The sequence below is a fragment of the Haliotis asinina genome, chromosome 13 (assembly GCF_037392515.1).
Source record: "Haliotis asinina isolate JCU_RB_2024 chromosome 13, JCU_Hal_asi_v2, whole genome shotgun sequence".
NCBI classification, from domain to species: domain Eukaryota; kingdom Metazoa; phylum Mollusca; class Gastropoda; order Lepetellida; family Haliotidae; genus Haliotis; species Haliotis asinina.
Window position 1 is genome coordinate 38,846,393 of NC_090292.1, and position 144,179 is coordinate 38,990,571.

At 41.4% G+C, this 144,179-nt stretch overlaps 5 protein-coding genes and 1 pseudogene across 8 annotated transcripts; 4 read left to right on the forward strand and 2 right to left on the reverse strand.

Annotated features, from left to right (window-relative positions):
* Nucleotides 1-2,561, forward strand: part of LOC137259533 (uncharacterized) — a 7,496-nt pseudogene extending 4,935 nt beyond the window's left edge.
* Nucleotides 2,562-17,946: 15,385 nt separating this feature from the next.
* On the reverse strand, nt 17,947-26,222 carry LOC137259811 (uncharacterized). Its single transcript, XM_067797428.1, has 4 exons — nt 26,095-26,222; nt 24,069-24,200; nt 23,584-23,628; nt 17,947-23,270 (listed from the first exon to the last, which is right to left on the reverse strand). The coding sequence occupies exons 2-4, from the start codon at nt 24,181-24,183 to the stop codon at nt 19,321-19,323; spliced, it is 4,110 nt and encodes a 1,369-aa protein (XP_067653529.1). The 5' UTR covers nt 24,184-24,200; nt 26,095-26,222; the 3' UTR covers nt 17,947-19,320.
* A 3,711-nt stretch (nt 26,223-29,933) lies between these two features.
* LOC137259813 (uncharacterized) lies at nt 29,934-37,750 on the forward strand. The gene is made up of 5 exons (XM_067797430.1): nt 29,934-30,115; nt 32,617-33,091; nt 35,520-35,658; nt 36,499-36,626; nt 37,314-37,750. The coding sequence occupies exons 2-5, from the start codon at nt 32,761-32,763 to the stop codon at nt 37,394-37,396; spliced, it is 681 nt and encodes a 226-aa protein (XP_067653531.1). The 5' UTR covers nt 29,934-30,115; nt 32,617-32,760; the 3' UTR covers nt 37,397-37,750.
* An 11,743-nt stretch (nt 37,751-49,493) lies between these two features.
* Nucleotides 49,494-52,813, reverse strand: LOC137259243 (uncharacterized). The gene is made up of 3 exons (XM_067796872.1): nt 52,643-52,813; nt 50,930-51,305; nt 49,494-49,930 (listed from the first exon to the last, which is right to left on the reverse strand). Exons 1-3 carry the CDS (start codon nt 52,811-52,813, stop codon nt 49,494-49,496), a joined length of 984 nt encoding a protein of 327 aa, XP_067652973.1.
* Nucleotides 52,814-66,024: 13,211 nt separating this feature from the next.
* Nucleotides 66,025-118,245, forward strand: LOC137260180 (atrial natriuretic peptide receptor 1-like). 4 transcript variants are annotated; one of them, XM_067797876.1, is made up of 8 exons: nt 66,037-66,115; nt 90,310-91,067; nt 95,257-95,368; nt 95,869-96,067; nt 98,753-98,888; nt 100,432-100,523; nt 103,842-103,995; nt 117,890-118,245. In XM_067797876.1, the coding sequence occupies exons 2-8, from the start codon at nt 90,398-90,400 to the stop codon at nt 117,904-117,906; spliced, it is 1,380 nt and encodes a 459-aa protein (XP_067653977.1). In that variant the 5' UTR covers nt 66,037-66,115; nt 90,310-90,397; the 3' UTR covers nt 117,907-118,245. The 4 variants fall into 4 exon arrangements, 3 of the variants coding, with proteins under 3 accessions (XP_067653977.1, XP_067653976.1, XP_067653975.1); XM_067797875.1 differs by lacking the exon at nt 117,890-118,245 and adding an exon at nt 104,682-105,088 and having other exon boundaries at nt 103,842-104,113; XM_067797874.1 differs by lacking the exon at nt 117,890-118,245 and adding an exon at nt 104,682-105,088.
* A 23,746-nt stretch (nt 118,246-141,991) lies between these two features.
* LOC137259534 (uncharacterized) lies at nt 141,992-144,096 on the forward strand. Its single transcript, XM_067797166.1, has 2 exons — nt 141,992-142,109; nt 143,604-144,096. The coding sequence occupies exons 1-2, from the start codon at nt 141,992-141,994 to the stop codon at nt 144,074-144,076; spliced, it is 591 nt and encodes a 196-aa protein (XP_067653267.1). The 3' UTR covers nt 144,077-144,096.
* The last annotated feature ends 83 nt before the right edge of the window (nt 144,097-144,179 follow it).

The following is a 144,179-nucleotide window of genomic DNA, read 5'->3' on the forward strand; positions in this document are numbered from 1 at the left end:
GCTTCTCCGCTTACAAGAAACATCTCGACTCCCAAAATTCAGCACAAAAGCTTATCAGGCTGCTTGATCATCCAGTGCGTACTGTCAGTGAACACAGAAAGAAGACATTGTTTGGGGTGCGTAGCATGTATAGGCTTCTAGACACAGCTGTGAGAAATTCTGGTTTAATGACACCTGTTTTTCGATGAAGACAGTCATCTTGATGAGATATTTCCGTATCCTGGATACAGGTATAGATACTTCAGAGATCTCCAGTTGGGTGTTCCTGTGGACATTCTCCGTTTTTGCCCAGGGGGGTTCTATTGTGACATCAGTATGTCTTGTACAGGTAGCCAAAAAGCGCCCAGATGAAAAAATGTTGACAGATTCTGCCAGATTGATGATTTCCTTGAAATCGAAATTCAAGGAGGTTCACACTCGTCTACAGAGAAGGGTTTTCAAAGAGAAACTTGTAAACTTAGCCAAAATTCAGCCGTCAGTGGTAGATTTCATATATAAGGAATTGGCCATGGATGCATCAGCACCGATCCATCCTGAGACTCAGGAACGCCTTAGACTAATTTTCCTCGAAGAAAGAGGTTTGCTAGCCGATTTAAGACATCTAAATCCTGGAAGGCCATCTGGAAAATTTGATGTCTTCTTTGATAAACTGGGAGAAGTCGTAGAGAAAGTAACAGCAGCCGGTGAAAGACGACTGAATGTTGCACATGTTTCAGAATGGATCTCTCTGAAAGAAATGATAATGCATGCTGCAGACCAGTGCCCAGCTGGTACCCCCATAACCTCAAAGAGTTTGGTTCGTATTCAATTCGCGCCTAGAAATCCTTTCGTCAATTCCGCATGGAATTTTTCATCCAGGATTCAGGTTCAGTACAAAATTCAACGTCGTCAACTTCGTGTTTCACATCCTGATGACCATTTCTGTGCTGCACAATTGAAGTACCTGAAAACTAAAGCAGTTGACATGAAAGCAATGGTTCGCCTATTCTTTTGTGATGACAAAGCGAAAGTACCTCTTGGAGAACCTGGTGTCATTGTTTCAACTGGAGTCAGGGGAAAACAAACAATTGCACCAACATCAACTACTCTCTCTGCTGTAGACCATGATATGAACAAGGCATCACTGACACCTTCTGTCATACTGGACTGCAGTATTCCAGCAACACCAGATAAATCATTTGTGAGGGGTCAAGTGACAACATGCATCAAGGATTCTGTGTTTCAGCCTTCATATCCCTTTCGACATGCAGCAGAGTTGCTCAAGGTGCTGCTGAATGGAAACCTAGACACGTCTCTTCCAAAAGTTGTTTACAGACGGAGGCACAGATCACAGGAATACCCTTGTGAGCGTTCAGTGTGCTGCTATTAGTCTTCATAGAGCTAGATTTGGACATGCTTATTCTGGCCCGTTGTGCACCTGGACACAGCTGGACAAATCCTGCTGAGCGCATAATGTCAATTCTGAACTTAGGATTACAAAATTGTGCCCTTGAACGCTCAGCATGCTCTGATGAAACTGAAAAGAAGCTGAAGGCTGCTGGAAATATGGCAGAAATTCGAAAGCTTGGAACACAACAAAATCAACTACAACAAGAGTGGAGTGAGTCTGTTGAGCCTGCTCAATCTCTGATCAGGAATAGATTTTCAAGGCTTCATCTGAAAGGCGTTCGCTTTGAATGCATCGAACCTGCTACAAACGAAGAAACAGACCATCTTCAGCAACACTTGAAAACGCTGTTTCCAAAAACTTCAAAGTTGCAGAAATTGCACACCAACAAGATTGCATCTTTCAACACCTGGCTGGAGAGAGATTGCAGGATACGACACTATTCTTTTCAAGTCAAGAAATGCTCTGATGAGCTCTGTTGCACTCTATCACAGATTCCTGATCTGAAATGGTTACCAGATCCCGTTCGTGATGCAACTGGTCAACATTATTTGAATTTCAGTGAAGTCTCTAAGCTGGATGATACCTCCGAAAGTGACCGACCTTCCCTGAAAAACAACAAAAACCAAAAGTTACCTCCAAGCAAGCTATCTGCTGTAAGCAGTGCCAGACGTCCTCAAGTGCAACCTGTTGTGCTACAGTCGTGTGCTGACGATCCCCATGATGTTTCACTCTATACAACACAAAATGCAAGGGCATGTGTTGAGTGTGTTGAGTGCCAAAAGCCCAGAGTTGTCTATTCAAAATCTAAGCATTCTCAACGTCAAAGTGTGTCTCTGGCTTTTCTTGTGGATCTCCACCTGTTCCTCCAAGTAGCAGCTTGCACCAGAAGGTTGATGTCCGCCAAGGACTGTCCTATGCATCACCAGTAGAACTGCAGTATTACTCAGCAGATCTAGGCAGAAAGGATATCTGTTGTTACTGCATCCAAACAGATATTGAAGTGGACAGAGAGCTGAAGAAGAGATTCAAGACTGTGTTTCCATTATGTGACACTTGTCGTGAAAGTGGAAGAGTACCCATAACACAAAGACCATATGGAAAGAATAAATAGTTTCACAATATGTGTGCCATGATTTCTGATTTGTCTTATTAAAGCACAAGAAAAAACTTTATTTTTTAATTTAGTAGTATAGGGAATAGGGGTTTTAAAACACTTTCAAGAAATGCCTCTACAAAGCCTTATTTACTAAATAAGGCTTTGGTTGGGTCATTAGCTCTTGCTACTATTACCCCTACTACAAAAAGGTTGGCGGTAATTACTGTGCCTTGGTTGGAGGTAATACTGTGCCGTACGGTACGATCAATAATTCTTCTCTTACAAACCCCCTACCCGGCCCACCCCTCAAGTAGTATAAGTTAGGTTCGTCGGCTTTCATATCCACTTTATCTATGTTGTAAGTTTTGACTGACCATATAGGATCGGTGGCTCGCTTACGGCTATCGCCCTCGTGTTCCCCCGGCTGGTATAGATACCTCACTAGGGCCCTATCTGGTATCTGTTTCTCCTTCCCACGCAATGGAGCGGCCGACTCTGCAACTATTGATTTTAGTTTGATAGCGTCTGCCGGTTTCTTACCGGTGAGACGGGTGACTTCATGGTTGATTGCCGACACCACCTTGGGTAACCTCGTGACCCATTCAGTCGATCGTTTTCCAGGGGTGGTCATCTCCCTAGCATACTGATAGCCGAACAAGCGCTCAGCCAAAGTCCTATTAAATCTCTCAACTATGGCTTGGCTGCGATGGGCTCCGGCCGTGCCACGCCTGACCTTTGTATCGTGTTTGGCTAGCAGTTGTGACACGGCACCCATGAACTCCCGTCCGGGGTCAACTTGCAGCTCTGTTGGCCACGTCAGCGGGCTGCGTTTGTATATGCGTTCGAATCCTCTGGCTACCTGGGCCGAATCTTTCGTGGTCAAGGGTTCGGCTTCCTTGTAACGACTGGCTACATCCACTACGGTTAAGGCATACTTGTACCTCTTGTCGTGGGGTAGGAACAGTAGGTCTGCCTGGTGAATGCTATTAGGTATGTTAATACCGAACCTCCTTCTAGGCACGTAGCGTGGTGCTGGTAAATAGATCTGCCACAGGGCTTGTTTTTCAAGCCACGCTTTGGCTTCCTCCGGGGGTACTCGCGCTAGTTTAGCTAGCTTATCTACTGCGCTAGCTCCTTTCCAGTACCCACGCGGGCTGTAGTAAATAGCCTCAAATTTTTTCATGTCCATACGCGTATGTGTTTATACCATCAATAGCTATCCAACGTTTCGTGTCCATAGGCGATAGGGACGTCTTGTTTATAGTCAGTCCGTATATCTTATGCCCATCACTTCTAAGTGTGTTCATTTTATGTCTAAAGGTACGGGTCTTGAACAGGGCTTCCTTGAATCTGGCGTGTTTGATGTGTTGTTTCACCACATACTTCTTAACCCCCTTAGCCTTCCGGATCTCACTATTGTCGGCTTTCAGTATGGAGTACATCTTAGGTCTCAAACCTATGTACTCGGCTATGGGCGTGCCAGCACACTCGTCCTTCATCTTACCTAGGACCTTTTTATTTACCGTACTGTGTAGGGTATGGGTCTTAGGGTAGTCGCTGGTGTCGTATAAATCAAGGTGTTTTTTCATGTCCTCGTACACGTCCTCGGTTCGAATCTCCATCAGCAGGGAATCCGTGTCAGTGTACAGCACTTCACACCTGTCGCCGTACTGTTTCTTGAGCTCGTTGTAGTAAAAGTCGTACATCAGGTGTTTGGATAAATCGAGGATGCTCATCCCCACGTAAACAGGCCGGTTGAATTTTATGTGACTTTTCTTCATGTGTAGGGCAACCAGGTTGTCTGTGAATATCTTACTACGGTTGAATGCCGGACTGGCTATCAATCTCCTGAGCTTGTCTTCCTCACTCGACCGAACCAGCTTCACGGTCACGCGTTTCCTCAGGTTCTCCATAGTCTTACCAAACACCGAGTTGTTCATGAGCTTGTAGAGATTTTTCTCAAAATCACTGGTGGCTTTTTTCGTAGGTCTGTGTTCATTCTGATGTAGGGCTCCATCCATGGACTCTGGTCGAACATGAGCACCCTGTGTATTTTGGTCAGCCTCATACCCAACGACAGGCACAGCTGTAGGTTGCGATAGTGAACGATGTACTTGGTCTTATTCATTAAGTTAGGCACGAGTTTTTCAACGTCTGTCACACGCCCACCTGACAAGTTATGTTGGTACTCAGACATCCAGTCTGGGTTAACCCTCATACGTTCGGGGGCCAGGGGGTAGCTGTTGTGCGATGTGTGTAATTCCTTGGTATACTCTAAGTCAACCTCGAGGATATAACCTTTGTTCGAATCTGGTGCAACCCCCATAACATCAACGTGGGGTACCCATTCGAATCCCCCTGTAGGTAGATACTGACTCATGGCCCAGCCGTACAGGTTGTTTGCGTCGAGGTAGAGAATGTGATTGGTTGGTTTGTTAGGATCGTAACCTTTCACGTATTGATTATTTGCTTTCGCATATCGTTTGGATGCCATGGAAATCCCACCTCGCAAGCCTTTCTCAATGAATAGGTGCATGTCGTAATCTGTGAGCAATTCCAAATTAACTCCGGTCTTTTTAAGCAAGGCGTCCCACGACAGACCTGGGCTGGTGTAATTGGGTCGAGTTTATACTGCTTTAAACAGGTCCGCCTGAACGTTTCAAACACGTCGGCTAACAGCAGTACATCTGTCCTCAAGTACAGGTCGTGATAATCACCCAGGTTCTTACAACCCAGTTTATTCCATACGTTAGTCGCGTGCGAGTAATCATCTCGTGAGACGGACGCCTCATTCAGCTTGCTATAAAAGCAGTCAATAGGGGGTAGTCTGGTCTCGGTGAACTTGGCCCAACTATCCATGTACTCATAGGGGTACACACCCTTCCTCATAAGCAGGGGTCTAGTCTCGGCGTCTGTGTATCGATCGGTGATAGGGAAGGTATTGTTGGCCTTGACCAGACTGTCGAGTGACGACAGGAGGAACTGAAACGAGTCAATGAACCTAAGTCCGTTTAAGCTGAAGGAGATGTATCTCTCCATGTTGTTGGGGATGCACGTTATATTACCATCGATTTTCGCGATGGCCTGCATGATCAAGTGTGAGTCGTACCCTCTCAAGTTGTGAAAGACAACGGGGATGTTTATTGTCTTAGGGTTGATTTTAAGCTTGAGGTTGCACGCGTTGTGAGCGGCGCCTCTATACTTACCAGTTATGTGACAGTGATCTCTCACCGAATCACCGTTAAGTGGTGATTCACACACGTGACAGTTAGTGCTACTAGCGTGGGCTAGCCTGTCGACTCGGGTCAGACGCATGGGAGCGATTTTATACAATGCATTCCTAATAATTTTTTCTTCCTCCTGCAAACACTTTAGAAACCTTTCAGCCGCGTCAGGCCCCCTATACACTACCGGAGCTTTCGTTTCCCCGTCACAACGGACGACAATGTATCCAAACGAACAGGCTTTATGCTCTTGTGTTTTGTGGGTGAAGCTACCACTGGGAGCCTCGCCGGCACCACCACTGGTGGAATCCCCACCCACAACTAAGGCTTCGAAGTCGGCATATATAATATAAGGCACAGACATTTGGTTCTTGTGGTTATTGAATTTTAGGATATTGTCACCTTCCTTAGGCATGTCGACTCGTATGGCCGTCTGCCCCACACCTTGACAATCATCCCGGTGGGATTCTAATAAATCAGCTCGGGTGAAGCCATGTAGACATCGTTCACAGAAGTGGGTCTTTCCTTTGTATGCTGATTGGTCATACAACAGCTTGCTAAAGTGTTTTATCCATGTGTAGTGATACTTTTCACCTCGTTTGATCATGAATATATTGATAACTTGGCGATCCTTCACCGGGCTGACCCTGTGTACTATTGTTGTGTTACCTTCGTGCCCAAAGACATTTATAGCCAGATTATTCTGTTTTTCTACTTTAGTGATCTGGGATATGGGGGTGGGTTCATCTATACCATCCCAGTTGAGCCCATCATCCTGAGGATAATTAGAAGGCCTGTTCGGATTAGTGTCAGCTGGAAATAAGGCTGACCTGATAGCTAACCTCAGGCAATCGTTTCCTCTATTCTTAACGTTTACTATGGCATGTTTGTTCTTATAGTAGGGAGGCAAGGCTAGGTATGACCCGCCTCTGAACGGCACGTAGTTAGCTATGTCTAGATAGACATTATCGATTTTATCTACAGCCCACCCGGACCCCAAGTGTGTGTAGCGTTCTAGGTATTCTCGTATCTGCTGAAAACTGGTATCGATTGATGTGTCAATGGTCTCTGAATGTGTGACGACCTCTTGTTTACCTCGGAAGTAAGGCTGAACATACTCAGTGGCCCCTGTGGGGCCCCCAACCTGCTTATCGAGCGACATTTTCACTGTGATCTGAAACTTGATACTTCCTAGGTTATTTAGTTCCTGGTTGACCTTATCAGCTATCAGAGGCTTGATATCTGTAATGTCTATGTTTCTATCAACGTGCATGCGCCAACCTCTCAAATAATTACTTACGGCGTGCTCAGTGCGCACGAACTGTAGGTCAATAGCTCTATTCTGTCGTAATAATTCTAAAAGCTGTGGTTTTCTCATACGGGAATACCCGCCTAAACCCAAATCGTGTGCCTCGGCTTTCAGTTGTTTTACAGTGGGACGTGCTACGGGGGCATGTGATAACAATGCGGTTAACCCGGCTATCCCCAGGTTTGAATAACCCGTGTATCCAAGCTGTTTTGCTTGAGCTTTTAATTGTTTTACCGTAGGAGGGGCTTCTAAACCTAGTAATCTCAACAATGCTGACTTCCGCTTTTTAGAATACCCGATGACACCTCTCTGTTTTGAGACCCGCTTGAGCTCGCGCACAGTAGACATCGTGTTTACACCTAAGAAAACTAATGTCTAATTGGTTCACAGTAAGGGGAGGTAACTCTTAAGTGGCTATCTTGAGCAGTCGCCTACGTTCTTTTATGTAGCCTTTTTTATTCTCGTATATGAGTTGATGTCTGACTACGTTCGCTCCGTGAGCTTTACATAAACAGTAGTGCCCTTTAACCCCGATACCACACACAGAACACGTGTAGTTAGGACTTCCCATATGGAAACAACAGAACCCCTGATTCCTGCATTTCCTACCACAGGCCTCGGTCTTCCCCATAAGTATGTATTTGCATCGGTATGGAGCGGGTCTCATGTTTACTTATATAGGTATTTTAGTTTAATTGCTTCGCAACCAACGCAGTAGCTGCTATACCCAACACTATGAAGCCCAGTTCACGATTCATTTGTCCCTTGGATGGTGTGTAGTATTGAGCGAGTGTGGGTTTATTGAGCGGTTCCAATTGTTTACCAGTTAGTAGGTAGTATTCTTTCATTGCTTCATCGACATCGTAGAATGTTTTAATGGCATGGTTTTCACGCTTGAGTTGTTCGTTAATAAAATCGATCCTCTGGAGGCGTTTTTTAACGTACTCGTCCTGTGCTCTTTGTAATTTCTCAGTAGCGAGATCGTGTCGCTTCCTTTCTTCCTGTATTTCAGCCGCGTGATCATCTCGTAGTTTCGAGAAGAGGAAATTACTCCCGGAAAATGCCAGGGCATTCACTAACGCCCCACCGACCATCATAGCTATCGTGGCCATCCCTATATTTATTTCATTATATTATCAGGTATGATCCCTTGTTTTACTAGGATGTCTTTTGTGGCCATCGCCATACCAAGGTTCATTATGAGCATACCCATATCCTGCAGGTTGAAATCTAGCTTGATAGTTGGTTGTTTAAGCACCATTTTAGTCAACCGAGCGTACCCTACTGCTAGACTGGCTACCACTGTGGCGTGGTATGCGTCGTTGACGAACGTTTTCCCCTCAGACATTATGTATATGATATAAAATATTAAAATTATAACATGATATGCGGATCTACCGTGGGGGATACCCCCACACCCCCACTGTTGGGGGTGGGTGGTGGCTCACTGTGGGAGGCGTATAACCATGTTATAACCACGGCAGCAGTTACGCCTACAGCCAACAACAGTCAGGTTGGGTTGGCCACTTTATGTTGGTTACACCACCGTTTTTTACCGGCAGCTACTCTCTTAGGATTCTTCTGCCTGGTTACTGTTGGAGGTACCTCCACTGAAGGGGTCACTGTTGGGGGTGTGGGGGGTACCACCACTGGGGTCTCCTCCACTGGGGTTTCCTGTGCAGCATCCATCTATACTATTATTATTATTCTTTCTCTCAAATTGACAATGTTTTGCCGTGATAATCGCCGCCGTCACTGGAGCCAACAACATACCATATTTGTGGTACAGCCCGCAGCTGATAGAGCTCACGGCGTGTTCGATAAAAGGGTCTTTCTCGAGGTCCTCCCACAGGTAAAGTCGGCGCTCTGGTGGAATGGGAAGGAAGTGTGATACAATACCGGTGTATATCTGGGTCATAGCCGATCCTATTGTCTTTGTCATTTCTGCTCCGAGCCGGGACTCGTATCTATTGTACAGCTTATCGATTTCTTCGGCTGACATTTTGTGAATTTTATCCGGGGTGTAGTCTCCAAAGTAATGTTTGGCTTTGCCGCCAACAGCCAACGCCACCAGTTTCTCTCGCTTGTCATCAGTGGGACCTGCCGGCGGCGTGGGGGAGACCCCCAACTGTTCGAGCAATTCCTCACACTCCATCTTATAATATAACAAGTAAGATTTAGTTTTAACTATATAATACCCGATGCAGACAAAACACAGTGAAATGAAGGTTAAGTTGCACACGACAAATACTTCAAATATCATAGCTATATGCTTAGCTTTGCTTAGCTTTGCTTAGCTTTGCTTAGCTTTAGCTTAGCTTTGCTTAGCTTTAGCTTAGCTTTGCTTAGCACACTCTATATGCTACTGGTTGGTCGGTCTTTAGAACGAGCTTAGCGTGTTTAGTTTCAGCGAGCTGTTTCTTCACCCGTTCCCGTTCTAATTTACTCATCACATCGTTCTCTCTCAAACACTCCTCAAACGAATCCCTGTCCTTGCAGTGAAATAAGGCCACCCATCGCGTCTGCTCCCTGAGGTCTTTCAACACCGAGTTGAACTTCTGCGTTAGCACCCAGACGCTGTGATTTGCATGCCGGCCAGAGAAGGCCAGGTACGATAGCATGTCTCTCTTTTTTGTTATCTCGCGATTAGCGCTGCAGTCGTCTAGTATAAACAGCGTCGGTTCCCCTTTAAATTTCTCGTGAAGAGCTTTCAACCAGTCCTGCAGGCGTGTTCCAGGGTCGATTTTGTGTACGTCCGGGTCCGTCATCACCCAAGGTCGCGCGTACGTTTTATTCATGCTCAGAGTAGGGCACATGATAACGATGTTATCGAACACATCCTTGTAATAACCCTCTAACATATCCAACACGAAAACGGTCTTCCCACAGCCAGTCTGCCCGCATATGATAGCGCAGTGTGGGTCAGTGGGTAACCCCAGGGGGGTGTGGGGCAGTTTATTGTTGGGGGGTGTGGGGGGGTACCCCCCATCAGTAGATGGCTTGCACGAATCTCCCATTGTCTATATTAAGTTGCGCGTCCATAATTACGTACAGATATAATTTCAACTTACCAGCGGTTTGAGCCTTCTTAGTAATCTGGATGGTTATCCCTTCGCTGCCGTTATCTATACGGCGCCCGCTACCGTGCAGTTTATCATCATCCGTGGATCGCATGTCCAACCATAGTGCGTACTTGGTGGTCAGGTATTCACCGATCTGCACGGAGCTTAGGTCCAGGTCCTTTGTTATATAATCCCCCACTGGTAGCTTTTTTATCTCATCCCACTGCTGGTGTGGTCTCATACCATGACTGAACAGCTGGTTGGGCACGCCCTCGATGGTCACTTCCACCTTTTCAATCTCGGGGTTAAAAAACTTCTCGCTGTCCCTCTGGAATGGCTCGTAATCCTCCACGGGGACGACCAGGATACCTTTCATCGATCGCGCCGGCACGTTCAGGTTGATATTCCACACAGTGTCGCTCTTATCTCGCACGATTGATCTATGCCTCAGTACGCGATCGTATAGGATAGCCATCTTCCCAGAGTACTGGCTTCGAACCTGCCTGGCCAGCTCCGGGCTAGTGACCATGTCGAACTCCAGAGAGATGTTGTCTATGGAATAACTGGCCTCATCACCGTTCGGCGTACGCACTACTTTGCTATAGTCGTTAAACGTGAGCTCGTATTCGAGCCTATCACCCAGCGCGGCCTGGTAAAACGGCGCGTGTCCCGTGAGCAACTCGAAGTCGAGCGGCACGCAGAATCGATTTCCGTATGCTAGAGCGATGGCCTTTTCACCGGCCGATAGCTTGTCTTGCTGGTCTTGCGTGAAGACATACCCTATGCGCGCCCGGGTTGATTTGCTGATACCCTGGTACACATCATTGACTCGTTCTCCATCGCTTTTCCAGAGATCCCTGTAGCAGTGAAACACGTCGCTGTCGTCGATGCTCAGCACCTCGTTACCGCTGATCTTGACGGTCGTTTTCTTGATGATAGCTCGACCCACGTTCCGCACTAGCTCGCGTTTATCGTTGACGGAGGTCAACGTGATATTGAACGCCAGTCGAACAGTGCCTGGTACAATGAGGTCATTCTCACCAAGGTTTGGAAATCTAACCAGCAGAGTTTGATTCTGGTCTATCTTGCTGGGATTGTTGGTGATGGTCACCGACTGTCGCACGGCTCTGGCGCCTAATGGCTCTCTCAATTTTCTGAAAGGATCTAATTTTCTACCGTACATTGTTATATATAAATAAAATATATTTAAATACTAATGGATGAAGACATAGATATGACGGAGATGCCGGGCGCTAGTGCCCAGGCATTCGATGATGAGCAGGAGACCTCATTTACTAGTTCACCATTGAGCCAAGAACTCTTGGAAACAACGGTAAATGATTATTACGAAAGTTTAAGAAGAGATAAAAACTACGTTGAACCACAGGGTCTATACCATAAGAATTTTTTTGTTGATACAAAGGGTGTTCTACGCCTTAAGTCTGACCCAGGGGTTGACCTCTTTAACAAGCGCAATAAAAAACCACTGGCCTTGTCAACTCTAGCCAGCCTCCATGGTGTCGAATTTATCCGTAAAAAACTAAACATGCATGATTACGGTGGTGCAATACCTAAGGTCGTTAAAGAAGATCTGCAAGCTACCAGATCCCACCTCACCACTAGAGATGAAATGACACCACAGCGTGCTACAGAAGCCTCGGACAGCATAGAAAAACTGTTGAGCACCTACTGGGACAAACCGTTACCGGGGTTTGACTTTCCGGTAAGGGAACTGCACGGCTTAGACGAAGCCGTGAAACGCGTGCGTGGAGAACTCGTGAACAACATGGGGAAACTGAACGAAATCGACGAGCACATCGCTAGGGAAAAAACCAAACTCAACGAAACTGAAAACGATGATATGAAGCGTCGTATCAATGAACGAATACGTGATTTAGAAGACGAGAGACGTACACGATTGGAAGCCGCTTCCTCGAATCGTGAACAGCTTCGATCCCAGATCAGTCGTATTCGGGAAACAATCGATAGAATACTGAATGAGGATACAACTTTAGCCAACAGGATTCGGATATTGTTCCGGGAGCAAGGGATCACCATCGTCAGTATTCTAACTGCATTGGGTTTAATCATATCAACCTTAGTGGTGTCACTGACAGGGGGAACCCCTGTGGGGCCTGCCGGCGGCGGAACTCCAAGTGGCGGTGGGGGTGTTAAAGACTGGATAAAAAAACTCGGTGAAGGCTTAGCTAAACTGGCTGGTAAAGCCGCCGAAGCCCTTCCCGGCATCCTGGGTAGCATCGTCTCGTGGTTGTTGAGCGCTCTGTCTAAAACTGCCATGTGGCTCAGTCAAAACCTGTGGGCAGCCATCGTCGCCGTGGCGGGTCTGGTGTACGTAGCGGCTAAGAAATCTTTAACCAAATAAGTCCCAAAGTTACCCCACCAACCACCAGGGCCGTTTTACTATCAATATGCTGCTGAGCCTGAATATGAGAGTGTGTGGGGGGTACCTCCACATGAACTTTAGACTCCGGAGGTGGCGCCACTATACCCTTTTCACGTGGTGGGATGTGTGGGATATAGGGGGTGTTAATATCGGAGTTGATACCCAACTTTTGATCCTTCGTGGCTATGACTATTTTGTTGTTATAACCCACCACTTTTTTTATTCTCAGTTGCATATCACTCGGGGCCATGTACAACCCCACGCCGAACACGTAATTGACTTTCGATCTGGCGTATTCTAACACGTTTTGGTAACGGTCGATGGCCCTCGGGAGATCAACTGGAGAATTGATAGCATCCTCAACGTTGGCAACGAATTGTGTCTGAGCGTCGTAAGCAGTTCCCTTACCGAGGATGTTAGAACGCGTCATCGACTGCGCACCCAACAGCGCCCACACGTACGTTCGAATCGAGTCGTTCAAGCGTATTGTACCAGCACGAGTGAATCCTTTCGATGTTTTTGAGATCATTTTAGTCCAGGCTGTGGCTGCATCAGGACTGGTTTGCTTTATACAGCTGACATGGATCTGTTCATTCGTTGTGGGGCCTGTAAATGTATGACGGTGTGGGTTGTATGAACCATCTTTAGAACCGGCATAATATTTTCCGGACCTGTAGAAGTACACGAGAACTATACCGAGACCATGGTTCACACCAGGAAGGCGAAAGTCTTTATTCGTTGGAATCTCAAACTCCCCACAAACACGTTCATAAGCGCGTCTATCATAGGGGTTATTCGTCATACTCCACGCTTTATCTTGGGGAAGAGGAGCACTTATTTCCTTCAATATTCGTCTCGTTTGATAATAAATATGAAACAAAATAACCGCCTTACTCAGTTCGTCTATACCGTAGTCTGGTTTCACACCCGACCCCGTCGTCGCACACCACACAGCAAAGTTGAGTTGGTTCTGCCAAAACTGCATTGGGTTTTGATTCCAGTTTACCACCGCCTGCGCGTTATTAACGGACACGACATACTTTTCAAAGATATCAATAAAGGTTGTTTTAAACCCCGTACCATCTGCATTCACCACGATTTTCAAGTGTGCTAAATCCATATTATAATATATAATTCATATATTATAATATGTACATAACACTTCCAGGAATAACGAGCGGTGAGGCCGTTCAGCTGACGCACGCGATCGATAACACGTCAGGTAAACTCGAAGTCGCACTCTGCGATATCACCTACCTACCGCAATGGACTAACATTAATATCAGCAACAATAAGCTGTTCGTCAGTGGAACTCGCAGTCAGATAACTGACGGCTACTACAGCGTGTGCTCTCTAAACGACGAGGTCTTCAAACCCCTGGGAGCCGAACTCAAGATGAACGACTCGAACGGCACAGTGGTGTTAATCAACAATGGAATAAACCCTTTGAGGCTCGGCCGACCATTAGCAAGGATGCTCGGTATGTCTCCTGACGAGATAAAACCAACAACAACCGTCACAGGCACTAAGTTACCCGACCTAGTACCGTACCGAGAGCTATACATTCATCTCAGTCAGGTGAGCACAACGTACAACATTCAAGGAGGTCACCCTTCCACTATACTGAGAGCAGTGCCGGTGAAAACTGAGAAATTCAACGACGGTAGAACCGAGTCGTTTTCACCACGGCAGTATAAGAGATTAACCCAGGGCAACATACCTGAGCTGACAATATCGGTGTTAGATATAAATCATAATCCTGTAAATATAGGATACCTCAGCTTAACACTTCATGTAACATGACCAGCGCACAAGGGCCCGGAGTGAAAAAATGCGTCAATATCGGGATCTCCGACCTCGGAGACACACGCGGTTTCGACGCTCCCGGAGTAGATGGTAAATCGTATGCCTTGCAACTGAAAAACAACATTTACAAACGCGTTGAAATCCCCTCCGGTGGAACCCTAAGTGATATGATAGATACCACAAGAGCAACAGTAAACACTAAGTACTCCCTTGTCAACACCGGTGATAATAATTGGGTAATATACCCATCGTTCGGTGGTAAACTATTCGACTTAGACGATGTTGAGAGCACTACCGTCGTCAAAAACAAACCATATATGCTCGTCTTCACCGAAGATGACAAGTGGGTGTTGTTACCCGATAATAACTGGTTTCTCAATATTAGACTCGTCTCCCCTTACGTGTTTACGGATAACAAAGACAACCACCTAAACAAAGTCGTGAACAATGGAACCCTGCTCGTGGCTTACGTCCCAACTCAGAGACGTAGCATAGTCGTCAGCCCAGTCAACACTATAGCAGCCCACATGCTATCGAGTAAACCAACCATACAAAACGTGAAATTGCAGTTGGTGTCTGAATTCGAAGGCGTGGTCAAGATACTAGAGAGTCTACCGGCAAACTCAACACTGTTCATCAAAGTCTACCTAGGGGAACCATCGGTGAATGATGTCGAGATCGTGAAGGGGATCAAACTCGGGTGGGTGAAACGACACCAGTTTCAAGTTTGCAACGTTTACGTGCGGGTGGGTGTCGACTCCAAGACCAGTCTGCAAGGGGTCAACGTGATCGTGGAAAATAAGATATCACTAATCAATATCTTCCTGCCTGACAACATACACTTCATGGGTATGAAGTTAACCCCTGAATTATTATCAGAAAACCAGTTGGAAATTATATCATAATAGTATAATAATGACCAGTCATCATCCCAACACTACACTTAACGACTTAGGAGATACGGAGGGATTCGACCAGCCTGGTGAGGAAGATGAATTCTACATCCTACACTTCAAAGACAACGTGTACAGACGGGTGTCGTTATCAGATTTAAAAGAACCCAAATGGCTGATCAATTTAATATTCACCTCACCTTATATCACAACAAAAGAGGGGTGGAGGTTTATCTCTAAGATTACGAATAACGGTATCTGGCCCGGGGATTTCATTACGGGGAATGAAGCAACAGACACGGTATATTTTTATGAAGGAAAAATTGGATTAAGTTCTGGAATAGAAAGTAAATTAACATTTAGCAGTATGTATTTACACGAAAGGCAGCTTGAGATATCCTCCCCTTTCACACTCATCATAGAAGTCATGTTTACGTATTTTGACCAGGAAAACTCCTCAAGAGTACACCAATTTTTACCCGGGGTGTCAATACACTGGTTTGACGAACACCTAGACCAATATTGTCGTATTGTTATACAACAGGATACCCCCACGGGTCCTATAAACCGCTTAATAAGCCTCAGTGGGGTTTTTATTACAACAGGAAAGTCTATTAGCCTCTCACCTATTACCCTGAGTAGAAGTCTAGAACTTGTAGACTTCAAATACATTGATAGATTTTTAACTGAACCCCAATTAAAATATCTTTCAAAATATATATTATAGGATGGGTCTGTACCCAGTCGTAGAGGAAGTAGCGAAGACGTTGGAAACCGTAGATGGGTTCCGCTTGAGGCAGTTATGTGATGTGAAACGTCAACTAGAACAAGACCGTGACACGCGAAAAGCATTATGTAAAAAGTACAATAGAGCTTTCAATATCGTGGACGGGGCTGACACTGCCCTTATGACAACCAGCATGGGACTAGGGGCGGCAGGCGTTGGGTTGTTAACCACCATCGTGGCTGCACCTATAGTGCTAGGTTTTGAAATAACAGCTGGGATAGCGGGGGTGTTAGGGTTGACGCTTAAGTTGGTATCACGCAGACTGCATCGTAAGGCATTGAAACACGATGAGATCAGGGTTCTGGCCGAAGCAAAGCTGAACACAGTGAGTGAGCGTATTTCCACGGCACTCTCTGACAGTAAGATCTCAGAAGAGGAGTTTCGTTCAATCCTATCTGAACTCAAAAAATATAACGAAATGAAACAAGATATTCGATCCAAGTCTCGTAAGTCTGCTATCAGCGAGGACGAGAAAAAAAAGTACATAGAACAGGGAATACAAAAAGCCCAGCAAGCCTTTATTATGAACACCAAAGAGATCGTAGGCGGTTCACGTTAAACTGTTTCATCGATATAAACGTGGCATAGGCACAAACTTTAAGTAGGAGGGGTGATGTATCTATACCAGCCGGGGGAACACGAGGGCGATAGCCGTAAGCGAGCCACCGATCCTATATGGTCAGTCAAAACTTACAACATAGATAAAGTGGATATGAAAGCCGACGAACCTAACTTATACTACTTGAGGGGTGGGCCGGGTAGGGGGTTTGTAAGAGAAGAATTATTGATCGTACCGTACGGCACAGTATTACCTCCAACCAAGGCACAGTAATTACCGCCAACCTTTTTGTAGTAGGGGTAATAGTAGCAAGAGCTAATGACCCAACCAAAGCCTTATTTAGTAAATAAGGCTTTGTAGAGGCATTTCTTGAAAGTGTTTTAAAACCCCTATTTCCTACACTACTAATTTTTTTTTTGGTACTCGTTTAATTATTTTTTATGATAGACCTGTGGTTAGTCTTGGAACACCAAATTTATTCTTCAACAACTTTAATGAATACTGAGAGATCAAAAGTTACCAAAAAGCCGTCTGCTTCCCTCTTGCACGCAAACACAACAGACAGACAGGTTACGTAAGTCTGTCGCCCAAGCCTGAATTGTCATACGAGACAGGCTATTCAGTCAGTTGTTTAGAAAGTGTGTTACAAACTGGTCATTTTGCTCATTTTTCGACATCAACAAAGACATGTTAAATCATGGCATTGCTGTCACTTACACAAAGGGGTCTGGTGATGGTTTCACCATGTGCAGATTTCCATCGGACCCCGTATTAAATTTTGCCAAAATGGTTATTTTGTTTCAAGAGCAAAACCAGTTATTTAAGTGTCGAAATTAGTAGTTTAATGACAGTTTCATTTATAATGATGTCAAGAAATGATTTTTGCTTTTGTGCCCCCCTGGAGTCTATGTGACCTTTAAGTTGCTCCTTGTTGACTGTACTCACATGTTTTAATTCAAACCTTTTGGATTTCATAATAGTATTTTTGCAATGCAATTAATACCATTTGAATGGCGGAATTTCAGATTTAAATATAAATTCCAGTTACTTCTGTTAAATGTGAAGGTTTTTACCAGTTTCATTTCTTGCATTTTATATCCAACATATAGAGGTTAGTATTCTCGAGAAAGCAGAAATAGTTTGCAAACGGTTTTAATGTTATAGGTTTTAGCAGCAGATTGCTAAAATGTACTGTTAAACTCACACTGATTCTATGTCTATGGCATATTGAGACAGCACTAAAGGTTAGTACATATGATGACGAGCGACAGACTAAGCAAGTAAAAATATTTTATAAAGAAAACAAAAAAAAATCCTACCTACCTACCCTAGTTCTGAAATTTAAGAAATCGGAACCACAACATTTTTTGGGGGCCTTATGCAAACGATTGTTAACAAAAGACAACTACCTGTCAGTAAATAATTTTTAGAACATATTGCATAAGTCCATCAATAACAGTTAAACCCTACCTTTCAACCGAATCGCCTACGTGATGTAAAGTTTAGAGCGCCCGCCGGACGGGGATCGGAAATTTCGCGGCTCCGATCCCCGTCCGGGTCACATCAAGATAACAGCTCAGTAAGCGAGCCTAAGTTTGGACTAATACAAACATACACATCATCATGTGTGGTAAACATTCTTTAGCGAGACCATTTCACCCCACTTTACCACAACCATCTTCTATTCCATGAATTGCGCTGATTATAAGTGTTCATTTCATTGGTTCTCCATTATTCTCTAACAACCAATGGTTGATTATATCTGCGTCATGTGATGCTCATAATGCACAGCAAAATGATCCCAAGTCGGCAAAGTCGTCACGTCTAACAATGCTGTCTTGTTTGTCTGTAGGTTAGTAATACATGAAAGTGTGCGTTTTGTCATATACTGTGTAATGTCACGTACTGTGTAATGTCACGTACTGTGTAATGTCACGTACTGTGTAATGTCATCTAAACTGTGTAATGTCATGTACTGTGTAATGTCATGCGAGTTATGCGAGAGTTATCCTATGTTCCCGGCCAGCCAGCGTAGTGAAACGGGTACAAAACGGGATGGGCGTGAGACAACGTGGGGCTCTGAATGAACAAACGTGACAGTCTGTGACTGTAGTCACCGTGCCGGATTTTTAAACTGTTCAGCAATTTGCCACAGCAGCCACGATGCGAATGCGAAACCGAAATAGGCCGAAATAAAGCAGGGGCAACGCAACAAGGGGTGACAGCCGTAACAAAACTTGTAGACGGCCCCTAGTGGGACCTTGGTGGGATGGGAGGCACGAGCATTCCCCGGCTTCTCACGGTCCTTGCTGTCCGGTTTGGCCTGGTTCTGACGGCCAGCTAGGGTGTATGGCATCCGATTCGTCCCACTACATCAAGGCGTATCCAGCCGTGTGACGGTTTACAGGGCCTGCGAGATACGGCTCGTTGCATTCTCTGGCATGGCAAGGACTCCGTAGATGTCTTTGAGCTTCCGGGACCCAGCAGTCCGTTTTTTCCTAACTACTCATCACGAATAAAAATCATGAGAAAAATTAGCAGGATCGAATAAAAGTTGACTTTGGAGGGAAAAATGGCAATGATCCCACGAGGCACTGGAGGATGTCATGGCCGCCGGGAAAATAGTGTAACACTCGCAGTACGTCATCGCTTGTTTGAAAGGTGTTTTTTTGTGGATTGATCCAACAATCCATTTTCATATTCTGGCCTACTGAGAGGCAGACACACAGTACCTCTGTCTGCCAGCTTCTACAATCTGTGTTCCTGCACTGTTTGGTTTGTTATGCTGGTTCACTTTCTGCGATATACAACAGTCTCGCCATGCGCACACCCACAGTGGTCCAGGAGAGCAGTGGCATTCTCTTCACAACCACTGGTCAGTGCGTAGTGAAGCGCAGTGAAACCATTTCTGTCCTCTACATTTGAATCAGCGCCCTTGTCCAGCAGAACCTTCACATTCTCTTCACAATCACACGCTTTGGCGGCAAAATGTAAAGGAGTACAACCGTCTTTGTCTTGTGTGGATGGAGGCGAACCATCCTCCAAAAGCATTTTCACAGTTCTGCTTCCAAGTACCCCTGCTGCGTAGTGTAGAGCAGTACGACCATATCCGTCCTGAGCACTAGCGTCAACACCATTATCCAGGAGCACCTGCAGATTCTGCACACAGTCTCTCTCTCTAGCTGCGTAGTGCAGTGGGGTACATCCATCTTTATCTCGAGGCAAAGGGCCATCCATTTTCTCTAAGAGATTCTTTAAGTTCCTATCACAATACAGTTGTTCTGCTGCATAGTGAACTGGTGTACTGCCACCTCTGTCCTCTGCCCGTAGGTCGGCACCACGCTCCAGCAGCAACTTTACATTATCTTTACAATCCCTCTCTTGTGCTGCATAGTGCAATGGCGTGCGGCCATTTTTGTCTTTGGCACCCACGTCAGCACCTCTCTCGAGCAATGAGGTCATAGCCATTCCAGCACCCCAGCTCTTCGCAGCATAGTGTAGTGGGGTGCAGCCATTTCTGTCTTTTATGTCTGGGATACATCCTTTCTCAAGAAGTAACTTCACATTCTCACAGCCACTATATGACCTAGCTGCATAGTGTAAAGGTGCACAGTCTTCAAAGTCTTTGGCACAGACGTCAGCACCGTTCGCGATCAGGGTCATGATAATGTCCTGAGAGCTATCTTGTACTGCGCAGTGTAAAGGTGTACAACCACATCTGCCGTGAACATTTGGATCCGCGCCTCCCTCAAGGAGAAGGTCTACAATTTCACGTTTTCCTGATGCCGTTACCGCATAGTGTAGTGGTGTATCGCCACCTGCATCTTGCACACGTGGGTTTGCACGTCTCTCCAACAGAAATTTGACAATGCACACGTTATTCCGTGAGTCTGATAATGAATCATGCTGTCCACATGCTATGTGCAAGGGCGTTGTACCCTCAGTGTCTCTCGTGTTGACATCAAGTCCCATATCTACCAGCAGCTCAGCTACCTCTTCATCACCGCATCCTGCAGCATAGAACAACGCATTTCTACCCAGAATATCCACAGCGTCTAAAGGAATGTTTAGCACATCTTTGAAGTGTAAGATTAAGTCAACAGCTGCAGTATCTGACTTAGTTGCGTAATGCATAACACTGCGACCACTGCAGTCTGATACTGATACATCGGCTCCAAGAGTGATGACATGTTTTATCATCTCCATTTCACACATGGTCACAATATCAAACAACACTGGTTTTCCATCAACGTCTTTCTGATCCAAGTCAGCATCTTTCCCACAGAGATATCGTACAGCTTCAAAGTCATGACACACAGCCGCCTTGAGGAGACAACATCGTCGATTTAAGTCAACTTCGTTGACATCGCTTCCAGCTTCTACAAAAGCCTTAACTATTTCAACATGAGTGTTAGACTCCGTGAGCTGGAACCCGTACGGGTAAAGGTCAGTGAAAGCAGTTTTTCCGTTCCGAGACGTTGCCGAAACAGGTGCTCCAGCATTCAGCAGGGTTTTCACATGACCCACGTGCATCCTGGCAGCAGCAATGTGAAGCATTGTTTCTCCCAGTGAATTCTTCCTAATGACATCAGCTCCAGCCTGTAACAGTGGTTCGACGACATCGGAACTGTCATTATATTGTATTGCAAGCTCTAACACACTGTGATTTGGAGACCAGTAATTGGCGGGTTCTGATTCATTCAAGAAGTCAGCTGGAGGGACACCCTTCTGTTTTAGGAACTCTATCAAAATATCCACACATTCAGGACCACCAAATGCTGCTGCCTGCTGCAAGGCTGTCGTTTCCAGAAATAGAGATGATCCTCTATACGTCTTCATGGGATCACATTTTGGGTTCTGTAGGAAGCATTTGAGAATTGTTGCACTTGAATGAGCAGCTGTCAGCCACAGAAGATAATCAAAGTCAACGTCGTCACATGCTGACGATAACACATTAACTGTTTCAACATATTTAGTAATGTCTCCAAGAAATATTAATGCAGGGTCGGTAGGAATTTTCACAAATTTCTCCAGTAACATTTCTAAATATCGTTGAAGTACATGCCCCCTTTCCCCCTTCCACAGCTTCACGAACAGGTTCACAACCTGGGTATTTCCGCTCATCACAGCGATGCCAAACAAGTGATCCAGATTGCTCACACCTTCCACGTGATTCTCAAAGCGTGCAAGAATTGTAACTGTCAGCCCTTCTTCTATGTCTGGTGACTGACACAGTGCTCGAAAGCAGTCTTCATTTGGATCGGCACCCATAGAAAGCAAGTCTCTGATAAGGTTGTTGTGCCCAATATAGATAGCACAAGCCAGACAACTGGGCAAATGGACAGAAATGTCCAGGTCTTCCAGACTTACAAATTGCAACACAAGCATCATGTTGTTCAGAATGATATCTGAGAGAAGGACACTGTGTTCAAACAAAGGATATGTCTGCAGTAATACAACAGGGTGCTCAACACTCACAGTTGTTGGCTTATGTTCATGCAGAAGTATGGTACACTTCTCATCGGTCCAAGTATTAACCAGAAACTGCACAAACTCCTTGTGGTGAAAGGATGGATGATGTAGAATAACTCCATAACCGTCGGACATCAATATTTCTGTCAGTCGTTTAGCCAAATCTGGAAAATATTGTTCTGATAGGCACAAGGTTGTATCAAGTCCATCAGTGTGTGCCGTATGGGTCCTCACTAACTCCACCAGCATATCAGCGGGACATGTGTCAATGCAAATATCTGGATACTTCTTTGAGATGCTAATGAACATGGCATCAAACACCGATTGATGCTGGAACATATATCCACTATCTGTCTGAATCAGATACACGTCGCATAGAGCCTCAGCCTTCTTACTGATGTCTGCGAGTGTTACCTGTTCTGATATGCCACTGCAGCATTGTAACAGACTTTGTATAAGTGCTGTGATCGGCCGCTGGAACGGGCACAGCATTTCATCATTTAAGTGTCCTTTGGTCATCAACACAATCAGTAACACAAGGTAGGCAAGGCCGTCACATTCGTGTAGAGTATCCACCTCTTCCAAGATGAATTCAAGTGGGTTCTGAAAGAAGCCAGCTCTTTTCTCCTGTGCTCTTGAACTGTTGGAAAAGTATGCACAGCACTGGGGGAACCCTAGGGAGACCTCTGACTTGGTTATTGCATCCAACTCACTTGCACTGAAGTCTAACTTACACACTTTTCGCAGCATTTTTCGTTTTTCACTTGTTGTTAAGGAATACTTGCTTCCATCCAAGTTAATGTGGATAGCTTTTCTGATCAGAGGACTACTTTTCACTCTACTGTTACACACAGCAGATATGTCTGATCTGGAAGTGAGTATAAAGAAAATGTCACCTGATACAGCATGGGGCCACATCATGTCAAAGTACCTCTCACATCCAAGCACTTGCTGAGGATCCAAGTTGCTGGTACCATATATGTCATCTATTAACACGACAAACTTTTCGGCTGGTCCACTGTTGTCACTGTCTGACCGTTTTGGGATGACATCCCACTGATGCCATGATGACAGGAATATGGGTGTCCTTCCTGTCTCTTTTGAGATTTTGGACATAAGGCGGATCGCTAACCTGGACTTGCCTGCTCCCGACTTCCCTTCTATGTAAACAGACCCGCTACTGGTAAACAAACGCATCACCGTCCTCTCGGCGCGGGTTGAAACATATTGTTGTGAATTAACTTGCTTGATACGGGCCCAAGCAGAATCTAAAAAAGTAAGGACACATTAGTAATAATTATTTATGCCGCATTGCCAGCTGACATGCAGAGAGTCTGTTTGATAAAATCATGCAGACACACAAGCAGATTCCACAGCACTTTTGAGTGATAACGCAAAAGTAAGGGTCAAACCTCAGTGAAATACGCTGTCATGCAAATATTATGTAACAGTATGAAATATGAATTAAATATGAATTAAACATGCATATTTACGGATGGCCAGCTGTGACACAGAATGTAGTCTGAGCCTCCCATTAATTTAATTGCTGTTGTATGAGCAGTAACCATTGTTTATACTCACTGACGATGTTAGCCAAGGGAGATTGCCCGGATGTACCACCAGCTCCTGCAGCGGACGACAACTTTAGTGCATATACTATAACAGGTGTCTGAGTGACCACGTTTAGCAAGATCACCTCGCTGAATACCAGAAATGGGCTTCACATATTGTACCCATGTGGGGAAATCAGAGAACCCTTTAACCTTCGGGCTACCCCACCGCTATCGGGCTACCCCACCGCTATCTAAAATTACAGGTACAATAGCTACAACAATGAACAGTATTCGTTTACAAATCCACCAATCAATCAAATGATCAATTAATTCTACACATATCTATATCGGTGAGGGCGTACAGCAACTCGTCTTTGTATATGGAAATGAAAGTTTCAGTATAGAAAATATCCAAATAATAGTCGGCGTTTTCATGGAAAAAGCAGTTTGAAAGCGAACATTCAGAATTATTAAAACTACGTTTGCAAAACTGCCTTACAGGTTCAGACATACCTTTGTATATAATTCTATTTATATTTGAGACATCACTGTCTATGCAGACGGAAACAGCGTCGATCTCGTTAACGATTGTTGTCCCACTACAGTCATCCACGTTATTAGCCGCCATAGTTCCTGATGCTGTTCCTGTAGATATAGTATGACCAGAAATTATTCAGAACTTTATGAATGTGTCTAACTGGGTTTATATGCCAACCTTTACCAGCTATCAAGTGCTTTGTTTCAAGAGAATCCGTTTTCGGTAATTTGCGAAGAGTTCTCCCCCTTTGCTTACTTGGCAGCAGACGATGTTTCAGTGATTCTTTGTATGGAAGACACAGAAGAGGAAGTTTATTTCAGTGTATTATTTCAAGTAGAACAGCCTCCCCGTCCCACTTTGCTCTTTGTCCATTACTGTTTATCGTGTTTTTAAGAAATAGTGCAAACGGATATGGCATTGAGCACCAGGCAGGCGCAGCTAGGCTCAGAAAATGACTGTCGTTGACAGGAATCGGCTTGGTATTCTTGTTTCTAAACACAAACGAAGGAATTTAGAAAACTTAAGGCTGGATATGACTGATAGAGGAACTGACACTGTCTGTAAGGAGACAATTAGAACTGAGCTACATGCAGTGGGTTGGCAGAAAAGTTGAGGAACTGCATCATCAATCATGAAACCTGAACAAAAGGAGCGAAGGTTTAACTGGTGCTTACAGCATAAAATATTTAACTGGAACAATGTGATTTTCTCAGATGAAAGTTCTGTGTGGCTGTTCCCTAATACACTGATTCTGGACCAGACAAACTGAAAAACCTTTGTATCAGCGCCCAAAGCACAGTCCGAAGTGTATCGTGTGGTGAGGCATATCTGTGTTAGTGTGAGGCATATCTGTGTATTTGTAGGGAATATGAACAGTGAGCGACACCCGGATATTCTGGAGGGACATTTTCTTCCATCTGCTGACGTTTTGACGGAAATGTTTGGATTTACCAACAGGACAACAACCCAAAAGATCGTTCAAAACACTCACAGGCCTGGTTTCGGACCCAAAATTTGACATTATTAGGTTGGCCAAGGTATAACCTGACCTACAACCAGTAGAAAATGTTTTGGAACTCACGAAGGAAAGTGGCAAAGAGAAAAATCTGACAAACATTGATGTCACGAAAGACGAGGTGGTTTGACATTGGTACCGTATGGACTACAACATTCCAGCTTCTTTGATCAGTAGTGTGTCTAGTAGCATGGAAACCTGCAATGCTGCCCCTGGTGACTAGACAAAATACTTACTATTGACCTGTTTTTGAACCTGGAGTTATGTTCTGCTAATATTCACATTAAATATATGAGTGATGAGTGAAAAAATATAGAAAATTACAATCTTGAAATTCTCAATAATTTCTGGTCATACTGTATGCACATGAAAAGGTTGGTATTAAAACATATATCATCGGTTACTTCAATATAGCTGGAAGTACGGACAATAGCTTAGTTAAGTAAAGCTACTGTGTTATAAACAAACGAAAACCTTTAGGTTCAGTATTATGATATGACCCGGTGGGACAATGACTATTCATCTGTTCTAGTAATAAATAAATAAATAAATAAATAAATAAATAAATAAATAAATAAATAAATAAATAAATAAATAAAACCCATCTAAAAATATTTTGTTGAAGGGATTTTCCAGTTTCTCAACACCAATAAACGAGTTTGTTCATATGTGTTCATGTCACATGTATAGATTTACATGTTTTGAGAAACGAAAGTACAAGTCGGACCTAACATGATGTATGAATGTAGCAAACAGGCACACGTGCATGCAAATGTGAATTGGTGAACTACTCCCACTTTATCATAAGGCCAGATTTGTACTCTGCTCACCTATCTTTTCAGTAATGCCAACAACATCAATCATAAAAACGCTAATTGTTGTGAAATACGCAAACCAGGAAGTGTGATCAACACAACAGCTTGTGTGGTCGTCTGTGGACGATGTAATTAATGAACACACAAAATGATGTACATGTTTTCTTGTACCTACTACTGCCGTTTGTACGTTGGACTAGGCGTGCCAGCAGCTGGATGTCGCACCACACTGATCGACTGCGTCCTGGTATCCTGGCAAACACGGCTAAACATACAGCGGAAGCACATCCGTGTTATCTCCCCTGAACATGTAATGTAAATGTATATTTTATGGACGTTTCGTCGAGTGTTGCACTCATGGAAGAAGTTAAATTGTTCAAATATGCATAATATTGAATAATATTGTATTTATGACTGACAGGAATGAATGAGAGAGTATGGTTTTAAGCCGCGTAAAATTAGCAATGTTCCAGCAATATCACGGCGGGGTAAACCAAAAATGGTTTTACATATTGCACCCATGTGGGGAATCGAACTCGGGTTTTCAGCGTGACAAGAGAATGCTTTAACTTCACTACCCCTCCAACCCCCCAACTAACACCCCGACCCCTATACACCCGGACCACCCCGAGTGTAGAATGAGTTTAGTTTTACAAAACAGGTGTCAAGTAAACAACTTACCTTTAGTTCAAATGCATAATTAAGTTCGGGGATAGATATTTGTAAACATCGGTGTTTGTCGGCAACAATATCCCGACCTCTACCCACAGCTTACAGTCTATAATCTGTCATATATTTCAAATGGGTTTATCCCTGATCGAGTTCGAGGATTAGTGTTAACAAGGGATTAGTACATAAAGTTCAATTATCCGGCTTCAAGCGTCTGTATAATTAATCACTCGGCCAGCTGGCGGACATGCTAATCATGTCCAATGAGGGGTGTGCACGGGTATTTCTCTACATGTCGTTCCGAAGTCAGTCAAATATGTATTTGTGAGCGTCAACTTACCGGGCGTCCCAGCCTTTAGGACAGACAGGTATGTTGTTCGTTTGACAGGCAGTGTTGACATGCATGGTGCAGGTCTCTCATTATATACACAATATGTTAATGCATTTTTTCACCTACCTATCTATGCATCATCCGTCCATGTATGCATCTATCTATCCATCCATCATCTGTCTATATATGTATACTCTCATAGACAGATAGGTAGGTAATTGTCCGTTTACGAGATTATGTAAACATTCTTCAAACTATTCACTACTCTACCACCACTACCACCTACCATCACCACTATCTCTTTCACTCCCTTGTTCTACTACTACTTCTACTTCTACTACTACTGATGATGATGATGATGATGATGATGGTGATGTTGCTGTTGTTGTTGCGGCTGTGGCTACGTACACGGAAGATTGGGCTTATAGCTGATCCTCAGTCTGTACGAAGCGACTAGCTTGATCGCGGTATTCAGGCTCGCTTACGTGTTGATGTCTGACGTCATATTCGCATGTAGATGCTCGTACAGTGTCCGTCACTGGGAACTTGAAAAACAAACAAGCAAACAAATATCTACGACGATATCTGCTCAAGCCCAAAGATCACAGTTGATGAACCAGAAAGAAGATCACTTTACACTTGCTCCTCACGTGTCTGCACTATAAGTACATAGATGGTCTGCGTTCGCTCGTTAGAAATAAGTGTTTGTTCAATCATTGCCCGATAACCCTTTTCTGTAGGACCTCGACGTCTGGTTATAGCGCATGAACAGGTCACAGCACTATCCTGACACACGTGCATATGAACAGATACAATTACTCACATAAACACCTCATTACAAGACATTCACAGCTACCGTAGTAGGACAACAGTTCGAGAACATGCCCTACCCTCAGCCATGGATTATCCGGGGTAAGCTACAAGAGTGCATTCATAAATTACAATACTCACTACACCTCAGGAAAACCGGGCCAGTCAACAGTTGAGAATTACTCACTTTTAATACACCTGTAAATCATGCAAGATTATGGCCTGATAAAAATATTCATGATATTAGCAGGGTATTGATGAAACCCTTGTCGTGCCAACAATATCTTATTCTCATCTATTTTTGTAATCTTATGCTTTGTTTCTCCGCTCAGATTTCTGTCTAATGAACTTTTGTGTCGGAAATATTTCGCACATTGTATTCAGATCATGTTCTCGAATACTTACGTACAGCGCAGCGCAGAAGCGAGAATATTGTTTGACATCCACCATTAGCTTCACTTGACGCTTTTGTTATGTATCACAGTTGGATGTACAATTATCTACGGCATACTGACACAGAAACACTGCTTCTGCTGTCAGTAGAGAAGTGGGTTGCTTGTCTTCTGGATTCCATTTACATCGATTTAAACTCCGCGCGCAGATATCTAGTCATCACAATTCAACACAATACTAATGCTTCTGTGTGTATATGGTCTGCTGAATATCAGCAGCTGAACACGATGTTATTGTTGATGAAGCTGGCCTCCCGCAGCCCGTGACAAAACACTTACCTATGTAACGTGAGCATAATGAACAATCAGAATTCGGGATCTCAGTAGCGCTGTGCATCACGTGGTTGGGTATCTGTGAAAGGGGCAAAGGCTGTTCAACAACGTCGGCAAGTTAATGAAACGCACACCTCTTGCTGACAATAAGGAGTGGTTAGCAATAGCAACTTGTGACCTAGTACAACACGTTTGTAAATCGGAGTTTCGTTATTCACGTTCATTCTAAAGTGCTGTAACTGAAAGTGGGATCGTATCATGCTCAGTTTTGTATGTTGTTCCAGATTTGACACTAAACGTTTGCGTGTGAAATGATAAGGACTCATATCTTTCCTAACTGAGCATCTAAAATACAGAAAACCCATGGCTCGACACGCTGGAGATCCAGGTTCTATTCCTCACGTGAGAGGGCAGTGAAGTACACAGGTGAAGTGTAGTGAGGTACACAGGTGAAGTGTAGTGAGGTACACACGTGAAGGGTGGAAAAGTGCACATCTAAAGGGTAGTGAAGTACACACGTGAAGAGTAGTAAGGTACACAAGTGAAGGGTAGTGAAGTACATAGGTGAAGGGTAGTGAAGTACATAGGTGAAGTGTAGTGAAGTGCACATCTGAAGGGTAGTGAAGTACATAGGTGAAGGGTAGTGAAGTACATAGGTGAAGGGTAGTGAAGTGCACATCTGAAGGGTAGTGAAGTACACAGGTGAAGGGTAGTGAAGTGCACACCTGAAGGGCAGTGAAGTACATAAGTGAAGGGTAGTGAAGTGCACACCTGAAAGGTAGTGAAGTACACAGGTGAAGGTAGTAAAGGGCACATGTGAAGTGTAGTGAAGTACACAGGTGAAGGGTAGTGAAGTACACGCGTGATGAGTAATGAAATACACAGGTGAAGGGTAGTAAAGGGCACATGTGAAGTACACAGGTTAAGGGTAATGACATACACAGGTGAAGGGTAGTGAAGTGCACAGGTGAATGTTAGTGAAGTATACGCGAAAAGAGTAGCGAACATGGGTGAATATGCTTTTCTGCCGCTATTATAAGTATTCTAGCATAGTTATGACGAAGTACACTATAGTTGGGCCGACGAATGTATAGCGCCCTATATGATTTAGGACCTGAAACACTACAACGACATTAAACCAGTCGGCAAACGCCCACGACTTCAGGTACAAAATCTACACTCGTGATGCCGCGTCTCCACCACCATGTCCTGTGTCATCCACATCTTTCACAGAGCTGCATCTATGTAGTAGGGATATCAAATACCGAGGCAATAGCCAGGTCTGGGTATCATGTTCAGGCTTCCATTTCTACGTAGACCATAACTGTATTGTGTGCCACTATAAAACCTATCTAACATACCTCTACGATTACATAGCCTAGCCTGACCCGGCTGTTGTTCAAACTTCCCCTACCCGTCAGGTCCTAGCTTGGTGGAAACGTTCCACCTGAATGAGCGTTTTCGTCACGGTGAATGATTTCGTTTTGTCCTCACAATAGCCTGAACAGGACGACTCTGCCTTTAGAATACAAGCTAGGTATTTTTTCAGTAAAACAATCTTGTATATAAGTTTACAGCGGAACCCCGTGTGACGAAGTATGTGGATGTTTCCTTTCTATCGTCAAGTATGTCTTGATCGCACCTAACACATGCCCAGGTCAGTAGTTGACTTTCGTTTTGTAAATGTTAGAACTGATTTCACGGTTTAATGACACAACTCATAACGTCTCTTCTATCCAAGTTTCAAGTGTAGGTATATAGTTTTGTAAATATGTCAACTGTAACAGCAGTGATGGGTTCCATTCGTATGTTATCACACACAAGCAAATGTAACTGTCACCCGTTTCAATTGCAGCCACGTTGTTAAACACATTTGTTTCTCTGAACGATTCTGACATTAACTCACACGTGCTCATGTGTGTCACAACTGTACTGTTCATGAAGCACGTGTCAGAATAACACACATCTGTAGTCCGGGGCTTGTTTTTACAATATGTAGATTTTCTCCACTAATCTTAAAAATTGTGAAAGAACAATCTCTTCAAAAATGGAAACTCGCATTAACATATGTATGTTAATCACAAAATATTGTGTGAAAGGTGCTGTTGTTGTATCTGAATTGGAAAGATTGGAATTCACACGAGAATGTTTCATCAAAAGTATATTTTTTTATTACCTCTGTCCGTCCACCGTATGGTCTTTAGAGACTTCAGTGCAGTAAGGATCTTCGGTTACAGTCAGGAGGAGTACTGAATAGTTGAGACTACTGTGATGGCACAGTATCAGCATTAGCGTATCATGTATTGTCGGATATCAGAGTACATCCTGTTTGGAGCTAACAAATCACCTTCCAGCAATAACACATGCCTAGGTCTATAGGTCTGCGTTTGTTAACAGTGGGATCAACAAATGAAAAAGATCGTGTTTGTGCCCATGTTATACTGGTTGTATGTATTTATGAAACTGGAAACAACGACAGCGGCTTTGAAAAGGATGAAAAGAGCATGCTTGACATAGACTGAAAAGCAGCCTTCAAGCATCCGGTTCAGTTCTTCAACACCTATGTATTCAACACCTGACAGCTAACAGTCAATACAGATGTAAAACGTTTTATTCTAGAAGCAATTGAAAAGGCCACTTAGAAAGAGAAAATCCCGTTTCATCGTTGTTTACGCGTCCAGTTGAAATGACCATTTAGAAAGTGACAAAAAAGGTTCGCTTGATATCATATATATACATGTTCACATACCCGCTGTAACCATTTCAATGACTTTGGAAATAGACTGACCTTCATTGTGAGAAGTAGGCCACAAGTGAAGTAGATAGTATAGGGTCTCCCGCGTACAAGTTGTACTACATTCATGTAAACTTGCATGCTATTGTGAGGGAAGTACCATGAATCTGTGTGTTAAACTAGTGGCCAGCATATCTTGGTATTTAACGTAATGGTTACGTCAGTAGCGTTATAGCACCTGTAGAGATGTGAGACAAATCATCATAACTATCACAGTGGAACTGTTGAACTGAACCTTTGAATGTCATTTACAAGGTGCACAGACGGGAATGTACGGAGGAGTAAGAATAACCTCAGAAAAAACCCTCAAAATAAAGAAGTAGACACCAGTGTTGAATTAAACATCCCGTCCACAAGTCATCTACTAATGGGAACGTGTATTTTTTACTGGTGTTTTCAAAATGAAACTATTCTCTTCACAAACTTTTAACAAAAATTACTGCAGTGTTCGCAGGTAACTGTGAGCATTTCAAATTCCATAAACTAAAGTCAGTTTGAAATTTGCTTCTTAGCCCGAGTGTGACGCCGCACTGATCCTAGAGGTCTCCTATAATGTGCAAGCAGGAAGCCTAACATAAAATGGCAATCTCATCAAGTGCTGGACCCATAACAGTTCACTAAATGTCTTCGCTGAGGTAAACACTAAGGTGTTACATATGTGACGGTAGAGTGGCGACAGACATTGGATGCCATTCATTCTGGCTTGGTTATATCTCCATCTCCTTCCCTGAACTATAGTTATCTCAAGTTTCTTGTTTCATGTGTCATGAAGGTGTTGGTTATTATGTTCCTCTCCTGCACTGCCTTCCATTTTAAATATGAGGTGTCTCCACAGTCAAGAGATGCCGCAGAGCACAGGTAAAACCCGTGGGTAGGGTGCAGACCATTAGAGGCTGGTGCTAATCTCGACACCAATTATTGTTTTAGATCTAATGGCATATACCCAGTGCTAATAGCATATACCCTTTACCAACAGTATTAATGATTTGAGACAAGCATCTCTTTCACTCCAAACTGAAAAGTTGGAATACTGTTTTTCAAACGTTCACGCACTGACTGACTCACTCACTAACAGATTCACCATCTGACTGATTCACTCACTAACAGATTCACCAACTGGCTGATTCACTCACTAACAGATTCACCAACTGACTGGGTCCAACGTACTGGCTGATCCACTCTCTGACTGATTTATCTGTTGACTGATTCCCTTACTCACTGACTGATTCATTCATCCAACTGATCCACTCATTTTCTGACGGATTCACTCACTCATTCACTCACTGATTAATTTATACATGCATGAACACACCAGTTTAACTGTTCTTATATGCACTTGTAATTCTTTGAGTCTCTCTTTACAGATAGGTGCAAAAGATGATTTTAAGATCTGCAAGAGAAGTCACATGTCGGATTCTGCTTTAACCTATGGAGCTTGATTTAATTCCTCTCCTCTGATTGTATGAACCCATCACAAGCCTGAGCTGGAAACACTGACACTTCCCACAATGAAGTCGTGTCCAGGTCTGAACGACCCTGGCAGATCGTCCCCCACATCAGATCCTCATCTAGAACGGATGAAGAAGACATCAGTGACATACATGTTCGCGATCTTCCTTGGGTTGTTCGGAGCCCATCACTTCTATCTTGGAAGGCCCAAATTTGGTAGACTGTATCTATGTACCGCAGGGCTGCTGGGGCTGGGCTATGTGGTGGATCTCGTTCGTGTTCCTTGGCTGGTCGAAAACGCCAATCTTGAAATTCGGCATCCAGAGCGACGAGGGATGAAATATCTCGGAGATGCTTATCTGCTTTGGTTTCCACCGTTTGGCTTGCTAGGTAAGGCTGTATTGTGACACATGTAATGGGTGCCACATGGGCATATAAATTATGTCCTTCCACTTCAACACTCACTTCGAAGTCAAATGAAATTCCAAATAAATATCGAGATACACTTCACATTGTCGAATTCTGCGATAAATTTCCTGTTTCTTGACACTATTTACTATTGTCTTTGACAAAACTAAAACAACCTTTGAAAAAAGCTACAATGTAAATATCGCCATTTTGGACTGATTACGAAACGCGATTCAAAGCGTTATTTGGTATGATTTGCGATGCAAAAAAATCGGATCGTGTTGATTTTCAAGAGTAGTATATTGGAGACCTTTTCATCAAATCAGTAATGGCAATTTTGAAACACTGCCGATGAAGCTACATGTAATATCGGTTGGGACGTTAGGACAATTATACTGATACAGTGCAATGATTTCATAAATTTCCGTGCAGTGCGACACCATGACTGACGCAAACCCATGCACACCGACAATGGTGATTACTCATTATCCGCATTTCTGGCTTTTCTCTTACTTACAATGGAAACAATAAAAACATACCAATACACAGGTAGTCAGAACCTTTCTGATTACGTACATCACGTATTTAAGTACAAAATCACGGGAAGAGCAAAAGCCGCCATTTTGTAAGAAGATTTGTAGAAGATTAAACAGAGGCAGAATTGTAACATGTACTTCAGTTCCCATGCTGTACAATATTTGATATTAGGACCAATGGTACAGTTTCATATGAACAGGTTAATTACAATGAACTACTATAACCTTGCTAGTAATACTGACTATATTAATGAAAATTATTCATATTTTTTTATGAAATGATCTTTTTCATTGAAATTGTTTGTGTCGTTGTATTGACAAAACAGTTACTAGGTGCACGTATGTCACAGATGTTTATACGCTTTACTGTGTCTGTTACCGGTAGTATAATCAATTCATATTCTTTAAAAAAATGTGATTACAGGATATCAAACTGTAACTATGTGTCTTCCAAACCTGTTTTAGAAAATACAGCATGTTATGTCTTACTTTGGACAAACCATATACCACTATCCTGATGATTCCATACACAAAGAGCTATCTTTTGGAATCTTTCTTAGTTTACTTATGAAGAGAAATAGCCACATAATCATAAACAAAGACAATTATTTTCCTAAAAAAATATATTTGGGTATTTTGAAATATTATTACTATTATTATTTACGTTAAATGTATGCTAAACAGGTCCGTGTATTGCTCACAAGACGATACACATGGAAACAGTCTAATCGTTTATATTCTCATGACAATATTTAAATGGTAAAATCAGTCATTTTATGTTTAGTCTAAAAAGTGCTGAATTCTGGCATAGAAACAAAGAACTTTTAATTAATGGAAATTAGGTGAGATATATGCTAATCTGCAAACTATTTTCGTTCTCCCACAAATACACAAAACAAGCCACGACGTCAACCTTAATGTATTTTTTCAGTAATTTCATTACATCTGAAGACATGACGACTACGCTGGTAAAAGTGGTGCAAAATTAATGAAAATATATCTACTCACACAGGGAAACTAAGAACTAATTGACATATTAGATAGGGAGATTCACATCGTTATTTTGCGCCTTCTCGTGTAATTCTATGTCATATTTTTTATGAATTGTGATACTAACAAAACGCATCCTCTCACATTGAGGAACTTCGTTTGGGGATAGGTCCTTTGTCAGAGACCAGAACATACCGAAGATTAGGCTTCCGTATCAAAGTCTCTCCATGTGAACAGAGTCACTATGAGATAAGTGTGAAGCTTGGCCCCTTATCTTTAGGGGTGTATGGCCTCTGTCGTCGTTCGCATTTATTGAGAGTCATTTTCTTTTCACTTGGCGATATATTTGATAATTTCTTTTTATTTCCCTTTTTAGTGTAGATACAAAGTATGTCACATGTTATGTACAGATTAAACAATGCATACATCACAATTCACACTCTCATTCATACCCATACACAGAGAGTCACTTTGTTATTTTAGGAGTATTTTGTTATTTTGTTTTTGATCGTCCAGCGTTAAACATAAGCACACAAACTCATTTAATATATTGTTATGTCATTGAGATCACTCACACTTTCCGTAAAGATGCCAAGTCGCAGTGTCTTTGTCAGTGCACGATACAAAGCGGATACATTTACTGTTTTCAAATTCGTACAACATTTAGCAGTTTTTTTCGAAATACCTTCACTTGACTCTATGCCATCAGGTAGGGCATTTACTATTCTACATTTCTGTGCAATATTATAGCCATACGCAGATCCCTGTATGGACGGAACCCAGTCGTGTGGTCACGGGAAGGCACGAGTAACTGCTTGGTTTGACGCTTGACAATAACGGTTCCCATAACAACTTTGGTGATTGTTTTGGTTTACTGTTGACAGGCTTTCATCATTTCTACCTGGGACATTTCTACACTGGTGTGTGTTACGCGCTCACAGTGGGGGCTTTGGGCATATGCTGGCTCCTTGATGTCATCTTGCTACCAGTTTTATGGATACGATGGGTCAACGAACTCAACGGGTGAGTACACACTGGCCTGTCCTTTTGATGATGACCAGAGTGAGTGGATGAGCTTAGGATTACACCGATTTTAGCAACATTCCAGCTAAACGAGTTGGCCTCACACGTTGTACCCATAAGGGGAATCGAACCCGGGTGTTCGGCGTGATGAGCGAACACTTCAACCATTGGACAACTGCTCCGCCCCGACAATGATCAGAAGACAGATAAAAAGCAAATAGATAAGGACCCTTGTGGATACTGTGTGAGAAGTCGAATCTCATCTGGAAATCGTTTAAATTTGCAAATCAAGTACAACCCTTCCTACTCACTTGACCATCACATTCACTCACTCATTCACTCACTCACTCACCTACTTACACAAACCACTCACTCACTCTCACTCACACAAACCACTCGCTCAATCCCACTCACTCAAACCACTCACTCACTACCACTCACACAAACCACTCACTGCCACATCCACTCACACACTCACACTCACGCAAACCACTCGCTCACTCACTCACCCAAACCACTCACTCACTGACAGCCACACCCACTTAATCGCACACTCACTCACCCAAACGACTCACTCCCACAAACCACTCACTCACCCACCCATCCAAATAACTCACTCACTCACTGCCACATTCACTCACATGTTCACTCACTCACTCCTTTCCCTATATCTGTATGTCAGGGATGGATTATTCTAAACTATTCAATTTCATCAAACTAACCATAGTGACGACTGCTATTGTTCTCAAACCGAAGTATGATGTCAAAGTCGACCGTCTGTCTTACAAACCTGTTTTTCTCTTCATCATAATTATACTATATACTAGTATATTTTTACAGTCACTGCGCTGAGATGGAAGGCAGGTGTAAGGGCTTACCTGAAGACACCACAGAAGTTGGTCTGTCACCGGCCTCAGTGATGACTCTGCCACCTCCTCCCTATACATACCTGCTGGCCCCGTGTACAGGTGTGTGTCACCTAAACGTCATACACTTACACATGATACAACAAGAGACTGCAAAAGCAATTTCCCACCACAAAAACTTTGTCTTTTTTATTGCTAACGAAACACAAAAATGGATTGTTTTTCAAAATTTCCCATCTTTTAAAGAAATACACTGTGTCCATAAAATGGGAGGAGTTTAGTGAATCGAGTTCAATACCAGTTGTGTCCTGATGAGCAAACCAAACACGCATTTCTTTGCTAAAGAACTATTTACAGTGTAACCAAGTTTTGAGGAAACTGTGCCTGAAAAACCATCAGTATCTTATAACGTGCCCAGGGTTCCGTATTGAGGCGTACCTGTGAGTGGTATGCCGGCTTTTCCGCGACACGTGAAATGTCATCTCATGATCACCTACAAATACGGAATTCATATGGCAACTCTGTTGCATTTACACTGTACAGCAAAAGAAACGCAACTCTGTTTTCGTAAAGTTTTTAGACAGGAGACATAAACACGAACGCTTACTTCTATGAGATTTCAGTTTTTCCAAACATGCGTTTCTTCTGCTGTTCAGTATATGTTCGACAAACCAGGGCAAGCTGTCCCTTACTTCCTATATAAAAAACTCGATATTCCATAGCACCCTATTGAGTATAGAATGTGTCATATGAGTGTATCCTGTTTGTTATGTCCACCTTATCCTCCAGATACCATCAACCCGCCTTCGTATGATGAGGTGATGCTAGCGGACGCCACGGAGAGGAACGAGGGACTGTTTCTGTCCAAATAGATGACTGAAACTATGGGAAATAACTATCATTGGAACGAGGACGAGTCTGACATCTCTGCGTGGGCCCCAGGCAACCGTTTAATGATATTGCCGAGTGCACGTTTTCTTACCAGTGATGCATTCGGAGACTGTAGTGTAGTTGAATGGCAAGTGTCATGTTTTCTATGTCCGGTCATTGATCAGTTTGTCGTCATATCAACTGACAGTAATGATTCACTCACGTCTGTCGAAAACAGTTATACGTGGAATATATCGGTGCTTTTAATGGTTTCTGTTATTCCACGTTGGCAATATCATATACTTTTGAGTTCATCATTTGAGCCTTGTACTGAATGAAATATACATGGTATTTTATGACAGCTTCGATGTTTTACTTTCCACTGGTTGGCTCTTATTACGTGCCATGCAATTTAGGAGTGCTTCAAGTACAGGTAGACACTTAGGCTTGATTTCTCTTTTGACAGCTAATTTGAAACCTAATTTGACATCTAATATGACGTCTAATTTGAAACCTAACTTGACGTCTAAGTTGACACCTACCTTGAAGTCTAATTTGACACCTAACTTGACATCTAATTTGACACCTAACTTGACACCTAATTAGACACCTATTTTGACGGTGTTCTGCTAATAATGTGTTCTGTACCAGACAGTTGGTTTATAAGTTATGTGCATTGATGTTCGTGTATAACTGAGTGGAGTCATGCCGCAGACGACATCTTAACGTTATCAGTTTGCTGACGGGTGAACGTTTTTGGCCATGTGGACCAGGCGTCCGACTTCGAGTCAGGAACTCCGTGGTTTGAATTCCAGCACGGGCCTGGGAAATGTTATGACCGCTACATACGCATTAACCAAATCACAGAATAGGCCCACCGCTGTGGTTACATCATACGGAGGGCATGAGTCTCAGGACCAAGTATACCACTGTGTTCGCGGGAAAAGGTAACACAATACCGACCTGAGAGCTTCACTGTCCCTTAATTAGATGTTTTAGTGTTAGTAATACCAATACAAACACACCAACTCTGTTAAAGTAAACTCTTCAACGCCATTCTGTGAACTTCGCTCTGTCTGTACAATGCCCTACGCTAGAAACTACACTCAGGTTTGATGGAAGGAAACGGTGTGTGTGTTGTTCATAACAGTCGTCCCAATAACTGTACTATGTAAAAGGTGCCTTTAACGATATACTGAATGAAGTATAAAGTATCAATTCTGTATGAACGGGAACAAGGGTGTATATATTTATAGCGGTATATAACAATATTTCTTATTTCTTAATGATCTGTCTAATGATCAGTGAGCTGACATTGGGGCCCGGATTAAGCAATGTCACAACGGGAAGTAGTTGGACAATACCGAAAGAAAACAGGGCCCTGCTGATTAAGCAAATGTCACAACGAGAAGTGGTTGGTCAATACCGAAAGAAAACAGGGATGACAGGATGTCATTAAGATACAACCAGGTCACGGACACACATCTGTGACTGTGTGTGTGTGTTATATGTTTGAGGTCGGAGGACCAAGTACACTATTCTCGGTACTAATGATTGTGTGACAGGAAACAGGCTAGCATCACAACGAAAATGCTTTACATTTAACGAGATTTTGGGAGTAGTCAAATGTATCAAAACAACTCTCTTAAAGCATCCGGACATTGGGTATAAACGACTGAATATTTGATTAAAGGAATGTCCGAAATATGCTCAGTATGCGCACTGCATATGCAGCTATTCGCGACAGTCAATAGTGTTACGCAAATCATATGCACCTCATACGCAATGGATGAGCCGAATCAGTTATTTACACGCTAGTCACACTTAAGTAAAGGTAATATAATAACAAAATCTCACAACCACTTGATATACAATGTGACAGGGGCTTGAACATTTACTCAAGTACTTGTACATTGCTACAATATCTAATATAATCATATTATCATATCACACTGGTGAATGGCATTATTGGTTTGACATCGCTTTGTTTTGGCTGCCCTATATGACAGACATTTTTATATACAAAACATCGGGTCCATCCACATGTAAGCGGCCATTCAAGTCCACAAGACCCAAGTGGGTGACCTCTTCACCTGGCTCACATGGTAAGGTGTGTAAATGGGTTTAGTAATACGCCATTTTCAGCAATATTCCAGCAATATCACGCGGGGGACACCAGAAATATGCCTCACACACTGTGCCCATGTGAGGAATCGAACCTGGGTCTTTAGCCACTAGGTTTACCCAACAAGGTAAGGATGTCATGGACACGATGACACGCGTCTACGGGAAACCCGCCAACAGAATATTGAATGAGACGTATCTCATCGCGTATGCGCATCTGCTAGTATATTGACACCACTATGGTGTGAATCGCCGTCGGGTTAGATTTATTTTTAACAATAGTTAGCAATTTGGCATTTTTATTACACACGTGGTGAAACATCATATGGTAAATCGTATGATAAAATTTGATAGATAATTTTACTGATTTCGTCAGGTAGATGATGAGGTTTACACGGATCTGTGTTTCACTGTATCATATCTTCTCTTGAAGACATATGACTATCAGTTCATGTTTCGCGATGACCTCAGCTTACTCTTTGAACGACATTCTATTTGTAGTCGTAGCTTAATTACCTTACATGTCATTCCTTATCTGAAGCTTAGAAGCAATCTTGAAAGTGGAAGGAATCGTCAATCTTCTGTTGTGTCATGTGTCCGCAGCTTATGATCGAAGCATTGGTAAAATGTCTTGTGCATCAGAGTAGAATTTAGTGTCACCTACGACAGTTGTTTACCATCACAACCAGCGTGATGGCATGGTACAGTTCCTAGAAGCCGGGCTGAATCTCAGATTAAAGACGTCGAGAGGACCATTCACCGCACTGGCAATCTGATTTTATGTGTATCCAATTAAACTTTCCTCAACTTCCAACACAATTCAGAAACACAAACACAACGATACGGATAGGAATTGTGCTTGTCATTAGAGACGACTATTGTGTGATGTTGAACAACACATTAAAAACAGTGTATGCTGTTTGTACATATCTGGCAAGGAAACGTTTACTTAACTTTAACTTAATATCTCATTTATTTATACTTACAGATAATATGTGGTCATTCCTTTTCCATTTCGGTTATGTTGACTTCATTCATGCATTTACTAGGACCTGTGTCAATGATTTTAATGGAACTTGAATGGGGAACCATGTTTCGACATAAAACGTTTGTATGTAAACGGACTTGCTGATGAATAGAGTTTTGCTGTGGATGAATAGAAGTCCCAAGTGTATATGTAGGAATGAATACATTTTGTTTGGTGATACCTAATTTTACCGATGGCATGTTATTATGGTCGACTGTATAAAACATTGTTTTCCTAGTCCAGTTGTTTGTCCTGCTCAAATATTACTGTCAACACCAACTCTCCCACTTTGAAATATCATTACATAACTTTTGAATTTTCTAAAAAACAACATAGGATCGGGTGGTCAGGCTCACTGACTTACTTGCCACTTGTCACTTGTTCCCAATTGCGCAGGATGATGTCTATGCCGTTGATCACTGGATTGTCTGGTCGAGACTCGATTATCTGTAAACTGCCGCCATATAGCTCAAATATCGTTGAGTGCGGCGCAAAACTAAACACACTTACTCACTCCTCAAAATAACAACACAAATCTTTTATATCATGTTGTGAAACCTTCTTTGATGGAAATGCGGCTTGTCAAAGTTTTCAGTCCTGGACTCTCAGACTGGGAAACAAAATACATGTATGTGCGTGTCTTTCATTGTCAGTAACATGCATTTAAACGTCTTGTCCTCCAGGAAATAGGCTACAGTCTGGAAATTAGGACTCCTTGTGGCGTATGTTTCTAACCACAATTGTTTCATTCTCGACATGTATATCTGCCATATTAGGGCGAGGTTACATAGTCATCACAGCGAGCCTGACCCCCGATCCTGTTAGTTGCCTCTTGCGACGAGCATGTGTTACTGAAGACCAGTTCTAACCCCAAACGCCTTAGTCGCCTCACACGACAATCATATATTACTGAAGACCCTTGTGATCTAATACGGATACTGATGCTGGTAAGGATTTAGGAATCTCGTCTGTTCATGGATATAACAACTAGGTTTGGATAATGAACACACACTAGCGAAGGGTAACTAAGATGTATGTGTTGCTATTTCTACTGTATGTCTTGTTGACTGTAAAGTATTGCTATCAACATCTGTATACTCACTCCGGGTCTGAGACCACACTTCAACAAATGTCAGAACTCTTCATTCCGACAACAGTCCGCTTGTCACCAGAGACGCTGTGAAGGAACAAATTTGCTGTACAAAGGTTGATAGTGTCCACATTCAGCAACGCTAAACCTTGATGTTGTTACATTCGTCTGTAGAACATGCTCAGCTACAATTGTCACTTGCAGGTGCTCAATCTATCCAAAGGTCTACTTCTCAAAGGTGACACATGCACTTGTTAACACACTTTCTTTATGCCTCAGAAAGTCTCAGTTCACCACAATTGAACTGTCTCATACATCGACTGATAATCACGCATGGGAGTGTTTCCCAACACCAGAGGTCGTGAACGAAAGAGCAGTTTTGAACAGTTATCACACATACTCATCTGTATGGGTGAGTGAGTAAGTTGGATTTTACACCGCTTTTAGCAGTATTCCAGCAATATCACGTCGGGGGACACCAGAAATGGGCCTCATTCAGTGAACCCATGTGGGGAATCGAACCCGGGTTTTCGGCGTGCGCCGCGAAGGCTTAAACCACGAGGCCACCTCATATTTCTGTACGAACCGCAATGATATCTCGAATAGTTAAGAGAAATCCTTATTTCACCGTAATTCAAAAAGATTAGCTTTTAAATTGTACACACTCTTAAGAAAGCGTAGATCTAGGGGAACCTTGCGACTGAAAGAAATGGGCGACATATCGGAGTGAATGAATGTTGATGTGATGGTGATGAATGTTTTCAGAGTGCACCACCACTTGTATTTGGACCTTATGTCGATGTTTCTTAAGATGTCTGTCTTTTGAGGAGGTATCTACATTTTAGCTCACCTGACCACCGTTCTTAGGAATCCCAACCTGCCATGGTCCCTGAGTTGTCAACACACAGCCAGTAGAAAGTTGAGCGTACAGATGGACACATACGTTCTCTTTTAAACAAATGCAAACTGCCAGTATGTGGCAGTAGTATATGACAGCAGTATGTGGCAGTATTATGTGGCAGCAGTATGTGGCAGCAGTATGTGGCAGCAGTATGTGGCAGTACTATGTGGCCGCAGTATGTGGCAGTAGTATGTGGCAGCAGTATGTGGCCGCAGTATATGGCAGCAGTATGTGGCCGCAGTATATGGCAGTAGTATGTGGCAGCAGTATGTGGCCGCAGTATATGGCAGCAGTATGTGGCAGCAGTATGTGGCCGCAGTATATGGCAGTAGTATGTGGCAGCAGTATGTGGCCGCAGTATATGGCAGTAGTTTGTGGCCGCAGTATGTGGCAGTAGTATGTGGCAGCAGTATGTGGCAGTAGTATATGGCAGCAGTATGTGGCAGTAGTATGTGGCAGCAGTATGTGGCCGCAGTATATGGCAGTAGTATGTGGCCGCAGTATGTGGCAGCAGTATGTGGCAGCAGTATGTGGCCGCAGTATATGGCAGTAGTATGTGGCAGCAGTATGTGGCCGTTACATATGGCAGTAGTATGTGGTGGGCGTATGTGGCAGTACTATGTGGCCGCAGTATGTGTCAGTACTATGTGGCCGCAGTATGTGGCAGTACTATGTGGCAGCAGTATGTGGCCGCAGTATATGGCAGTAGTATGTGGTGGGCGTATGTGGCAGTAGTATGTGGCAGCAGTATGTGGCCGCAGTATATGGCAGTACTATGTGGCAGCAGTATGTGGCCGTTACATATGGCAGTAGTATGTGGTGGGCGTATGTGGCAGTACTATGTGGCCGCAGTATGTGTCAGTACTATGTGGCCGCAGTATGTGGCAGTACTATGTGGCAGCAGTATGTGGCCGCAGTATATGGCAGTAGTATGTGGTGGGCGTATGTGGCCGCAGTATGTGGCAGTACTATGTGGCAGCAGTATGTGGCCGTTATATATGGCAGTAGTATGTGGTGGGCGTATGTGGCAGTACTATGTGGCAGCAGTATGTGTCAGTAGTATGTGGCCGCAGTATGTGGCAGTACTATGTGGCCGCAGTATGTGGCAGTACTATGTGGCAGCAGTATGTGGCCGCAGTATATGGCAGTAGTATGTGGTGGGCGTATGTGGCCGCAGTATGTGGCAGTACTATGTGGCAGCAGTATATGGCCGTTATATATGGCAGTAGTATGTGGTGGGCGTATGTGGCAGCAGTATGTGGCAGCAGTATGTGGCAGTAGTATGTGGCCGCAGTATGTGGCAGTACTATGTGGCCGCAGTATGTGGCAGTAGTATGTGGCAGCAGTATGTGGCCGTAGTATATGGCAGTAGTATGTGGTGGGCGTATGTGGCCGCAGTATGTGGCAGTACTATGTGGCCGCAGTATGTGGCAGTAGTATGTGGCCGCAGTATGTGGCAGTACTATGTGGCCGCAGTATGTGGCAGTACTATGTGGCAGCAGTATGTGGCCGTAGTATATGGCGGTAGTATGTGGTGGGAGTATGTGGCCGCAGTATGTGGCAGTACTATGTGGCCGCAGTATGTGGCAGTAGTATGTGGCCGCAGTATGTGGCAGTACTATGTGGCCGGAGTATGTGGCAGCAGTATGTGACTGCAGTATATGACAGTAGTATGTGGCCGCAGTATATGACAGTAGTATGTGGCCGCAGTATGTGGCCGTAGTATGTGGCAGCAGTATGTGGCCGTAGTATATGGCAGTAGTATGTGGTGGGCGTATGTGGCCGCAGTATGTGGCAGTACTATGTGGCCGCAGTATGTGGCAGTAGTATGTGGCCGCAGTATGTGGCAGTACTATGTGGCAGCAGTATGTGGCAGTACTATGTGGCAGCAGTATGTGGCCGTAGTATATGGCAGTAGTATGTGGTGGGCATATGTGGCCGCAGTATGTGGCAGTAGTATGTGGCCGCAGTATGTGGCAGTACTATGTGGCAGCAGTATGTGGCCGGAGTATATGGCAGTAGTATGTGGTGGGCGTATGTGGCCGCAGTATGTGGCAGTACTATGTTGCCGCAGTATGTGGCAGTAGTATGTGGCAGCAGTATGTGGCCGTAGTATATGGCAGTAGTATGTGGTGGGCGTATGTGGCCGCAGTATGTGGCAGTACTATGTGGCCGCAGTATGTGGCAGTAGTATGTGGCCGCAGTATGTGGCAGTACTATGTGGCCGGAGTATGTGGCAGCAGTATGTGACTGCAGTATATGACAGTAGTATGTGGCCGCAGTATGTGGCAGTACTATGTGGCCGCAGTATGTGGCAGTAGTATGTGGCAGCAGTATGTGGCCGTAGTATATGGCAGTAGTATGTGGTGGGCGTATGTGGCCGCAGTATGTGGCAGTACTATGTGGCCGCAGTATGTGGCAGTAGTATGTGGCCGCAGTATGTGGCAGTACTATGTGGCCGCAGTATGTGGCAGTACTATGTGGCAGCAGTATGTGGCCGTAGTATATGGCAGTAGTATGTGGTGGGCGTATGTGGCCGCAGTATGTGGCCGCAGTATGTGGCAGTAGTATGTGGCCGCAGTATGTGGCAGTACTATGTGGCAGCAGTATGTGGCCGTAGTATATGGCAGTAGTATGTGGTGGGCGTATGTGGCCGCATTATGTGGCAGTACTATGTGGCCGCAGTATGTGGCAGTACTATGTGGCAGCAGTATGTGGCCGCAGTATATGGCAGTAGTATGTGGTGGGCATATGTGGCCGCAGTATGTGGCAGTACTATGTGGCAGCAGTATGTGGCCGTTATATATGGCAGTAGTATGTGGTGGGCGTATGTGGCAGTACTATGTGGCAGCAGTATGTGTCAGTAGTATGTGGCCGCAGTATGTGGCAGTACTATGTGGCCGCAGTATGTGGCAGTACTATGTGGCAGCAGTATGTGGCCGCAGTATATGGCAGTAGTATGTGGTGGGCGTATGTGGCCGCAGTATGTGGCAGTACTATGTGGCAGCAGTATGTGGCCGTTATATATGGCAGTAGTATGTGGTGGGCGTATGTGGCAGCAGTATGTGGCAGCAGTGTGTGGCAGTAGTATGTGGCCGCAGTATGTGGCAGTACTATGTGGCCGCAGTATGTGGCAGTAGAATGTGGCAGCAGTATGTGGCCGTAGTATATGGCAGTAGTATGTGGTGGGCGTATGTGGCCGCAGTATGTGGCAGTACTATGTGGCCGCAGTATGTGGCAGTAGTATGTGGCCGCAGTATGTGGCAGTACTATGTGGCCACAGTATGTGGCAGTACTATGTGGCAGCAGTATGTGGCCGTAGTATATGGCGGTTGTATGTGGTGGGCGTATGTGGCTGCAGTATGTGGCAGTACTATGTGGCCGCACTATGTGGCAGTTGTATGTAGCCGCAGTATGTGGCAGTACTATGTGGCCGGAGTATGTGGCAGCAGTATGTGACTGCAGTATATGACAGTAGTATGTGGCCGCAGTATATGACAGTAGTATGTGGCCGCAGTATGTGGCCGTAGTATGTGGCAGCAGTATGTGGCCGTAGTATATGGCAGTAGTATGTGGTGGGCGTATGTGGCCGCAGTATGTGGCAGTACTATGTGGCCGCAGTATGTGGCAGTAGTATGTGGCCGCAGTATGTGGCAGTACTATGTGGCCGCAGTATGTGGCAGTACTGTGGCAGCAGTATGTGGCCGTAGTATATGGCAGTAGTATGTGGTGGGCGTATGTGGCCGCAGTATGTGGCAGTATTATGTGGCCGCAGTATGTGGCAGTACTATGTGGCAGCAGTATGTGGCCGTAGTATATGGCAGTAGTATGTGGTGGGCGTATGTGGCCGCAGTATGTGGCAGTACTATGTGGCCGCAGTATGTGGCAGTAGTATGTGGCAGCAGTATGTGGCCGTAGTATATGGCAGTAGTATGTGGTGGGCGTATGTGGCCGCAGTATGTGGCAGTACTATGTGGCCGCAGTATGTGGCAGTAGTATGTGGCCGCAGTATGTGGCAGTACTATGTGGCCGGAGTATGTGGCAGCAGTATGTGACTGCAGTATATGACAGTAGTATGTGGCCGCAGTATGTGGCAGTACTATGTGGCCGCAGTATGTGGCAGTAGTATGTGGCAGCAGTATGTGGCCGTAGTATATGGCAGTAGTATGTGGTGGGCGTATGTGGCCGCAGTATGTGGCAGTACTATGTGGCCGCAGTATGTGGCAGTAGTATGTGGCCGCAGTATGTGGCAGTAGTATGTGGCCGCAGTATGTGGCAGTACTATGTGGCAGCAGTATGTGGCCGTAGTATATGGCAGTAGTATGTGGTGGGCGTATGTGGCCGCAGTATGTGGCAGTAGTATGTGACCGCAGTATGTGGCAGTAGTATGTGGCCGCAGTATGTGGCAGTAGTATGTGGCCGCAGTATGTGGCAGTACTATGTGGCAGCAGTATGTGGCCGTAGTATATGGCAGTAGTATGTGGTGGGCGTATGTGGCCGCATTATGTGGCAGTACTATGTGGCCGCAGTATGTGGCAGTACTATGTGGCAGCAGTATGTGGCCGTAGTATATGGCAGTGGTATGTGGTGGGCGTATGTGGCCGCAGTATGTGGCAGTAGTATGTGGCCGCAGTATGTGGCAGTACTATGTGGCAGCAGTATGTGGCCGTAGTATATGGCAGTAGTATGTGGTGGGCGTATGTGGCCGCAGTATGTGGCAGTACTATGTGGCCGCAGTATGTGGCAGTACTATGTGGCAGCAGTATGTGGCCGTAGTATATGGCAGTAGTATGTGGTGGGCGTATGTGGCCGCATTATGTGGCAGTACTATGTGGCAGCAGTATGTGGGAGTACTATGTGGCAGCAGTATGTGGCCGTTGTATATGGCAGTAGTATGTGGTGGGCGTATGTGGCCGCAGTATGTGGCAGTACTATGTGGCCGCAGTATGTGGCAGTACTATGTGGCAGCAGTATGTGGCCGCAGTATATGGCAGTAGTGTCACTTCCCCGACTGGCTAGTGCATTTCCACGGGGTCATTTTGTAATATCACTCTTTCCGACATATTTCAGATATTTGAGCGCAAACAAGAAATTTTAGAAATTCAGACATTTGTTTGAGGCAAAGCTAGCCCGACTGACTGACACGTACGTGCAAGTGCGAAAACCTGAAACACATCTCATTTGAAGGGTAGTTCACCTCGCCACTCACAAAGCGACAATCCCTGCACAGTGGTCCGCCCTTAAGGATACACGACTAGTGACGGTTGTCGTAAAAGTTAACCTCAAGTTGTTGACTCCTATTTGTCTGAGCATGTGTCCAGGGTTTGGGTTGGGATGTTAGTGGGTTACCATTATTAATAATAAGGGCATTTCTAAAGCAATGAATTCCGTATCACAAAGGGGCACGCTCAAATCGCTACGATCTTATTATCCGGGTAATTAACGCTAGCTGTTAGACACTAGAATGTTACCAGTCACATCTATATTCATTTTTATTCCAGAACTCAAAAGGAATCAGACTAGTCAAATGACTTTTCCCACCAGGTACATATTTTTTTGCATGGTGAAGAGAGGCAAGTTTTGAACTCACAAGTCTATGGTGGGACCACACATGAAAAATGTGCTTCGCCGTGAGACAGGACTGACGCCAAACAGTCACCCATTGAAAGACTCACCGCGCCCAACGTTGCTCACATTCACTTATGTGCCCTGAGATCTACATACAGGGCCACACACTACAAACAGTAGAGACCAACTGTAGAAAGAAGAATGACCGCTGTTACAGTTGCAAGTGGTAGATTCTACAAACAAAAAGTATAGGGACACCCTAAAATTTAATATTAATATGTAAATTTAAATGTGATGAAGTCAGTTATACTCTAAGGTAAATGCAGCATTCTGTTTGCTTAATGGGCACTTTGAATGACATAGTAGAACTTCGTATGCAGGCTAAGGTAGCGTTTCCAGACAGAAGCTACAGACAGTATTGAAGCCACTTCTTCACCATGCCAGACCGTTAAGCACCTCCTGACAGAAGCAGCTCCATTGCATGGGGGCTAGTCTGCTAGCCGTCACCAGGTGTGTCCGTCTGTCATTCATAGACTGTAGGATCGGTTCCAGGACACAGGTAGAATATAGGACCAACCTCGCTCTGGAAGACCCAGAAAAAAAAATCAAGGGACGATTACCGATATGTTGAACTTCAACCTCTTCAGAACTGATTGACAACTGGCGATGCCCAGTTGCCACAAGGTGCAGCTATGTTTCAGCACCCTTGTTTTTCTCTGTTTCTTGACAATCGGTTGCTTCACTGAATATTCTGACTTGTCATTTATCGTGCCCATTAAGCTTACCATAAGTTGCATTTACCTTAAACTATAAATGACCTCACCACGCTTAAGTGTATACTTGACTATCAAATTTTAGAGTGTTCCCATAGTTTTTCTTTGTAGTATATTTACACCTTCCTATATTCTGGGCCTTCCAGGTGGACACGAGTCTGCAGCCCACAGCGGTGATAGCCATCGGGGACGGTATGAAACGGGTAGAATTGATCACTCGAAAGATGCACATATTGGGTGTATCAAATAAGGTTCGTGCGATCGCCAGAGAAAGGTCAGCTTTCTGACGTACAGTCTAAATATACAGATAGCCGGCCAGCACGATGGTCTAGTAAAAGCCTTAGGTAAAAGTTTAGTGGAAATAGACTGTTAGACAATAAATACATGTCTCAAATTCATGAAGGTTTTCATTGTAACCAACTGAGTTCTTTTGGTGTGATCTCGTTAAATCCTTTCGGGGCTGGTAACATTTTGAAGTTACCAGCCAAGATGTCTGGTTGGGCGTTTGGCTTATTTCATACACTGACATGTGGCATCCTGAATTGTGATGATACACGTGTGAAATCACATTCCCTCACTCACTCACCCAGCCAACAATAAAACCACAGGTTAACAGTTATCCTTTATTGTAAAATCTGTTGAGGACCCTGTAAGATTCGCACTGCCCACACAAATGATCAAAGCAAAACCTCTGGAGACCGGGTTTGCAAAGATCATCGCAGATTTCGCTGCAGAAATGGCTTTCCGTAGTTGTCGTTGTTGCAACTGTTGTCGTAGTTCTACGTGGTCGGCGGGTGGTTGTCTTGCGAGGTCGGCGGGTGGTTGTTATACGCGGTCGGCGGGTGGTTGTTATACGCGGTGGTCGGGTTGTAGTAGTAGTGGTAGTGGAACATTTCGTATTCTTGTCGACTTTCTTCCATGGTGGAATCTGGTCTCTTTCGCTTCTTGTGATCATGATGTCGGCGCACGAGAAGAAGTGCTCCTGGATTGACCCACATCCGGGACAACATCTTTTTTTCCCATGTGCATCCACCTCACATCCCCAGCTGTTTCCTGGAATTGACAACAAACATTGTTATTTTGAGTTTTTGAACTTCTAATATGTTTTTTGTACAAGCTGTTTCTTTCAAGGAAATGCATTAAATCCAGGCATCTCCACCAGTCCGACAATATCTGTTTGTTGACAGGCATAGGGCAGGAATTGAAACCCACCTCATGCAACAAAAGCACTATCATCCCAACGCCAGGGCAGTAGTCAAGTCAAGAACGAATTTGCCCGGTGTGACAGAAGCACGGGAAACATATCCGAACCGTGAACGACATGTGTAGTTTCTTCCATTGTGGTGAAGCGGGAATATGTCACATTGAACATTTCTTTTCATCATGCCATGTGCAGTTCGTTTGATTTTTTTTCTGAGACAGATGAATTGCTCACTAATATAAAAATCGAATAATTGCAGTAAAACCAAATCTTTCACAGTCACATGAAATCGACACACCAACTCGAGTAATTTGTCTCATAATCTTACCTGTCGGTATTTTTAACGATTGGGGACTACTTGTTGGTAGAACAGCAAGGTGCGCGAGTCGGGCTGATCCGAGTTGCAAGAGTGAAAGTGAAATTTTAGTACTTATTCGAGTTACACAAATCATCAGAGTTGGTCTGTGGTAGTGCAAAATGTTGCTTTGTTGCAAGTATTAGAATTGTGAGCAATTCATCGGTTTCAAATGAAATCAAACGCACTGTACCTTATTTACACATCAGAAGGCGTCATGGTGAAATATTGCCGCAATACCTGTCACAGGTCCCTTAAGTTCCGGGTTAGAATGTTGGCCTTCATTAACCAATGCTTGTCGTAAGAGGCGACTAACGGGACCGGGCGATCAGGCTCGCTAACTTGGTTGAGCCATGTCATCAGTTCCCAATAGTGCAGATCTATGCTCATGATGTTGATCACTGGATTTTCTGGTCCAGACTGGATTATGTACAGACCGCCGCCATATAGCTGGAATATTGCTGAGTGCGACGTAAAACTTAACTCAATCACTCACCTGTCACATATTTCCAGCGAAGTACACAGTTGTAACAAGTCATCCACTCCGGTATCTTGAGCCGAACCAGAAATGTATCAGCATTCCAGTTGGGCAGCTCAAAGTGGTCCTTGCCGTTGTCGGCGTTCATCAAGGGTTGGAAGCATTCCTCTGTCTCAGGTTCCTTGGGGCTATTGGTCGGGCATATATCAAAGAAGAACGAACCAAAGTGGTTTGCGGTCAGCACAACAGCTACGTCGATGACTTCGCCACTAGTGTATTGCTCTACGATATTTCCGGTATAATAACAACCCCCTCTTTCGTTATCACGGGGCTGATCTTGAGCGTAGTTGTCGCCACAGACACCACACTTGCCGTCATTCTGATTAAACTGGACCTGAAACAAGCACGATACAAGCTTGATATGTCGGTTCAGGTCGATTAGAAATGAAGGTAAATGCCGACTATGAACTAAGATGGGTGTAACTAAGTCAACATGCTGGTCACCTTGACCTAGTCCAAGTTTCTTTAGCAATACTCGATCTTTTCTTTAACATCCTGAATGATGACAGAAACATGAACCTGTTTGTGTTTCTTCTTCATCTAAAGTGACGAATTGTTTCTCTTGCCTCAAACTGTTTTTCAAATGATGTCATAGTCGTTGCTTACATTTTAAAGAATCAAAAGCCCAAACCTTGATGGTACTTCGGACGTTTAGAGTACAACCGGACCTTATATCGACTGACAAATAAAACAAATTCGACTTTGTAACTCACTTAGCGTAATGTTGCCTCTACCAGTTCCCCAAACCAGCAGCTGCTATTAATATACTGTTCTTACTGATTTCATATGTGCTCATCACAAAAAGTTAAGCAACACAAATGACTCGTTACGTTTTCATTTAGTGAAGTTGTAAATCATGGAATGACGCAATAGAAAGGTGGAACATATGTACAGTTGATTAACAAAAGGAAATAAAATGTTATTGAGCAATAATATACTAACAACTCATCAGACGAGATAGTCGCGTAAAATCATGCTGCATTGATGGAGCAACATGTTAGCATTAAAGGTCATGTCAGTTTTAGACGTAAAATCATGCTGCATTGATGGAGCAACATGTTAGCATTAAAGGTCATGTCAGTTTTAGACGTAAAATCATGCTGCATTGATGGAGCAACATGTTAGCATTAAAGGTCATGTCAGTTTTAGACGTAAAATCATGCTGCATTGATGGAGCAACATGTTAGTATTAAAGGTCATGTCAGTTTTAGACGGTGAAGCAGTGCTCAATCATGTGTAATGACCACAGTGAGCACGAATGCAAGCCTGTACGCGTCTTTGCATTTACCAACTGGGCCTCTAAAGGTGATGCTGAAGAATGTTCTGACATTCCCTTTCTAACGTCTAGAGACCGCAGTAAACACGACTTCCAACACGCCCCAAACACGTCTAGTAGGAGTATGATCAGGTGCTGGCCACTCTATATTTGTGATGTTGTTGCTCTAATGTTATTAGATATATCAATCTGACAGTCACTAAAGGCTATGTATTCTTTGAATATTTACCTTTCAGTAACATGCCTGAAAAAAGACGCTAGCGGGATTGATAAAGATATTACAGTCACTGAAAATACTTGTTGCTTATTTTTTTGCGAGGAGTGTAAGTACACGTTAGCATTGTGCTTCGTACAAACTACATTCGCAGAGAGACAGTCCGTGTACCTTAACTTACCCCAAATCCTCCGCAGTAGTTTGAATTGTCGTCGTAGTTGGTGTGGAAGTAGTCGGTGGCGTTGTGTCTCCAGGCTGTGGATCTACCGGGGGGGACCAGCATGTAGCCGTGACCATCTACATAACTCGGCATGGTGGACAGCAGCACGCCCGTCAGGGCCAGTGTCAACATTGCCCGGGGGGTCATGGTGATGTGCTGCAGACATGAATGAGTGTTGCTTTTATCAATATTCTAGCAACATCACGGAGGGCTACACTAGAAATGGGCTTCACACATAGTACCCTTGTGGGAATTAAACCTGGGACTTCGGTGTGACGAGCGAACGCTTGAACCACTATAGTCTGTTTGCCATGAAAACGTACCGATGAAATTCTAAGCGAAAAAAGTAAATCAAATAAAGTGAAATAATTTTGCGAATCCCGACAGTTTTACCTTGCCAGCTGCACATTTAAATCAAAGGATAAAAGTTGTTTAACAAATGATCACAATTTCAAATCGCCATTACAAGCAAGCGCGGTAGTTGGAAAAGTGAAATAAATGTACGCGCGGCAAATGATGAACGTTAATTGAGACCAACCCTATTTGTTCTCTATGTTTCGTTTAATGTACGTACCTCAGTAATAGCAACATGTGACGATGATCGTTTCTTAAACAGCGTTTATCCTAAGTTGAATAACCCAAGCTGCCTGGCGCTAGAAACTTAATAGACGCGTGACATACCCCACCAGATACCTATGTACTGCTGGACTCCCCGCGCCTACTTGTGCTTAACCTGATGTGCGACATGAGCTCTACGCACAGGAACCCCCTCCTCCTCCCCTTCTACTCACGGTGAAGTGAGGAGATATGGGATTTAACGTCGAACTTAAGAATATTTCTGGGTAAGTATGACGACGTTCATGTTTTGCTGGTTTTGTAGTGCCATCTTACTGATACCATGCCGCAGTTAAGCATGAAAACCCCACTCAGACGCACTAATACTGTGTCCGAGTCGACCAGTCCTGTGTAGTACATATTAATGCCGAGCGCCAGCCAGGGACCAACAAGTACCATATTTTAACGTCTTTTGATATGACGCGGCCGGGGATCGAACCTCGACCTTCCGCTCTCCGGGTAACCCTACTTATGGAAGGCTTGCAGACTGTCATTTCTAACGGAACAAAGTGCACATATAGTGTAACCCTAATGTATCTGATTACGAAATGATTGTAAAGCGGAACTCAGTGCAAGGAGGAAAGTCAGTCTTGGTTGTAACATTTGGTTGTAACATTTGGTTGTAACATTTGGTTGTAACATTTGGTTGTAACATTTGGTTGTAACATTTGGTTGTAATACTGTTTTGATCAATAGGGATGACATGTAGCAGAACATGTCGTTAAACCATGATGAATATATGTGTCTCCACACTACCAGACCTGAGCTTGGGCAAAAGTAACTGACAATATACACCAAGTATGATAAAAATATGATAAAACGTGCACGAAAATCTGTATTGATATTGTATATAATAACACAAAAAAAACCCACCACATTTCCGTGTTGAATTCCTTTGTACTGTTATTATTGTTGGTGTATCTTCTTATAGAAATGTCCTCAATACTGCAGCTGTTTACTGGCAAACTAAACGGTTCCATGCATTAAGAAGTGAGTAAGTGAGTTGAGTTTACCATCGCTTTTAGCAATATCACAACAATATCACTGCATGGGGACACCAGAAAAGGGCTTCAAACATCGTACTCATGGAGGGAATCGAACCCGGGCCCTCGGCGTGACGAGCAAACGCTTTAACCAGAAAGCTACCACACCGGTCCTGCTAACTAAAGGCCACTACCTATCCAAAGAATAATAATTTGTCCTTGGAACTACCATGTCTTTTCTGCAAAATATGTTTGTAACCAAACTCAGACGAAGTACGTAGTCCTGTTTGTTTCGTATTTATCTCCTACTTGATCTTTTTCTACTGTCTTTTAAAGATGATCTTTTTCTATTAAACGTCCTACTATAAAGCTTCTACGCGTTTTTGTTTTATCCAAATCAACCAAACGCACTTGATTGTATACATATTCCTATGGTTAATAAATAAATTATGTAGATCAAACAACGATATAGATGAAATGTTAGTGAAGCCAGGGCTGTTCTTGGATGTCAGTGAACAATTATTTATCATTTTATGCTAAAATCTGCATAAAGACGTAATAACGCATTTCAGTACTCACCAAACTGTGAAAAACTTGAGACCAATCTCTGTCTACCCTTGGCTGCCCGGCTGCTTCTTTGACTACTTGAATGGCTGGTCGGAGATTCCCCCTTTTATATACAACACCGAGATTCTAATACAAACAGTGATTGAGTCCTGGTAAGACACGGTGTTTTTGTCAAAGTCTACCCCGATGATGTATTCAGTGCTCGACAAAGAACAGTAAATAACCCTGATATCATCCGGCTTGTTAGCGTGTGAAGACAGGGCAGCTTGAGGGCAATAATCCTCTAGAGTGAGTCATTCCGCGACTCTCAGATGTTTCATTTCTGTTGTTTCATCACATATTTTGTAATGTATATTTATGTCTGTTTTATCAATATCCGTCCAAATATGAGACAAACTTAATCCCGCCATGTTGAACCTGTGAAAAACCATGCCATATACTTACAGTGACACACATCAGCGAATAACAGTCCCTTACATAAGCGGTCATAAAAAAACCAAACTATTTTACAACGTAAATTAAGGGTTTTTATACATATTGTTTAATGCCGCAGTCAGTGATTGCGCAAGCGTATCACTCGTCGACCGAAGGTCATCCCACAAATGCTCGATGGGGTTTCAGTCGGGCGATTTGGAAGGCCATGGAAGCACTGAAATGTTCTCAGTCTAAAGATACTGAAGAGTGGTATGTGGTATGAGAGGCCTGACTTTATCTTGCTGGAACAACTCCCTCTGGCGGTCACTGATCGGAACCATGTGAATCCTTAAGATTTCATCTCTGTATCCAATGCCAGTTAAATGGCGCTGGCAGCACACACACCCCATGAGCATTCGGATTAGAATGTATGGTCAGTGACTCATGCTGATCGCAATTGGTGACTTGCGTAGATCGATGCTCATATTGGTGATCTCTAGAATTTCTAGTCCACACTCACTTATTTACAGACCGCCGTCATACAGCTGAAATATTGCTGAATATGGCGTAAAACTAAACTCACTTAATCACTCACTGAAAGAACACACACAAATACTTCTGTGAGTAGGAGATTTCCACCCGTACCACGACACGCTCACCATAAGATCTGCCAATCTGGGTGAAACAATTCTGGGCAGCACGTACATGTAGACGTCGATAGACATGTACTCTTTAGCCACAGCACTGAAACAGGAGCGTTATTCGTAACCATACACGGGGCCAGTTTCATCGACTCCAGAATTGAGCGCTATTGTACCACTGAACCCGTCGATGTCTTCGTCGAAGCACTGGAACAAATACAATCAGAATCAGAATATATTGGAACATGACGTATTGTATATGTGTTATATGTATATGGGCCGGTGGCCTGCATGCATAATAATAAAGATCTCTCTAACTCTAACTCTAACTCGGCTTCAGCCTTTCTGACACGATTAGGAATGGTTTGTGCTAACACTGTCCTCGAATCACAGACATTACATTGGCAGCTACAGTTGCTGTGGCAATTCGATTCCGCACATGAACTAGCTGGATGTACCTATCCTGTGCTGAAGAGGTAATTTGTGGCCGATCTTGCATATTTTGTGTTCATATCGAAACCCATAAACGACCGATGGTACTCTTGTGAGTATTAGGGCGACGTGCTTTGGCGGACTGCGACCCCAAAGCGTACAGATGTCCAATGGCGTTTCGATTTACAGCACAGCATAACGACACTGTTTCATTGACAAAAAATGCCAATGAGAGTCTAAAAGCAAAACTAGGTATTGCCTTTGCTCCCGATTCCCCATAACCGCACGTGTATATTGCGAACCACGTTCTCTCCATGCGATTCTCTGTTGACAGTTTTGAACGCAGATGTGCATTAACTCTTTGCGAAGATGCATTTTTTTGCGCAGCGCATTCGCTACATGTAGAAGAAAAAAACCCAAGAATATTCATTTATATTAATAGCACGTATGCGTTTCTTTTATAAGAGTATACCTGAAATTCAGTTGAATTCAAAGGATTTAGCGCAGACAAAAGGTTCTGTAGACAGTGTGTGTAGGACAGAGATTTAAAGTGGTGCCTGCTAAGAGATGTGCAAAATGACAAATGTACTAGAGAATCGAAAGCCAACTTGTAAAAATCCGGGTTAGAATTGATCTTCAATCTCCGCTTGTCTCCGCGACCAACAGGATCGGGTGGTGCGGCTTGCTGAGTGAGTTGACGAATGTCATCGGTTCCCAATTGCTTAGATCGATGCTAATGCTGTTGATCACTTGATTGTCAGGCCCAGGCTCGATTCGATTTACAGACCGCCGACATATAGACGGAATACTGCTGAGTGAGACTTAAAACTAAACTCCCCCACCCACTTACTCACCTATCATCTGCAGAATTCGACCACATAGACCAGTTGCGAACAGTGGTGCTGCTTTACTTTATTGAACAGAACATCGTTCATAACGCTCAAATAAAAAATTGTCCCGTATTAGAATGAGTGTCTGTAAGAAGGAATGTGTGACTGGATCTACAACTCATTAACACGTGCTCAACTATTCAAGCTGCATTTCTGAGGGGAAAAAATTGTGTTCCTCTGTCGTCACTTTTTTTCATTAAATATTAAAAAAAGGTCTTATCGCCCTCGTCACTTTTGAAAACGTGCCCGAGAAACATCTACAATTGTTTTGCAGCCTTGGGGATATACATTTTCAAATGTACACCTAACCGGCGGTGAGAAACACCATTACCCTGGTATGTTCTCCTGTGCGACTTGTTTCGCTGGTCTTGTTTCTTGGGACGTCCTCAGATTGATAATATGAACTTCTTAGTGACCGTGGTAAGTTCAAAGAGAATCTTAGCTGTTGTATACAAGGCCTCGTTCCTTTTAATGCTTTGAACTTGAGCGTCTGGCAACGAGTGATACATTATAAACAGCTTGTTTTGAAGTGAGACAGACCATTATGTATTTATTAGTTTTGAAAAGTAGTTGTCGGAGACAAAACTCTTTGCTTCACAGTAAATGTATGTATGTATGTATGTATGTATGTATGTATGTATGTATGTATGTATGTATGTATGTATGTATGTATGTATGTATGTATGTATGTATGTATGTATGTACGTACGTATGTATGTATGTATGTGTGTGTGTGTGTGTATGTGTGCGTGCGTCAGTCAGTCTGTCTGTCTGTCTGTCTGTCTGTCTGTCTGTGTGCGTGCGTGCGTCAGTCAATCTGTCTGTCTCTGTCTGTCTGTATGTCTGTATGTCTGTCTGTCTGTATGTATGTATGTATGTATGTATGTATGTATGTATGTATGTATGTATGTATGTATGTATGTATGTATGTATGTATGTATGTATGTATACCTGGCGTCGCGTCACCTGTTAGTGTTACCGTACGAGTGCCTCTCAAGGACGTCCAGGGCATGTTCTGCTGGAGGTATTTGCTGTCAGACATCTGTCCGTTTGTTCGAGCAAGTCCAGGATTTCCCTCAACAACAAGGAAAACAGATGAAAGGGAGATCCGGGGTCTGATTTGCAAGAAGAATGACAGGCCAGTGTCACAACCGTCAATATTGACACAAACCTTGCGATGTACATGTATACATACTTTCATGTTGGTGGGGCAATGGCGGACAGATGAGGAGGGGAGGAGGGAGTGAAGGGGAGAGAAGTTCCCTCTAGTGTTTGCTGTCCTGAAGTACTCAATTAACCTTTTCCTGTGTATTCACATATCGGTCGCAGTTAACAAAGGTATGTCCTTTATCCCTAGCTGAGGTATCTGTTAACTTCGCATGTTATTGTACCAAGGTCAACGGAGAGGACAGTGCAAAAACTTCTATATGATTATATTAAAATATACTGAGGGAAAAAAATAAGAGATGACAGGACAGGTGTTCCTTTCTTTGTTCCAGGTTTCTTCACAAGTTATGCGATATAAGGCATAAAGCATAAAAAGTAAGGGAACACTTGTGCTTTCGTGTGATCCTCTATTTTTCTTTAACTCAGTATATTTTATCATTTATTGTTCACATACATACATACATACATATACATACATACATACATACATACATACATACATACATACATACATACATACATACATACATACATACATACATACATACATACATACATACATACATAATCTATCCATGACCTGCATGTCATAATACACACATAGATAATGTTACAACGTAATGTATTTAAACCGCTGTGCAATGAACACACGGTGTACTTCACATATGCTGTATCTTGTCACAACTTCAATGTAAGCAAGCTCACATATGCTCATGAGATTCCGTAACCTTGACTGTGTCCATAGGTACAACTGTTCATACTCCAGTCACGCGCACCAAAATACCGGCACGACGTATGACATCATTGAACCTGCGTTCTTTGACGCACCTCAAAGACCGGCTTGTTTGTGTCAAGCTAGTCAATGTGTCGCCTATTGTGCTATGGTATAATGCCTTCAAACATTATATCTCACGGGATCTAAGCTATTCATCCCTCACCACACTTTTAGATATGAAAGGCTGTTAACAGAAAGACGAACGCAATCCTTGGATAATTAAATTAGCATGTAAACAGGGATTTATCTGTCGTGGAATTGAAGTGCAAGCAGAAAACAAATACAATCTTTTGTTGCGTCAGTGGTTAATTATCGAGCTGTGTTGATTTTCTGTAGTTACCTGCTTAGAAACCAGAAGAGGTACAACTGACTGAATACACCTGGCTTGAAGGAGTTATTAGATGTATCTCACGTGGCGTTGTAACACTCGGACAGGAATGTGTGACCAAAGCGGGTGTGCCTGCCAAAACATTTCACAATTACAAAATTGATGTTCCAAGTAATTTCCTGCTTTCACTTGTATCCGAATACGTACCTTCGGACAATCAGCCAGAATTACACACTATTGCCATATATTAGATCCCTATAATTGTTACCATTGTGCCTTGAAGTCTGACCGAGGTTGTTTGAAGCTATTAACAATATAATTCTATCCTCATCATCAAAATCTGTGTTGGATACATGTTTGAAATTCATAGACTGAACGAAGCTTTACATATATTATTGTAGGCATTCATCTTTTAAACCCTAATTGAACTGTACGAATGGGAACTTCAACAAAATCGTTTTAATTTTTCAACTGTGTTCCGTGTGTGCTGGTCAATATTTCTCTCTCTCTCTCTATATATATATATATGTGTGTGTGTGTGTGTGTATGTATATATATATACATGTATACATGTATGTATACATACACACACACGCACACACACACACATATATATATATGCAATGTAAATACATGTATACATACATGTATAAATGTGTGTGTGTGTGTGTGTGTGTGTGTGTGTGTGTGTGTGTGTGTGTGTGTGTGTATATATGTGCAACAAAACTCAATAGGCAAGTGGCACCTTTCATATCAAGTTTATGTCCCGAGTGAAATAATTTTGGCTTGTCACGAACTTTAGTGTTATGAAACACCTTTACGAAGTACCACGTGGTTAATATGTAGATATAGATATAGATAGATAGATAGATAGATAGATAGAGAGAGAGAGAGAGAGAGAGAGAGAGAGAGAGAGAGAGAGAGAGAGAGAAATATTGACCAGCACACACGGAACACAGTTGAAAAATTAAAACGATTTTATTGAAGTTCCCATTCGTACAGTTCAATTAGGGTTTAAAAGATGAATGCCTACAATAATATATGTAAAACTTCGTTCAGCCTATGAATTTCAAACATGTATCCAACACAGATTTTGATGATGAGGATAGAATTATATTGTTAATAGCTTCAAACAACCTCGGTCAGACTTCAAGGCACAATGGTAACAATTATAGGGATCTAATATATGGCAATAGTGTGTAATTCTGGCTGATTGTCCGATGTATGTATGTATGTATGTATGTATGTATGTATGTATGTATGTATGTATGTATGTATGTATACATGAATGATATGGATAATAAAGAAATTATTACACTCGCAAGTGTGCTGCGACCTACTTTAAACACAAATACAAATATTAAACTTAAATCTCCCCTCCTTACCCAAATATTGAGAAACCAGATTTTGCAGTGACCTCGTTGGCATTCCAATGTAAAAAGAACAAAATCATTGTAGGCGCAATTTTTTTTCGGTTCGAGTGCGAAAAAATGTACACCTTTTGAAGCCTTGATTATATAGTTTAATCCAAAATGAAGAAGGGACTACAGACAACAGCCATTTATATTCTATCAGGAACGTGAAACCTGTGCACTTGGTTAACGGAGGTATGCTACACACGCACGGAACCCGTTCTATAACACAGTTTAGTGCACATAGATTCAGAACCTACAACTCAAACAAAACATGAGACAGCCCTGCGCCATGCGATGTTTTGCTTTGTGAGGACCGCGTGTTTAAACAATAACAGGTGTGTCTTTCTGGGTAAGGAAAGATCCACAGGTGATGCCGTGTCATTGTCGTACTAGTTCATTTGCTATTTTCACTGACTATTTTTGGGTTGGTGCGAACAAGTACGCACGGTGGAAGATAGTCAGTGAGTGAGTTTTTTTACGCCATAGTCAGCAGAAGTCCAGCTTTATATCGGAGATCTGTAAATAATCGAGACTGAAGCAGACAAGCTAGTGATCAAGACCACGATCAACTCAACTGGGATTCAATGACATGAGTAAACAAAGACGGCGAGCCTGATCCCGCCAGTCGCCTCTTACGACAATTATGTGTTACTGAAGATCACTTCTAACCGGTATCTTCTCGAGTGTGTTACTTATGAATTTATAAAACTGGAAGGATATGAATACAATTTGTGAAGTGGAATGTTTCAGGAGCTTATCGGGATAAATATATATTTCAGCTATGATATATTTCGTTTCGCGCCTTGTACGATACCCAATTTAATTTTAAAAAATAGTTGAAAGCATTATGTATTACGGACATGTGACGAGTTCAAATTGATGTTATGTTAAAGAGAAACAAGATATTCGGTCGTATGTATGAAATCCTCATTACGATTTATTTCTAAACACGCGGAGTAGAAATGTACTGTCTGTTCTAGCATTGACCTCAAGATCCAAGAATCGAATCAAATATTTTATGTCTTATGTCGTTATGAAATTATAACATTACTTCTCCCCGCATCTGCTCATTGGACCTCATATTTTGCAGACCCTTGCAGATCTGAAATAGAATTGATCTTATTGTAACCCATGGTTGTCATAAGAGGTGACTAATGGGATCGGGTGGTCAGGCTCGCTAACGTGGCTGACGCACTCTTTCCCAGATCGATGCTCATGCTGTTGATCACTGGATTTGTCTGGTCAAGATTCGATTAAATACAGACTACCGTCACATAACTGGAATACTGCTGAATGCATCGTAAAACCAAACTGACCGTCTGACTCACCTACTCACATATTTCCCTGCTGCCTAGATGTCCACTGACCCTCGGGTATTGACGGGGCTGTCCTGCGGGTTTGGGAGAAGAGCTATGTCAAGAGACACCGTGGGTATCGCAATGTGTCTCTGAGGTTAAGTCTTGTCATTTGGGGTCAAACGTTAATTCTGTTTTGGAGATAAAAAATATTTTACGCAGTTCCACTGACCTATTTATTATCATATAAATAAATGTTTTATTTACACGTATGATTACACGCGTGTAATTACAAATGTTACAAACTTTGACGTATTTTTTTCTATGAAATACAACAAATGCACATAATGAAGATATAAAACCACCACCAACCAGATATAAAACTACCACCCACCAGATATAAAACCACCACCCACCAGATATAAAACTACCACCCACCAGATATAAAACCACCACCCACCAGATATAAAACCACCACCCACCAGATATAAAACCACCACAACATGTGCGGGGAATCACAAGGTTATGCCGAAACTGACATTAGACTTTGACATTGCTGCACAATGACAGAGGGCCGATCGTCCGAGTTTTCTAACACTCCGCGTGCTTCTCTAACTCATACATTTATAAGATGACATTAGACGAACAAGTGTGTCTTAATAATATTTGTGGAGTCAGTAAACTACAACTTATATACACAACTTTTATATACACAACTTATATACACAACTTTTATATACACAACTTATATACACAACTTTTATATACACAACTTATATACACAACTTTTATATACACAACTTATATACACAACTTTTATATACACAACTTATATACGCAACTTTTATATACACAACTTATATACACAACTTTTATATGCACAACTTATATACACAGCTTTTATATACACAACTTATATACACAACTTTTATATACACAGCTTTTATATACACAACTTATATACACAACTTTTATATGCACAACTTATATACTTTTACAAATTCAATCTATAAACTGTACAGTAATGAACGCAGCCGCAGGCTAGAACCTTGGGCGGCAGGCACAGGAACAGGTATTTCAAAATGAGTTTAGGTAGAAAAAATCGATTATTAATCATATTCAGACTGCATATACCGGAATTACGTTTTAGCGCTTCACTCAATGTACACTCACATTATTCAGTGCAGTGTACTTTAAGCTTTTACTTGAACATTAGAAACAATACAAAGTGTATCTAAAGACAAGCAGGCTAATCCTGATTTTAGCACTGCTGTTAGCTATTAACCACTAAGAAAGCCCCTTGGTTTAAATCTGATGGCGAAAGTTTCAGCTATGCCTGCTGGCATGAAGAGAACACAATATCCAGGATGCATCGACATCATAAACTCTGCTGCAAGACAGTTGCCATCAGGAAGTTCTGTAACGGTTATGAAAATGAAAATGACAAAGAAAAATTAATGTTGAGATGATATTACTTAAAAGAAGCATCGTGCTGACAAACAAGTGGAAAGTAACATTCTTCTTTAATATTATCTCTACAGTCAAACTAGCCATTTAAGTTTCAGTAATATGTTGTGAAGTTACAGAGTCCATTATGTCGCATGTGTCAGGCAAATAACACACAGTGTGAATCGTATACCTTTCTCTGCATCAAGCAACTAATATTAACCATTATGGAAGGTGTTACGTCGCTTTTACCTCATTTGATGACAAACTAGCGTCTTGGCCTACAATTTCCAAAATGTAGCATATTATATTCGACACAACTGCCTCGCGTAGAACATTGTGGTTTCCTCTTCTGTTCTAGAACACATTCAATGTTATTGATTGAGGGTATAGATGTTATAGTATCCACCCGAACAGGACCCCGTTAACATATCTTGGAATGAGTGAGTAAGTTAAGTTTTACTCCACTTTAACAGTGTTCCAGCAATATCACGGAAGGGAACATCAGGAATTGGCTTGTCACATTGTACCCATATCGGGAATCAAACCCAGGTCTTCCTCCTGAAGATCGACCGCTTCAATCGCCAGGTTATCCCACCGCCCCTATTTAGGAATGACGTAACTGATGTAGGCCTCTACCATAACCCAAAGACTGATATATTGCACAAACATGGTCAGGTTTATTTGACGGTTGGGGACAGGGTAACAATAACAACCCCTGCTTCAGTTAGTGTCTCTTGTCTTTCAGTTCGTATCTTTGGTGTTTCAGTTCGCGTCTCTTGTGTTCCAGTTCACCTCTCACTTGTCTCAGTTTCTGATGTGTCTCACATCGTGCCTCACCTTCACAGTATTAGCTGTCACACGATACTACCAGACACGGCAATTACATGTTTGGCTATCTCATCAAGTTTATAGACAGATGGTTCAAATATAAACAGAGGGAAGAATGTGCAAGTGTTTGCTATCAGCAGGAATATGTTCAACGTTCAGAACTAGTAATACCACGTGTTTGCCGAGATCTGTCTGAGTTTTAGTTGTGTGTTTGTTCCTATGGTACAAGCGACTATGACTTGAACAAATATTTCATTATTCGCATTTGTGTTAGTACGCGTGTACCAAGTTGTAACGTGGGCGGATACGTATTCCCAAATATTTCATTTGCATGCCTTTTGAGTTCTCAACTGCACCGCAATATACAGCAAAGAGTACATTTGACACGAATAAGTAGAGGGCGGTGGTGTACAACGTGTCAAGCCTATGTTTGGTGTCCCCCCTCTTGATATTGCTGGAATATTGCTGAAAGCGGCGTAGAACCCTCTCATTCACCCAAGCAGTAGTTAAACCTTTATTATTTCGAGATTGGAGATTCACCATTATTTCCAAACTGCCGTTGATCCCTTTTCAGGGGACAGATTACAATTTCAAAGGGTTCCACTCCAGAGAGAAGTGGGGGCAGCATTGTGATTCTTTACTGTACGAATGATTTTGCGATGTCATTGTTGCTATATTCCTAGTTCTTTCCTAAAGCCATATAAACCTCCATACCCCTAGGATGTGTGGTTTTAAAGGTTTTCCACGTAGCAGTTTGAGAAAATAGTCACGTATATCATGATCAGATTTAAGATAGTTCATTGTTGTAACCACGATAACTGCATTCTTATTCCCCTGACGTGGTCATGGCTTGATTATAGGATATATATTATATAACACCATAGTCCAACGTTAGGATGTTACATCCTAACACATATGACATCCTAAACGGATGTAAAGACCTGAAGTTCAGGACTGAACTTGACGTACACTACAAGCTTTGAATAGTTAACACTTTTAACATTTATGATTTCTATAATTTCCACTAGCAAAGACAAACAACACGTGGCGTAAAACCATACTCACTCACCCAAAGCAACGTAACCGACGGGGGATGGAAGTCTGTTAGTTGGTGTATAGCGGCTTTTCATACCGACGAGCACGAAATGTATACTATTAGAATAGCTGTAAAGAATATAGACAATACAACTTCATCTGACCTTTCCTGGAACCGTATCAAATCTCGACTTTCTTAACAGGGAATCTGTTTCACCTTTTGAAAAAAACATATACTTTTACTGCCGTGGTTACTAATTACCGTGTACACAGATACAACGAATTATTGTGTTCGAATTTAGAAAAGTAATCACAGCACTTGCCGTGCGGTCCACTCCTGCTTTATGTGACGGAACAAAGGTCATTCCGTTTTAACATGGACTCTGCCTAAATGTCAAGCTGTGATTAAGTGGCCTTGTATGTTAGCAATGCGATAATGTGAACTATAATCACACCTAATGGTGTAATTGGCTTGAATCATGAAAGGCCACTCTTTCATTCAAATCTGTATATAAACGTACAGTGAACGAACAGAGAACCATGAACATAGAGCCATGAAGACCGTTCTTACAGCTTGCGTTGCCCTGATGGTTGTCACAGGTATGTGTCCTTGAAATTCTTGTCCAGACTGTGCCACTGACATGATCTCATGGGGTCAGTCGGTACTGTCCACAACATAGATTTGGTGTTCTTGTTCTTGTTCGTCATGTAGGATGTTCTTGTAAAACAGAAACACGCCATGGGAGAATACGGCGTTAAATGTGCTTAAATTCAAAGATGTGCTTTGCCTTCTGTAAAAGTTCTTATTCCATTTCATTGTTAAAGAGCAGTTCACGCTACAAAACTTGGGATTTCAAAGTTTTCATGTTATGAACTGACGAGAGTGGAAACAAGCTGGCATGTTTGGTCGACTATAGTTTGACTAGATATAGGTACTGTATCAAAAGGCACTTAATGAGTGAGTGAGTTAATATATAACGTCACATCGGCAATATTTCAGCCATATCGTGACGGGAATATTTAACATTTAGGTGGAATATATGTGTATTATAAAAACCTGTCGACAAAGGGCAGTAAACAACTAGAATATCACAATTAACATTAAAACTAGCGTAGAAATTTAAAACTAATATCATTAAATGGTCAATACAACATAAACAAACGGCCTTAGATCGCCAACAACTGAAGGTAGATCACCACACTGGGGCCCGTGGGCACTTAATGAACTATAATAACGTTACACTATTTTTTTTTTAACTGGGCATTGTTTACAGGAAGTGAGAGTGAACTCTAAGTTCTCTAAATTGTGACATATTGTATGGCTGGTCGGGTGGTCGTTGGACAAAATAGCCCATCCAGTCGATCCCTTGTGCAAGGGACAAAGTCGAATCTCTTATACAACTGGATTGTCTGTGTCATATCCACATCATACACCATCAAAGGTTGTTTTTATACCACACAGAACATATCACAATGATGAAATAAAGTCTGCTTCAGCTTTCGCCGTTCATAACGCAGTGATGCCATATTGCCTTGTTCAATACAGGACGTATTGTGACACATTACATCCTTCTTCAGAACGGGGCTGTCTGTGATATCCAGATGACACACACACTATGGTGTTAAAAAAAACGTGAACTCGGTATATGTCACACGTCCATACTGACTTCCACATAATATACTGATGCAGCGTCTCCTGGTTCAGAACAGGTCCGTTTGAGATCTCAATATTACTTTCTACTATAATACGATACAGTCAAACGGGCTCTTTGTGAACTCCGCAGTACATAATATTTTTATGTGATATCGCCTGGTTTATGATGGGGCTGTCTGTGAACTCTTCATGTTATAATACTCTAATGCGATGTAATGGAGTTCAATACAGTTCTAATTATGACCTCCATTTTACAAATTACTGTGATGTGACGTAGCCTAGTACAATGCATTAACTATTACTGTCATGCAATATAGTCTGGTTCGTTAGGAGTCTGCTTAACCGCCATATCTCATATGTCAGCCTCAACAGGTCCGATGAGTAGGTCACGGCACATCGAGAGACCTTATGTTGTTCAGTACTTCCGGTGACAAACAACGGTTGTCAGTTGACAATATAGAACAAATAATCCTTGCACGTCTAACAAATGTCCGATCTAACAAGCGCCAAGTTATCCAGTTATTACGACTGTCAGCAGCTGTGAAAGCAAAGCATGGTTGTTCACTTGTACACTCCGGTCTCGTAAAGTATTTGGTGGTTGAACCAAGACTGGTTCTTGAATATACGCCTGTCACCTGGACGCTGGGCCCCGTCTCGCATGTCGTTGGCGCGCCCAAAAGGAGACGGAAACTAGCTTAGTGCCGGAGGTAGCACCTCGCGAGACTTCCAGTCCCTATATGGGGTTGTTTGTCACGTCCAAATTACATATACCAAAAATGCAAGCTAGTCTGGTTGAGTCGAGAGCTGAGTGTGACTGCTGCAGTACATGTTACTGTCATGAGATATAGCCTGTGGCAGTAAAGGGCTGTTAAAAGTGCCCACCATATAAGGTTTCACTGTGATACGTTTTAACACAAATCCTGTTTGCTACCTCCACATTTCATGTTATTGCCGTGCGATAGAGCTTGGCATGGTAAACCACTGTTTGTGACCTATGTATCACTATGATGAGTCGACACACTAGAGCCTGGGGACCTTTTGTTTTGATGTTAACCTGGGTCACTAAGACGATGTTTGAAACTGAATCTAAGTGATCTGTTTAGCGAGAACCCGACGGAAACTGCAGCAAATGACCTGGTTTAGAACGTACAAGGAATGGTATACATGTCGATCTTATTCAGCGTGTGAGCAACTGCATTTTGCTTCATTAAGACAGAAAACTTAGTTACATGTCATTAAAGACAAAGCTGTAAGTGATAGAAGCATGTTTCATGTGGTCACACCATAGACTGCTTTTCCCAAGCCTGAAAAGTGAGAGCCATTTTACACAAGGTACGATATAGTCCTCACACACGGCATTTCATTTCATCAGGATGCCAGCGTTTGGTCCCACGACCTGGTCTACGTCAGTTGAGTTCGAGGTTCCAGGAGTTTGGCATAACCCAAGTGATGTGTAGCTAGTGTCATGGCGTCTGTCAAATCGAGGTACACGCTCAACGAAGGAGTTTGGAGGGGTTATAATGTACGTTAGTGCCAACTACCTGACTGATCTGGGGCAGACCTTTCATGGTATGCTGAGGCATTACCGTCACAGAATGGAGTTTTCCATCTTCTTCTTGTCCATTGTGGCAACAAACATTGTACCGACATTTTTCGAGTTGCACTAGAGGGTGGGCTACATTAAATCTTTCGGTATGGCAAACTACCTAACGTACGTGAAGTCTGATCGAATTTCCCCAACAATAAATCATCATTGTAATGCAATATCAGTCCCTAAGATCGGCCAGTGAAGACATCGGGGACTTACAGATTTCATGTCAAGGTAAAACTCCATACACCAGCATCAGTGAGTTCTGCCTTCAGGGATGAGGGGAAGTCCAGAAGAAATTGATCATGTCATAATCATATCAATGTAGGTAGATTTACTCGATGGAAAAGGTGAATTTGGAATTTAGTCCCTGAGATTCTTGACGATTATATGCTACACAATCTGATCACGCGAACCATTAGAACCATTAGAACCATTAGAACCTCGTGTCTCCGATTTTCTGATTTGGTCGTACCTTCTGTTGTTACTAGTATCATATGGATCAGTAGATCTGTCACGATTACCCCTACTTTCCTGGTGTGAGATGGTCCAGTTCAGGGTCCATTGCGCCTGACTGTGATGCCACAGACCCTGGTTCAATTCCGGCTTGGCAGTGTGAACTTCTCATTATTATCAAGATCATACAGTATCTCCAGTGTCAGTACTGGGATCTCTGTGGCTTGCACATTGCTTGCCATATGATGCAACGTAATTTGGTTCAATACAGGCCAGTTTCCATACTGCCACGACCACGTACAATATGGACAAGACTAAGACAGTATGTGTGACGCCGACGTTACAGGTTAACAACATAGGCTGGTACAGCATATGCGTGACCTGCACGAAACCTGTTCCCGGAAAGCTATCCAGGGTTGAGTGTGTCACGCCTGTTTCAGTGTCGACTGGCGAGTGTCCACCCGGTGTGCCTATGCCTACTTGCCTTGGCGAACCCTGTGCGATGCACCCGACATGCAAGGCGTATCCGTCGGCAACGTGCACGTGAGTACAGACATCCGTAGTTAAAAGGGACCCTCGCCCATTCATAGAAGTAGGGAATCACATACAATGTTCAAATTGTCAGATAAAACAGTTCCCAGTTCTGGTTGTATGATAATGAGTATGGAACACAGTGCTGCCTTTAGTGTAGCATGGCAGCAGAAGTGGTAAGAGACGGGTAAGTTGGAAAATTTGAAAGCTGATAGTTTCGAATGAATTCCGCCACAAGTGGTCAAGCACTCGTTCACTGGACAAGATGCGAACATCAGCATGACGTTTGATTTCATGTTCATATTGATCATTGCTGTGACTGAAACTCGGATGTTTGCGGCTCCGATTTCGAAAGCATATTAAATGCCTCAGTTTCCATTCAACGACAAATCCTGACTAAGTAAAGTCATTTACAGGAACAACTACTGCGGGGGATGCAATGCTATCTACTCCTTTGAAGGAAAAGTTGTTAACTGTGACGAAATTGAATGGTAAGTCTGATCGTTTATGTTTTCAGACGTCGATTAGCAGTACCAGATTGAATTGAAGACGATTAGTGCAGATCGTTGTGTGCAAAAGCTTAATGAAATATTGTTGGTCCTCGGTTGTATTCCTTTGTGTGTCATTAAACATTGCAGTACTGCCCATTCAAACGTCCAGACCTTTGCAACTTCTCTGTCATTTATATCTTCCTAGATACATTGGTGCCTCTTGCAAAAGATCCAAGGCTGTCTCCAGGCTCTAGGGTCCGAATGGACAGTATGTATTTGGTCAAATCAACCACGTGAACTGTACTATTGGCAATAAAACATTAATAATCATGTGTGAGTACTTTCTCCTCTTGTGATCGATACTATACACACTTCTAATTTATATTGTTGTGCAACAAGATGATTCGTGTTGTCTTGGTTGAGTACCTACTGTAGTATTTGCTTGTCCATGTCTCAATAATGAATGACTCGCTTAAATCCGAATGAGGTTCGCGAGTTACACTTGCTTGACATGCCCGGCGTTGTGTGAGGCCAGTGAATAATAAAACTTCTAACGATCTCCATTGAACTTATATGTGAAAGAATACGTTGGACATTTCACTTCTGGAAATTGCAACAATACTAAGTGTTCCTTTGTGACATTTGATTATATGTCTCTCACATTTTATCCACAACAGTCCTCATTTTTATATCAGTGAGTATCATCGTCCACATATTTGTTATCTACACATGCGTTTGAACTCATATGTCAACTCTGCTTGAGTGACCCGACTATGTGACCCGACTATGTGATCCGTCTATGTGAAATGACTGTGTGATCCCGAGTATGTGACCTGACTGCGTGATCCTGACTATGTGACCTGACTGTGTGACCCGACTATGTGACCTGACTATGTGATCCGGCTATGTGACCTGCCTATGTGACCTGACTGTGTGACCCCGACTATGTGACCTGACTGTGTGACCACGACTATGTGATCCGGCTATGTGCCCCGAGTATGTGACCAGGTGGCAGAACCTGAAGGAAACCTACGGAATCCATATTGACTTGATGATTGTAGGTGAAATTAAACTAGTATCCATAAATTCGTTTTCGAGTTGAATCATACAAGGCAATTACATGACATGGTACATGACATGGTACATGACATCTAAATGAAAGTCCAAGGAAAAACACGTGCTTTAAAACAGATAACATTGTGCAGTGTACTCTCAGTGGGAATCAAGAGCATCTACTGACTTATTTCGGCAGTTTTCCATTCTTGTATCGTGTCATTTTCCATCCATGAAATTTACTTGAACGATTAACCAGCTGGATATGAACAAACAAAGTCTTGCTCATCAATTCTCAAATGATGCCCATTCAGTAACGTTGTCTATCTATGACAATATCTACATGTGAAGTTACAGAAGAGATCAGGACAGTAATAATTTGTAATGGGTTATATATGCTATTTCACTTTCTCAGTAAAGTACAAATTCTAGTACTTTTTTGGTTGAGTCTCATTCGGGATTCAAACCCGCACCCTCAGAGTCAGGCACCTAATCGCCAGCACACAAAGTCAGACGCCTAGCCTGCTCAGCCACCGCGACTTCTACCACGAGAAAGTGAAATCCCAAATATCACATACGTTGTACTGGGTTAAGTAAATATTTCACGTCACATCGGCAATATTTCAGCTATACTGAATGGTTATGGGCACCTGGTACTGAGTCTGGTCATTATAGCGAACACATGTGTGTGGACCTCCTGAAGTGTTGACATCTCCCATGAACCAGTACATTACCCTCCTTAGACTGGTCGGATTCCAGCATCAAAAGTCCATATGGGTCACAGAGGCATAAACGCGGACATAATAGACATAATTACTACTGTCAGTTACGACCGGGCAATGTTGGTGGAAAAATAAACAAACATAATCACAAAAATTAACCACAAGATCATGTACATCGAGTAAACAAATACCATCAGTCACTTAATACCTTCTTGAGGAAATTTATTAACAGACAAAACAAATATCACCAAAGAGAGTTATTAATGTCACCGAGCTTGCGTCACAACCCAATCCAGTCTCTTCACTTGTTTTCAAAAGGATTTATTGCACACTGGACAAATTGCACACTGGGGCACATACATGTCGGTTATGGCTGATGTCCTTAAACGGGTACCAACCTGTATATTATGTTTGTGTCACTGTTCTTGTATAAAGGAATCAATAATCTTGGAAACTCACACCGAAGTGTTTGTGAAGCATGGCAAGTCTTGCCATCAGTCACACAAAAACTCAATACGGTGGAATGTGTCAAATCCGGACGTGTCAATCCGAAAGTGTTTGTACAATGGTGTACAAATATTGATTTGTAATCAAGTTGTTCATCAATATGAAGGCTTGTTTATAATATGTATTCAACAGGGTGGTGTTACTGTCAGGGTGGTGTTACTGTCAGGGTGGTGTTACTGTCAGGGTGGTGGTGTTACTGTCAGAGTGGTGTTACTGTCAGAGGTGTAATCGGGGTAAGCCGATGCTCTGACATTAGAGAGATCTAGGTGAAACAAAAACATAGTATATTGTCCAAGACTCTCAGACGCCTCACCACAAAACTGGGTAGACTCGTTTCACTAGCGGCGGATGACTGGCTAGGATTGACAGTCGCCAGTTGTGAACATAAAGTTAATCGAATATTGAGTAATATCACGGAAACTATACTCTTGAATTATAGTCACAGACTACCAAACATAACTACACGTGAGTAGTGTCTGATGTACAAAGAACCAGCAGATAAAGCGCATTCATGTAGTATTTGTGTACAGTTTGGAAGTTTCTAGAGTTTGGAATGTTATCAGCGTCATGTGTTATATCACTGAAAGTCTCAACCTAAACAAAAAAGACCCCTCTCCAACTATACCAGATACATCTTGCAATACCTCGGGTCCGATCTCGCTTGCGAGCTGGAGATTGCCACTGGTATACAAGTAACACTTTTCTGAACTCAATTACATATGAAGCGAAAATATGAGTGAAAGTGCGAAATAAACTTCGAATTAACATTGAGGTGGTTAGAGAGGACCTCTGTAAAACCACACGCATTACTGTGGCACTTTTATAATCACATGGAAGCAATAATTCAAACCTACATTGAACGGTTGCTACTGTTTAACCCACTGCCTACTGCCATCCTTGTATCTGTCGGAAACAAAGAGATAATTTACTTTACTGTCTCTCAGCACATGAATCATAATATGTGGCCCTCTTGCGTACCCTTTCTGTAATACGAAAGCCATAGTATAGATTCAAAAAAAGCTTTTTACCACTTGCCTGTGGCTTCGTTTCAATTCAAACAGTAAGGAGTTTTTTCTGTCTGTGTCTTCAGAGACTAAGCCTTCGTCTCCCTTTGTAGTTGTTTGGTCCATTTTACCAAACGACAGTTAAGATCTGGGCATGACTGATTTCGTAAGAAACTAATGTACGAATAGTAGAGTGCATTTGCTAAGAATGCCATCATTTCCCACTGGCACGGAAGGATGAGATGTCCATGACTTTAAACCTTTGACGTGCAGTTCTCAAGTAATGCAACCCTTCACCTTAGACTGTGGGACTTCGAGCTGGGCTTTTGTGAAGGATGAGATGTATTCCTGTTTTTCTCAGACTTGGTTATCCATGTTCCTGACTTGTCTGTACTTTTGTAGTTCTTCTCATCGAAACAGCAGACGGCCTTCGAACTTGGACAGGACGACGCACGCTGTTTAAATTATTGTTGTTGTGATGGGACTCCGTAGTTCCGTGCTTGTCGACGGATTTTTAATTCTTCTTTCGAAACGTCCTGGTCACCAGTCGGAAAGAGGATGTCATATGCAGCGTATTGAATGGCAGTGGCATAGCTTCAGCGTATTACAAAAACCTCGTGCTTATACGTTTGTGATTGATGATGTTACAATAATAACATTCAGCTTGTCATGTTTCCTGGGCGGTTCCTGGTATAGTATCCCGGCATCCACCCGTAGCGGTAGTAGCGTGTTTTCCGAATCATTTAACAGTGTAATAAATTATGTCTGTAAAGAGGCTGATGACTTCAGTCCAAACTCGCTTAGTCTACAGGCAACATCGATGATCTATTCTTTGAAGTTGTTTTCCCTTAAGCATTGTATCTTTTGTTATTTGCACAAACGAGTAAGAACATTGCACAATGTTCACCTACAGTGATTGTTCCTTCATTGACCAACCCAAACTGACTAGCGTTTTACCTGACAATAGTACCTAGTGTTCCCGAACACATTCTAATAAAATACCATGATCTCATCATGTAGTAACCTCCTCTGATCCGGTAGAATTGGGATGCATTATTCTTGAACGTCTGATGACCATAGATGCTTGGACGAGTCACCTTTCTGCACATTACGTTATTTACCATCAAAAGTAAAATTCATTACCACCACTTCTGTTTACAGTCATATTTGAAAAGTCGAATGTCATTCCTTCACATACTTCCTCAAGGCTCGTTACGCGTCTTCGGTGGTTGAAGATGGTGACGTAGACGTCGTCCACGGATAGCACAGACAGGTGACAAGTCTTCGGGTTTACTGTGGTAAGGCAGTAATGTTCTCCTGCAGTGGGAACGTACTAGCTATGCAGTATGAACACCCTGTGCATCCTGATACAAAATATGTAGCGCTCATGGCACCACGTGTCCGCCCAGGATTCATCAGAAAACGGCCAGTCAGTCGATGGTTAACACGTAGACGTACAGTTCTATCTGGGTTATACATACGAGTGCAGCAATTTGATCTGGTCATTACCTACAAATTGATGTATTGCAGACTTTGCCAATCGAGAGGTGTGAGACGAAGCATTGTCATGGAAAATCAGAACTCCAGCCCTCAACAGCTCTCACGTTGTACTCTTATGTATACCCCAGTATGCTTCGAAGACCTGTTGCTTTCGAACTAGTTGATCTATTTAAGTAAAATAACTGGAAATGCTGATGAAGAACACTGTCCAACAACCCTCTTAAGATTAGTTGGAGTCACCGGTCTAGAAATTATGTAGGCTTAAAACTTTTTTATCAGCCCTCGTACTTGCAATACACTTCGACTGTTGATGGTTCATAATGTACACATGTACAAAGTCCAATTTCTTTGTAAGCTAAATGTAAACGACAACATAGTTTAACAGGGTTTTGGGCTAGTACGGAAAACCAAGAATAGCGTGTTCGTCAAAGCTGCGTCCACTGCACACTCATATATCCGCTGCCATAGCACTATCATTGTCAATGTCATGATCTGGAAAGGTTTTCTCAGAATAAAACGTTTATGAACTAATTCAACCGCTAGATACCCGTTAGTATGCCATTTTGATGTGTGTACATGAGAACATTTTGTTTCACTTGCCTGAAAGTATTTTGCGGTAATGTGAAAGTGGAAAGGAAATAACCTTTAAATGTCTTCAGCATAAATTGTGCGACAGACGTTTGTAATATGAAAAGACCATTGTTTCACCCACATAATGCTGTAAACGTCACATAAGATTGTAAAGGTGGCTTTTGCAGACAAAAACAAAATGTCTCCATAAATTCAGCAACAGTCTGATGTTTTTGCTGTGGAAATTCCATTGTTTCATCCATACATTACTGTAAAAAGACCCATGAGATGCCAGGGAAGCACTGTGACGTTGTGGTGTTGAAGGAACTCCATCGAAACTCGGGCTGTATGTGGGCGAGCATTGTCTTGTTGGAACTCGAAGTTTCGACCAACTCGACGTTGAAAGGGAACAACTATCGGCCTCAATACCTCATCACGGTAACGAACACCTGTGAGGCGTCCATCTACACGAAGAAGTTCAGTCCTACCGTCGTAGGTGATCCCTCCCCACACCATAACAGACCCCCCACCGTAGCGATCATGTTGTCTGACAGTACATGGAAGAAATCGCTCATTTCGACGTCTCCAAGCACGAATTCGACCACCTGCAAAGTCTAAGTTAAAGCGTGATTCGTCACTGAACATTGTATACCTCCAGTGACGTAACTGACGGACGCCATGACGTCAAGCCCATGCCAGTCGTAGACGCTTGTGTTGGCTTGTAACCCTGCTGATTTCAGCCGATTCCTTACAGTTCGGTCGCTTATTCTTACATGAGTGATAGCCCTGAAGTCAACGTTGATTTTGGAAGAGGATTTAAAGCGATCCCGCAATGCAAGGAGCCGTATGTGTCGATCTTCACGAGCAGTTGTTTTTGGACTTGGGCCACGACCAGGTCTCATTTTCACGTCACCAGTTTGACGGAACAAGTTCCACAAACGTGAAATAACGCTTTTTTGACTTTTGCATGTCCCTAGCAGTTTGGCAAATTGACATCCCACCCTGTATTTTCCCGATCGCTTGCCATTTCTGCTGGTTGGTTAGGTACTGTCTTGGCATTGTTGTAGACCTTTCTGTAACCTTTACTCTTCCTTAAGTGAAGGATGCTACCAAGCTTCAAGATCTTTATACCCACTTTAGCATGTTTTGCACGTGCAAATGGCTCTGTATGGTTGTGTTTTTGAGCATTGCTTTTAAGAAGTATTTGGTCAAGAGGTCTGAGACTTTACGATAACATGTCTTATTTCTCTAAATAAATCTAAGCGTTCCCTTATTCTTTTCCATCAGTATACTTTGACAGTACTGTGAACCGTTGTACAAAACAACCTTGTCGCTAAGCCTGCCTTATGTCTATGTTATCGTATGGGAGTTAAGGTAACCTAAGCGCTAAGCCTGCCTTAAGTCTATGGTATCGTATGGGAGTTAAGGTCACCTTAGCGCTAAGACCTCTTTAAACTACGACCCCGTGGATTACAGGTCGGCGAGCAGTGTGTAAGATGAATGTGTGAATATGTAAGATGAATTCCCAAATGATGGGTGAGTAAAACATCACACACGTAATGAGGTAAATTGTAAAGCATACATAAGAGGTGAATGTGAAGAAGATGAATGAGGTGAGTGTGAAGCAGTTGTAAGTGGTTAGTGCAAAGCAGTAGTTGTAAGTGGTGAATGTGAAGAAGATATAAGACATGATTGTGAAGCAGATGTAAGAAAAGAATGTGAAGCAGATATAATAGGTGAGTGTAAATAAAGCAGATGTAAGTGGTGATTGTGAAGCGGATGTAAGTGGTGAATGTGAAGCAGATGTAAGTGGTAAGTGTAAAGCAGATGTAAGTGGTAAGTGTAAAGCAGATGAAAGACGTTGAGTGTGAAGCAGATGTAAGAGGTGAATGTGAAGCAGATGTAAGTGGTAAGTGTAAAGCAGATGTAAGTGGTAAGTGTGAAGCAGATGTAAGACGTGAGTGTGAAGCGGATGTAAGAGGTGAATGTGAAGCAGATGTAAGTGGTAAGTGTAAAGCAGATGTAAGTGGTAAGTGTGAAGCAGATGTAAGACGTGAATGTGAAGCAGATGTAAGTGGTAAGTGTGAAGCAGATGTAAGAGGTGAATGTGAAGCAGATGTAAGTGGTAAGTGTAAATCAAATGTAAGACGTGAGTGTGAAGCAGATGTAAGTGGTAAGTGTGAAGCAGATGTAAGAGGTGAATGTGAAGCAGATGTAAGTGGTAAGTGTGAATCAGATGTAAGACGTAAGTGTGAAGCAGATGTAAGTAGTAAGTTAATGTAAACCACATGCAACACTGGAGTCAAAACTGATGTAATGAAGAGGTAAACTGCAAAACTTATGTGGAAAGCACATTTGAGGAGTGAGTTTAAGGCATAGTAACTGCGTAAGATGATAAAACATATGTCACAGGTGATTGCCAAACACCTGTAGGAGAAGAGTGTAAAACAGATGTAAGAGATGAAGCAGATGTGAAAGTTGATAAAATACAATTATAGCTGATGAAAAGCACTTAACGGGGTGTAGGAGGAGGCTGTAAGACACATGTTGGTGACAGTATGTTTTGTATGTATGTATGTACGTATGTATGGATGGATGGATCCATGCATGGATGGATGGATGTAGAGGTTGAATTAATATAAAGTACTAAAAGACATTTTCACCTGCTTTCTAGACTGATTAGCACCATACACGACTTGTGCTTATGGTAAGGCACAGAGATGAAAAAAATGAGTTACTATTCGTTCGCATCATATCAGTGTTTTATTGCTTGGACAAGACTCGACTATTTACAGGCATTGGTGACACACGGTTACCCCAGCCCCAGGCACTAATGCTCACTCACTCACTTTCTTACACGCAAATACATATGACAGTTGAACACTGTGGCAAACATTTGACAGAGCGAGTGGCATTGTCTTGCAGTTTGGGGGGGGGGGGGGGGGGGGGCTTCTCCTATTCACTCAGTATGTCTACCCACTCTACACGGTAGCAATTTCCTGTTGAGCCTCAGCTTGACACTTCACATTTGGCGAATTGCTGGAAACCGACTTTACACTAAAATAGTCAGGATTTTTCGTATCAGTAGTATGACCAGAGTATATTATTCATGAAAAATGAAACTCGGAAGTGCGATAATGATAATTGTGGATACCAGATACACGATAAGGTACACAATAATGGGAGTTTTTTTATAAGCTCTATCTTTCAAGAGGACAGCAATACTGATAAAGTGATGTATTTGAATTCACAACAGATAAGCAACCAAAATAAACCTTTCCATTTTTTGCTAAAACAAACTACATTATACAATCATAGATTGGAGGGGAGGTCAGTTCCTGTTTTTATGGACCCGCGAAAGGTACAATTGACCGAGGAGGAGGTCCGAGGTTAATATTGCTTTTCGTGGGTGCATAAAAACAGTTATAGACCAAATTCACCAGCCTATAATTGTAGTATAATGTAGTTACCGAAAAAAGCTTCTGAAACAAAAAACATGTCCATTTAGTCAAGAAAAGTAATTTTGTTTACCCTACAAACCAATAACGTTATGTCAAAAATGTAAACATTGTAAACAACAGAATGACGTCATAACTTGACGTGATAGAGCTCTCAAGTCAATGTGCCCCTGGACGGACCTGGGTTGGAGTATGTGTGTCTGTCCACGTTCACGTGACCGCCTCTAGACCAATCAGGTAAATGTATGCTTACAAAATAAAATGTGACGTTTCATGGATCTATATTGTGTACAGCGACTGTTACAGGGATAAAATAGTTTGCCAAGATGGAACTAAACTGACTCATCCAGACCTAAAGCAGCCATGCTGTCAGTTTAAAATACATAAATGTAGATGTGCAAATAGGCAGCATCCTTGACCATCCCATCTTCATGACGAACGGAATATTTTGTATTTTATGTTGTTCATGAACTGTTTATGAAGACAATGGAACAAATAAATTCGTCAACCTTATTTAATAGATAAATATCTATCTGTTTAATAAGGTTCGCGAATTACACCCGGCACTTGAAATCGATAATAACTGAAAAGCAAATATGGTCAGAAACATTTATTTGAAATACATAACGTGTTGGCCACTCTATCATTGCGAACTGAAACTATATAATATCATACATTTCTTCGCTATTATTGACATGTCACGAAAATAGTTTAGTTCTCATGTTTTTGTCAATATGTGTCTTCGTCGACATATCTATTAGCTGCGCATTCGTTTGAATTCATATGTCGTCACTGTCAGCAACCTCATCCGAAAGTTAACCAGGAGGCAGGACCTGGAAAAAAAACAGCGGATTCTAGATCCTTTTAATGATTGCATTTTATAATGTTTTTTTGTCTTTTTCGAAGTAAAAAAATCATTTAGGAGGAGGATAAAACACTGTTAATTTTCGGATTTTAGAGAACATGTCATCAGAAAGAAACTCTTGGTAAGAAAGACATCGACGGAGTCTTAGCTTAGATGACTCTATAATGATAGGTAAACAAGCAGCTTAAATACATCAATATGTACTTGCGACGGGAAAGATTGGTATCTGTTCACCTCTATCACAAACGTGCCGACTTGCTTTGGAAGTTTCTTAAGTTTTATATCGTCTCTCTTTCCATCCTTCATATTAAGTTGAGCGATGAACCTGTTGGGTATGAACAAACAATGTTTAAATTTACGAATGTTTGTCCGTTCAATATCATTGTCAGACTACGACAGACATTTGGCTACGTTACAAAGAAGATGAAGACCGCAGTAATGATTACGGAATGATTATACATACGTTGTTCTGAGTCTGGTGATTATGGCGAACATCGTATGTCTAGACATCCTGAAATAGTGACATCTTCCTGTAATCATTTTCGTCCCCTGCTGACGCAGCCTGGGATTCAGCACCATCAGTCCATATGGTCCACACAGGAATAAACGTGACTCTGGTAGACAGAATTACTCTTCTTAATAACCAAAAAACCTTGTTAAAAGACAAGACAACACCATCACATGTTTGGACATTTTGTGGATTCTCTAATCTTTTCCACACAATGTTTCGGGGTCATTACAGATCCCCTCATCAGGTGAACTAACGGTTGAAACTATGACGTCGACGCTATGACGTCACAATGCACGTGACATCACAATCACAAGGTCGAGTACAATATTAAGTGTAGTTGAAACTTGCCTTGTTACTTACACAATGATGGTATATTTATGCTAGCTTCTAAACCTAAATGCTAATACACAGTGACTTCTAATTACACCATGATTAAATGACATTAGGCTTCCCAGAATGAAAAGAAAAGAGATTTCGGAACACATAGCAAGTGATCATAATTAAGTAATCGTGTGGAGTGAGTGAGTGAGAGTGAGTGAGTGAGTTTTACGCCAGAGTCAGCAGTATTCCAGCTATATGGAGGCTATCTGTAAACAATCGAGTCTGGACCAGATAATCCAGTGATCAACAGCTTGAGCATCGATCTGCGCAGTGACATGTGTCAACCAAGTTAGCGATTGTGACCACCCGATCCCGTTAGTCGCCTATTACGACAAGCATAATCGCCTTTTATGGCAAGCAGGTCTATTCTATCCCGTCCTTTAGGGTTGTAATCTTACAGAATATCATTTAGATACTTTCGAGGAATAACAATGATGTGCGTCGGAGAAAACAGGAGGAGGTTGTAGTTACGAAGACATTAACGGGCAATGAATCGTGACCAGGGGTCTAACTGCCATGCCTACTTGGGACGGCCTGATTTGCTTTTGATAAACTCTTTTGGATGAACATTTGATAAATGTGAAGTTTCCTGTCTATTCATTCTGAGAAGCCTGCTATCAAGTAATCATTGTGTAATTGACAATCACTGTACTCAATTGTAATATTACATTGACATCAAGGTCACTCTTCCTTTCTAAAGGAAGTAACAATTCTGAAGCAGTCTCTGTCATACTTTTTTTGCATTCATATACCTGCTCACTCTAACATTACCAACGAATTACGATTGTTTTGTTATTACCATATAATGTGTTATGGCAAAAACTCAAGCCTCACCACGCAACTGAATACATTCTGTTAACTAGAAGTAGATAGCTGAGTAGGAAAGGTAGTCACCAGTTAAGGAAACGAACTCAATTCGATGTCCAATGTTCGCATATCATGAAATCGATACCCTTGATTTATTGTCTCAGTCTGTCCAATACACAGCTACTCGTGTGTCCTGTCTGATATACAATGAACCTGAAGATGAAGAGCATTCCTGTAGTACTTCTGTACAATTCTAGAACGCGAGAGCTTGGAATGTTATCATCAGCATGTATGCTTACCAAATGGGTTGACCTGAAAGTGGTTTAAGGTCTTCACAGGAGTCTGGATAATGTCTGTCCGATTCTCCCAGTAAGGTGTGCCGATGATAATGACAGCGTGACTTCTCTGACAACTACAGTAGACATATCTGAAAATGACATATGATACAGGTGAAACATTATTAGCCTTGTTCCCCTAAACTGCGTTAAATTGTAACATCAACAACTGTGTTATATCACTAAAAGTGACAACCTAAACAATGTTTCTATTTAATCCTTGAAAACTGTTTATTGAAGAACGTTAAGGAGAAAATATTACACTGAGCCATGACGATGGAAATGATGATCATGCATAAAGTTTAAAGAATGTCTACATTCCAAGACTTATTGTACGTATAGAAAAGAGTGAACAAAATGTGCACAATAACTGTACCTGTGCTAGCTTCCTGTCAGGCATACCTGGTGTATTAGTGAACCGACATCCGGATACCTAATTCGTGAGCTCTATTTGAACTGATGTTGATACGAACAATGAAACAACATTGATACCCTTGAACATGCGCATGGATCTTTTAGCAGGGAGAAAGACGGTGATTGTCTCCTAGCAGTGTTGCAAATTTCCATGAAAGGTAACGAAATTGTTGCAAGTAAATGATACTGACGTTGAAGTTGAATATCAGGATTTCGTTCTGTAAATAATATCCAGAAGGTCACTGTTTCTTCGAAAGAGTTGTGTTATGTATATCAGTGATATATTTACATCTTAAATTCAATACATTTCAAGTTATAAACATATCTGGATACTCTTCCTAGTCACACGTTCAATTACTTTAGCGGATTTTACCCTTACACTGGTTATTGATGTAACACAGCTCTTGTATTCTATTACCTGTGGATTTACATTCCTACTCTACGTTATGTCCGTCAACAGTATCACGCTTGTAGTGATTTGTATTGATTTGTATTGATTTGTATTGATTTGTACTGATTTGTAAACTTAGTCAACTAATTGTCAACTAATTATTACAGCGTTAATAGATCACCTTGGGTCACATTACTTTGTTGATTGTTGGTTTTAATCGGGGTATTCCCGGAAGTAGAATTTTGTCGTTACCGTATAGTCATATTGATGTTGTGTCGATGTTGTTAAAAGGGATTAAGTGACTAGGTGCTGTGAAATTCTGAACTGTCTTATGGAATATGATTTGAATTCGAGTTTAGTTCACTGAGATTATGGCACTGGTTAATGTGTTCACTCAGTCAGTGTCATACAGTACATACATGTCTTACATGTTGTATAAATACCACAAAGTGACAATAGCTAGTATCATTTTTACACTGGCTTAATCACAATTTCATCCTAAACCTAAACATTTAATGGACAGTCGATATTTTTACTAGGGATAACTATATTCAGATACGAACTAATATGTATTTTATACTTGGGGTTATCACATGGAAACCATTATAAACGGACACACAGAAATTACGCAGGATCCGTCCACGATTTTATCATCAAGACTCAACGCTGTTGATTTTTACAGAGTAATAATTACTTAAAAAACTCAACAATAACCTCCGAGAATGGAACCACATGATATTGACGGGCCCAGAACAAATAACAGGTTGGAGGGTTGACATGGGAGGTTAAACATTATTTTTGGAAATGCCCACCCCAACGTTTTCTAGATGATAAACTTCTTGTTGGAGGAGCCACAAATTTATAAACTAAAAATGCTGCAATATCGTGGCAGCCAGACCAAAGAAGAAAAAAATATAAAGATCCCCAGATAGAACTGTCCACCCTGAAACAAAACTTACGGTTGGCATTATCGATATGTTGTATTGCGTGGAGAGGGCACAACTTGGAATGGAACTTGCTTAAAATAATGTAAAATGTTTAATATGAAATGTGATTCTATACTGATATTGATACAGCAATTACCTAACAGTCAGAGCGGAACTGTACATATAAATATATATATATATATTTACTGGTAATAATTGGTGCAATATTTGATATATTATTATTTCATATGATATGTTTTTATCTTGTGATTAATAGTGGTAACACCAAATATCAGTAAATTGTATCATGAAGTATCCCTTTGGACCTATTTCATTTTCCACTTCAACGTTTCTTATACATCTTGTGCCTGTAAAACATAAAATGGCCTTTGTTCCACTCGCAGGTAATGCCCGTCAGTCTAGATCTCATTCCAATGTTTTTAGAATTCTACTTCGTGGAAACTAAACTTTTAAAATCAGGCTTTTATTATCAAAACTGACCATGAAAGTCAATATAGACACACGTTATAGAAAACACCTTTATTTCGTAAGTGTGACGTTTCTATAGAGATTTCTGTGTCGTCAAGCAGGAACGTCAAGGCTACAATAATCTGTATTGAAATGTTTCACTAACAACATGCTTGTCGCTTGTCTGTATTGTTTCCCAGCTTAGAAAAGCCACTCAAAGATGTAAAGAAAACATCCAATAGGACATTCAATAAAAACATAAAACAAAAAACACACAAACAAAAAAACCCAAATCGAACAAGCAAACAAAAACAAAAACACCCCCCCAAAAACAAAAAACAAAAAAACAAAACAAAAAAACAACAACAACATCGTCTGGAGGGTAAAGCAGTAGGGAGCTTCTCTTCAGAGAAACAGTACGGCATGTTGTACTCAAAATTTACAATATTACCAGGCTACATGTCATAAGTTATTTTTGAGGATGCACTCTTACTATTCATGCAATGTTGATTTGTTTATCATCTTACCCTTTTGCAGGATGAATCTGTAAACCCAATGGACGAGTCACTGGTACACGTCTACGTCTGTTCCCTCTTTGTACAGAGACGTGCTTGCGTGTCAAGAACACGCGTACTCCATTAATATTATCGGTCAGCCGCTTAAGGACACGGTTATCTTGCAAAGAGAGAAAGATTGGAGAAGTCATTGTAACAGTGTTGGATTAATGTGTTAGATTTCATGCTGTCACTTGAAGCAGTGTATCATAATATATCCTTCACTCCCAAAGGTCAGATTCAGAAGCCTGCTGACTGCAAAGCTCCGTCCTCGATGTCACTGACTGCTGAAGGATATTTAGGTATCCATATTTTCGATACATGGTTCTCATGTAATATATAAACTAAACTGCAAGGTAACATTAAAGTGATGATACGAGGATTTCTGTGAAACCACTTGTGTTTCCTTCGTGATCTTATTATGACGCGGAAATAATAATTCACTCCTACAATGCACGTATACATCGTTTCGACCATCTGCCACCATATCAGAAATATAACCAGTCAACTTACCACGTGGTTTCGAGACTTCTTTGCCAGAGGTTAAGCACAGTGTAGTTAAAAACTTCGGTGTCACCCTCAACACGCAATAAGATTTTGCATTGTAATAAACACTTATGACATCTTGCCATTCTAGGTTTCTAACAAACACCAGTCTTTTGTTGACAGTGTCGACGTAGGCGATATATCCACGTGTGGTGATCACAACCAGCGTCGCATGGCGTATTAGGGCCACAATCCTTGACTGTTTTCTTTGAACTGTCGGAAACAAAGACATAACTAACATTTCTATCTTTTAGTACATGAACCATAATATATGTCCTCTTTTACCCTGTCTGTAACACATAAGCTGTAATAGTATAAATTCAAAATGTGACATAATCTAACAAATATTGGCACAGAGAGTATGTGAATGTTTCCAGCATGAGGAAGTTATAACGAATAAGTACTAAAAGTCTGAAAAGTACTGAAATATGAAGCTAGGTTTTGTTTGAGGGATAAAGAGAAAAATGGAACGTTCCAGTGAATAAATTTAAGAGTGAATAATTTCATATCGAGATAAAGGTTTACTTTGTCCAATGATAATTTCAAAGAGGATATAAGGAATTACTTAGTAATGGGTCTGAAATGTCAAATAGTTTTATGTGAAAACCTATTTTGGGATACAAAGTTGAAAAGTTAAAATTTCCAGTGAAAATCTTTAAACTCTCATTTTGAAAAACAAAGGTACTTTGTATGGGTATTTTCAAAGAGAATACAAAGTATTACCAATAAATTGGTTAGAAACATTTAAAAGGAGTATCGAAAGGTATTAAAAGTGAAATGATGCTCTTATGTGAAGGCCTATTTGAGGATAGAAAGTTGAAAAGTTTGAATTTTCAGAGAACTTAAAATAATGTAATATGTTTAATATGAAATGTGATTCTATAGTGATATTGATACAGCAATTACTTAAAAAAAAAGGTTTCAGAGAAAATCTTTAAAATCTCATACTGAGAAACCAAGGTACTTTTTAAGGATATATTCTAAGAGAACGCAAGGTATTGCCAGTAAATGGGTTAGGAATGTGTAAAAGTTGTAACACGTACTGAGGACGTGAGGACCTTTCTAAAACATGGACAGGAAAAGTAAAATAATTTTATTAAAATCATAAAACATACTTTTCAAGGCATGTATTTTAAGGGTAAACACAACTTCAGGAACATGCAATCTAATTCTCTGTTTGTGATTTATCTGAAAGAGAACTGTCCTCTGTCAATACGAAGCAGCTTTACATACTTGATATTTCAGATGTCTATAGTCTGGCACCGAAGGATGATAACATCATGACAATAAATAATGTACCATACCCTTCTTCCTTAGATTGTGGGACTTCGAGCTGGCCTTGTTTGAACGAGGAGGCACATTCCCATTTTTCTCAGACTCGGTATCCACGGTTTTGACGTGATCGGGTGTCTGTATTTTTGTGGTTCTTCCCCTAAAAACAGCAGACGGTCGTCGAACTTGGACAGGTCGGCGCACGTTGTTGTCGTGATGAGACTCAGTTGTCCCAGGTATAGACTCTTCAGAGGATTTATAATGGTTAACGTCCGTAGCTAGTTTCTGGTCACCAGTCTGCAAGAGGATGGCACATGCAGCAAAACGAATGGTGCAAATTTATTCAAAGTTGTTATTACTACATCACACCCACTGACATTTACATCATAAACCAGATAACTAGCTTAACGGTTAAACTGGGACATCTGGTTGAGGGTTTCATTAGTCCTAGAACGTCTGATGACTATAGATGGTTCGACTAATCGCCCCTTTGGCCATTACTTCATTTACCATGAAATGTCTAACACAATACCTTTATACCACCTGTATTCCCAAGACAATCTAGGGCAAGGCATAGTTATTTCAAAGGACTAATGCCAGTCTCGTCAACCTCATTCTTCTTGCTGGCCGCTTTTAGAGTGTACAGTGGTTGTAGACGGCCCAGTCCTATGTGACAGGTGACACAAGGTAAGGTGGCTATTGTTGGGCGTGCTCACTATCCTATATGAAACTCGTGTGCACAAAATACGGCACGCACATGCTACTATCTGTGCCTCCAGGACCATACTTTTGCCCAACAACGACTGGTCCAGCTACATTTCGCAGTTTTGTCTGTCATGAATTAAAACGTGGTCCCTGGGTGTCGCCGATTGTCAATGTACTATTGCCTCGCTCTGACAATTGCAGCTTTGTGATAATCATGGCTATATGGAAGTGTCAACGATTTCTGCCGAATTTGCCAAATCATCGTAATGCCCCTTCATTTAATTCCTTGATTCTTGCCACGGTATTTTCCCAATAATTGTGCTTAAAACCACCTGTCAGCGTGTGAAACCGGTACAGTAATGGATCAAATACGTTGTTAATGGAGATTTACTTGTGCAAGACGTATAAACTACAGACAACTGATATAGCTTTGTAGTTCCACAGAAATACAATGCAATACACACTGGAAACTAAATAAGTCAAATAACTATTGTCGTAAAGTGGATGTGACCCATCCCATATTTTATCCAAATCGTATTTCATGGAGACTGTTATAACAAAATGCGGAGTATCAGAGCATTTGATGTTGTCTTATTACCTTCGCACATAAGTTTAAGAGTCAAAGCTTTCAGTCCAAATATACCTCTAGTTTGATTAACTTGTTAGAATAACTCACCTCTGGGGTAGGGACAGTGAGCGTTGTACACCTGTACAGTATCCAATCTGTGCTAAATCTGTTGCTAAATGAAGAGGAGTACGAAGTGCGGCAGAGCTTGCTGCGTTTGCTGTAAGCAAAGAATCGAGCCTTGATCAGTGCAGCCTCCACTGCACACGTCAAACACGAAGAAAGTTGTTTAGGTGCTTCGTTGGTTTGAGTGTCCTTCCTCTCTAAGTTATCCACCATACAGAACACCTGCTGCACCGACAGCGCAGTCGTCTCAGCAACACAGACCCTCCAGCTTAATAGTACAATTACGAGAGGCACAATCATATTACATAACCTCCACATAACTCGATGTTTTTCAGAGGCCATTACTAATTGTACAGTGGAATAGGTATGTAGATATGTGCAATACAAATCTGATTATGGATCACAATCATATGAAACATTTCACTGATGGTTCACACGGCTCATCATGCGACACCGAGCTATTCAACTAGCAATTTCAATACTATTCTTAAAACCAAATACTCGTGAATTGAACGATTAGAAAAGACAATCATATTTTTCATATCAGTTGCCATCACATTATCATTTTCAAATATCATGTTCTTATCTTATTCTTATCTTATACCTAATTGTTTTCGCACGAATGTAAGCACTAGATAAATGCTGGCATGGTATTTGATAATGGGTGCATGATAAGAATTATCTTCTTCACTTGAATGAAGGTGGAAAGAAATAACAGTTTAGTCACAGAAGGAAACAAGCAATACAGTATTTTTCTGAAGGTTGTCTGCTCGTGATTAAAGTCACTTGCTGCCAACCACAGGGGAGTTTTATTACTAGCGATCTGCCACTGATATTATATTGTATTTTGATTGGTGCATTTGAGTATTGCACGTGGCAACATAGGGATTAAGTATATTGATCCATCTCATAATTTTCGTGGATTATTTTTTTTTAACTTGGCTGGCGTTATGTGAAATAAGAAGATACATGGAAGATCTTAATTGAAACGGTCTTAATTGAAATTTCATTTTGAATAATGTGATGTTCATTATTGCTGATATAGTATCAAATGTTTCTTTGTTGCAAAATTAGAAATATTAGTGGCATTTGATTACATGTCTCTCACATTTTATTCAGGACATAATTCATTTCCCATGTGTATCTCAGCATGTGTCTTCATCCACATATGTGTTACTTCCAAATGCATTTAAACTCTTCACTACCCGTGTGCTCACCAGACTATGTGAAAAGGAGCTTGAAAGACACCAACGCGTTTTCAAATTCGTCTCATGATTCCCCGTGAAATTTAACTATTATCCATAAAGATCGCTTTGTTGTCAAATTAACAAAAGGACAATATTGTGTAGTATTAACATACTTTGCTCAAGTAAAGGTGCTAAGTATTATGGTAGTTTCTTAAGACATATAAATACTCGCAGTTTATAGGGTAGGAAGGCATCTAATTCAAGAAAAACATCAGCACAACATACAATATTATCTTGAGGTCACGAGACAATTTCAATATTGACGTCGGGGCCACGAGAATGGACCACGTGAGTGTCACAAATGTTAACGTTCTTCTACATCGGAACCTCTTTTCGGATCACACTGAGACAGTATCTTGGCAATAATGCTTACAACACACATTATGCGTTCCACACATCTTTGATACAATCATGTTCAATAATCCAAACTTGTGGGGATCTTCCTCTGTGGTTATTTACTGTGAGATGAATCTTGATCAGCAGAAGCCATTCGATGACGAGAATTATCGCTGACTCACTGTTTATGAAACTTCCATGTCACATGATAGGGGTCCATGCATACGAACATAATACCACAATCGTTATTCTTCCAAGTTCCCTCCACTCACATATAACTGAGTACCCATGAAGGTCCGGGGTTGAATAGGCCTTCAGCAACCCATACTGCCATAACAGGCGACTGTGCTTGTCGTAAGAGGCGACTAACGGGATCGGGTGGTCAAGTTCGCTGACTTGGTTCACACATGTCATCGGATCTCAATTGCGCAGATCGATACTCATGCTGTCGATCACTGGATTGTCTGGTCCAGACTCGATTATTTAAAGGCCGCTTCCATATAGCTGGAATATTGCTGAGTGCGGCGTAAAACTAAACTCACTCACTCATTTTTCAAGTTGTGAGGAGTTAACAAACCTCACGTGAAAGCAGAAAGGATATTGTTCTCCATGAAGAAATTCAAATATCAGAATGTGCTAATTTGCCGACTGAGCGATATTGCCTTTCCATAGTGAGTATAAACATCCTATGTATACAGAACGGACCTAACTTCAATTGTATTTGTGGAATGTATCTTAAGTTAGTTTATGTTGTGTTGTTTTACATTATTTATCCACTTTTATTATTGCTTTAAATTTTATTTATTTCCAGCTGCTGTATGTTGATGAACAGACGTCATAGTGGACATTGTAGTGTTCTCGGATAGCCTCTACCGTCACCTTTCTAACACAAACAAAACATGTGGGCAGCATTCATTGTCACTGGCATGTGCACGAGTATCCTCGGCAGTAATGTAGTCAAGGTTGGGGTGCTGCTGCCCTCAGCCGGAAAATATCCTTGGGTCATTCAGAAAACACTACCAGCGCTACAAATAGCCATAGAACAATTATCAAAGAGCAAAGATATTTTACCGAACCACGTACTTCAACTTGCTATCAGAGATAGTAAGTGCTCATCAACAGAGGGGCCACTTGAAGCCATAGACTTATATACACAAAGCAACGCTCATGTATTTATCGGACCGGCCTGTGATTATGCAGTGGCGCCTGTGGCCAGATTCAGCAAACGATGGGGAATACCTGTGTTGACCTCGGGAGCACTGGTCAGCGCATTCCAAGATAAATCCGAATATAATCTGTTGACACGAATGGTAGGTCCTTATAACAAAGTAGGGGACTTCGTCTTAAACATTCTGACACATTTTAACTGGCAACATGTCGGCATACTATACTCGGATCATAAATACGGTGCAAATAAAGGAAAGTCAGACTGCTTCTTCCAAATGGAAGCAATTTACCTGGCAGTGAAGAAATCCTTTCCCATAAGACCTTGGCATAAATCCTTCCCCCCAACTCTTGGAGATGACCTGTTGAAGGCTTTGCTGCAGGAAGCTATGAACAAAACAAGAGGTGAGTGAATCAGTTGCCTACATCATCCCACGGTGTGAAATACTTTGCCTTATACAACACGGCACGTAGATACCATATACAATGCCCAGTAAATAATGACTGCACTAAGTGCATGGGAACAACTTAATAACGAAAGGGTCAGTCTTAGCCATAGAGTATTCAACACTTTTGAATCTGACAAATCTGCGAAAGATATAATTAATGATCTTTAAGGAAAAACGTTCAGTAGCGTGAGTCGTTAATGTATTGTGATCTCACAATTCCCAGATAGATTGACATCTTTGAGTTAACTGAGACCAGTATTTACGGATAATGTCTGTTGTAACTACGATGTGTTGCCCGTTCAATGGATGGCACAAATACAGTCACCTGTGTCATATATTAGCTTGAGTAATTGGTCTAATATTCACAACTGATACTGTATCATGCTACATCAGTTCCAAGTTAGTTGCCCAGCTCGATGGTCATCGCATATCCCTGTACATTAGGCGTTCAGATCTGTTCAGCTGGTAAACTAGAGATACACGTAAAAGCGAAACATAAGCGTACTGGATCTATATAATAAACAGCGAGGAGACAGATATGTGGTTGTGTCTGATACTAATACCAACGTTACTGACAGTTTCACACACATTCTCATAGTGGAACGGGTGTATTTACCATTGGGTACTTGGAGTTTGAGTCAGTCTGTTGTAATATATCTTTACAATATTCCAGCAAGTGTGAACGTCACATCGGACATAAATATCGAGAAGCAAGCGAGGTGTAAGGCTTAGTGCACTTGCTCTTCAATCTAAAGATTCGGGTTCGGCTCGGCTGGAGATATTGCTGGAAAATTAAGTGAGTGAGTGAGTGAGTTTAGTTTTACGCCGCACTCAGCAATATTACAGCTATATGACGGCGATCTGTAAATAATCGAGTCTGGACCAGACAATCCAGTGATCAACAACATGAGCATCTATCTGCGCAATTGGGAACCGATGACATGCGTCAACCAAGTCAGCGAGCCTGACCCCCCGATCCCGTTAGTCGCCTTTTACGACAAGCTGAGTCGCCTTTTATGGCAAGCATGGGTTGCTGAAGGCCTATTCTACCCTGGGACCTTCACGGGTCGGAAAATTAAGACAGACAAACGCCCCGTATTAAAGTCGAGTCTACTTAAACTCCTTACACCGAGCTTACAGCTAAATTAACTGTTACTTACACGGATAGAAACCATCAAGTATATTAGATGACCAACACTGGTTAAAGTGAAGGAATCTCGGTCAGTGATAACACAAGGCTAGTGATAGTCCTGATACCTTGCATTGTTCAAGGATAGTAAACGATAACCTGCATTATACAAGGACCGTATACATGATAACCCGCATTAGGCAAGAACGGGATATGATAACCCGCATTATACATGGAGAGTAAATGATAATCCACATTACAAAAGGACGGTAAATAATAACCAACATTACGAAAGGACAGTAAATGATAACCCACACTACAAAAGGACAGTAAATGATAACCCCCATTACAAAAGGACAGTAAATGATAACCCACATTTCACAAAGACAAAAAATGATAATCTTCATTACACATTGGGAGTATTCCAGCACAGGGGATAACTGTTTCAAATCACAAAGTATGAAGGATATTTTTTTATAATATCAGTTCTCATATGTGTCATATGTGTCATAACACCTTTGAGTGATTTGATTGGCTAATACGTCAACTGACATTACTGGTACTACTTTCATCACTCATTCCATTCATGATTTTCATTCAAAACTTTTCACACCTAAGAGGATGGAAAACGAAAACACTTCTATGGAGTTAGATAAAAATCATTTCATTTAGTGTGGTTACTAGCATTATTTTCAATTCTATAATAACTCAAGTTTCTGTAATAAAAACGAAAATAAAACAAGCTATAAAAATAAGTAAACAAATACGTCTAGTAGGTCTCTCATGAGTGTAAACAAATATGGCGTCGCCCGTTAAAGTTATTGATTTCAAAATTGACGGAAAATTGGTTGGAAGGGTTGTAAATGTTATCAAGTGATTGAATACCTTCTGCGTGTATGTTATCAGGACTGCACTGTAACACACAACATCATAAGACGAGCGGCGCTCTTGTATCTCTATCACTGCCACTGTCTGCCGCATCCATTCGCGTCCTCCCGCACAAACATATTGTCACTGCTATGCATCCCGTGGTTTCTTATGTAGAGGTCAAAAGCGTCCCCGAATTATTTACAGTACCTCGTTCTCCGATGAAGAACATCAGTTTTTTGAGACATACTGTTCCCAGTTACTCACATTCATCTCTGCTGTTGAGTTTGCCGCTCCGTTTGACGTTCTCAACGTAACGACTCGCCCTACAACGATGGCCGACTGACGTTCGGGCAAGATTTAGGTCACGTAGTCAAGTTCAAAATATTTACACTTCGCAAGTGTTTTGATGAATTACATTATTGCTTTTGAAAACAAATCCTCATCTGAAAAGAAATAAATTTCGATTACGACTTGATTCTGTCTTAATTTGTCTATTTTCTTGTGATTTGGCGCCGTATAGGAAATACATTGCCCCTACGCAGCGTACGTTCCCCTTTTATATCAAGTTTATGTCCCTCGTGAAATAATATTTGTTTGGCACTCGCTAAAGCTCGTGACATACCAAAATTATTTCACACGGGACATAAACTTGATATGATAGGGGAACGCGTTTAATATCCTATAACTATAATTCTATAATTATAGAAGGATAATTGGTGACAATCTCCATTTCAGATGGACAATCAGTGTTAAATGTCCGTGCACAAGTCATAGTAAAACTGTGCAATCAAATATGAATGGCGGAGGATGTGTGACCTGCAGTGTGAAACCCCTTGAAATGAGAGCATTTGCTTGTGATATGTGACAGAAGTCTTGTGGCAGTACTTGTTTTGACGTAATGTCGAGAGACCAAGTGGCTTGACTTCGTCTCATGTCATAGTTGCTCTTGCGGTAGTACGTGTACAGGCACATGAAGAAGTATATCCGCTATCTATCACTCACACTGAATTAGACTTTGACAGTGTAGATTTCAGCCACGGAAATACCATGTGTCTTTCAAACCAATTACAAAATATCATTTCCCATTAGTCCTGCGCGTCACAATATGGCTGAAATATTGTCGATGTGACGTTACATATTAACTCACTCACTCAACCACTAGTCCTGCGCATCACGAAATGGTTGAAATATTGCCGATGTGACGTTACATATTAACTCACTCACTCACTCACTCACTCACTCACACGTCCTGCGCCTCACGATATGGTTGAAATATCGCCGATGTGACGTTAAATATTAACTCACTCACTCACTAGTCCTGCGCCTCACGATATGGTTGAAATATCGCCGATGTGACGTTAAATATCAACTCACTCACTCACTAGTCCTGCGCCTCACGATATGTTTGAAATATCGCCGATGTGACGTAAAATATTAACTCAATCACCAGTCCTGCGCGTCGTCATTTTGTGACCAACTCAACAGTGGGTATTCATTCCTTCCATAAACAAATCTGAGTGTACTGTATATGTGTTATCTATTTCTAATGGGACATTATTTCTGTGTTCTTCTCTGTTTACGTTTTCGCACAATAGGATTAGAAGTATTCTAATCATCTTTGCATATCTATTTTCACATATTTCCACAACATTGTACCACATCTCATAAGTTTTACTTCCACCCAGAGGTATCTGAAATCTTCGCGGCCATCAACTGCTGTTTCATCCGTATGTGCTCAGAAAACAGAGATAGGCAGGATCTCATGTTTAACACGCTGGGTTAAGAGAATATGTACACGAGTTTATAGGAGACCCTCACCGGAAGCTTAACTCGTATAATAGTTCTCAATTACGCATTACTTACGATATGTGATTTCACATCGACAATCATGGACACAGACTGGAATGTAACTTTACCCAGGTGTTTGTTACGAGTTGTCTTGTGCTGTGTTATTTCCTTTGTTTAGTTATCATGCTGTGTTATTTCCTTTGTTTAGTTATCGTGCTGTGTTATTTCCCGTGTTCAGTTATTGTGCTGTGTTATTTCCTTTGTCTAGTTATCGTGCTGTGCTATTTCCCGTGTTTGGTTATAGTGCTGTGTTCTTTCCTATGTTTAGTTATTGTGCTGTGTTCTTTCCTTTGTTTAGTTATCGTGCTGTGTGCATCCCACGACACTGTGAGGAACATCATGATCCAGTTTGCAGAACTTGGACTTGCCAGCGGAGAGTTTGTGATCATCAACATGGACATGTTCTCAGAGTAAGTAAAATGTAAATATCTGGAGCTACTGTACTCATTAGGTCTCCATGGAAAGGTGTGTGATATATTAGTTGCTAAAGATATTGTACCTCCCTTTTTAGAAGATTAAACTAAATTTAAGAACACTTTGCCTTAAACTTGGACACATGTTGAGTTCCCCCATCTATCTCTCTGTAAACACACACACACACACACACACACACACACACACACACACACACACACACACACACACACACACACATGTGGGTAGGTGTTTATGTGTGCGTAACTGCTTTTGTGTCTGGGCCAAGGTGATTCATGCAAGATTCATGCAGTGCACTTTATTACCATTCTTCAAAAGATCGTTTCAAACACACGCACGTACGTACACCCACACACTCACACATAGACACCCCATCCCCTCCCCCCCCCCACACACACACACTAAAAGTTTTATAAAAGCAAGATAGGAACATATTTAATTTGTGAAGGTGCATTACATCCACTTATACTTACAGTTGGCAAGGTGAAAGCACTGTACCTTGGTTCCGTGAAGGTGACACGGCAGAGAGGAACACACAAGCAAAGAGGGCTTTTGAGTCTGTGTTGACAGTTACCCACAGGCGCCCTTCCAGTGCAGAATTCGCCATGTTCTCGAATGAAGTGAAAAGGAGGGGATCCGCCTTGTACCCAGACTACGTTTATGACGAGGGGGAGGTAAGGGTTGTCATTCTGACAGGTCAAGATTCTGCTCTCAATAGTAGTAATCTAAAAGGCACTGGGGTAAGGAGCTTCATTCTGAGTAGTGAACACTCTGTTGTTGTAGTAACCTGAATAAAAACGTACAAATACAGACGTGGTAAAGTTCGGTATGACATTCGTTAAAATGAAAGAGCACGTGCAGATCGTGACAACCCTACCTATCAAATCGAGTCCCAAACTCACCTGAATTCATTCTTCTGTTGACGCAATCGTTTTCCACGACTTACGAGAGTTGGAACGATTACAAGTTGGTCTGGCTGCGTGGAGGGTCGCCATTTATGTTAATGTTCATATCAAGACAGTCTACGGTATCACACTACCAACAGCATCCAAGACCGTCCACGCAATGAACGTCAAGACGGACAGATTGTGCTGAACCATCTGCAGGATCACTTCACCACAGCCACGGAAACAGTGCGCCGTTACTTGCGAGAGAGAAACGTCTGCTGATGTTCCTGATCGACAATGAAAAACGCGCTTTTTCTGATGAAAGCCGATATTGTGTTTCGACAGCCGATGGCATGAGCAACGGTTTTCCAAAAAGAGAAAAAGAGAAAGAGACTCATGGAGTGGTCCAAGTATCATGATGTGGATGCAGTCGGTCTGAACCAGAGAGTTGGCCCCGTAGTGGTCCAGAATCGCGGTCCAGGACAACGAAATGGCGTGAGAACTGTTCACTGCACTGAGTAAGTCAGAAGACCCCATGTTTCTCAGTACGGATTTATGTCCAAAAGAACACCTTTGGGACGAGATTCAAAGAAGGCTGAATGACCTCCATCCAAGGCCGACAACTACGGCTGGACTCGATCATGTATTTCTCAGGTTATGACCCAAAGTGCCTATGGCCGTCATCAACAGGCTCAGTCATTCCATATACAGGCGACACAACGCCGTCATCGATGCCCATGGAGGCCATCGCTTTGAGGTATATTAGTGGTACAATTTGGTGATTTTTTGTGAACTCCTTTGGTTTAAGAAATCTCTACCAGTGTGTGTTTCTTTTGTGGCTCAGTATACGTCTTTAAAGTACAGTGCCCAATTATAAAGTTCGAATGAAGTAATGCACAGTTGCGTCAAAGAAACTCTCCCGCTCTCTGCCTGCTGACAGTATTTCAATCAAACACGATAGTGTTGTGTGCCCAGGAACGCTGTTTACGAATATCCTCCGCACAATTTGTCGCTGAAACCAGTTCGGCAAACACTGACAACACTGCATGGGACAGTTTCCGATGTTCGGACTGCAAGCTGTTCACCTCGACGTTTCAGTTATCGATTTCATTCGTAAGGGATTGTAAGTCTTTTACTGCATCACTATGAATATTGCACATAAACCTAAAGTGTGCTTCTCATTATATATTAGGCTATCTCTTGCTTCCCAGAATAACCACATCTGAGGTTTCTGTTTTGGAGGGACAGTTTTCACTTTTCGTTAGTAAGACCGCTTCCCAGGGCTTACTTTTCCTAAGTTTACATGAACAGTATTTCTACATTGAAATGATACATGAGTGAAATCAATTGAAGAAAATCGTTCAAGTCAGTATTGGAACACGGGCCTCACAACACAAAGGCTTTTCGAAACGCAATTTTCTTATCTGTAGGCAGACGCTTTACCGTACGGCCATCGGGCAGACGAACATGGAGGGGTTAAATTATGTACTTATATTTACTGTCATGAAATTGATTTTACGAGCGCTTCAGTTATTGTTATGTAGCTTCATTAAATGATCATCTACATTGTAATTACCCATCGTGTTAGCGAAAACACTTCTCCTCAGCTTTGGTAGACAAGGTCGGGAAATCCCTCCCCCTCAGGTTTTACATTGTGTACCAAAACCTCAGAGGCGTGTTTTCTCCTATATATCATCCACATGCACTAGTATGTTGTGTGCTGGTGTTTGAATCAGGGAATATTGAATCAGTTGCTCCGCGGCAAGTTCCAACAGGTTGTGTGATGTGCCCAATTAGCACACAAAACGTTGCATTTACCCTTAGAGAGTAAATGACCTTACCACGTTTAATTTGATATGTGACTAGATAACTTTAGAGTGTTTCCATCGTTTTTGTTTGTGGTGTATATTACAGACCACAGTGGTTTGTACATGTTGCATACGTGCATGTATACATCATTTCTTTACATGGAACAAATCATTGCTCTGTTTCTGGTCGGAACTATCTCTACGTCATAGTAACTGACTGATAATAGTGGCTCAACTGACTGGCTTCTATCATTTTTGTCAGTTTGATTCATGAAACTTCTGTTTGGTCGTGACAGTTTCACGTTGCAATTTTGTCTCCACAGTTACCTGCCACGTTGACCCGTGAAGGTCCAGGGATAGATTAGGCCTTCAGCAACACATGCTTGCCATAAAGGGCGAGTATGCTTGTCATAAGAGGCGACTAATGGGATCGGGTGGTGAGGCTCGCTGACTTGGTTGACACATGTCATCGCTTCCCAGTTGCGCAGATCGATGCTCATGTTGTTGATCACTGGATTGTCTGATCCACACTCGATTATTTACAGACCGCCGCCATATAGCTGGAATATTGCTGCAAGCGGCGTACAACTAAACTCACTCAATTACCTGCCACATCAACGGACCATCCCACTGAACATTATAGAAAACTCTTGTTTGTTTGAAGGTGAACCTGTTTGTTGGCGCCTTCCACGACGCTGTCTTTCTGTACGCTATCGCCCTGCATGAAACCCTCGAGTCTGGTGGGAGCGTAACTGACGGTTTAGCTGTCACCAACAGGATGTGGAACCGGACATTTCAAGGTATATACACAGGAGCCGTGTCTGCGTGCATCATCACCAAGTATAGAACCCATCACTAAATGAGTCATTTTCAAATTTAAATACAGAAGTGGAAAATGAGTTTGACTTTTATGTGATGAATACATGTGATGATGATAATGATGATGATGATGATGATGATTGCAGCTGCAGCATTTTGATAGAAGGAGAGGTAGGCGCACAGGGTCCTGGTCAGATGGCATAATCAGTTATTAGTGAGTGACAATGTGTGAGTTTAGTTTTCCGCCTCAATCGGCAGTATTCCATACATATTTCGGCGGTCTGTGTAGAATCTGACCAACCGGTCCCATTAATCTCCTCTTACGTCAAGCATGTTTTACAGAAAATCAATTCTAGCTCCCGTCTTGAAGTTCTTTATGATAAAGGAATCTCATCATACTATTATTTCAGTGTATGTGCAGAGCAACTTGATCATTGATGCACTCGTGTCAGATCTAGTTACAGTTGTAATGCTGTAGCACTCGTACAACGTAAAACTGTAGAATATGCCCATCTGCATACAAACATGTGTTGCAAAGGATTTAGTTTGAGGAGGAGTTTGGGACATTACTCCATATGACAATGACTTCGCGCAGTGTGTAAGTAATACTCATCACATGTCTTGTGGTTCAACTGAACAAGAATTTCTACTGTGCCAGGGAATATTGTTAAAGACACAGACTCAGTTACCATTAAGGGTCGGTGAAAGAAACTGTGAGAGTGGGGAAGTAATAAGTTTTGTTCCACCCGGGCAGACGTCATCCTCACTCTCTCATCTTCACTCGTTCTACATTAGCTAACCGGTTGTAGTGCACGTAACAGGCCTTAACAAAACTTGTGGGAACGGAAGTATGTGTACTCTCCGACATCTCAGGGTCAAGTTTTGTCACGTTGGTTTGCCGTTTTGTCATGATTGTGTCAACCTAGCTGTCCGTTTTGTCCCGCTTCTCATGGTAAGCTAGGTTTTATGGTTACCGATTCGTGCCGTTCTATCACAACGCATCTAGTCGTGTGACGATTACAGGACCGGTCAGATGTGGTACATTGCGTTCTTTGGTATTCCCTCTCTGCAGCTGATGCTGCTGTTCCTGCTCACGCTAGGACTCAACGTGTGCCCAGAAACATGCTGCCTCTCAGGATGCAATGCCTGCTATTGTTTGAGAGGCCATATTTGTATACCGTGGGCACAAACGTGATCCAAAGCTGGCCGGCATTCACGGTTCCTTCGCAGAAACCGTGATCAGAACGTGAGAAACGCGAGGGAACCCATCAGAAACGTAACTACATCTTTTCGTGACCTTCGGAGAAGTTGAGACTTCCTTTTTTGAGGGCATTTTTGGGTTTGAGATTCAGATAAGAGCAAACTTGAAGGAGGAAGATTTTCTTTATTTGGGTGATGCGACGTTTCGAGACAAGTATTATAACGTTGTTAAGCAGGTGTGGGTTAGGTAGACTACACGGCGTATATAATGAACAAAACGAAGAAAAGAAAACCTTGCATCCTTGTAAATATTGATTGTTGCAGGGATCACGGGGACGGTGACCATAGACAGCAATGGAGACAGGGACAGCGACTACTCGCTTCTGGACCTCAACCCTGGCACCGGTAAACTAGAGGTAGGATATACAATACTGAGAGGGTAAGTATGGTTTTATTCCAGCAATGTCACAGTGGGTGACACCGGAAATTGGCTTCACGCAAATTGCCACTGTTGGGAATCGAATGGCCTGTGATAACCTCAAGCGGAAGCGCGAACCGTAACGCTACACGGCCACTCCATCGCCTCAGACCAGTAGCACAGTTATATATGCGCGGTAATGACTCGTCGCTTGTGGGTGAGGCGGAGGATGTCTGTATAAATGTGATAACACAAACCAAAGTAGACAACTGACAGAGGCGTAAAACTTTCAGGCGTGTACTTTTCGGTGTGAGAAACGTTAACATACAATCACGTGACCGCATGAACCATTCAGCTTCGATAGGGAATATCGTTTGTGGATGATGGACCTGATGTGATCTGCTGTGCAGAGTCTGTAGAAGCCTAATTGTTTATTTGTTTTATAGACCGACATCTTGTGAGGCATCTCTGGAAATACTTAAAGGTTCCATGCAACCAAAATATCAGATTTTATATAACTTATTCATGAAATATAATATTCATTGCTGATTAGGAAAACACAAATAAACAAAATTACAGGCGTACAATCGCAAATCAAAAGTGCATTATTTTGTACGTGGGTCTACTGCGATATCGAACCAAGTCGGAGTCGTGGGGTGTGCGCTCAAGTGTAACCAACTCTTTTCATTGATTGGCTCATTGGCCGATACGTTTAAAAACCGATAGGTGTTAATTTCAAATTGCATCTGGTCAGTGATTGAAGTGCATTGCATAGTGTCCTTAGCAGACAGGCAGGGAGACATACAGGTTTCAATAAAACAGACATTGAGTTTTCTCTGTGACAGGGAATCACAATCAAAATGTCTTCTTCAGGTTTTGTACTTTATACGTACTGTTTACTTGTTTTGTACACAACCAAGATTAGACTAGTGTTCACAACCTGATACACCGGGCATGCATGTTGTTTCAAGCTCAGCGAACCTATTCCCTGATCATGCGTTATGGACACAACACGGCTGTTGAAACCACTTTTCCCCAGCACTTTCCAGCACTGGGGGAAAATTGGTGAATCTTTTGAACTCCGATTTTGCGGGTTTTTTCCATCGCGTTTTTTCAACTTTATAGGTTGAATTGGCATTTTTCATGATTTGTTTCGGTAAATGCATACCGAAAAGTATCGATCTCCTGAGTTGTGTTTTACGTTGCATGTGACTTTTAAAGGGGCACTGTTCCAGAGATTAATGCATGCAATACAGCGATTACTTCCCTTGCTGTAAACCGTAATTGGTGGCATAAACCTACATACGCTATTTGTCATCATTCACTTGGTGGTCAGTTAATGAATTTATAACAGGTATAATCAGGGGTAACACCACTCAGATTATCCGACAAAGGTTCCCATATAGTTTGGAGTAAATACTAACCACTATAAATTAAACTCTGTTGTGCCAAATGTATCACCTGTTATGTTACGAGGAGGGGAATTATCAGCGAGTTACTGTGTGGAAACAACGTCTGTCCTTCAAAAGATTGACAGCCAATGACTTGTGCTGACTTTTGGCTAACTAAATTACTTTTTTAACGAATGACACACATCATTAGGTGTGCCATCTTGAGTAACCAATGAAACTATACACAAATGAGAAAAGCTGAAAAGCTTTCACTTTGTCGTATATTAGACATATGGCATGAAACTATTCCATTATGAGGATATAGAACAAGGTAATTGCTATGATATCAGTCTGTTTGAATGTTAATACTTGCATTGTCTTCTTATTCTTTTGTTGTACAATTCATCGCACTGAAGGCGTGTCTGTGAAATAGGTTTCATGTTGGCAATCTATAAAATGTCTAGATATTACAGTCATGTTATAAGTTCACTTTGGGCAAAACAGATCTGCTTATTAGTAAGGTCATATTGCATACAAATAAGATAATCTACTGATAAGGATTGTAAAACAAAAATATATAAAGGCGCACATTGACATTATGTTTCAGACCTAACATTAAGTTTTACATCTGGCATACGATTAAACTTCAAAATGTTTTCATTTCCATCATACTAATGGAGATTACTTCTTCTTTGCTTATACTATCAACTGTATCAACTATATACTATCAACTGTATCAACTATATACTATCAACTGTATCAACTATATACTATCAACTGTATCAACTATATACTATCAACTGTATCAACTATATACTATCAACTGTATCAACTATCTACTATCAACTGCGCACGCGGCTGGCGCAGGAGGGGCCCAAAACCAGTCAAGACTTCGGGAGAAAAAGATTACAAGAGCCACAAACCAGTCCACGGAAGTTGCTTTTTTTCTCTATGAACAATTCAACTGAATTTTTAGATTTTACATAATGTTACGGTTAAGAATTTGCCGTGACAAAAAGTGTAAGAAATCCCCTGTGAACCAGATAAACAGAACAAAGTCAAGTCTAAAACATTCAATTATTGTATTATTTAGCAAAGAGAGCAAGTTATGCAAAGTCACAAGTCAATTTCACAATACCGATTTCAAGGACAATAGTACAATGACATATAACCTAAAGCAGTCAGTCACAATATATGTAGCAAACTCGCCAAAGACAGACAGTCATGCAGAATGTAACACAGTGAGCTTTCTGACGGCTGCGAGGATCAAGCGTTGGCAGCGATTGATTATGTATACTCCTGTAATGTGTGTCCGTTTCCGACAACTACCCTTTATATATATTCAGTCATAGTTTCAAGAACTTTCGAGCCCTTTCGACCATCGCCACTCACGTGGAATGCCCTCGAATGGTGTTGCAGAAGTCAGCAAACAATCAAAACAAACTCAGGAGGAGGTAACTCTAAAGCACTTCCGGAAAGCCTGATGTCAAAATCCTGAAAGTGCTCACCATCTATTATACGAAATGTGACCCATCATAATTATTATTTAAAACACTAAATGCTGTGACCCAATAATAATTATTACTTAATTAATAACAAAATACACAGAAAATTTACACTTGTAGCGATAATGAATGTCTGTATGTTTGAAACAGGTGATCAGTACCTCAGTTCCCATGTGTGTCACGGTCAAGGGAGCAGTTACTATCCAGCTGGGAGATAGGTTTCGTAATAAGACAGATTCCCATTAAGATAGTTCAATATTACGTGTAAAATATATCACATTTATCTTAGATAGAAAGCTCTATTGTACTAACTTGTGAAGGAATGTTTACAAAGATAGATTACATGAAGCGTCGTAACCTAATCTAACTATTCTTGCTGTGTGGTGGTGCCTCGTTCACAGTTATTGTATCTTTCAACAGGTTGTCGCAAACTACTACGGGAATAGAAAACGCTATGAACCCGTTGCTGGGAAAGCGATTCATTGGGCTGGAGGAAGAACGTCTCCCCCACCAGACGTGCCAAAGTGTGGATTTGATGGTGCCAAATGTCAACAGCCCGAAAATCAGTCTGATGGTAAGGGTGTCAGGCTGTGTTTCTGTGATGAAGCCGATTTTGTCTTGTGTTCTAATGCAGACCCACCGCTAGTGTGATGGAGCCACATGTTCTTCCAGAGGCGAGAGTCATGATGCAGGTGGGTCTGATAGAGCTAACTGTGCGACAAAAGCACAGGGTAAGCTCAGTAGTTGGAAGATAGAATACAAATTCACGTACGGTACGTGATGAACGGTATAACTTAGACCAACACCACTTGCACTTGGTGTTTCATTTAATGTGCGTACTCCTTGTACTACAAACCGATATTAGCGATTTGAAATCAAGCAACATTTATCCTGAGTTGAATAAAATTCTCAGACTTAAATGTTATATTGGCAAAGCTGAATGATGAGGATTCGCAATCATTATTTCACTTTATTGGATTTACTTTTTTGTGTAAGTGAAATTCATTGGTTTCACTGCAAACCGACTATACAGATGATACCGTTATGTTGTGGGTCTGACAGGGCCAGAGTTTATCACTTTACCAAACATCAGACTGAATGTTAGTGATAGAACTGTAATCACCCTAATTACGGAGATATCACGAGAATCTAATGAGATCAGGCAGCCACGATAATCATCCGTTAACGGGTCATAATGTCCTAGTGGGTATGTCGACCACACGTGTGTTTGGCACTATTATTGACACTAAATCATTTCAGAAGGATTTCCAGAGTATGGTATAGTGATCATCGTGCTGGGGTCCATCCTGCTGCTGGTGCTCGTGGTCGCCTTCCTCATCTACAGATGGAAGTTCAGCAACTATCATACTATGTCACATTCCACGTGATAGACTAGACAGAATTCACACGTATATATCTCTTCAACTCAGAACTATGTTGATTGATGCGTAGAACTAAAACCCGATCATGTGACAATCGGGCACATGCTGTACATGTATACAACCAGCTATTTATCATCTACAAGCAATATATCATCATCAGGCATACTGTACATCATCAGCACAACCATCTCTCTCTGACTCTCTCATGTAGCATGTTGTGTAGATGATGTATATATATGATACACACACACACACACACACGCACACACATGCACTCTTCAAAAAGAGAAATGCAAAACCCAAATATCAATGAAAACTTGGTGTTGTTCAAGGACGTGTAGATCAGCGGGTGGATTACGGCGTCAACGTACCAGTCTATCGATCTGATTCAAAATATGTTCGACTGGGTTTAGATCCGGGGATGTGGAAGGCCAGGAGAGGGTACCGATGCTGTTATTGGCCAGGTAGTCCATGGTGCCATGTGCTGTGTGGGGCCTGGCGTTGTCCTGTTGGAAGAGCTGCCATTGACGGTCATCAAGGTGAACGACGCGGGAATGGAGAATCTGGTTGATGTATCGAATGGCCGTCAGACAGCCTTGGAGAAACACAAGTTCCGATCTGCGTGTGTATGAGATCGCTCCAAACACCATGACACACCCTTCAAGGGAATCTGTCCACCTGTCTGATGAAGTTAGGAGCAAAACATTCATGACTTCGTCTATAGACTCTGTCTCTACCATCACGTTGCCTGGGGAGATAACGGGATTCATATGCGCATAAACCATATGCGCCTCCAGTTTGCCAGGTTCCATGGCATCACTGTGTTACACCATCTCACTCGATGTAGTCGTGTCAAGGAGGGGTCAACTTTTGGACGTTTGGCACGAATTCCTACTTCTCGGAGACGGTTCATGATTGTCTGATCGGACACTCTTCGGTCTCTGAACTGTTCTTGTGCTGTGTCCCGGATGTACAGATTTTGTTTCAGGTGTGGTGACTCTAGCTCTTCCTGATCTTGGACGGTCATATGTCGAATTCTTTTTGACAAAATCAATCTCACAATCGAGTTTTTGTGCTGGGATGAACGTTGAAGATCCTTGCCACCTCACTTGCGATCGTCCAATTGTCTGAATTCGGCAGCGCTGAGACGTACACGTCCGTGTACAGTACTTGCAAAGACTGTGGATGAAATTTTGAGATTCATTTGGGTCTTTTATAGTCACACACTGTACTCATGCTATGCACGTGAGAAACAATTTTTGTGCTCGATATTCATGGTTAATGACATCCACGCCCATCTTGACAATCCTGATTGATAAAACCGTTCAAAATCATTTTCGGTTGCGTTTGGTCAAACACGATCTACTAAAACATTCCAGAAACAATGTGCAACCCTGAAAAAATGTTTGAATTTCATTTTGCGTTTCCTTTTTTGAAGAGTGTGAATATATAATCTACATCATACATACATACATACACACACACACACAGACACACAGACATACATACATACATACATACATACATACATACATACATACATACATACATACATACATATCCTACTATTAATAAAGAGACACTTATATTGCGCATTACTCAAAAAGGGTTTAGAGCTGATGAGGCAGGTCATAAGATGACGTTTGAATGACACCATATCTGGAGATCCTCTGGGATGCTGTTCCACGCTACTGTCGCTGCATATGAGAGGGAACGTTGGCTATGTCTTACAGTCTTGATGCAACATAGAAACTTGGACTTAGAGCGTAGGGATGGAGGACGAGAGATGGGCATGAGGTCCTGTAGGTATTACCGGACAGACACTGGTGGGATAAGCAGAGGTTCTTTGAAAGTAATCCTGTGCCGCAATGGAAGCCAGTGTAAATCCCTCAAGATCGGAATGATAGGGTTATGCTTATGGACGAGTGATACAATCCGGATGGCTGTACACGCTGGAGACGATTTATCTGCACTGCAGGGGGTTCATCAAGGAGACTGTTACAATAGTCGATCCTTGTCATGACTAGGGACAGTGTGAGAATAATGGTTGATTCTTTACTTTTCTTGATATTGCTGAGGTTCCCCAAATGCATAAAGCAGATCTTGGTTTTTTAACTGTTCTGATTATCCGTTGGGAGGTCAGTGTCTTAGATTACGCCTTTGACACACTCTGACACTGATACCTCAGGATATTCCAATATCCAAGGTTGTGAGTCCAGATTCTAAACGCCTGGACTTTGGTCCAACCACAACACACTCCAGCTTTTTCAAGCTTGTTGTTCGACGTCCATTTCTGTATGTCATGACAGCAGTTTGTCATAGCTCGAGCTGCCCGCAGTGCTTCAGATTGATTAGGCTTGAAGAGTGATGCCAGCTGAGTGTCATCTGCATAGATGCCTGTTGATCCCATGTACCCTAATGACTGATCCAAGTGCCTTGGTGTACAGTGTAAACAGAAGTGGACCCAAAACCGATCCGTGTGGCACACCGCTTGAGAAATTCACTAAATGGACACCACTGATACACCGATTGATACCGATTCGGCGAATAGGATTCAAGCGAGGACCATACAGAACCACTCAGGAAGAAGTTATCCTTGACACGATCGAGTAGCATTCGGTGGTCTATGGTGTCAAAGGCCGTCCTTAAATCTAACAACACCAGGAGACCAACAATACCACTGTCAGTACCAAGTCTAAAGTTGTTGGGGAATTCCAATAAGGCTGTCTCCGTACTGTGTTGAGGACGGTGTGCCGATTGGAATGGCTCGTACAAATTGTGACGCTCAGGATGTTCAGGCAATCACTTTCCAACAGTTCTTTCTGTCACCTTGGAGATAGCCGACAGGATTGAGACTGGCCTGTAGCTCTGTAACTCATCCTTGTCCACAGTGGGTCTGTTTCTTCAGTAATGGTTTCACTGTCAGTTTCTTTATACTTTGTGGAACCTAACCCAAGACTTAAATTGACAATTTGAAGAATCACTGGTGTGAGAATATTACTAATTACAATTTTGGTCAGTATAGGATCCAGCACACAGGATGTTGGTTTGGATTTTATAATTAGAGCTAAACACTTGATCGTGAATGGAGCAATCTCTGCGAGACAGTCAGATTCGGAGGAAAGATGGATGTATGAGAGAGACTACATCGTGTGGAAATGTCTGATAGATTTTTGCGATTTTTCAGTGGAAAAGTCTGAAAACTGTTGAGCGAGGTATTCAATGTTAGGCAGAGAGGCCATTAGTGTGAACATGAGGTTATATAGAGCATTTGGGTTGGACATGCTATCTCTGATTCATGAGTTCATGAATTCGGTTTTGAATAACTTGATAGGCTAAGCTACTTATACTTTGTTTCGAAGAATACAGTACCTGGAGCCGTGTCTTACACCAGAGTTCTCCTCTGATAGCTGAGATGAATATCCAAGCCATTTCTACATGGTCTGTGGGGGATCTCCCTAACTTTCTCAAGGACATGATTGTGAAGGAGCACCAGGAGGAATGTGCTGTAGAGGTCAACTATGTCCGCACATTCAGATGGTGTTGCACTAGGGAACCTCGGCTTCTGGATAGCTGATCTAAATTATTCCTTATCTTTCCCTGATGTGTTTCCGCAGTGTATTGACTTGGTCGGATGAGGTGGTCTGGTAGTATCAAGCCCAGTAAGGAAGGGGTTATGATCCGATACCTGAAGATCTGTAACTCTTACATCAGTAATACAATCTCTGGACAGTACCCAGTCCAGGATATGGCCACTCTTGTGAGTTGGGTCAGACCCTAATTGTTTACAGTTGTGACGAGACATAATCTACACCAGATCATATATATCATCTGCACAACACAAAATATATTTATCATAAATCCTACTATACCCTATTACACAACCTTTTGTATATGTTCTACACAATATAGGATACATCAATAAACAACCTGGCATGCATCACACGGGTCGCGCATGATAATTAAGTGCCTCATGGTATATTAAACGTATTATATATTCAATATCCACTGGTAATTACAGGTTTCGTTTATACAAAGTTGGACATAACCTTTTCCACTTTGTACAATAGTGCCAGACAAAGCACCATGCTAGGGTTTTCTTGCATTTATTTCATGTTTCTCTGTAACGTTGTAAAACATCTTCTGTAACGTTGTACAACATCTTCTGTAACGTTCCAAACATATGATGCGAAATAAACTGTTCACTCTCAGAAATAATGATTGTCCATTCTAAAGTCACATCAGTTCATCTGCAGCTTAAGGGATGTTTTATAACTGACGTGTTGCGAGCGTTAGATATGACACAACAATTGTTGGGGAAATGGAAGTTTATCTTTGACATTGGTACGTTGGTGATCAGCAAACAATCACTAATGCCAGGTTTTAATCCAGATTTTGCACAAATTAGCCAAAGATTAAAGGAGAATATATTCTACAATTAATATCATGGAAGATAAAAACTGCTTCCAATTAAATGTGAGTATTACAATACGTATCAAAAGTCGTCAGTGAACTCAGTCAGCATATCTTGACTGACCAACGTGATGTCGTCCTGATGTTACTTCCTTTGGTGTATTTGGACTGACCACCCAAGTATGTGTAACTTACAGTTTAGTTTCATGTGATTTGTCAATACCTTCTTGTGCTTCTCACGTCTTTTGCATTAGATCCTCTGAAAACATCCGATAAGTCGAATTACAATCAGGAGAGGATAGGGAAAGGTGTTAGTTTTCGTTTCCTCTTTTTTATGGAGGTTATTTCCACAGTTGTAACCGAGTTTATGTGCAACATCTGCTTTATTAATGATGGACTGGTATGTTTCTTTACGAAGATGAATGCATCATTTAACATCCTGACCTTTGATATTGTGGATCATATTGAAAACCAATATATAATAGACGTTAGCGTACGTGGACTGATTTTGGATACAGAACTGTGCCCAAACCTGCGTTTACTGTGTTTAAATGTACGCCTTGTTTTCCCGTTTACACACTTTCAATTTTTTTAGATTGTGAAGGGCGACGGACATGATATTAAGCATTGTTCCATGGCTTCCTGGCGTGAGTTGTTTGCAGTAAGTGTGTTTAAGCAATTGTAGAGGACATGGGATACACTAGTCATCTATGTTGTTCAGTTCAACAAAGAAATGTTTTATAACATCACGAACATTCCAAAAATGTTTAGTTTAAACGTTGTGTTGTTAAACTATAAACAATCTCGTGTCAAGACAGAAGCATCACATATGATTACAGAAATAAAGAACTACAGCTCCGAAAAAGGCCCACACTTTGAGATATGTTAATTAAATATAATGCATTTTTGTCATCTTCATTCCTTATTTTCATCATTACAGTTGTGGCATTTGGATGTACTGTTGGCAAATGTGCCAACATAATCTTGAGAATATTGAAGTCAATATGTCAAGGGTCGGATAGAAACTTTCAGCAAAATACTGTACAAATCCATGAATTATACATTTACGCTGGCGTCTTCCTTTAACATTAGACCAACGTTCATTAAATGATGAGGTTCAGTAATAAAAAAATTACTTTACTACGTATTTTTTGACAAAAGGCATCATTGAAGTATTTTCTCAAACAAATTAGTGAGTGAGTGAGTGAGTTTAGTTTTACGTCGCACTTAGCAATATTCCAGCTATATGGCGACGGACTGTAAATAATCGAGTCTGGACCAGACAGTCCAGTGATCAACAACATGAGCATCGATCTGCGCAATTGGGAAACGATGACATGTGTCAACCAAGCCAGCTAGTCCGACCACCCGATCCCGTTAGTCGCCTCTTACGTCAAACAAATTAATTGCTTCCAGCAGAATTATAAGGCACAGTTACTGCTAGGTTAGAATCATATATAATTGGCTGTATCATAATTCAAATGAAAACATGAATTCAGAATTGCTGTATTTCTGCAATGAATTGCAAACAATATGTCTAGAATCCCTAGTTAACAACCAGAAGGATGATAAAAAGTATACATAACAAAATAAGTCATACTCGGGATACCTTCAGCATTGAAAGATAACCTCAAATATTCCCAAACATGCATTTGTGTCCCAACAATCCTCTCAACAATTACACGTCTGTACATCTGTACACATTCACATTCTGTCATGAGGTTGGATTGCACCAACTACATATGTTTCTGTTTTTAATCACCAAACAATGCCCAGGTACCTCTCCAGATTAAATTTTAGTGGAAATGAAATTACTTCTTGAACTTTTGTAACTTGTTAGAATATAAGTGGAATATAAATTAAATGACAAGACTGGAAAAAAATATAAACCAATTTATATGTAGCATTGTAAACAAAATCTCATTCACAGAAGGGAATGGTCATTTCCACATACCATCGTGAACTGAACGTTCAGTTTCATGCAGAAGGTCTGAGTTCATATCTGACAAATCAAGAGTTGAATAGATTCCTGTGCCAGGATGTGAATACGTGCTGTAACCGTCATTAAAAATGCATGATTAGAACTCACCTTTAGTATTTGTTGTTGTATCAGCCCAGACTGTGTGGTACCTATTCAATCCCCAATGATGAAAGCAGATTCAGGGAATTGATCATAGAGGGAATGCATACTCGTATCGGCTGGATAAACGTCTAATGAAGGAGAGTTGCACAACTAGCACAAAGCAAATGGAAATACAAATGGATTAATGAAGCAAAACTATGTGTAATTAGCTAATCTGTTACCGTTGATTAACGTTCGGATACGGAGAGTGAAGCACCGGATTACTGAATCAACAGGTAATGAGTTTACATAGTAAACAAGATTGGTTACAGCTAGCTATTGTTCGGATATCGCGGGAATCGGATTGTCGGGGTCCGGACTAACGCGGCCTGACTGTACACGTGCAATGGAAGTCAACATATGTCTATTGTAAAAAGAAGTTCCGTCCATAGACCTTGGAGTCATACATGTACTAAATATTACGTTACAAATCGTGAATTACGTCGGATGTCAAAGACTGTATATCAAAAGTTTACGTTTAATACTAGCATAATTTATATGATATGACACCTTTATTACCACAATGTCATGCCGGTCATTTGAAGAAAGACGCATTTTAAAAGTTAATGAAGGTGGCTTACCTGATAATCTTCAGTTACATAATTCTTACACAACTTTCCATGAAAAGGACCTGCCCGTACAAAATGAAGATTTCCATACCAAAATTATACACAGGGCACATTCTCTTGCATCTTTCGAAAACCGTTTTCCTTACCTTACCATTATGTTGATGATCTTAATTTCTTGGATGTTGAGGACGATAGACATTTCTCTGGCTAAGTGTTGTACAAGTGATATTTGACATCTGAAAAACTCACCCCGTCTTGTATCATCCTGCAAAGAACAACTATTAAAAGGATCATTAAATAGAAATTCAGCTTGAAATACATTTTTCAAATGATTTAACCATTCCCCTATCACATATAAATTTCTTTAATTTTTGTCGACTTTTTAAACATCTATTTTGTTTACAAAATGACGTCAGACTTTGAGATGTCAGCATTTCTTTCCTCGTGTCCCATGCACAACAGCTTTCTACAAAAAAATTTTTTTTCTTTTGGTTTCCTACAGTTCGTAAAAAGAGGTGTACTGTTTAGCGGCGGTGCGATTGATACACGTTATTTTTCATACCGCTTGCAGAATCGATATATTTACAGCATCATCAATAAAATGTTCTACATTCTATCAAGTTTGTCAAAGACCAATTTGATAACCAGGTTTAGTTCTCTTCTTGAGATGTCGTAAAGAAAGTGTTACATAGAGACTCATACCAAACGTATTTCTCATACGAGGAGATATTCGATGTGGATTTTCCTTTGGTCATGTTCATTTTCGGAAACTGTCACCTGAGGTCCAAAGGTAGATGAAAGGTGTCTAATCGGTCAGCTGTATCCAGCATACTTATGTTGGTAAAGAGGTCAGGAGAACAAAGAAAATAATCATTAACACTACAGCCATGCAGCCCGACAAATGTGTATTTACAGTGTTCATCTCCAAATAGCACTCTGCCTATGATACGTTTATCAAGTGTGACTGGGCTTTGGATAACATAATGCCTTTCTATGTCTGTCATCTCCTAGAGGCCTTACCACCGAGGGGCACTGAACTGACGTTGGTCAGAATTGTCCGTCTGTTATGCACAATGAGAGAAGATTTGCTCTCACACTCTTGAAATACGAACTTCTATTTATATAAAGTAATATATTAAAGCAGCTTGTGGATCCTACCATGTCTCCGATCTTGTGTATACTGTTATTGCTTTGTCAGTGATGTCACTGTAATATACAGATCAATACACCGTCGATTGGAAGGTTGTTCCTGTAACAGCCGTTGCTTCAGTCTTGAAGAATCACCATGTTCCATTGGGTGTTCCTCATACTGTTCCTCCAGATACTGTGTAGGGCAATGTCAGCATCTTCATCATGTGGCGAATTACAGTTTCTGCGACACACAGGTTTAGATGGCGTCTTGTATACCGAAACACTTGTAGCTGTTCACGTCGTAGAAGGAGGGTCTTTATGTACGTAACGTTGTTACCGTCACCCCATCTGTAACATGCTGCTGTACAACCCAGTGTTACAACGTACAAGTCCTTCGTAAACACAGGAGGTACTGATGATGGCAGTACTATGCAGGTGAGCAGAATTCTCAAGCAAAACTATATTTGAATAAATACTATATATCATCTCCAGAAAATAAGTCTCGCTTTTACATCGAATGAGTCTCCACTGCTGTTGAAAAGGCAGTATAGTGATTGCAATTATACGAAGTGAATCACAATAACATTGACACATTCGATACATACAGTTGTATCTACTTTACTACTTTGAAGGTGAAAAAACATTATGCTAGAATGGAAGACGATTTCATCTGTAGATTTACAAAGTAGATAGCTTTGCTTATGGATATATATAAGGCATTGATAGCAGCTTTAACCAAGACTGAAACCGCTTTTTATGGCAATCAAAACACGCCATATTTGCCCTATTCACCAAGTGTAACAACATTACACTACATACACCAACATCATGTTTACAAAACTTCACACAACAGGATTAACGTATTCACTTCTCCAGTGAATCCCACAATTCACCAGAATAGAGTTAGGATGACTATGAGAATCAAATATCTTGAACGAAACCAAAGAGAAAATATTCTTAAACCCACATTGTAAATATTTAACATAATCTAAGGCCTTTGATGCTTTCTGAACAAGAACTTCAGTATCCATTGACCAAACTGTTTGAAAGTTTAACAGCAGATTTAATCTTAGAATCCATGCTCAATAATAGTGTAAATCTTTCATCATGAATACCTGTATTTCAAACTGAGAAGGAGAATAATTTACAATTAATGGAATCAAATACCTTTCTGATATCATCAACAACAACAACAAAACTACAACAAAAGGGAAAATACAAAAAACAAAACCAAAACCAAACAACAACAACAACAACAAAACCAAAAACAAAAAAAAAAAAACCATGAACTTCTTGTAACGTACAGAACTTTCCCATGACACATCTTGTTTCTATAATAATTAGTCTGCTTGCCTTTCTTGTGTAGTGGTGGAACCAGCCCTTTAGTCTATGTTATAGGGAAATTGCCATTGTTTTCAGAATATTCTTAAACAACACATACACAAATGGTAACAGTTGAGTTTTACAACATTTATTCATTTTTGGAGTTACGACACATGACTACTAGCTTTACAGTCCTTCAGATTGTCCATAGCATCAATACGTTTTATTTTTTTTCAATTGATCAAACCTATATGAAGTGTTTTAAGCTTATTTATTGAATTAGTTACTCCTAGCTCTTATGACGGAGAAACTAATTACATATTGATCATGCGACACTATATAGTCGATAAAAGGGAAGGGAATATTCCAGTTTTAAGTGCTATATTTTGTATAAGAGGTTGTATTATTAACTGGATTAGAACGTGTGTAGTCAATTGACAACGATTAGAAATTTCCATTTAGCAGTCAGCGTGTTTTGTTTCAGCAACAGATGTTTTGAATAATTTAACAGTTCATCGATTTGTTAACTGAAAAATCATTTCACCATATCGTCTTTTCGATCATTCCTACGGCCCACAGCTGTATGTCACATTTTTCTTCTCTTGCCAAGAAAATAATTATGACCCCATGTTTCTGTGATACTAGTATGTAATGCAATGACAAAACACCCTTGAATGTATTAAGTACTTGAACTTGATGCTCGTTCAATGGGCATTCTAGAGTAAAAAATGAAACATACAGCTTCATGGATTACAACTTCCTGTTTATTACGTTGAGCGACGTTTCGATGTAGATTCTTACATCGTTTTTAGGCTAAATGTGAATTCAACCAAACAGTGAGACACTTATAGACATATAACAGCGGATTAACATTAACAACAGCATGTGATAGAGTAAACAAGTACATGACAGGAGGAGGCCAGTAGGGAACTGAAACAACAAAGAGAATAGTGATGAAGCCAATGAGTGGGATGTGTAGTAACAAAACAGACACAATGCTTCGATGGTTTGATTAGTTGTTCATAGGTCGATGGTATGCAGTATCCTTCGTCTCTATCGATCGAATGTTTTTGTCGGCGGATTTCGATGGCTTCTAACGGTTTCCTTTTTGTGAAGTCATGTTTCTTGGTTGACAGGACTTCGAATTCGTCGAACTTGATGCAATGACTGGGGAATTTTTATTCATGGTCTGAGAGGGCTGATATGTTGTCTGCCTAGGCTGCAGAGGATTTGTGTTCTTTTATGCGGGTGTCAACAGGGCGGGAGGTTTCACCTATATATGAATCTCCACATTCACAGTTTATCACCCCATGGTACCGTCAAAGGGGTAGGACGTGGTTTTCGTGTGCTCCTGACCACCCACTAATTTGACCCCAAGCGCAGTGTCGTATGACTAACAAAGGTGGTAAGCACAAGAGTGGCGGCAACCGAAAGAAAAATTCAAACAACCCTCCTAATGAAGAAAAATGTCCTAAAACGTTAAATATTGATACAGAAGAAAGTATCTTACAGACACTGGAACAAATAGGAGCAATAGCGTCTCAACAAGGTTACTCTGTGTCGGGTATGTACAACACTGGATTTCCTTTAGGACAGTTTACTACCGCCCCAATACTACCCCCCAGCCCCCGCGGCGGTACCACTGGCATCCCCAGCCATTACCGCACAGCCTCCCTAGGAAGACCAGCTCTTCCTTGCAATCAGACAGATGGACGATAAATTCCTCGGTAAACTGGAAGAGATAGAGGGCAACATTAGTGGAATCACTAGGAGAGTTGATACGATAGAAAAGGAGATGCAAGCAATGAGAGAGACTACTGGTAATGTAGAACTAGCAGCAACGTACCAGGAAGAGAAGTTCAGCGAAATGGAGAGAGGACTGGATGGACAGAATCAGAGGATTGAGGAGCTGAACAAAAAGATAAGCGAGATCGGTAAAGGGAGTAGTGAGATGGACATCAACACACTGAAGGAGAGCATCCTCGATATCCAGGCAAGATCGATGAGAGACAACCTTGTTTTCATAGGACTGAATGAAGAAACAAACGAATATTGTAAGATGGTAGTGTCTGATTTTATCTCCGATAAATTAAAGATAGACAAGAATGTTGATCTAGTCAGAGTCCACAGGATGGGACCCACTCGTAATGACGTTGAGCGTAAGAACAGACGAAGACCAATTGAGGCCAATTTCACAGATTACAGAGACCGTACATCGGTGAGACAGGCGTCATTTGAGCACCTGAAAGGTACTAGATACTATGTTAATGAACAATTCCCCAAGGGAATAGAGGAGCGCAGAAAGGTATTGTACCCAGTTTGAAGGGCCGCTTATCAGGCAAGCAACAGAGCTGTGCTAACAGTCGACAGTTTGTACATTAACGGACGACTCTATACCCCAGGTAAAGCTGTGCCCAGCTCCAAATGTACCACCCTAACCAGGTCACACAAGGTGCAAGAATTATGGCAACAAAGGACCGACACCAGACCCAGAAAACCAGCAGTCATGACGCCGATGGAGAGCTCCGCCTAGGACAATCCCGAACACACAGCACACCAATGTAAGCTCAAAATCACGTCCCTTAATGTCTGTTGCATACGTACTAGACTTTTAAATCCGGATTTCTGCGAACATGTATCTGCTTTTGATATTTGGTGTTTTACTGAGACCCAAATTTGTTATTTAGATAATGTGGGCATCGAAGTGGTTGACGTGCACACTAATAATAGGCCGAATGATGGGAGAAAACGTGTCTCTGGTGGTATTATGATAGCAGTCAATAAACGGTTAAGCAACCGTGTTAAGATAGTACCACAAACTAATGACATCTTACTTTGCTGTAAGATACTTGGATGTATATACATACCAAAGAACACTCTCCGGAGCTTGAACGGTACATCATCACTATGTGTAGCCAAATCAGATATGTCTGTGTTGCTGGGGACCTGAATCCACGAACAAGTTATTTACCCGATTATGTAGAAATGGGCGAATTTGTCCCTCGCAATATAGACGAGTTTACTTAAGAATGCTGGAGTTAACTTAGTGAGAGAATCAATGGTCTGACCTTTCAACAAACTCACATGGTTATAAACTGATTGAACAACTGAAATTGTTTGATAATCTTGTGAAACCAATCCTTCTCTATGGCGCCAAAGTGTGGGGATTTGAAACAGTTACCATCTTCGAAAGTGTCCATCTTAAATTCTGTAAATATATTTTGAATGTGAAACAATCAACTCCAGATTTACGGTATACGGTGAATTAGGTAGATACCCCATCAGTATATCCGTTAGAGTTAGAATGATATCAAACTGGGCAAAAATGTTATGTTGTACTGGCAAATTAAATGCCATTTTTTATCATTTCAGGTACAATCTATATACTTCAAATGCTGATTTTAATTTTTTATTGATATCAAGTGTCAAACGCATCCTTCAGGATACGGGACAGTTCAAGCAGTTATGGTAGGGCTCTGCTGTCGACTCATCGAAGGGTTTCTATTTTTAGAACCTTATTTGTTACAGCTACCTCATCACTATAGACGATGGATATCTAAATTTAGAATGTCCATTGAAACTGGACGTTGGTACGGCATCGAACGATGTGATAGAACCTGCCGACTTTGTGCATCATCTGACTGTGATGAACTTCACTTCCTATTATACTGCTCAGCACTCAAAGCCCTCAAACATAAATTTCTTCCTCAATATTTCTGTAAACACCCCACCATTGAAAACTTTGTGTATCTAATGAAATGTGACTGTTTACCGCTTAATTCATAAATTGCCAGATTCATCAAAACTGGACTTTGCTCTATGTTTTAGTATACATGAAACTGCTGTATGTTCTCTATGTCACCTTATGTGATTTTTGAGAATAAAATTTCTGTTCTGTTCTGTTCATCTTGTAAATCACTCCTTTTGGGGCTGCATACTAGTGGGTGGGTTACGGTCATTGGCTTGGAGGATGGTCCTGAGGGTTGGAGAGCCAGAGAAGGTGGTGTCGATGCCTGCTTGTTGTTTATGAGTCTGCTAATATGAAGGGAGGTCTTGCAATGTAAGGAAGGGTAATTCTGATGGGGCCGGTTTCTTGCTTGGTCAGTTTGGGATTGTCCTGGAGCAAGAACAAAACAAAACACTGCTATACTTTACACTGCTTCAATAGTTGCAACTTCCCATTTTCTGATCAACTCCATCAGTCATATCGGAAAACCAAATGAACATGTGTGTTTTTTGAATTCATCATGATGTGTATAGTTCCACTTGACGTGATTCTGGGTCCAGTCTATTTGTTTAATTCTGTTCAGTTGATTGCAACGAATTCCGCCTGGAGAACTGTCAATCTGTGAGTGTTGCCTGTAGAAGCGGATTCTCGTATTTTCCATCGCCCTAGTTACTCTGCCATCTTGACTCTGGGGTCAGCAACATCGGGATGCGTGCTCAGACACGCTGGACCAATCAGGTATATTGTATTTGCGATATGTTGAGAATAAACTACGTTGTCGTGATTGAAATAAAATAACGAGCCCCATCATTTTGGGTGCTAAACTGAGCATTCAAAGTGGATATTCGTTGAAGAAATAAGTATACTCTTTTTGCTGTTGACACTAGCCCAATCCATTTTGGACTTGTCTGCCTGCACCGTTATCAAGTGGGGCAGAAATCTCCGTGAGATTGGCTGACGAAGGAGAACAATTGTAAGTTTTCTCATCAGTTATCAAGCAGATATATTCCTAGAGAGACTGAACAGTGAAGGTGTTTAATCTTAAACCGCACTCCGCAATATTCCAGCTATATGGCAGGGGTCTGTAAATAATCGAGTCTGGACCAGATAAACAAGTGGTCAGCAGCTCGAATCTGGACAAGACAATCCAGTGGTCAACAGCATAAGTATCCATCTGCGCAATTGGAAATCGATGGCATTTCTCAACCAAGCCAGCGAGCCTGGGCTACTGATGGCCATTTTTCTAACCTGGACCTTCACGGGTCGTATGCGCAACACAAACTGTCGTGCCATTTAAGGAGTAGCTGGGTGAGGTAAATTTGTTTCATGCCTCTACTACAGTTCAACCATTACTCTGTGCACTGCTGATAGCAATCATGCGTTCCACTTTGCTATCCAGTGGTGGAAAGCTGAAGCGATCTACAACACGAAGTCAGCAGGTGGACTTTGGGATACGAAGATTATTGCATCGACTTTCATCTTCTCTCCTAACGTGGTACATAAAATCAGCGTCAGAATAACACCTACTCATTTCCTGGTGAGTGCGTTGTGTTATGGTTTATAATTTGCCGTGACAAAAGCTGTAAGAAATGCACTCAGAAGCGATTGGATACAGTGAGCGAACGCTCCCTCACAGAGAACAAACGTTTCAAGCATATATTTTTGGAAGCAGTGGTTATTTCAAAAGTAGGAAGTGTTTTCGCGTCATTGTATCGACCACGTTACCTACTCTAGACATCCAATTTAATGATTTGCTTCAAACAACAAGCAAGGGCTATTTAAGATAAATCGTCCGTGCAAACAGCATCATGTACATGTATTTATCAATGCTGACTAATTCCTCTTAATCCGTGAGCTTCGGTGCTTAAAGGTATTTGACCTTTAATGAATGATGTGCCCCACTTTTAAATTTCAGATCTTCACTGACGGTGATAGTTTCCTTATAGCCCCAATACGGAAACGTGTGGAAGACGCTATGTCCCTCGGCATCTCTGTCAGTTACTTGGAGTCAGTGGAACTCAAATACCCGTGATAGCTGCTCATGTCCTGTGTGTCTATGCTCCTGTCACCGACAGCCAAGCTTGTCCACAATCTTGTGAAAGTCAAGAGCACTTGTTTTGATTTAATTCTATCAGCCGATTAACAGCTAAATATCTCAGATACTTTGATATATTTTAAGAACATGAAACTTGAATTCACACAGTTGGTCTGACTCTTTAATTGTTGTTCTAAGCTAAAGAGAGAGCTTCTGAAAAAAATAAAAACCCACACACGCACACTGTGGTTATAATCACATTCGAATCACATTCTAGTGCTTGAAGTTGTAACCAGTTAAACTTCATAACAAGTGTGGTAGCAGAACAATAAATTGATTATCAAAGTTACTTGTTCAAGTGGGAAGAGGAATGTTACATTCTGTTTTCATTATATTGGCAATCGACCAGACGTTATTGAGACCACTTATAATTAAAACACTTCTTTTCCACAGGGAATGTAAAGAAGTGTTATAATAAGTCTTAACCCTCTGATCCTTCTTCGGGGCCTCTTAGGCCCGGCATGACATTTAAAAGGTGATTCTGAGTTTACCTTTGGATGTTTTTTCACATGCTTTTATGACTTTTTTTCTAATTGTATTTTATACATATTCTCTAAATTTCTTCCAAAAACTTTGCATTTTCATAATTATTAGAGCGATTTTTAAAAAAAAGTCACACTAACTGCCAAGCGGGCTTGTCAGGCCCAGTGCCTTGGCTGATTTGTAACTCTTTATACTGATATCACATGAAGTGAGGACTTTGCTGCAGGGACTGGCATCTTTCCCAGCAGTGACGTGCAACACATTCATGTCACTTTTTTGTGCAGAACTATTTAAAACATAATTCCTACATGTGGCTTTGCTGAAGTGGCTGGCTGTTCACGGCGTATCCTCGACGTTTACGCGTCTGAAAGTGATTCAGGAGATAGTTTGTATTTGCCATCAAGTGATGAAGATTCTGAATCCTCTGATACAGGAGAGTCTGACACTGACAGTAGTGCTGCTGCTGAAAATTCCATCAAATGCGCTGGTAAAGATGGGAGTGTGTGGTATAGTCAACCGATTACTCAACGTTGTGCACCTGCCCATAATGTTATTCGCGGTCCTTTGAAGAAAGTGATACACACGGACCACATATCGACCGAATCTCATATGTTTCAGGCCTACATTAGTACGGAAATTATAGACATCATTGTCAAATACACAAATGGAGCAGAAGAGAAATGATGAGCGGGGTAAAGAAGCATCTGAGTGGCTGAATACAGATAGGGATGAGATATTTGCACTGATTGGCATACTTTTAGCTTGTGGTCATTTGAAGCAAAATATGGTGGATGTTGATACTTTGTGGAGCACATCGTATGGGCCACCTATCATAAGATGCACAATGAGTAAAACAAGATTCATTGATGATAAATGTTCACGTTCCCAAAGGCGTGCTAAGGACAAATTTGCACCAATACGTGACATCTGGACAAAGTTTGAGTTGTCCCTTCGAAGGTTTTACATACCAGGCGTCAATATTACCGTTGATGAACAACTTGTACCTTTTCGCGGCAGGTGCAGTTTTCTTCAGTATCTCCCATCCAAACCTGATAAATATGGGATAAAGTTATTCTGGGCAGTTGACTCGGAAACATTCTATCCACTTTCATGTATCCCTTATTTAGGCAAAGAAGGAACCAAAAGACAAGTTGGACTTGGACGGTCATTGACATTAGATTTGTGCAGGCCATTCTTTGGCTCTCACAGAAATATCACTGCTGATAATGTTTTTGCTTGTCGTGATCTGGCTGGTGATCTCCTGATTAATGGGCTCACATTTGTTGGAACTTTGCGCCAAAATAAAAAAATTCTACCTCCAGAATTTACATGGAAAAAGGGAATGCAACTCTACGAACTCTACTTTCAAGATAAAGTAACCCTTGTACAGTACCAAAGCAAGAACAACAACAGCGTGAGGTTGATCAGCACCATGCACAATCAGCGAGAGATTGATGCTTCATCAGAGAAGAAAAAGCCAGTGATTGTGAATTACTACAACAGCACCAAGGGTGGTGTGGACACAATGGATTACATGGCCCACCAATACACAACCAAACGAAGGACAAGAAGATGGCCCCTTGTTTACATATATGCTGGACATAGCAGGCATTGCAGCATTTACAGTGTGGACAATGAAATATCCTGAGTGGAAATCCACAAACACTAGCAGGTACATATTCTTTACTGTTTTCACATGTAAACTTAAGTCTGTACCTCATTGTTCTCCATCTATAGGTGCATTGTGTCGATATTATTCTTGCACTCTCTTACACTCTTCTCTGTAGATATATATTCTCTCATACATTCTCTCACTAACAATTGTCTATCTCTTCTGCTCACATTTCATTTAATATTTCATTCTCATATATATTCTTCCTCACGTCTGTCTCTCACTCAATTAATCCTCTCAGTGTCTCATCTTGTAAACATCTGTCAACCCTCTATTCTATTCCCTATTGCCACCTTTTGTAATTCTTTACCTGTCCCTCTATTAGTTCATAATACTTCCATGATTCCAGAAGGAGGGAATTCTTGAGGACAGCTGCGGAACAGTTGATGTCATCACAGATACAGAAACGCAGGAATGAAGGAAGAACAACTGCCAATGTTCGACTTGAGAATTCCAAGATCTTTGACACAGCAGAGGACACAGAACCATCCAGCTCAAAGAGAAGAAGGAGGTGTTGCCTTTGTCCATCGTCCAAGGACAGAAAGTCCAAACAAAGATGCGACAGTTGCATCAGAAATGTTTGCAAGGAACACAGTACCATGAAAATTGTCTGTGATGACTGTACTCCTTGACTGTTGCAGCAGCTCAGCCATTTTACATTATCAGATGTTTAGCTTACTGTTTTATAGTTTAAATTCTGTGACAGGTTTTGGCAGGCAGACGTTGACAATGCATAAATATTGTACCTGAGTGTTCTATCAAAAGAAATATTGGAATAACAAATATCTTTCTTTTTCATTTAAAAGGCAAGCTTTATTTTTCTGAATGTTACAGATAATTTGAAATTATTTTTTGTTCAGTATGGCTTGAAGCGCTCCTTTTGACTCTTGGTGGTCTTGCATTGGTCACATTTCTTGGGTGGTGGTCGCCAAGGAAAGTCAATAAGTTGTTTGATGGTCAGCCTGATGCACTGCAAAATAACATAGCTTTCATAAAATCCAATAACTGGCATACTGACATAGTTAGAGTTTATAGTCATTACAAAACTATTCATTCGGAGCTGTAAAGAGTTACATATGCGCTCTACTTACATCATCTTTCTTGTCATAGTGGGCATCATATTGGCCTGAAGATGCATCGGCAAAACGTTGTCGGACAACATTGCGTATTTCGAGGGAGTAGATTAGGGTAGACCCAGGAGTCGCAAGCTTACCGCCATGCTGAAATATACATTGTAAATTTCATGTAAATCATTCTGAAATGTTAAATAAAGAATTTGAACGTAAACTATATATTGTAATGTTATACATGTGGTTAGAGCGAATGTTAAAGTAACAACAAAACGAAACTAAAAGAAAAACAAAACCTACCACAAGCTGCCCATACATATATCTATAAACCTCCTGACGGCTGGTTCCATGATGCATGAGGATGTGATAAAGACCCTGTGGAACTTTTGTCTCTGTAACCAAAGATATCATTATAAAAAAAACCCACATTTTTAGTTAAATATCACTGGTTTAAAAGGTCTGTGGTCAATAAACTGTAAAATTTTGAAACTTAATAAACTTATCCTATTTGTGGAAATATTGCAAATACTTACCCATTATTCTCAACGATCCTCATGAATTCATTCATTGTCCTTCCTGACATCCTAGGCAGCAGACACTGGATTGAAACTTTAAGTTTACTAGTACCTGGGCCTGACAGGCCCCCTTGGCAGTTAGCATGCGTTTTTTGTCACCAGGATCAGAGGGTTAAAAATGGTTTCGTTCCTTTTCTGTATGTTATATGTTATCGGAATGTAGCACAGTCAGTTACTAACCCAGCTCAGTTTCCAGGCGCTCCTGACATTGCGAGGATTAAAGATTTTTAGATGACCCCCGACTTGAACGCTTCACAGTACAATATATCTAGACAAGGCGGACACTTCGGTGTACCCCATCCTGGCTGCTTTGACGATCGCTACGCTACCGATTAAAACTTCATCTAAATATAATCATACGTGATTGGCATATCGATCACCACTCATGACACCTACCAGTTCTTTATTGTTATTTCTACAAGTCGTTTGACAGCCGATCAACTAAAGGCACCCCTGGCGAGCCACCTCCTCGTGGTGGGTGCTGAGTAAGTGCTCGCCGACTGGGTAATGTGTGCACCTGATGGTGGCCCTCCAAGTTGAATCCCTTTGTTGTATCAAAGGGCATAGAAGGTTTGGCTGGAGAAGTGAAAGAAATAAAAAAGTTGCGATCTGGTCCCCTTCTTATCGAATGTAGGAAAGAAATCCAGTCAAAGATTCTAAGAGCAAGTCTTAAGCTAAAGTTCCTGTAGAAGTGACCCCTGACAGGACATCAAATCACAGCAAAGGCATCGTTCGTGATAATGGACGTTGTCTTTCAGACATGAGTGAAGGTGACATTGTCACAGAATTACATTCTCAATGCGTTACTCACGTCAAAAGCTTGACTGCTAAAAGAAATCATGAAATTTTCCAAACAAACACATACCTCTTCACATTTTGACTGCCAGAACACCCACAATCGCTGAAAGCAGGTTATTGTAGACTAAGGGTTGATATTTTTATCCCCAATCCGTTCAGATGCTAATCGTGCCAGAAATATGGTCACGGATCTAAGTCTTGCAACAATCCAGTTGCATGCCAAAGATGTGTTGGAAGACGCAAAGATAGTAGACTGTGCAATAAAACACCTGTATGTGTAAACTGCTCGGGTTGTCGGGACTCATCGTCATCCAAGGAATGTCCTTCCTGGAAGTTGCAGTCGAAACTTTAGCGAATGAAACATGAGCGAAACGTGTCATTCTTTGAGGCAAAACAGATTGTTCTTACATAAGAACAATCAGATCCATCTTACGCTACCACTGTTTCTGCTTCGGCTCAGGTCACTCAATCCAAACATGTTTTATGTACTTTCGTAGGTTGTCAAACGGACTATACGTGGGCTAGAACATCGGCTCCTACGTTGCTATCTTCAGAAGTTCAAGCGACACCTACTAAGGTTACTTCCAGTGCACACACAATGTCTTCACAAACAATAGTTCAGGTAAGTCAAGATACATCTGCATCTCAAAAGCAACCATCCAAATCACCAGATATTAATTTGCAAATTCTACCGGTAAAAATAGATCCAAACCAAACTGTGCCAAAGAGGTCGAATAACCAGGTCCAACTCCAGTTTGGATCTCTTGAGGACATGGATGTGTCCAAGCAATACTCATTGTAGAACACATAGCTTGTCGCCCTCAAGGAAGGTGAGGGGTAGATCACTTGTTCATCCTCGAAAGAAATAATGTTTTGACCAGTTATCCAGTGGGATTGTAGAGGAATCAGGACTAATTTAAATGATTTACAGTTATTAGTCCTAGATTTTAAACCATCAGCGTTCTGCATTAAAGAAACTTATCTGAAGCAGACAGATAATTTTGACCTACGTCTGTTTAATGCTTATCATTGCTTTTCTCCTCCTGGTGATAGAGCTTCAGGTGGATCATCTATCCTGGTGAGAAATAATGTTATCGACAGCCCAATTCCACTTAAAAAAAAAATCCAAGTCGTTGCAGTGCGACTTACATTACAGGTTGCTTTTACTTTATGCTCCTTGTACATTTCCCCGTCATCAACGGTTCAACTAACTGATCTACAGGCTCTCTATGATAAACTGCCTAAACCACGTTTAATCATGGGCGATTTGAATGCCACAACCCACTCTGGGGTAGCACTAATACAAACACTAAAAGGTAGGGTGCTGGAGGATTTTATTTGAAACAATGATTTATGCATTTGTAATGACGGTCCAAACACATGTTTACGTCCTGGCTCAGGAACATATTCAGCTCTTGATTTGTCACTAACTGACTCCAACCTATCGAATGAATTTGAATGGTCCGTCTATGACGACCTCTGTGGAAGTGTCCATTTCCCAACAATACTAAAACCTGTGAATCCATCTGACGTTCCTACATCATCACGATGGAATTTGAAAAAAAAAGCTAACTGGCCTCTGTATGACATTCTCTGCGCTGAACAACTTAAACCTGAACTTTTCAACAATATTCCTGATGCCATTAAATGTTTCTCGATAAGCTAAATACCATAGCTGACGAATGTATCCCAAAGTCATCTTCAGTTCCTCACATATGAAAACCGTGGTTTTCAGATAAATGCAAACAGGCTAGAAAGGCACGGGAGAAAGCCGAACATTTCTTCGTGGCCATCGTATTGATCCACAATTTAGATAAATTTAAAATTTTGAATGCCAAAGCTCGGCGTACTTTCAAGCAAAGTAATGCCACTCTTGGCAAAACTATGTCTCAAAACTTAATTCGCAAATTAATATTGCATATATTGCAGATATTGCAAATAAAATTAGTGAAACGTTGGCCAAACACTCTTCCTCATCTAATAATGTATCTGAATTCCAAAAATATCAAAAACAGCAGGAAAGGACACCCATTAATTTCAATTTAGACAATGGAGAAGACTACAATGAAACATTTTCGATACATGAACTTCACGCTGCTCTTGATCAGGCTCACGATATTGCTTCTGGAGCTGATGGTATACATTATCAACTCCTGCAAAACTTGCCAGACACATGTGTGGAAACACTGTTATAGCATTTGGACAAGTGGAAAATTCCCTTCATCGTGGCGTGATGCTATTATTGATTGTTCCCATCCCTAAACCTGGACGTGATCATACTAAACCTTCTAATTATAGGCCCATTTCACTAACTAGCTGTGTTTGCAAGACCATGGAACGCATGATGAATAATCGACTTGTTTGGCACTTGGGAACCAATAACCTAATAACAGATATACAATGTGGTTTTCGTAAAAACAGAAGTACTCTCGATCATTTAGTGCGTTTAGAATCTTTTGTTAGAAATGCCATAATTAATAAACAACATGCAGTGTCAATCTTTTTCGATTCAGAAAAAGTGTGTGACACAACATGGAAACATGGAATATTAAAAGATTTACATGACTTTGTATTACGAGGTCGTTTACCTCAATTTATATCCAACGTTTTAAATGACAGACAATTTCAGGTCCTAGTGGGTTCAACCCTGTCTGATCATTACAATCAGGATCAGGGAGTTCCACAAGACAGTATTTGGTCTGTCACACTGTTTAGCATCACGATTAACAGTTTATCCAAGGTTTTAAATGATTCAATCGATGGACCACTTTTTGTGGATGATTTTAATATTTCCTGTCGTGGTAAAAATATGCACACCATTGAATGGCAACTACAATTGTGCCTAAACAAAATAGACAAATAGTGTATTGAAAACGGCTTTAAATTTTCTAAGTCTAAAACTAACTGTATATCCTTCTGTAGAAAATACAAGCCACATAAGGACCCAGAACTCTTTTTAAATGGCACTCCCATCAAAGTTGTCAAGGAGGTTAAGTTCCTGGGTTTAATTTTTGATTCTCATTTATCCTTCTTACCCCATATCAAATCCCTTAAAGCTAAATGCCTGAAGGCACTAGATTTGTTGAAGGTTGTTTCCAACTCAAAGTGGGGAAGGGATCAAACTACCCTCTTACACCTGTGTCGATCACTGGTCTGTTGAAAACTTGATTATATGGTGGAGCCTGTAAGACAAACCTTAAACTTCTTGATTCCGTCCACCATCAAGGTTTAAGACTTTGTCTTGAGTCTTCAGAACTTCACCTATTGACAGTCTTTACGTTGAGGCCGATGAAGCATCTCTTACACAACGTCGTATAAAATTGTCTTTACAATACATTACTAAATTATACTCTAATAAATCTAACCCTGTCTATAACTGTACGTTCAATCCCCTTCATGAAGATTTGTACGACAAGAAGTCTTCTCTGGTTCCACCTCTAGGGCACAAAATTAAACCCTTTCTTTCGTCGGCTGGCATTGAGCTGCAAAACATACCTCCCTTCCGTCTTCTTTCTTCTCCTACGTGGTAATTGGTTAGGCCACAAGTTGACCTAACATTGACTTCATTGACAAAAATCAGAAACTAATGATTTACAATGTAAACAAGAATATAATCAATTAACAAGTAAATATTGCAATTACATACCCTTATTTACAGATTGTTCCAAGGGCGGTGGTGCAGTAGCTTGTGCCACTGTCATTGGATCGAGAACAATACCTTCTAGAATTCCAGATAACAGCTACATTTTTACTGCAGAAGCAATGCCATATTAACAGCTCTTAAATATAGTCAAAGACACCCTAAACGTAAACAATATATAATCTATTCAGACTCTCTTTCTTGCCTTCAGGCGATTAAAAATATTTCTTGTAAACATCCACTTTTAATAGAAATTATTGAACTGTATCTTGCTACTGACCAATACGACATCGTCTTTTTTTAGTTACCCAGCCACGTAGGGTAACACACTGGCCGACCTTGCTGCTAAGGCAGCACTCAACAAATCTGTGACACCACTTCTTATTCCACACACTGATTATAAAGCTACGATTAGGTCTTACGTCCGTGATCTGATGCAAAAGAGGTGGGACACTCAAGTAGGTATCAACAAATGACATGAAATAAAACCCTACATTGGTTATACCTACTTGGGTTGTCAGTCCAGATTTGAAGAGGTCATCATGCGGCGATGTCGTATTGGCCACACACGATATACACATGAATATTTGCTTAAAGGTGAAGATCCTCCATTTTGTATTCCTTGTGATGAAAGAATCACAGTCAAGCACGTTTTGCTTGACTGTGTCGAATATTCCATCACAAAGGATAACTATTTTAAATCAAGAACTATGAAAGATCTTTTTAGTAATGTTAGTTATCATTTTAGTCATCGCTACCATGCAAGTAGCAGAGGTACTGTAAGTCCCCATGGTCCCTAGTATGGTGATCTACCTTCGGTTGTTGGCGATCTATGGCCTGTTTTTATATTGTACTGACCAAAAAGTGATTATGTTTTTAAGTTTCCATGCCAGTTTTAAATACTAACGGTGATAGTCTAGTGGTTTTACTGTCCTTCGTCGACAGGTCCTTCCTAATATGCATATATATTTCATTTTTAATGTCACGCATGTTCTCGTCACGATATGGCTGCAATGTTGCCGATGTGACGTTAAATATTAACTCTCACTCACTTTACCAATCATGAACATTATAAATTATCTATAATAAGTGTATTCAATGAAATACTCCTAGTAAAACTTGATTCTTTGACCCATATTACATACATATCGAGTAAAGCATCTATACTACGTACTATTTCTAAATTATAGCATACTATTGCGAAAGAAAAATGAAAATATAAAAGAAATAGGCAAGGGAATATTATGGCATCTTACAAATTAATTTAAATAGTAGGAATTTTCGTCTGCGGGGATTATCTCGTCATTGTAAGTGTGAAAACGTGTAAATCTCAAATAAACTTGATTTTGTATTATTTGAATAATAGGATAAAATTACCTTTTGTATTTATCGACAGTTAGATTAGACCTGACAATTCTTAAAGGTGTATGACATGCAGTAGCAATAATCTTTCACGAGTTTATGTTTTTCTTGATAAACGTTGGCTTCTATCATATTATAAGCCCATGTTTCTCATGTTTCAAGCATTAGTCCATTCAGTCTAAGGAATGTGCACATAACCATTTCTTCATGAGAATGTGTACCAAATGCCATTCAAGAAATGGGTCAGGATAATACTTCTTCTATTCAAAGACATAGGTGCCTAAGTCAATAAAACGAGTACTTCAAGATCGTGTCACATGATTGTGACTTCAATAAAATGTTTCATGAGTAATACAGGTGTACACAGGAGCTCACACTCTTCAAACTATCTGAAATTCAACATCCCTTGCCGTTAGAAGAAGTTAAGCTATGATGGTTGATGGAAGACATTACGGGCCCCGGTGAAAATGTTTTTTAGTCTCATTATTTCCTTCGTACGACTTACTATCACCTACGTGGGGCTTCCTATCACCTACGTAGGACTTACTGTCTCCTAAGTAGGACTTACTGTCTCCTAAGTAGGACTTACTGTCTCCTATGTAGGAGATACTAAATCCCAAACATTTTTCACTGTGGCCCTAATACGCGTCCGTAGGACATGGTGTAAACTCGTTTCAGTTCAGTTTGTGATATACAGGAAATGAGATATCACGCAAATATCTGAGTTATCTGCTTTGTTCATTTGCCTCAGTCTCAATACATTATATAAAATTAAATTTGTGAAACATTCGTCTTGTGTCATGAATGATCCAATTATGATTCATTAGAAAATTTCTTGTGTCATTTCATGCTTACAATAATAATTGCAAAACATATTAAATTTCAAACGTACCAACAAAATTGGTTTCATGCAGAATTTCCGTTGTTACGATGCCTATTAGACGCGTTGTATTTGAAACTTTACACATTTACACATACTTGGAGGTGATTTTATACGTCTTTCTGTACATCAACACCTTAATCTAATTCATTTACATATGTTCATGAAAGTGTCGCACTTTGTATGTTCGCTGTTTGTTTCAGTTTTCTGTAATGTATATTTACTTGTGTCTGCTGTCTGCATAGATGTCTTTTGGATAATCCATGCTTGCGACAAAATAGAGTGCATATCTTCTTGTACTTAAACGGTGATGTAATGTTACACACCTGTACGGTTCGATGTATTTCTTGGGATTAAACTGGCGGTTACGTTTATTTCCGAGCGTCGTTTCACACTGCATCTATTCAAATGAGTAGACGTTTAAGATTAACTGTTATTACAAATGTCTGTCCCAAATATCGCTTACTACCATGCGTGAGTATTGTTAGCATGTCGGGATTGCAGAAATGGGTTTCTCAGAAAATATACATTACGATATCACTTAGAGTTCACCACTTACGTATAGTAAATATCCTTTGACCATTCTATCATGCCTACGACATAAGATAGTGCTTTATGTATATTGGTGAGTTTATCTATAAGGAAGGGATGCAAGCAGTAGGGATGGACGCGTAAAATTCGAGAAGAAACGTCTAAAATCGTTATCAGTTGTAGTCCAGCTCAAATCTGTTGTGGAACAGTGACAAAACAGACAGATATACTCTATTCTTGTATAAACAAATGAGTACATTTTAACACAGAGAAACACTTGGTCAATAGTCAATGTCACATCCGTCAAAATTCACTACGCAAACCCGATATGATCATTCTTTATGCATGTAAGCATTGCTGTATTGCAATTATATCATAGTGAAATATACCAAAGGCATCTTTCCTTTTGTTGCATTCTAATAAGTAGCAAGTAATGAACAACCAGATTGCCCTCGGGCATTCAGAAATTCAATATTCATACTTTTTGCAACAAAATCGTATATTTTGCATTCTTCGTCTATTCCTTTTGCCTCCCATAGCAAAGGGAGAAAATGATGAAAGAAATAATCACCAAAAGCATACATCCATGAATAATATTACTACATGTCAGCATGCATTTTGACGACAGCTGTTTGCTCTGCTAATGTTTTTCCTCGTGTACAATCTTGAATCCGAACTTCGAAATATGTGTATATATGTTGTGAATCGGTAACAAAACTGATATATCTGGCAAGTTGAGATAATACAGTTGAGAGAACAAAGTCCAAGTGAAACCACGAAAGTCATGTCTTTTGATGGAATTACACGTTCATATTGTTTTATTCAGGTGGAATCGTCCTACCCTGCTTCAATAATTTAGAATAACGGGGAAAGTGAATAGGTTTCAAAATGTGTGCAGAAGGAATAATAACACAGTTTATCATAAACATCCCTGCTTTTAGAAATTTGCTCTTATTTCTGCTACACGAAGAAAATTTAACATAACGGGCATTGTGGGCATTACAGGAAATTCTAATTATGCAACGACACAGCAGGTGGCAATGAAATAATATCCTACCATCTCACCACACCTCACCCCGTCAACTAATTTAAGGAACGTGTCATCGTTTGTAACACAGAGCCAACGTGACTGCACCATATTTAAATGAATATATTTCATACCCTTAACTGGCGACGACACGAATTCCCGTAACAGGTGACCATTAGCACACGCAGATGCCATCTGGATACTTTACAGGGACGTGTTTGTCAGACAGCCAAGCGTGTAACCTCACACCCGTGTGCAGCTGTTGTATGTGGGTAGAAGATTTTATTAAAACTGATAATAATGTGTGTGACACAATCAGGATGGCATGACCTGGAAGAATTTGATAGATCCTGGAAGGAAAATATATAAATATGAAATCATATTTAGCTGATTTGACTATACAAGAATGGCGATGATGCGAATATCAACACTGACAGCTTGCATCTTTCTTGCTTCACAGACTGCAGTATCTTTGGGTAAGTTGCGAAAAATTGGAATATATATAATACATCTGACTAGTATCTTCTGGATTTAATACATGCGTAGGTCTTATATTCAAACCATTCGAATGAATTGAAAACTTTTGTCGCAATGCGTTTTAAGAGAGCATAATTCAAACCCATTTTAAGTGAAATGTTGGTCCGTTGTTCGGTTTTGAGTAACACTATTCAGTGAGTGAGTGAGTTAAAATTTAAATTCAAATTGGCAATATTTCAGCCATATTGTGACTAAAACTAGTTCTGAATTCATAATACATACATATAACACTATATGATACCCTGTCGACGAAGGACATTAAAACTACTAGATTATAACAGTTGAGTTAAAACAAGCTACCAGATATCCTAAAAGGAGAAAAGCATTTTGGAAAATACAATGTAAACATGGGCTATAGATCGTCAACAACTGAGGATAAATCAACATGCTAGGAACCATGGGGATGTACAGTGCTAGCGCTACCTGCATGGACCTGAGCTGGATTTGCACCATCTCCTCAGCCACGAGCGACGATTGTACAGGTCGTCCAGGTTGACCTGAGCTAATCTACATATGCATGATCCGGGAGGTCCAGTGCCACAAACGGATGGTCGAGTTAACTTCATTAGGTAGGGGAGTAGATGGTATTGTTGCGCTCGTGCGAAACATGCATACACATTTTGTCCCGGAAAACAACTCTGCTTAAAAAATAATCATTCCAGGTTTTAACTGAATTGTTTTTACAGTCGTAAGATATCTTAGACTAGTTTGGTTCTAAGTTTACAAGGCAAAGTCAGTTACTTTCAGAATCATTGCCTGCTGCTGCTCGGTGCCTAAAAGCCGGAGCAGGAAACATTAAACACTCTGTAGCTAACTGATTAAAGAAAATTAGGACATTACTGACGGTTTCTCGACTCTGAGGTGTCAAAGGGCGAACTTGTCTCGGTATTCCTGACGTGCTGACAATCACCTGACAAAGGCGCACCCCTTCACAATAATAGACCCATCCAGCTGTGGCAGGTATCTCATGATACGATTGGTCATAGATAACAAATCAGGGACTATATTGAACACTTAAGATACAAAACGTCCTATTCGGGAACTTTGATGACGCCCATCCCATGCCCCTTTGTCTTATGTATGTGCAAGGAATAGCATTATGCAATATGTATGTATGTTCGTGCGATAACGTATATTTTCTGCGTTAAATCTAGATGAACCAAAGCGACAAACTGAATCTGTTATATGTAAGTCACAGACTAGCTTATTAGTACTTTCCTTAAAATATTCAGTATACACTAGCAATGTATCAGCGAAAACGCTTCTTTCAAAGATTATTATGCATGTGCGTAAACTTCTTCTTTACTGCCATTGACATAGATGTTTTGAACAGTGTAATTTCTCACAATGATATGAGAGGGACATCATCTGGTTTAAGTATGTCTTACATACAAGGAAACGGACTGGCAAACGTCGAGACATCAAATGCAGATGTTCAAGCTGTGATGTGTTTTTGTGCGTTGACTGTTTTGAGGCCTACCATAAAGACTTGTTCCAAGGACGATAATGCTTTATGCACTAGTTGTGTTGTACAAATGGTACCGTATACCATTCTCGTCAGTTGTTGGGCGATACTGCTGGAATATAGCTAAAATCGCCGTAAAACTAAATTCACTCAGTCTCTTCAATTGTTGCATTTCAGCCGTTATTCTTTTACATTTCCAAAATACTAAGACATGTGTGTTCACCATCTGAGAACAAATACACTCATCATAGTGTCAATCTACTCCCATATGTCTTGTGTGTTTCTTTCATACATCATTACAGTAACTGATGTTATGTTTACAATACACAAATTGTTGCATGGAAGTCGATACAGCCGAAACACAACATAGCCATTGGTCAACAATAAAGCCAATAATCAATCTCTACCCTATCACTTTGAGTGTCCAAACGTGCTCTTCAGAAAGTTAGGCCACGCCCCATCACCTTGCCCTTCCTATGTGACAGGTTCTGACGATACGATTGGTCAAAGTATCAGCCAATATAATGAGTAACTGAGATGTAATGCGTTACATTCGGGATATTTTATTCCATCACATGACGGGAAGCTTTGTTTAACATCGAGTAATGATAAATGTATCATGGAGTATGTATGTGTATGAATGGTGATGTATGTTTGCAGCGTTAAGTTAAAATGAACAAAGTGACAAACTATAAATCTCTATATGTTCCATGTTACTTACACACCTACTTGATACTTTCCTTGAAATAGTAAGCACGAGCAATGTATTGGCAAAAATGTAGACGATTATAATGCAAGTCCCCCTTCTTTTTAAACTCTATTATAAATAATATATTATAATTCAGTCCATACGATGAGAGAGACAGGAGGAATTTGTATATTTGTTCATCTTGTACGTACAAAGACCGCATAGGTGTTGATAAAAATACAGCACACACTGGCACAGTGGTATGAGAGACACAGGTAATAAATTACATGAAATGCTGTAATATATGTATTCACACCGGCCTCTTTTCCATTTACATCTTTACGACACAATTAAATAATCAGTACTTGTTTGTGAGACTAGACATTTTCCTGTCATATCCGAGACCTGCCAGGCAAATCAGGCATGATTAGCACTAATTAGCCTCGTCGCAGCAATCAGGCAGTCAGCGAGGGGTGCCAAGTGTTGGGCAGTGGAGCGGCTCCAGGGCTTAATGAGTTCACAGATTTATCGTGGAAATATTATTTTATCCCTTATGTAAGAGAATTCAACGCAGTAAAGCAGGAGATGCTTGAGTGTGACTGTCTCATCACAAGGGATACAAAACGGAGGATGTTCACCTTTTAGCAGATATTTAAGAATGTAACGCGTACGGCCAATGTGACATCGTAGCATATTGAGCTCCTCAAATCTGGACTGACACCTCAAGTTGGTGTAAGCAATACATAAGTATATAAGTGTTTTTCCTCATTCCATTTATTGATGTCTACTTGAGTACCCCACTTCTGTTCCATCAGATCTTGAATGTAAGTTCTAAAGCCAGCTTTGTAATCACAGTATGGAATAAGAAGTGGTGTCACAGATTTGTTGAGCGCTGCCTTGGCAACAAGATCAGCCATTGTAATACCAGAAATACCCCCATGGCTAGGTAACCAACAAAAGACGATGTCATATTCTCCAGTAGAAGGATCAATGCCATTATGTTGTTCCCTAACAGGAATATTACATCCACAACCTACTACTGCAGCTGAGGATTTTATATCGCTTTCCTCGTCTCCACGATATCGCCCCCGGACACTCAGATACCTGGATTTATTCAGTTGTTAAGGAATAAACTATGTGATTCCATTGAGAGAGAATTCTTTTCATTGCTCGATTCTGACATCAACAGTGCAGTTCGTCTGCTAACGTCTGTTAGCAAGTCTACCTGGGTGTCAAATGTACGACAATTGTTGTTTGTAACTTTATTCTCATATGCTTGATACAAGATGTCGAGGACCATACACTGTTTCTATACATATTTAAACAACGTTTAATTCATATATATTTACAAGATTGGCATGACTCCATCAACGACTCAAGTTTTCTCGATCACTACAAGCAGGTGAAACTGTCTCTTCTGCAACCTGAGAGATATATTACATTGCCACTGGATAAAAAGTTGAGACGAGCATACTGTAAACTCCGAATATCCCTGCACAATTTTTCTACTAAGAAGAAACGACGAGAAAATACCAAACTTGACACAAATGCGCTATGTCCTCATTGCAGCGAGTACGGAAGATGAATTACACGTATTATTTATTTGTAGTAAATATGAATCTCTCAGGAACACATTTCTGCCAATTCACCACAATATCAATAACCAATGTATGATAAATTTGTAAAATAGTGAAAATGTTTCAGTTATTACACTGGCCCAAAAAAGAAACGCATAGGTGAAAATCCAATGTTATGAGAGATGATTTATTAACTTAAATTGCACAAAAAGTAATGGAACTTGAGCAATGATAATTCACACGGGTATTAACAAATGTGTGTCAAGACATATACAATCATCCACAGTGGTATTAAGCGTCTCTATTTTCCATGGCATAGTGAGAAAGTCAGTATCTGGTGTGACCACCACGGGCATCAATCACTGCTCTGCATCGCCTGGGCATTGACTGTATAAGACGTCGTATCCGCCTTTGTGGGATTCTTCTCCACTCATCTCGCAACGCATTCACCAACTGTAGACGTGTCTGTGGCTGCGGCTGTCGACGTCGTAACCGTTTACCCAATTGGTCCCATAAATGTTCAGTTGGGTTCAAATCCGGCGATTTTGAGGGCCATGGAAGAACTGTAATGTTGTTGTTGGCAAGGAAATCCGTGGTAATGCGTGCTGTGTGCGGTCTTGCATTGTCGTGCTGGAAAATTTCCCTTCTAGCGTCAATTGTAGGAACAACATGACGGTTCAGAATTTCATCCCGGTAGCGTACAGCATTGAGATTCCCTTGCACATGCACCAACTGTGTCCTGCCGTTCATAGATATGTCTCCCCACATCATTACACCTCCACCACCGTGGCTGTTGACCTCACGAACGCACTGTCGAGCATATCTCTCATTTCGACGTCTGTAAACACGCATCCTTCCATCATGTCTGTACAGCAGAAAACGTGACTCATCGCTGAACCAGATCCTCCTCCAATTCAAGAGGTTCCATGCCCGAACGTTCCTGCACCACTGAAGACGTGCACGACGGTGATGGGGATGCAGAACAGGTCCTGCATGAGGTCGCATAGGTCGAATTCCATGCTCTCTTAGGCGATTCCTGATGATTTGTGGAGAGACTCTACGCAGCCCAGGAACGTGATCAGCGGTATACGTAGCAGTGACGGCCCGATTACGCAGATGAAGCACCCGGATGTAGCGGTCTTGTGCTGGAGTTGTCACCCTTGGTCTCCCACTCCTTGGACGGTCTCTGGTCGAGTTGTGTTGCGTGTATCGTTGCCAGAGACGGGAAATCGTGCTCTGCCTCACATTCAGACGTCTGGCAACTGATGACTGACTTTCCCCAGCTTCCAGACGTCCAATGGCTCTATTTCTGTTTTCTTCATTTAACCTTGGCATTTTTCGCGTCGCATAGAAAGAAATTCGAAGAATGAATCGCAACAGGACCTGTCCCCTTTTATAGCCATCATAATCAGGATTGAGATCCTGCATTTGCACGTGCATAATGCTTTCAGATTTTCCCACGTGCAGATTATACAAAGCGTTTTCAAGGTGCTGTGGTGTGGCGAATAATCACCAGAGGTTGTGTTTGTTTGTCTGTTTTGGTTGTATTGACTATAAAAACACTTAATATTTACATTAATTGTCATTCCATTCCATATTTTCCGAAAAAATCTACTTTAAAAATGAGATTTCAGCTATGCGTTTTTTGGGTCAGTGTACATCCGGTGCTCTATATCTGAAAAATGTTTTCAATGTAAGGTCAAGCACGTGACCAATTTTTGCATATTTTCGTGTAATTGTACAATGGGCCATGTGGTCAAAGTACTGAATAAACCATTTTCCATTTCCATTATATAATTCAATAATTTTTATTAAGAGTGGGTGTTTACAAGGTACGTTTTCAGTAGCCTGAAGACGAGAGAGTTAAAATAAACTAAAGCTCGAAAGAATGTATACACCTAAACAAGTACATAGAAACTTCGCAAAGTTAAAACTGAAGAAATTATCCATACTGAGCCATGTTACCGATGTAAACACCCATCCTTTCAGAGAACAAACTGAATAAATAAAATTATGGTTCGCATAAACGCAGCATAAAATTGTGTAACACGAAATGCACGTGCATTTTGGCGGTATAAATCATGTGTTAGGGACAGAAAGAAACACAAGAGATATGCCACATTTGAGCAAAATTTCAACGAGAGAGAGCTGTCAGAATGGTGCAGCAAGGAGCGACCAACACTGCCATCGCCAGAGTCTTTGGATGCACAAGAGCAACCGTCGTCAGACAGGCAACACATCTGACAGGCCTAGGAACGGTTGCCCACGCGTGACCGGGCCCCGTGAAGATCCGCACATCCGGACCATTCAACTGCGCAATCGGTTCGTTACGGCAACGTCATCGGCGGTTACGGCACTAGGGCACCAGATAAGTCGCCGCACTCTCTACCGTCGACTACGTCAACACGGTATTAAGGAACGTCGACCTTACCGCGGACTTCATCTGACACCTCAAAATCGACGTGGGCGACTAACGTGGGCGACTGACGTGGGCCAGGCGGGTTCTACGCTGACAGAGACGTGAATGGGCACGGGAGATGTTCTCCGACGAGAGCAGGTTTTGCCTCGACAGAAATGACGGTTGGTCTCGGGTATACAGGCGCCAAATTGTGTACAGCAGGTGCAAGCATTCGGAGGTGGTATTGTGATGGTGTGTGTGGGGAATCTGCGGCGATCTGAAGACGAGGCTGGTGGTGATTCATGGGAACCTCAATGTGATGAAGTGTTACGACCGGTTGCAGTACCATTCATCAACCAACAGCCAAGGGGAATTTTGTTCCAACTTGATAATGCAAGACCTCATACTGCACGACTGACGAACAACTTTCTGCAGAACGCCAACATTGTTCTCTTACCATGGCCAGCATGTTCTCCACACCTCAGTCCAATCGAGCACTTGTGGAATGACCTGGATAGACACGTCAGAAGACTGCCAGCGCCAACTGTGATCGTCCACCAGCTGAAACAATGACTCCAATAGGAATGGCAACGAATCTCACTTGACGTCATTCGTCGCCTGACGTCATCCATGCGGCAACGTGTTGTGGCCTGCATCAACGCCAATGGAGGCCATACACGCTATTGAGCTTGATTTCAATGACATTTCCAGAGAGACACATATTTTCATTTGAATTTTGGTAATGTGTACATATTCTTGTGACAAGGATTGTCTTTCACTGACCATCAAACCAAACCTTCACCATTTCATGAAGTGTATGTATGGACGCTTGATGTGCAATTGAATACTCTTCTTGACTTTGATTTTGATTTAATGTCTAATCAAAGAGGTGTATACTTTCTTTTGAGCATTAGTTTATATTGCTTATGTCTAGAATGTTTTTGAATATATTTAAGATTCTTTAATATGGCTTTTCCTTGAGCTGTAAATATAGAACTGCTATTTGGTAATCTAGAAGATATTGTTTTGGATCCAGCGACTGTGGCACAAGGAGCTGTGCCACCGTCCTTGGGTCAGTCTGTAAATAGGGATTTATATGAACTATATTTACTTTTTGTTGAAACATTCTTGTTTGTCTTGTAATTCACTAGTTTCTGACTTTTCAAATGATGCTAGTGTAAGGTCAACTAGTGGCTTCACCAACTGCCAAGGAGGAAGAGAAAGAATACGGGAAGGGGATATACTGTTGAGATCAGTATCAGCAGCAGTAAGTAAAGGTTTGACTCTGACAGCGGAACGAGAGAAGACTTTTATTGTACACATCATGAGGACTGAAAACACAGTTAAATACTCGTGAAAGTGTTTTTGTCATATATTGTCAAGACATTTTTACTCGTCACTGGCTTAGAGATGGCTCATCGGCCTCGACGTAGAGGCTGTCAGTAGATCCTATATAATAAAGGACCCTAGACAAAGTCTTAGACCGTGGTAATCAATAGTAACAAGTATTTTGATGTTTGATGTCGAATACAAGGGAGACAGCAGAAAATGCGCCACCGATCCGATATGGTCCATGGAAACGTCCAACGTCCATCTAGTCATGATCAAAGACCTACACTGCTGAGAGCATTCGTCAGAGAGGAGTTCATCATTGTACCACGCAACACGGCCCCATACGCTAACACTGTCACGTATGCGACTCGCCCTGACGCCGATGGTTTATCTTTTTTGCTGAGTCCAGCTGAAAAACATTTTCTTCAATTCTAACAACCACCAAAAACCTTTCCCCAAAACAGACCCTATGCTCTCTTCCAGTTCCGTAGCTCAAAAATATTCCACCGATTTTCTTCCAATTCTGCATGCCCATCGGTGGGTAATATACATAATGGGCACTGGATATGGGACGAGCAGGGCCTCTGAGGACCTGGCCTCGTGCGACCACCAATTATTCTACTAAAGCACATACGTAGAGGGTCCAGGTTGTTTATTCAGGACCCGGGTAGTGAAACTTCGGCACCCGACCGTGTACTCGCTCACCAGTCACAGCCTGAAGGTATGTGACCATGACGCAGATATAAACTATATATGGATCAAACTTTTACTTCATTATTACGAGTCTGCTGAAAGGGATCTGGAGAGATATTCCGAGAAATAACATATGCTGTAAAATGGCTGTCGCTGCACAAATACGAACAGCGTTACAGCAAATTAATATTCTTTTAATAAGACGCAACACATTCGTTATTTGTGCTTGACCTTATCTTCACGCCCATATGAATTAGTCCGTATTTACATTATGCAAGATAGCGTCACATTAGCAAGAGGGACTTTATCTATGAAGGGCTGTCCATACCGATTAGTGTAGACATGTTACGCCCTGGTTATGAAATAGTCTATAAAGACTGGCTTGTGACCATGATTTTCGTTGCACCTCAACGGGCATTCCTGGAGGAGTTGCTACAGATGCTGAACATTTAAATGTTTACTTGCATTTTGTACATTTAGTTGAAAGCCAAATATGATATTAATTACATCTTATCCCCAGGTTGTCAACAAACTTAAGATGGTAAAAATCCAATGTTTTCGGGTGTTTTGATATTAAAACTTTAATCAACTTTAACCTTGACGTAATTCTGACTTTGGTGCAAAAGCCCGAATAATCCAGTGATCAGCAACTTGAGCATCGACCTGCGCAATTGAGAGTTTGATGAAATGAGTCAGTTAAGTAGGCGAGCATGACCACCCGATCCAGGTTAGTCGCCTCATACGACAAGGGTAGTTGCCGTTTATTGCAAGCAGGGGTTGTTGAAGACCTACATAACCCTGGACCTTCCCGGTTCTGATAGTACGAACAGATTGCAAGCAATCTCGACTGACGATCCAAATATTATATCAGTGGACTTTCGGCACTGTGTTGCCCACAGCATCCGGATATAATGAGCTCACTTTACGAAATGTAAAGTACATGAAAAATGTAATTTGGCATTATTTGTTAGTGCTATATTTAATTAAATTAATTAAAGTTTAATTGTGCTTGGTCTCTAAAATTCTAGATTGAAGTTGATGTACAAGATTTGGTTGTGTTGTTATTTGTTATGAATTATCATGTCCATTTTGTGCGTGTCACTATTGATCTCTGTTTTAGTTAATGGTAATGGTGGAGCTGTCTACACCCGATGGGGGAGAACTGAATGTCCGCCTAGCGCTCAACTAGTATATAAGGGTAAGTCAAACCCGAGTCCCGTTTTTTACATGTTTGATATATTACTATCCCTAAAAAGAAACGCAAGGACGATTTGTAGTTTTTGAAAATCTATTAATTACCTATTGTTTTCAAACAATCGTCACAATATGCAACAAAAATGTTGATAAAATGATTGTACACAACTGCACAGGTAAAACATTTACCTGAAAAAGTTGATTTTGATGAGATTTCTTGCAACAATTAGAAAGACATCGCTACAACGCAACAAAAATCACCCTCCAGTTGGAATTGTGCAGCAAAGAGCATTCCCTGTCTGGCAATAAAAATCCAGATTGCTTTCAGAAATTGGGGTTTGCGTTAAAGGGGTTTCAAGGTCAAATCACACCGTCACTTCTCGACTCTGCGACACGGAACATCGTCATTGAAAGAATGAATGCTGGAGATTACCAGTCTTCTGTTGCCAGGCGTCTGAATGTCAAGATATCATGGCTTGTAGGTCGTTGCAACCAACACATGACCGTACAGACAGACCTCCAGTTACCACTGCCGCCCATACTCGGTACATCCGGGTACTACAGTTGCGTGAGAGCACAGCAACCAGGGTGCCTGGACTTCAGTGGGTATCCAAAGAAAGAAAGTGGTCTGAGAGCCATAAAACACAGCGTAGGGGTTGTGTTACGTCGTCAACATCACGCCCATCGTCTCCGTTATCTAAAAGTATCCACTTGGTTGCACAGACATAGGCTTCTTCTACACCGGTCTAACATTTCATGCACTAAAGCCTATTTGTGGAAGAGTTATACATGTTTGAAAATACATTTTTTCTCGTCTATTCGTGTCTTTTTCTTTTATATAAATATATTCTTAATATGTATAGACCAAGTCAGGACGGAGCGGTGTGTTCGGGATTATCTGACCAATACTCTGATTGTCAAATGAAAGTGAAAAGAGAGTTATGCTTGCATAAACGGTCTACTCAAATTGTTTGTTGGGCCATCCGTGATCGAATTACACTGTGTTATACATACACACATTTTCAGACACAAAGAAAAAAACAATGTAGGGCAATGGTACAATCATATGTCTTAGGTTTGCACATCTATGACATTAGATTGGATAGCGCTCTGCAATTCGCATGACAATTCAAACGTTTGGCGTCGTATCTGAATAATCACTAGCAATTGTTTAAATGACAAATTCCCTTGATCAGCTGTATTACAAATAATTCTCAAAGTAAACATAATAATATTTACAGCATATATTATATAACTATACTGAAAGTGAAAATGGTATACATTCAAAAGTAGCTTTGTCATAATTAAAACTTATATGAAGAAGGTAAGGGGGTATGGTATCACGGAGCAGAGACCAATTCCAAGCTTGTAAAATATGTACATAGTGAGTGAGTGTGAAAGTGAGAGAGGAAGGGGCATTTGTACCGTATCCATGATTAAGACAAGATCTTAAAGTGTAGTGATTAATTTGACTGACATGACTATACCATTGTCACAGGTATAGCTGGAGGATCCCACTACCGTCAGAAGGGTGGACCTGCCAATACCCTGTGCCTGCCAGAAAACCCTGAATATGGAAACTACACTCTTGGATATGAAGATAATGGTGCCATCTATGGTACAGAATATGAAACCAATGAGCATTCCGTAAGTTTCAAACGCCTTCATGACCACGACGTTCCGTGTGCCGTTTGTAAAAGTAGAACCAAGACAAGCGTCATCATGGTGCCTGCCAGGATGTCCTGCTTTCCTGGGTGGCATGTAGAGTACACAGGGTATCTGATGGGTGGCCATTACAGGCATGCTGCAAGTGAGTATCTGTGTGTTGATGGAGATGCAGAGGCGGATAGAAGTGGCCGTAGAAACAAGAACGGGCAGCTCTTGTATCTTATTGGAGGTATCTGCGGTTCATTGCCATGTCCTCCATACCTCAATTATCGGGTGCTGACATGCACTGTTTGCTCTAAATAAGTGGCAGATGTCATGCGCCTCTACCATACTCGTTAATAAAACCGTTTTGGCTACATGAAAGCAAATGCGAATATTTCTGTTATTATTACCACACAGACTCATT

Excerpts from the sequence above, each read along its gene's own strand:
- LOC137259811 (XM_067797428.1), bottom strand. The coding sequence starts at position 24,183 with ATGGCGGCTAATAACGTGGATGACTGTAGTGGGACAACAATCGTTAAC. Across the intron at positions 23,629-24,068 it reads AAATAGAATTATATACAAAG|GAGCTGGTGGTACATCCGGG; the intron begins GTATGTCTGAAC and ends CGTCCGCTGCAG. Across the intron at positions 23,271-23,583 it reads TCCCTTGGCTAACATCGTCA|ATTCTGCTTGGGCCCGTATC; the intron begins GTGAGTATAAAC and ends TTACTTTTTTAG.
- LOC137259813 (XM_067797430.1), top strand. The coding sequence starts at position 32,761 with ATGAAGTCGTGTCCAGGTCTGAACGACCCTGGCAGATCGTCCCCCACA. Across the intron at positions 33,092-35,519 it reads TCCACCGTTTGGCTTGCTAG|GCTTTCATCATTTCTACCTG; the intron begins GTAAGGCTGTAT and ends TACTGTTGACAG. Across the intron at positions 36,627-37,313 it reads CCTGCTGGCCCCGTGTACAG|ATACCATCAACCCGCCTTCG; the intron begins GTGTGTGTCACC and ends CTTATCCTCCAG.
- LOC137259243 (XM_067796872.1), bottom strand. The coding sequence starts at position 52,813 with ATGTTGACACTGGCCCTGACGGGCGTGCTGCTGTCCACCATGCCGAGT. Across the intron at positions 51,306-52,642 it reads ACTACTGCGGAGGATTTGGG|GTCCAGTTTAATCAGAATGA; the intron begins GTAAGTTAAGGT and ends TGCTTGTTTCAG. Across the intron at positions 49,931-50,929 it reads TCGCTGGAAATATGTGACAG|GAAACAGCTGGGGATGTGAG; the intron begins GTGAGTGATTGA and ends TGTCAATTCCAG.
- LOC137260180 (XM_067797874.1), top strand. The coding sequence starts at position 90,398 with ATGTGGGCAGCATTCATTGTCACTGGCATGTGCACGAGTATCCTCGGC. Across the intron at positions 91,068-95,256 it reads AGCTATGAACAAAACAAGAG|TTATCGTGCTGTGTGCATCC; the intron begins GTGAGTGAATCA and ends TCCTTTGTTTAG. Across the intron at positions 103,996-104,681 it reads GCCCGAAAATCAGTCTGATG|AAGGATTTCCAGAGTATGGT; the intron begins GTAAGGGTGTCA and ends AAATCATTTCAG.
- LOC137259534 (XM_067797166.1), top strand. The coding sequence starts at position 141,992 with ATGTCCATTTTGTGCGTGTCACTATTGATCTCTGTTTTAGTTAATGGT. Across the intron at positions 142,110-143,603 it reads CGCTCAACTAGTATATAAGG|GTATAGCTGGAGGATCCCAC; the intron begins GTAAGTCAAACC and ends CCATTGTCACAG.